Source organism: Ambystoma mexicanum, chromosome 2q (assembly GCF_040938575.1).
Source record: "Ambystoma mexicanum isolate Mex_15411 chromosome 2q, UKY_AmexF1_1, whole genome shotgun sequence".
NCBI lineage: Eukaryota > Metazoa > Chordata > Amphibia > Caudata > Ambystomatidae > Ambystoma > Ambystoma mexicanum.
In genome coordinates, this window is record NC_090924.1 from 1336222274 (window position 1) to 1336366452 (window position 144179).

Genomic DNA, 144179 nt, shown 5'->3' on the forward strand with positions numbered 1-144179 from the left:
CTTTGGATTAGGGCCTAAGTGTAAGGGATAGAGAAATGAGGGCTGGACAGGATTGGATGCTTGGAAAAATCCACAATTCAAGGAAAAATTGAAAAAATGTAAACATTTGATACAATCCAAAAAAGCCACCTATTACTTCAACTTGAGTTTTTATTCAGAAAGGCATCAAAAATAGGATAAAATGCTTCAAAAAGAATTAAATGTCCATTGGACTTACTGGTGCTAGCATATAGCCAATACAGAATAAGGTGCCTGCTCTTAAGGTGAAGTGCCTTGGAGGGAAAATGCAAATATTGTTCCCCAAGCAGCTCATCAAGATTTCAAGTTCTGCTCAAAAATGTTTCCAAATAGCCAGAATCCAGCTTGGGGATTCAAAAATCCAGTAAAAGTATTAAGAGGGGGTTGACCCCTTACATCTGGAAAGCCTTGCTTCTCTTCCTCTCCTTCCAGCCATCCACCTCCTGGTCTTCCTGCCCCACTGCCCTGAACAGCTGTGTGCAGGGACTGAGCTCTGTTATATAATCTTCAGGCCGCCCCTTTTCAACGTCCACAATCCCTAATCTTCGACCAGCTATGAACATTTTTTAAACAAAATATTGTGTTTACAAGCAAAACCGCTACTAGGAATTGTGCCAACAAATGTGTTTTAGCTGACAGCACCTTTCTTGTAAACATCGGTCAATGACATGCCATCATGCAGCCTTAGGAATTGTTCCAAAAATGTTTCAGCGAACGACAGAATCCTATCTAAAACTACAGAATAAAACTAAAGAAAGGACTGCATTTTGCAGTTCGTAATGTTTGATGTTTTCTATGTTTAGCATTTTGTGAGAACATTGGTCTCCATCCCAGAAAAACAGCATTGTTTACACAATACAAGTGTAATGTACCTAACTCATGGGTGTTGGCACAAAGCCCAGGCTATGTGAAAATCTCTACTGTACTTCATCACAACATGCAAAAGCAAATCTCAGGGCTTGAATGTCACTAAACAAGAAAGAGTTTTCATTGCACTGTGCATTTATCAAGATGGCCTGGTCTGTGGCTCAGACCACATGCTGTTTTAAGCATAGCTAATATGGGCAGACATAGGGAATACATATCACCTCCCCATGAGACAAAGAACATGCGATGGGTGCATCATAGGTGTCATGGGACTAAGAGTGAAGAGAAAAAGAGCAAACTGTTGAAGACATTGTTTCACAATAGGTGTACGCTAGCAGAAGTGGGAGGGATAGATTGTTTTATGGTGTATAGGATGCATCCTCCACAGAAGGGAGGATGATCGGCCGTAGTAGTGTAGAGTGTACTACCCAATAGGGAGTGGGCGCTGGTGTGGCCATGCCTGCGGTAGAGCAGGAGGGGTGCATGGCGAACTCTGTTAGACAGGAGTGGCGCGTAGTAGAGGCAAATGTATAGTTGCTTCATTGTTTTTTTCTTTTCTGAGAGGGACATGCATGTTGTAGTTAGAGTCATTGAATGGTGAGGGCTCATAGTGGACGAGTCAGCACCCAGAGGTATCTCGTGAAAAATAGCAGGCTTTTTCACATTATTAACAGCAGGAATGTGTCAGTGGTGCATGGGTAGACACTGGAACACTTGCACTGACATAGGGAACAGTGAGCCAGATGAGAGGACTGTCATGTACTAACTTTGAGTGAACGGTTGGGTCTGTGAGGGCCAGTGTGAAAGAGTGGAGTGGCTGGTTGGGCCTTAGAGAACATTGAAGGGTGTGCTTGGGAATACAGTAGGGTGAAAAAATTGGGGGAACAGAAAAGGGGAAAACAGAGTAGTGGAATAAAAAGAAGAGGAAATAATGGCATATATGGACATCCCATCAGAAAATATGTGCTGTAAATTGCACCAGTATTTCAATAAAATATTAAAATACAACTTCCAGTGGGCAGAAGAGACTGCAGGGCAGTGTTTCAGGCAAAGGGACCTTTGCCAGTAAAATAATAGAGAATACATTCTCATAAATGTTAACAAAATATAAAGGCTCTAAGCTAAAAAAACAGGCAGAATATATGGATTTCGAGAAACTATACGAAGAGACTAAACAGGACAAATTAAAGAAACAAGAGGTGACGGTGGGAGGGATCAGAACAAACTCACCACTCCTGCCCTACGGGTTATATCCCACTTTAAGACCAGCCACAGGGTACACTAACCTGCAGCAGGAAATATCTAAGGAAGATCAGGGGAAAAAGAGATGGAGGAACAAAGAGAGGAGATGCATAAGCGGGGAAAAAGAAAATATCCAGTTGATATCGAAATGATTGCGCGTCGGAAAGTGGATGCATTGTTCAGTGAAGCAGAATGGGTAATCGAAGAGGAGGTGAGGAGGAAGATCAACGTGGTAAATTGGAAAATTGGTATCGGGAAGAATACAATTCAAATTAGATGGGGAGGATGGAGAAGAGGAAATGAAAAAAGACGATGAGGGTGACGTGGAAGACATTGCGTCGGATGAACGGTTAATAGGATACAAATGGAGTGACGGTACAGTGACGAATGGACACCCTATAAACTAAGGACAAAAAGAAGAAAAGAGTGGAGATGGCAGGATAGAGACAGATTCGATAGGGATTGGTCCACCTCCTTACGCAGTAGGACGCAGAAGGTAAAAATGGGGTTAACACAAGCTGTCAGGGCAGGAGGGGCAGGACCAAAAATACGGGTAATGCCATTACTACAGATGGGACTAGGGAGAGCCCATTATGTGCCCTGGAAAACAATGGACTAGGATTACCTAATATGTAGTTTACCTTCTTTTGTGGCCGGGGCCAGTAATGGGATACAGGCACTTGATCAAAAAGACAGCAAGAGTGACGCTGGCCATAGGGTATATGAAACGTTTGTTTGCCGCAATCATAGGAGAACTAGCAGACAAAATTTGGAATATGGCGGGCTACAAAGGAGTGAAATTGTGCACCAATGCTCATGACAGAACTCCATTTAACAATTGCTGAGCAAATGTCCGGGAAGTTCTAAGAAGCATTGTAAGAGGATTCAATTCAACACTACAGCTAAGTCAATGCCTAGTCTGGGATACTGAATGGAAACCCTTACTGATATATCTTTATGTCCAGTTCATGTGTTCTGGATGACTACCCCTATATAACACCCCTCCCTTGGAATCCCCCTGACCCCACTGAGCCAAGAAGTAGTTCTGTTTTGCAAGTTAAAAGGTATATTTGAGAATTTAAACAATATAGATATATATCACACTTTATAATAAATTAATAATTGGATATCACACTTAATCTGATATGATAAAGATTAACAACGGAGAATCTGGCACTAGCACACTTGTGAATAGGAACAGAAGAAGAAGGTGGTAGAGAATGCTTTATATAGGTTCAGATGGATGTAATGTTGAATGAAAATGCAATACAGAAAATACTCAATATGATTTCAACAAAACAATGTAATCACTTTTCTCTGGCAATCCCCTTCCCCCTTTATGTAATGCAAGGAAATGGAAGGAAAGCACACAGTTCTCAGAAATGCAATCAAATGTAATTCAGTTCACCCCAGCAAGCTTAGATTACAGATCGGAGTTTTAAACACAAGCCCAAAATGCTTTTATATGTGCTGGCAATGAAGTGAAAAATATACTAAAATGCTTTTAATTCCCTCTAGGAGGTTCAGGGTGAGTGAAATATACTTGGGATGAGTTCAGGCTCACTTTAGCAAGGATCTAGGGGTAACTAGCAGGTTAAATGAATTTTTGGCAACTGAAAGCAAGAAAACTGCTGTTTTCACACGTTGAGAAATTTACAAATCGCGGCAAAATTCGCGCGAACGTTTTTCACGATTGCGGCAAAACTATAGGGACTAGTACTATCCTTTTGGGGTCCTATGACAGCCTAGGATCTCAGCTTCCAGATGAAAGTTACTGCAAGTCTCTAGGACAAACGGTCACGGAGATATGAGCGATTAAATAAAGGTCGTTTTTCAGATTTGAAATTTTAAAGTTCAAAAAGACAAGTGACAGCTAGCAACTAGAAAATGACAGGTGACAGCTTTACAAATGACAGGTGACAGTTAGGAGGCAGTTCTACTTAGATTAAATAGATTTAATTATATTATTTTAACTAAGAGATTGGTTCTGCACAGTTCTACTAGGTACTCACACTATATTCTTGAATTAAATGGGCCTCGCCACGAATCTGGTCAGGTTTTAGACTGGACTCTGGTCTGGTCTCTGCACTTCACAGTGATCTGGGTCAGCTCTCTCTGGTTCTGCTAACAGCGGTCTGGTCTGGGTCTGCTCTCTCTCTGGATTCTGGAGATTGATGGATTTAAAGTCTGGATCTTTCTGCACAGCTTTCTCTAGAGATTGATGGAGGTAAAGTATGGATTTTCCCGGCAGAGCGTCCCGCAGCAAATGGATTTGAAGGTCTCTATCTGTCCTGACTGTCTGCTTTTATGTGTTTTGAAAATGGGTGTGTGTGCAGCATCACTAGCCAGCCCCTCTCTCAACTGCCCATTGGCCCAATTCTCCCCTCTCCCATAATTGGGGAAGGAACTGTGAGTCAGAGTGATGCTGTAGGTTTTATGGGTCAGAGGATCCTCCCCTGTCAAATTGCACACAATCTATATTTGATAAAAAAAACATATTTGCACAGGTACGCATTTGTTTAAAATTACACGCACCCATCACATATCACAGGAGGTATACCCTGTCCAAATCTGCTCTTCCTGGGGGCTTGCATTCAGAAATGGCAACATTTGCACTTTTTAACTGATTTTGCAATTTCAGACATTAACCCAAATTTACACACATGTGCGCAAGGAGTATGGACATTACTTGATGAAATGTCATATTTTTAACATGCATACATTTTAAGTAATACCCTCTTAACTGCTAGCTTGCCCCCAGATCATGCCACCGGTTCTAAAAACCTCTTAAAATGTGGGCAGAAAAATCCCAAGAATTATGGTGTCATTTAAATAATTTTCACAAGTCCGTACTATGAGTTATTCATCTTTTTAGAGTTATGTTCTGGCCCCAAAGGGGTGTGGTTTTTTCAGGTCACATGGTACAGAAACCAGTCTTTCCAGTTTCTGCCAAGCTCAGAGACCCTGCCCCTCCCAGCTTCTGCCAAGAGGAAGCTGTTTTACGACATCTTCAATAAACCATCTGCCTGGGTGAAGGGGGTTGCATTGTTCAGAGCTCCTGTATTCTGTGGGGGCTCCCCTTAATTCAATTATCAGAGAGATGGCATATCCTTAGTGTGGCCAGCAGGAAACAGCCAGGCCTGGGAAGTTACTTGTGAATCAAGTTTCACTCCTGATGGGGGTAGTTGCCAGGCAAAATTGGAATCTCTTTAAGCCAGTTTTCTGTTCCCCAGTTTTCTGCATTCAAATAACTAACAATTTTTTACATATGCAGCTAGAATGCTGATTCTAAGTTTAAAACTATGACATTTAAACAATTGCAGCCTATGTGACACTCAAAAGTAGGTCACTCATTTCTTTTAAACATTTAGATTTTTAGTGTCTTTCAGTCCAAATTTACTTAAACTGCTGAAATCCACAGCTCAGCCAGTCTTGTGATGAACATTCAAGTCACTTCAGAATATAACTTTTCATCCTCTTTCCAGATTTTGTATGCCCACAAGACTTTATTCTGCCAGATGTCCGCTGGTGTTCAGTGAGATTTTTGGATGTGTTGCAAATAGGCATTTTGAGCTGGCATTCAGAGAAACAAAAGGTGATTTTAAAGTGCGGTTTTTCCTTTGGCACACATTTCACTCATGGCACCCCGGCCCATCCTGCTCGCACTGGTGGGTGGCAAGTTAGGCAACCATTTTAGTGTGCACAACTGCGCGGTTTTCATAGATTCTGGCGCACATGTGGGCTTTTTCAGCCATCTTGGATTTCCTAAGCCCACAGCACCAAATGTTGTAGCCTAATAGTCCAAACGTGGGTCAGAACACCCAACAGCATGTAACCAGACAGCTATGACCTGGAGAAAGTGATGACTCATAAAATGAAATGAGAAGACGACCCAGCCGAATATATAAAAATAGTTCTGCCTTTATGGACCCAAGAGACATGGAGGTCCTGTGATGAAAGTATATCATTGTTATATCACATACTAGTGAAACAACAGAAGTACAGGTATACCTAGACAAGATAATGGCATAGAAGCTAAAGCCTGGCCCAAAATACAAGCTACAATAATACACTATTGTAAAAGGAAGCAGGAGAGTGAGAAACAGGCAGCGTAGAATGCTGTGAAGGCAGAAAACAAATGAGTACAAAAGAAGCTAGCTAAATACACTATGGAAGGAACACTGTTAGTGCCAGACACTGCTGCGGTCGCACTAGCACCGCAAGGAAGGTTTCCCGTGGAACAAAAACTGCAACATGGAGAGTATATGCAGTCACAGTATGGGCCACAATGGGCAATACTACCACATGTGAACTACATTCATGTGAGATACTTCCCTATTGAAAGTCTGAACGTGTCCAGTCCTGCAGCAACTGACGACCCCGAAGGGGAACGTGAGGTGGCACTGAAAATAGAACCAAGAGAGTTCTCATTTCTCATAGATACAGGAGCAACCAAATCCTGCATTAGAGAAGGGGGACTCCCACTATCTAACAAAGTCATGGAAATGCAGGGTTTTTTCTGGGGTGTTGGTCAGGGTTCCAGTAACAAACGTTTTACCATTAACTATATAGGGATGCAACACCTTGTAGCTCCATTACCATCTTACAAAAACACACCCATCAACATATTGGGGAGCGATTTGCTTGCTCAGTAAATGAAATGCAACTATATCATTCACCGAGAGAGGGATGGTGTGCTCCACACCCAGCATTTACTATGCCCCGGTAGCAGATCTTCTCTTGGCAGCACACGCACAAAGCACTTTGCGAGCACAGTCACTATATCACAGCATGTTCCTATACGGGGTCAAATTTCTGCTAGGATGGGTCCCGGGAATACAGGGGAAGGTGTTTCAACTGGATTCAGAATTCCTATTCAGACCACAGTGCCAGAAGGATGACTTTAAGGGGAAAACAATGGTGCTACAGTTGGAAGAAGTAGTAATACGCAAGGACATGGTTATTCTGTGTGGCACAGATGATGAGATCAGGAGTGGCGGACAGTGCTGTGCATTGACCCCACTTTGACAATTACAGGAGTGTCAGATGAACAACTGTCTGTCGATGACAAGGAGGAAGGAGAGATGTAGAGAAGGAGAGATGCAGATACTGTGCCCAGTTCAGGTAGTGGAAAAACAGATTCCGACACAGTCAGTGAAGGAAAGAAAAAACACAAAGAGGGAGATCTCAAAGAGTTGCCAGATAAGTTATGGACAAAGGGGCCTAACTATGTAGGGGTACTGAAAGGGATTGGTGCAGTAAAATATAAAAGGGAAACAAGGGGCCCTCCTGCCCCAGCCAAAACAATACACATTGACCAGAAAAGTAGATTGGGAGATATATTCCACTGTGCACACATTATGTCATCAAGGCATAATACAGACATCAACATCCACCTGCAACACGACAGTCTACCCAATAAAGTCATTTATTGTGTTCTGGCATTTCATTCGAGATGTATGTCCCTTAAATGAAGTGGTAGAAGCAGAATTTCCTGTGGTTCAAAACCCTGCCACAATATTGTGTAATATACCAGCAAAGTATAAACACTTCAGCCATTGACTTGAAAAATGCCTTTTTCCCTATACCCTTGCACCCAGATTCAAGATGCCGGACTGCCTTCACCTATCACAGAACCAGATTTCAACATACTCATTTGCCCCAGGGGTACTATGAATCACCCAGCATCTCCAATCTTCAATCTTCATTTCACCCTCTGCCTTCTCCAGACCTTCATCTAACTCTCCAGCCTGATGCATGCACGACATTTTATCTCGCTAATTTACATTGTTGTGCACTTTGTGATGCTACCGGCTCATAGCATCTTGCCCGGTGAGTGTGTGACAAGGATTATGTGACTTTGTGAGCATTTCCATTGCCATGTGCTAGGTACCACCTTGCAAGATGGTGGCTTGTTTATTCTGCCCCTTTGTTCCCTACCTGCCACAGCTCCTGCTGTAGCGTGATTGGTCTGTGGGTTGTTCTTATGACCCAATCCCGATGTCGGCAGGTGGACGCTGGCCCTTCTCCATAAGGCCCGCTTTCTAAGGTCCTGTTTGTTTTCCCTGTTCGTTTTTGCTGGTGAGTCCCTCCCTTTTCAATTTTCCTGCTCCGTTTCCTCCCCTTGACCTCCCTCCATGCTCTGTGTTGCTCCGTTGTTGCTCTCTCTTTGTCCCCCCACCCCCTCCATGCTCTGTGTTGCTCCCCTTGTCCCCCGCACCCCTTCCATGCTCCGTGTTGCTCTCCTTGCCCCCCCACCCCCTCCATGCTCCGTATTGCTCCCCTTGTCCCCCCACCCCCCTCCATGCTCAGTGTTGCTCCGTTGCTCCCCTTGCCCCCCCACCCCCTCCATGCTCCGTGTTGCTCCCCATGTCCCCCCAAACCCCTCCATGCTCAGTGTTGCTCCATTGCTCCCCTTGTATCCCCACCCCCCTCCATGCTCAGTGTTGCTCCTATGCTCCCCTTGTCCCCCCATGCCTCTGCATGCTCAGTGTTGCTCCCCTTGTCCCCCCACCCCCCTCCATGCTCAGTGTTGCTCCTATCCTCCCCTTGTCAACAAACCCCGCTCCATGCTCAGTGTTGCTCCCCTTGTCCCCCCACCCCCTCCATGCTCAGTGTTGCTCCGTTGCTCCCCTTGTACCCCCCACCACCCTCCATGCTCCGTGTTGCTCCCTCTTTTGTCCCCCCACCCCCCTCCATGCCACGTGTTGCTCCCTATTTTGTCCCCCCAACTCCCTCTATGCTCCGTGTTGCTCTGTTGCTCCCCTTGTCCCCTTCACCCCCTCCATGCTCTGTGTTGCTCCCCCTTTGTCCCCCCTCCCCCTCCTTGCTCTGTGTTGCTTCCCTCTGTCCTCCCTCCCCCCTCCATGCTCCATGTTGCTCCCCTAATCCCCCCTCCCCACCTGGAATTGTCCCCTTGCCCCCTCTCCCCCTCTCTCCCCTTATCTTCTCCTTATCCCTCCATATCCCATGGCCCTCCCCTGTTATTTGTCTTTATGACCCTCCTGCCCTCTCTCCCCTGTTACTCCTTTGGTGTGGTATCTCTCTCCCTCTCTGCACTCTGCTACCTCATATCCTTGCATATACATGCTTGATGGCTGCATGTCTTGTCCCCCCTCTCTAACTCCTCTCCCCCCCCTCTTTCTGTCCCTCATGCCATTTGGCACTTACTCCTACCATTTGTCCCTTGACCTTTGATAGCAGCCTGTCTGCCCCCCTGTCCTACTTGTTCCTCTCCCTTTTTCCCATCATGCTCTTTTCTGAACCGCCACCAGACCAAACAGGATAGCCATTAGTCACTTTTTTGTTCCTCCCCTCCCCCCACTCCACCCTCCCCTTCCTCTTGTTTTTTTCACTTGCACTACATCAATTGTCGTCAGACATAGTAATGGTACTGCTTGTTTGTTCTCATGTTCTTTCCCTCCCCCTCTCCTCCATAAATGTTTCAGCACTTGCACTATCAGAAATGTCGCCAGGCCTAGTACGATAGTTATTGCACATTCTGAATTGTTTCAAGGACTTGTAAGAATGTAATTTGTTTTTCTCCCAGGCTCCCTCCCTCCTTGAAGCGCTTTGAAACACATTGTGTATAGGCGCTATACAAATAAACAATCAATCAATCAATCAATCAATAGAATAATACAAATGGATCTATGCAATGTGCCAACATCAAGCACTGTGATTCAATATGTAGATGACCTACTAATATGTAGTGAGACAGAAGAAGTAGTGTAGGACAGACTCAGTAAACATTTTGCCATTACTCGCAGAAAAAGGGTACAAGGTGGATAAGGAAAAATTACAGTATTGTCACAAGAGGTAGTGTACCTCGGACAAATAATCGCTATTGAAGGGCAAAGAATAATGCCCAAAAGAACAGAGGTCATTCATTTAACCGCTTGCCCACGAACAGTGAAAAAAATGCAGATGTTTCTAGGCGTATGCAATTACTGCAGAGCTTGGATATTTGATTATTCCATATTCACTCAACCTCTACTGCAGGGCCTTAAGGAAGTGCAGAAAGAGAAGAGGGACATAAAATGGACATCTGACATGAATTAGATTTTCGCAGAACTAAAAGACATACTAGCACATGCACCAGTGTTAGCAACACCAAACTATAGCGAGAAATTCTATTTGTTCTCGCATTAAGATGGCTCAGTGATGATGAATGCCCTCACACAAAAGAAGCTGCAGGGACATCAACCACTAGCTTACTACAGTAAGCTAGTCTAAGCTCCTTGAACGCCTAGTCTACGCACAACTCTCAGCTTTTGTCTCCAACCTCTCTCTCCTCCCCCCTAATCAATCTGGTTTTCGCCCTGAACATTCCACTGAAACTGCTTTCACCTCCTTTCTTAACTCCCTTCTCACTGCTCGCTACTCCAAACACTCTTCTGTTCTCATTCTCCTCGACCTCTCTGCCATCTTTTACACCGTCAATCACCCCTTACTGCTCAACACTCTTTCCTCATTTGGTCTCAAAGGCACCTTCCTCAACTGGTTTTCCTCCTACCTTTCCGATGGCTCTGTTGCCGTCTCTTGGGGCGGTCGCTCCTCCCCAACCCACTCCCTTGACTTTGGTGTTCCCCAAGGTTCCGTACTCGGCCCTTTCCTCTTCTCACTTTACACCTCCTTTCTAGCCCAATCATCTCTTCCTTCGGTATCTCTCACCACTTCTATGCTGATGATACCCATTTCTTCCTTTCCTTCTCTTCCTTTACTCCTGACATTCACCTCAAACTCTCTTTCTGTCTCACTCGTATCAAAACTTGGATGTCCTCCCACTTTCTCACCCTAAACACTGACAAAACTGAAGTCCTATTCCTTCCCGCCAATACTCTTCCTCCCCTCTTCCCCCTCTTCCATCTTCTTTCCCCTTGCTCATCTCCCCATCTCCGCCTCTGCCTGCAATCTCAGCCTCAACTTTGACTCTAAAATCTCCTTTTCTCACCATATCTCTCTTACTTCCCGTGCTTGTCGCTACCATCTCTATAATGTTTGCACAAAACTCTTAATTTCTTCCCTTATATTTTCTCATCTCTTCTACTGTTCAGCGCTCTCCTCTTTGGCCTCCCTGCCTCTCATGTTGCCCCTCTGAAATCCCTCTTCCATTCTGCAATCCATACTCTCTGCTACCTTTCTCCTCAAGATTCCATCTCCTCGTCACTTTCCTCACTTGGTTGGCTTTCCTTTCACTTGCAACTCAAATTCAACTTCCTCTGTCTCGTCTTTAAATCTCTTCCTGATCTTGCCCCTCCCTATCTTTCCTTCTTCATCTCTTTCTACTCTCATTCTTGTCCCCCCCATTCTGCTTACCTCTTCCTACTCTCTATCCAACCCGCACTTTGTGCTCCTTCTTGCTTCCGATCCTTTCAGCTCCTTGCCCCACTACACTGGAACTCTTTACCTCTCCCTACCCGCTCCATCTCCTCATACTCTTCTTTCCGCTCCTCCTTAAAACTTAAAATCCCACCTTCTTCAATCTAACTTCTGACAGCTCTTAACTACTTCCTACCCTGCTTCTCCCCTACCCTGCTTTTAAACTAATGATCGCTGCAAATTGTTCTGCATACTGTTCTTGGTTATTTGACTCATGACTTGTATTTTATTGCTTCTAATGTATTCATGTTGTTTTATGTAAAGCACTTTGGCATGAAGCGCTATATAAAATGTATTAAATACAAATACAAGCTTACACTCAGTAATGCAAGGAAACTTCCCTTGTGAACAATCTCTTGCAGCTGTAGCTTTTGCATTTGAGGATGCATCAACGATTAATATGGGGTGGAATTGAAAAGCACATTGACCACCCAAAGGGCATCAGGATATGAGGTCATACTGACAAACCCAGCCATGGGGTGGTAAGGTGTCGAAGTGTAAACCCAGAAATCTACCTAGCAGAACCATTAGAGGATGGGAATTACATACATGACTGTGCAGCACACATGGACCGGATGGAAGAGGGCGTATGGGTAAAGGAGGAAGAAATAGCAGTGTCAACCAGGGTCTATCTAGACGAGTCCTCAAGTATTTACCCAGAGACAGGAAGGCGACATACTGTTGCAGCAGTGGTGAGGCGCGTAAATGGGGAGTATATAATATCATCCCAACAGCGTCCCCCATTGCATTATTCAGTACAGGTAGCAGAATTGGTGGCGATGATAAGAGTACTAAAAATGATGCCGGGCATGCAGCAAATATCTTTTGCGATTCTGCCTATGTCACATCAACTATCCATTCTGGACTGGAACAGTGAAAAAAGGAAGGGATTTAAAAGACGTGAGGTTCTCCTGTACAACATGCAGACCTATTAATGGAATTCATTAAGGCACTAAAAACTCCGCTAGAGGTGGCAATAATAAAATGTGTCACCTATACAGGAAAACAAGACAGGGTATCAACGGGGAATGAAATAGCTGACAGAGTGGTAAAAGCAGCTGCATATTTACCAGACGAAGGGGGAGTGCTGAGGTACCCCGAGGAAGGGGAAAGGTTGCCACTGATTGCAGCAGAAAGAAAGAAGAGCGGGGAGGAAGAAAGGGAGGAAAGTTTTAACATTATCCCCATAGTATGCATAATATAATTACAAGAAGTGCCAAAAGAGGAAAAATAATTATGGATACGCAGCGGGTGTTCACTGTCACCCAAAGACCTGATTTGGTAAGAGAATAGCACAGGGAAGCTTGTGATGCCCAAAACATTGTTAAATGCAGCTTTAGAACAGTTGCATTTCCCCACTCATACATCAAAAGAGAGCATAGCAGAAGATCTAAGTGAGGGATGGTACGTTAAAAACATGAATGAGCGAGTAAATGAGTTTGTGGGAAATTGTATGTTTGAAAACAGTTTCTTTCTGGTCACACATTGAAAACATTAAGAGAAATGGCACCATGGACATAATCACCGTTCCGGCACTTGCATATCGACTATGTGCCTCCTATAGGTTACTAATCATAGTATTATGTCTATTTTCACGTCGAATTTAGGCAGGACCCTGTGCAAAGAACGATGCCAAATCCACAGCAAAGTTTCTAGTGAGGGAAGTATTCCCAAAATGGGGTGTATGTGAAAGATAAGATCAGATAATGGTCAGCATTTCACCAACGATCTCTTTAAGCAGATAACACGTCTTCTAGGAATTAACCACAACATTTTCACAGTTTACCGGCCACAAGCGAATGGGATTGTGGAAAGGATACATGGATTACTAAAAGGGTGCTTGGCTAAGCTAACAAATACTATGGGCCTCATTACGTTGTGTGCGGTAGAGGGATAACGGGGCTGGTAGAGGTGCCGGCCCCATTACCCCTCTACCGCCCCATTACTAGGTCTCCTCGTGGGACCCGCTAAGGATGCCTGGTTTTACCAGGCGTTCTTAGCGGGTCCCGTGAGCAGACCAGGATACAAACAATGGGCCCATCATTAACGGATCCGTTCTTTACATCCATCCCATTCCCATTGAGCCCTATGGGGGCTCGAATGGGAATGGGGATGTACCAGGTCTGTGTTCCTGGGAAGGGGAATTACCGGGCCCTCCAGGGTCGGAATGGCCCGGTACTTCCCCATTCCGGGAACCCAGACCCGGTACCCAGTATGGGGGTAGCCATGCCGCTAACAGCAGCATGGCTACTTCCATACTTGTAATGAGGCCCTATGTGTCAAAATTGGCTTTTTTGCCTTCCTCTTGCTCTATTTGCCCTCCATAACACACCTTCTGTGGATCAACACCAGACTCTGCATGAAATTGTAACACGAAGGAGAATGCATGTACCTGTCCCTCCTTCATGTGCAATTTCAGCCGCTAACCCTATCTCATAAATCCTTGGAAAGGAAATGAAAAACTATCTGACTGAGATGACAAATGTGCTTTGGTACATTTCCCGCCAGGTTCAGCAATCTACAAGCGCACCAACCAAAAAGAGAGTGCACAAGCATGTCCACAAACACAGCCACTGTATGCGGGGGATAAGATCCTAATTTGAAAAACAGTAAGAAAGTGGAAAGAGCCTCGGTTTTGTAATTCATTTGAGGTAATCTTCTCAACACCCACTTCAGTGAAGATAAAAGAACATTGTGCATGAATTCATCACAGCGATGTTCGACGAGATACCAGCAGCACATTGGAAAGAGGAGGAGTGACTTGACGGGAAGTATAACCCAATTTACATTGACATTTTGTACAATAATAAGGAGTTACGGGAAACCCACAATGAAGATGGACTATGGTCAAAGAAAAGGGAAAGGGGCTGGGTTTAATGAGAAGAGTGGGGCAAAAGTAAAAGGTGTTATATTGTTCTGCGTCTTTGTTGTCTGTCTTCTTTTTTTCTTCTGGTATTTAGCACATAAGGATACATTGAGGCCAACATTTGGTAGTAATAGAGAAATACGCACTCAGTGAAGTCTGGCTAGCACACTGCAATTATTAAATACCGTCGAGGAAGGAGTAGATCTGGCCTCAGAAAATACCTGGTATGGAGAAATGTAGGACGGGGTAGCACCAATGATGCCTGCTATGTGTGCTCATTGATTCCACACCTCACAGGAACACCAAATCAGTTCTTTTCACAAGAGGTGACAGCAGAAGAGGGAGGGTGTCAGGTACATCTGTCCTTTTGCAAAACCAAATGGATGTTCCAGGGACATACAGTAGAAGTAAAGGGGATTGATGAGGTTTACAAGGACAATTTTATACAACTGGAAAGCATGGCCCAGGAGGAGAAACATAAGCACACGGTTCTGGAATATGTAAGAGAAGGGGCCCAAAAGGGAAAACATGTCACCACTGTCCATAAAAAAAATATTGTAAAACCTCCACAGGGTATGATGTGCAATGGTGCCACACCAAGCCCTTGATGCAAAACCAGGGTTTGGTGTTACACAGTGGAAAATGGGATAGAGAGATGGCACAGTGCTGTGCGGAAAGAGCCGGGCGTTGAAGAAACAGCGGTCAAGAAAATAAATGCTAGATGTTAGAACATTTGGAACAGGTATATGCAAGCTTTAACATATTAAACGAGAACCCACATCCATAAAACATAAAGCCACTGACACAATATTCTCTATGTTTTAGAGCCAATAATGCTGATGATGAATACTGGCTGCAGGAGGACGATGGACATCAAGGGGATCGCTGCTGTGATGGACACTTGGTGGGAATGCGGTGCAAGAGCATACGCCCAACTACCACCAGATTGTAAAGGAGTTTGTACACTGGTGACTCTTCATAAACCGACATTAGTGGTGCCCTGTGCAGACTTGATAATGCTCAATGGGCTATCCATGGCTATGAAGAAAACTGCAGCAGAAAAACAAGTGAACCGACATAAGGTAACATGGATGAAAAAGTTCAGTCATAACTACATCTCGGCGTAGTCCACCATCTCATTCGAAATTGTTCAGTTCAGCATCTCTTCTCTTCACTTATCTGCTGGTACCTGGGGTGCAAGCTGCAGCCAATGCAAAATGGCTGCAGCTCACCTGGTACAAACTGCTCCAATTGGCAAATGCAACTGAAAAGGGCCTCAACGCGGTGCGTGAAGAACTACAGGCTCTTCGGTTGATGACCCACAAAAACTGTTTCGCTCTTGATCTTCTGATGGCAATGGAGGGAGGAGTGTGTCATAAAATAGGCAGCTCATTCTGTACTGCAAATGCCGCCAATGACGCTACAAATGGAACAATCAAAGAGGCGGTAGAGGACATAAGAACAATACATGAGAGAATGACGAAAAAGGCGCAAGACATTTCAACAGCATTCTGGTTGGATTCGTTGTTCACCTGGGCACACAACTGGCTGGTGGCTATGTTTAAGATAACTGCCCATCTGTGCATCACTATCCTCATTGTCACCTGCTTCGGTCCTCTGATCATCCAGTGGTGTACATGCCACCAGCACAAGAAAGGATATTCAATGCAAATGACATGACAAAATTATTAATTTTTGGGGAATACTTGGACGTATACTAGGAAGAGCGGGACATGACCAGGGTAACAAGGGTGTAGGTGCATAAAGAAAAGGAAAAGGAGATGAACGGGGCAGAAGTATCCATTGAAATATCGATTGAAGGTGCTAATTCAGCGCTCGATAGGGGGATGCACCAACCAACTGCAGGAGTAAAGAAGATGCACGGTGGGGCTGGACACATGGGGAATAACACAGATACTCTAAGCCACAGACATACTGTATAGAGGACTTCACCAAGAATGGTAGGGGGTAACGATACATTGGATGTAAACTTGGTCCAACACACTGCTCTATGATTAGCTAAAGGAGGGGAGTGACAAAAATAGCACAATCACAAATATGCATAGTGGAAATCCCTCTGGCCAGCTGGATCTGGGAATTTTTCAATTTAGAACAAGTGACCACAACAACATGAATGTGCAAAGAGGGGGAGGATGCTCAATTTACTCGTCATACGGAAATTAACACAACCAGAACTGGGTGATTTAACTGCAGGGCGGTCAGCCAAACAAGCCACCCTGCACAGTAGCAGGGAGGGAGGCTCTGTCCCAGTGTTGCAGTTACATGACCACTGATGGCAATCATCAGGCGGCAGAGGGAAAGGAACACTGGAGGAAGTGGCACTCCTGGAAGGACCAATCAGATGGTAAGTTCCTGAGCACTGACAAGGTGGCCAGCCCTCAACGTATCTACCACAGAGTCTGTGAAGGTCATTATCTAACAGGTATCATGTGAATGTCACCTTTCCCACCAGCTGCAGGGTGTCTTGTGTCCCGTTTTCAATGGTGCTGACCAATGGCAGTGTAGTAAAGTTCCAGCGGTCAGCACAAATGTTGCTTCATTAATAACAAGTTGTTCTGGGGTGGGTTGTGAATACATTGTGGTACCACATGGGGAGGTGAGTTGATGGGAAACTATTGAACTTTTTACTATAATTATGTTTTACTAATTAATATAACTATTGAGGAGGAGGATATTGCAAGACAAACAAATCCCTGGGAAGCACAGAAAAAACAAATTCTCCAACTTGCAAGTGTTTCTCCTGACTTCCGACTATTGCATTTCTTATTAAAAAACTACAGTACATATACCATTCAGGTGTCACCCTCTCGATCAAAGCTAATCCACTGTTCTGTTTGATTTGTGCTCACCCAACTGTAATAAACAGTGTTGCTTCTTGCCCGGTTTGTTCACCATTTTCGAGTATGTGGTTTTTATTATGCAGTAAATGGTTGCCCCCTGACTACAGGAGCATCCATTTGTGGTCCATGATTACTTTAAAGCAGTGTCCATATGTGTACAAGAGTATGTGTGTTGTTCACCAATAGGACCAGGTCTGCTTCCTTTCCTATTTGGGAATACTATTGTTATGTTAGAATTAGGGCTTTGCTGGTGTATGCTACAAATTGGTGGAGTACGTCTTTGTTAACTTGCAGGAGCACCAACCCTAGACCACAAGACCAGTGTCTACTAGTAGTTTCATCGATGGAGGCATGTTAAAGTATGCTATGGTTGTGCCACCATAAATGTATCTTTGGTTTCTAGAAATGACATTTGATGACATTAAGTCTATTAACATCCAGTGTTGGCTTTTGCCAGGTCCCAAAAAAGACTCAGTCATTGAGGCTCAAACATTGATAGCCTTGCGGGGTAAAACGACTGCATTAGCCGACCATGCTGAGAAAATTGTGCATATCTGATATGGACTGTTGGAGTGGCAGGATCTTCTTCTTTTTCTTTTTTCAGGTCTTGGTTCATGTAGTTCTTGGCAAAGACATGTCCACAGAATGTGCATGTGAATTTGAAATACTTGTACTTGTGTCAGTAGAGAGTGAGAGTTGCAGCCTGTGGAGCTGTTCATCTTCTGTAGTGGAATTGACCAGAAAATCATTGCTGACGTTGTGAACGATATCTAGTCAAGCCAGCACATGTTGAAAAGCATTTTTTAACAACCTTTAATATCTCCCTAGTCTGAAAAGGGATGTGACAGTTGTTTTGTTGTGTTATGTTATGTTATGCTATTGGGCATTTAATAGCACCTTTTACCAATGGTATCATTCTAAAGTGCTGTGGGTTGAAGGTCTTCGGGGAACGTAGTCCAGGTCAGTGAAGAGTGTAGTGTGGTAAAAGAGCTTGGGTGCACTCGGTATGTGTTCAGCCAGGGTGGATTAAGTGGTGTCTAGTTGCATTCTAGTGCTAGGGAGTGGTGCAGTGGTTGTGTGAGATCAGTAGAATGTGTGCAGCAAGGCCAATTGGACTTGGATAGCTGCATTCTGGCGGTGGTGGAGTTTGTGACTGGAATTATGTGTGCAGGTAGGCCAATTTTCGTGGGATGTAGCTGTGTTATATTGTTTGTTGGTGCAGAGGAAAGAGTTAGCATATTGTTGTGTTTGAGTGTCTCTGTGGATTCAAGGGGGACACTGTTCCTGAAAAGCTTTCAGTGCCTGTCAGGGAATGGTATCTCCCTTTGAGGTTTGGGGCTATTAGGATAAGGTCCTCCCTGTGTCTTCTTGGGTCTGCAATTGCTTATTGGCATTGTCTGTTAGACGATGACAGCCAGATCTGTCCCAAATCATACCCTTTCAAAATAGGTATTAGAGAGGCCCTCGGTTGGTAGTTCTGTTAAATACAATCCCAGATAGGTATGATTAGCAAAGATAACAGTGCAAGTAGACCCTGGGTATGTAGTTCTGCTCAAAGATTTCCAGATGTTATGTTCTGCTATGTTGACCCATAACATGCACCGCTACCACCCAGTGGCAGTCTCCAGGTGCTCACGTGGCTCCACAAGAAAGAGGGCGGGTCGGTCAGTGAGGGTAGAGGGATAGGATAAATCCAGAACCAGGATAAACTGGTGTCTGTGTGTGCTGGGTCGCAGATGGGCTGTTTGCGTGCACTGGCTTGTTGTATCCATAAGGTTGAGGCCCAATGCCTGGGTTGTTAATTGTATGTGAATGTCTGTTATGTTGGGTGTGTGTTTGTGTGTTTGATGTGTAAATTGTCTGGTATTTAAGGTTGTGGATGAGCGCACTGGCTTGTGTATTCATAAAGGTTAGGCCCAGTGCCTGGGTTGTTTGTTGTATGTAAATATCTGTTATGTTGGGCGTGCATTGTGTACATTTGCTGGTGTTGAAGGTCATGGTTGTGCATACTGGCTTGTTGTGTCCGTAGGGGTATGGTCCATTGCCTGGGATTATTGTTGCATGCGTGTGTTAGATATGTTGGGTGCGTGTTTGTGTGTGGTTTGGCTAGCCCAGTGCAAGGGATGTGTGTAGGAGGGGAGCAGGAGTGGAGGAGTTAGTACATTGCAGAGGCTCATTGTTTGTTCTAGCTTGAGTTGATGGTTTGTGTATTTGGGTCTGAGCAGAGAGGTTGTGTATTAATAGGGTGATATGTTACTGTCTCTTGATGGCCTTGTTTTGGAACTGCATGGTTGCTTGGACTTCCTGTTTTTTTGAGAAAGTAACAGGGGTGTCCCAGAAGGTAACATCAGATACCTTCTTGATGGTGTTTCAAGCTTTTCAAATTCCCCTTGAACTTTTTGCCATATTTGGAAAGTGATCTGTCAGCGACAGAGGCTCAGAGGCTGCACTGATGTGTCCACGAGATTCACCAGGTATCCACTGCTTAATAAGAGTGAGCTACATTTTTCAAGGAGGTAAATTGAATGTGATCTAGGTCCTCAGCAGCTTTACAGCTTAGAAGCATGTCAGAGCCTACCTCAGTGTCTAGCAGTCTCTCAAAGATGCTGGAAGAGTCATGGGTGATTGATGGGGTAACTTGCTCTTCAGTAGAATGGGGGTCTTGTTGCCATACTCAGTAAAACCTGACGTTGGTTTCTTGTAATCGTGAAGTTGGAGAGAAGTGTAGGAATTTGGATGATGATACCTTTACGGATGTTCAAGTATTCATGATTACTGATAAACTCAGTCGGCTTATGTGCACTATATATTTGGGTGGTTTTGGTCTGCTGTTTTGTGATCCACTGTAAATTTCATATATGAAGACGACTTCACCATCACTGGGGTCGTCTCTGCCCTAGGGCATGTTGCCATTGTCGGCGTGTTCCATTCTTCAGTCCGTCACACTTCTGCCTGCGAGCCTCTGAGAGGTAGTCTTTGAGCTGCAGGTGTATGTTTGATCTGGGCACTCCCTGAGAACATGCATGATGGCGTAGTATGAGCAGGTCTGGTTTTAGCAGGGATGACTTTGTCAGGCTTTTAATGCTTAATGGGTTTACTTGTTTGGCGAGGTTTCAAACTTGATGCCTTAGTTGAGTAACGAATTGCATGTGCTTTTTCAGTCACAAGCTTTTCTATAGCTCTCTCTGTCCATGTTAAATGCCCAGAGGTAAGCTAAATCACAATTATCATTTTTTTTAAATCTTCTGAAGTGGGACGCACTCTTCTCTTAGGATGTTCCGCGTTAGCTTGATGGACAAACAACCATAAGTGATTTTTAGGATTGATGAGTTCACAGAATCTCTATGGTGGATTCTTTCCAGCGACTCCAGGAACCCACAGAGCATCGTCTGGCCTCTTGTACGTTGAATCTTTCATAGTAAGGGTTGATTTAGGGTTGGAAGTAAACAGACAAGGAAGTAGTGGCAGCAACATAAACATCATGAGAGCATGTGCCAAACACCAGTGGCAGAGCTTGTGACCATCCACACCAGCAATAAGCAGAATTGTTGAGCACATCACTTCACTGTAAGTTTCCCTTTTACTATTATTATTATTATTATTATTATTATTATTATTATTATTATTATTATTATTATTATTATGATTGTATTTATTGAGGGCGGACCTAGCTTCAAGAAGCAAAGGAGCACTTTACAGAGCTACACAACAGTACAAATGCATAACGGAGTGCTTTTCAGAGGTTACAACAGGACATATATACCATGGGGTAGGATAACATGGGGACGAGTCTGATGATATGCTATGGCATTTGTAACGTGCCTATACACGTTCGGAGCCATAGGAGCCAGGGGCCAGGAACTTTGCCCTTTCCGCTCCAGGTTCTTCATTATTAGAAGGTAATGGCAGTTCAAATTAGTATTTATGGACTGTAGATATATACGAATTTAGGGATTAGAATATGAAGATGTCTTCTGAAGCTGCCACTTACATTGCTTGCTTACATTGTGTTGTGCCTTATGGTCGCCAATAGACCACAACTGACTGTGTTTTGCCCTGATTTATGCTGTGCCTTTAGTCTTATGGCCCTTGCCTTTCACTGCCAATTTGATCTTAGGTGACCACTGTCTATGTACATGGTTGTTGTGCCACCTAGCTCTTCTCTCTCACCTAGGTGACCAGGACTGTCATCATGCACGTCAGTGTACTCCTTCCATTACTCTACACACTATCCCTTCGACTTGCCCAAGCTCTCCAGCTACCTACGGTAACAACCTCCACACTCTGGGTTAAAATGGACCAGCCTTCTACCAGCATGGCATCCCCACGACCTCTCGTGTCACCTAGAATGAGCCCGGCAGCACCCGCTGTAGGCCATACCAACCAATACCTCAACGACCCAGCTTTATGGCTGGATCACTTTGCTAGGAAACCTACACCTAACCAACCCTGCCCCCTCTCTCTTAGAAATAAGAGACTAGGCACCAGATTCCGCCTACGCCTACGCCACATCCGTCACATCACCAGGAAACAAACCCCCCTCTCTCCTGGATCTCTGTCAACTGCCACCACATGCAAACCCACCACCTCCGAGGTTAAACTGCCCATGTTCAAAGGTGCCCTTATTAATGCTAGATCCCTCACTGCACACGCACTTGACATAGCTGACCTCATCACCACGTCTGACCTTGACTTCATAGCTATCTCCGAAACATGGCTTCATGCCGCATCTGGCCCCTTACTAGCCCTACCGCCGAACTACGGCATCACACGATGTGACCGCTCCACCGCCTCTTCCAAAGGGGGCGGTGTGGCCTTCATCCATAAAAATACTCTTGACCTAAGAGTGTTACCTGATTCCAAACTCACATCAGCTGAATTGCTGTCTGTCAAACTAGCACTCACACCTAACCAAACAGCCACCATGCACCTAATCTATAGACCTCCAGGACCCGCACCAACCTTTGTCAGTGAAATCTCCACTCTCCTCCTCAACAATACAAAGAACAATTCTCAAACAATCATCCTAGGCGACCTCAACTTAGGTCTTGGTGACTTAAAAGATCCTGTGGCCTCTGACCTGGAGATCGCACTATCTGACCTCGGCCTTACCTTATACATCCAAGAGCCTACCCATATTAAAGGTAGAACACTTGACTGGGTAGCTGGCTCCAATTGCAATATCAAGGTCCTTAACAATACCCCCTGTCTATGGTCCGACCATCACATTATAACTTTCAACATTGAAGCCACACCACGAATCCCGTCACCATTAGCCCCAGCACTCCCAACTAGAAGCAAAAAAGATATAACCAAGGAGAAACTCCTCTCATTGTTACTCCCGTCCCTTAACACAGCCACCATGGCTTACTCTGATCCAACCTCACTAGCACACACCTACAACCAAACAATGCGAACTGATATTGATTGTATAGCACCTCTCAAACTTAGAAAGGCTAAACCTCAAACTTATCTTAATTCATGGTTCACACCACAGTTAAGATTGCTCCGCAAAGCTAAACGCTGTGCCGAAAATCGATGGAAAAGCCACCCCTCAGACGAGCATAAAGACAGTTTCCTTCTAGCCTCACTCTCCTACAAAGATGCCATCATCACGGCAAAAAAGGAATCTTTCAACAACCGCATTATACAAGCCGACTCGAACACCAAGGAACTCTTTAAAATCCTAAGAGAGCTTGAAACTCCAGTCGCCCCCCCTGACACATGCGTGAAAGATAGTAAATGGTGTGCCAACATCCAAGCAGCCTTACTAAATAAAATCTCCACACTACAAGACAAAATCAAAGATAAACAGGACAGCCTGAAGCGCGACAACCACGTTCTTTCCCTCACTAAGGCCCCCTTGCCAGACTCTACCAATATCACACCATTCGCATTCTCTCCGCTTACCGTGGCAGAGGTAGAAAATATAATTCTTAGAATTAAGCCAACTAACTGCCAAGGTGACCCGTGCCCAGCCCCTACTATCAAGGACTCAGCGCACGAGTTGGCCCCATTCATCACGGCCTTCATCAACTCTTCCTTTCAAACAGGTATTGTCCCGGACAATCTGAAGGACGCTTGGGTTATCCCACTGCTTAAAAAACCTTCCCTAGACCCTAACATTTCCACTAACTTCCGACCTATCACCACTGTACCATTTCTGCTCAAGATCCTAGACCGTGCCGCATACTTTCAGATCCAAAATTACTTGGAAACTAATAACTTGCTAGGTCTACGACAATCTGGTTTCCGCCCCAGACACAGGACAGAGACCGCATTATTAGACCTTAAAACTCAAATCGAGGTTCTAAAGGATCAAGGCAAACTAGCAATGCTACTACTTCTCGACCTTTCAGCCGCATTCGATCTGGTCAACCATCAGATCCTGTGTGAGCACCTCCATTCCGCTGCCAACTTCTCTTCCTCGGCAGCGGCTTGGATCAAATCTTTCCTGAGCAACAGATCCATGAGAGTCTTTGCCCCATCCGCAGCCACGGACCCTTCCCCGATTCACTGTGGCGTTCCTCAGGGATCTTGTGTGTCACCTACACTCTATAACATTTTCACGAAACCACTCTTTGATGTGCTTGACTATCTGGGTGTCTCCTATACCAACTATGCGGACGACACCCAGATACTCATCCCCATCACTGGTGATTATCTAGGTGACACCAAGGCCCTTAACGACGTCTACTTGGTCATCCAAGCCTGGATGGCCCAACATCAGTTGTGCTTGAATGATGACAAGACGGAGCTCCTGATCTTGGGCACTGCACAACGCCTGAGCAGACTAGAGCCGTCCTATCAGTCATTCAACATAGATGGTAATATCATTCGTGTCTCAAAAGATACCAAAACGTTAGGTTTCTACCTTGATGCCACACTCTCATTAACCCGACAAACTAATGCTGTCAGATCTGCGTCTGCATACACATGCAAACTTATCGCAGCTTGCAGACCATTCCTCACTACGTCTAACAGCGTTACGCTAGCGAGAACCCTTATTATGGCTAAAATTGATTACTGCAGTGCTCTTTATCTTGGCACCAGCCAAGAGAACCAGAACAGACTTCAAACGACACAAAACAATGCCATTCGTGCCGCTTTAAACATTCCCCGACACCACCACATCACAGAAACCAGAAGTAAGTTAAATTGGCTACCTGTCAAACAGAGAATTTCACTCAAAACACTCGCCCTTACGCACAAATGCCTAGCCAACAAAGCCCCGATCTACCTTGGTAGTCGACTGTCGCGCCATTCTACCTCCCGACCTCTAAGAACAGCCCAATCCCACTGTCTAGTGATCCCCAGATTTAAATTGCAAAAAGCAGGGGGCTCAAGTTTCCCCGTCTTAGCTTCCAAGTTATGGAACTCCCTCCCTGTTTCAATTAGAGCAGAAGACTCTTTCAATACCTTCAAAGCCAATACTAGATCTTGGCTTTTCAACCAGCTTTAAGGCCGGCTTCGCGCTTCTTCCTGACCTACCCTGACTTGCCGACCGCTACTATCACCTATCGGCACTGAAACTACTGTACATATGTATATAAGATCCTCTTGTAAATGTATATAAGGATTCTTTGTTATACCTGCATATCGGATCCCATGTGTAAATGTTTAATGTTTCTCTGTTATACCTGCATATCTGTAACCTTGTACAAATTGCGCCCTGATGCCTCCGGGCCTGTTGGTTTGCGCGTTATAAATAAATAAAATACAAATACACAAGTGTTTCAAGGCACGACGAGGCAAGGAAAGGGGAACAGAGGGAGGACAGAGACAACGATCTTAATAGGCCAAGTGACATTGAGATCACGCAAGTGCAGGGGAGGTGTGAGGGGAAAGTGCCTGGGGAAAGGGTAGGGGGGCAGTGCTGTAAAATGGATCAAAACAATAACGAGAAGTGCAACCAGCAGGTGTCAGGTGCAAGGGTAAGTACAGACAGCAGGTGTCCAAAAGTGCAGGTAGGGGGACTGTAGGGTTACAGATACAGACCCAAGTGTAAGGGTTGCCGGGAGGCAGTGTGGGTTTGCAACTGGGTGGGCAGGGACCTTGGCCTGAAATCAGAGGGTAGCCAGCTAACCAGTGCCGTATCAGACAGGAAATCAGCAGGGGAAAGGAATAGAGAAGGCATAAGCAAATAGGAAGGTCTTGAGGTGCTCCCGAAGCAGAGATGGTTCTCCTCAAGTTTCAGAGAGGTAAGGAGCCTGTTCCAGAGGGAGGCCCCATCTGAAGAAAGAGATCTACCACCAACCCGTTGCTTGCAGAGGTCACTGACCCTGAGGGAGGTGGAGGAGCGAAGAGTTCAAGTCAGAAGATATTTACGAAGAGAGAGTTGGAGGTATTGAGGACCCAGGACCCAGAAGGCCTTGCGGACAATGCAGAGGGTCTCGATCTTAATCCTTGCAGCCACTGGGAGCCAATGCAGATATGCTGACGGGGAGGAGGTTCCATAGTCTTGGGGCATAGGCAGATACATTCTGTGCCCCTTGGGGCCTATATATATTCGTTGAGGCAGCCCAGTAATAGTACGCATTGCGAGCCTTGAGAAGAGTTATTGGTCACTGTATCAAATGTGGATGGCAGAGACAAATGGGAGTTAGAGGGCCTGGCTGTGGCAGCAGTAGCGGAGGCAGCCTTTGGTGCCGGGAGTGGCTAATAGGGTGCAGTGGGAGGCTGGGTGGTGCACTGGGCACCAGCGCGGAAGAAGGGGCATCCTCCTCTTTCCCATGGCTCCGCCACTGCCTGGCAGCAACATCAGCAGAGGAGCACCAGAGGCATGTATTGCAGCATCAAATGAGCATCATATGACCCTCAATCTCTGCTTACAAATGTGGAGTCCTTTTGGTGCAGTGTTTCTGATTCATGAATGCCATAGTAGGGGCAGAACAGAGCAGATTGCATGGATCGGATACTGTTGCAATGTTCTGATGGCATCCAGGACCCCTGTCAGCCCCCCACTGCATATATACACACATACACACACACACACACACACACACAAACAGGACGCGTGCTCTGCTGCGGCTGGGAAACCCCTCTTTAGTTATAGCATACGTGGCTGACAGGAGTGTTGCTAGGTCCAGAAAAGACCTGGGGCTACGCTACGTTGCCTGCATTACAATGTTAACTAGCACCATACCTAGAGAGAACTAAGAACTGTAAATGTTAGCATATACCACACTTAGATGTAATTCTTAAGATTAGCCCGCGCCACATATAGATATAATTGTAAATCTTAGCAAATCCTCCTCTACCCAGCATGCGCCGCATCTAGATAGAAATGTGATTGTTAGCATATACAACACTGAGATGTAATTCTTACATTTAGCCTGCGCCACATATAGATAGAATTGTACATGTAAGCATGTGCCACACTTGTTCGGAATCCTCTACCCAGCCTGTGTCGCATCTAGATAGAAATGTGATTGTTAGCATAACACACTTAGATGTTATTCTTAAGTTTAGCCTACGCCACATATAGATAGAATTGTACATGTAAGCATGTGCCACACTTGCTCGGAATCCTCTACCCAGCCTGCGTCGCATCTAGAGAGAAATGTGTTTGTTAGCATATACCTAACTTAGATGAAATTCTTAAGTTTAGTCTGTGCAACATCTAGATAGAAATGTCATTCAATGATTGACATGCGATTCACTGAGCCTGGACCAAGTTTACAATCTTGAATTAATAACCAGCCCACTAACAATCTCACTCCTCTGCATACACCTCTCAAACTATAAACAAACACAACCACAACTCTATAGCACAACAAACCGCACAATCTTCACTACACCGCAACAACAAAACAAAACACACATAGACCTGCACAACAGTACACAACGTCTACCGAACGGAAAGCATCCCAAGCCCAGCCAACGGACCCACAGGGCTGAGACTGCCAACAGCACATCACTGCTCTCTTGCGCTTTTCCAGCTTTTTCCCACTTCCATCCCTTTTTTCAGAGCCGCCAGAGCGCCAGGGGACAACTCCGGTGGTGATAGTGCGCGGTACAAATATCCTTTAACATTAACATTAATGTCAGAACTGTTGGGACTGGGTGCTAGCTAGCCTTTTGGTTGTAGCTCATGAGATTCTATCTGGGGCTACAACCAAAAAGACCTGGGGCTATAGCCCCTCTTGTCCCCCGCTAGCAACGCCTCTGGCGGCTGAGTTGCATCACTCTGCCGCGTGTGTACGCCCTTAAAGGGGCAGCCACCACAGATACCTCAGAAGTGTATCTAGAGAAAAGTACGTCTCTGATGTTGATAGGGGTGGGTCAGCCATCTTGTTGCCAATTAATTGTTGAGTGCTTTGGGGTGTAGGGGTGGAGGGCACAGACAGCACAGGCAAAGTAATGGTGCAGCTCAGGAAAAAAAACAGACAGAAACATGTTTACTTCGTGCCTGCTGATAATTCGCCTGCATGACAAAGGGGCGAGCTCTTACTTTGTTCGTGCTGCGACGTACCAGCGTCACCCCTCATGTCTGGGCGCATTCTGGGGTTTCCAACAGAATCTGCACAGGGCAGAAAATTGATTACGACCTCGAACACTGGGTCTATCGCAAGGAACATGAATTTGTGTCGCTCCAGCGACCACCAATTTGTACATTTTGCGTTATTTTCAATGTGTTTCCACCTTCTTTTAAGGGGGGTTTCCCCAATATGTACAATTGACTGCTGCCACTGAAACGTACAGCTACAATTACACTAATACATTGCCCTGTTTTGTGATTTATGCTATTGATAAGCAATTGTGTTTTCCTTATCTTGGTTTTTCATGTGAAAGCGCTGTCATAATTAGGAAAACCACACACTCCCACATTAACAGCATTCCACAGTGGGGAGTGCTTAAAAAACATGTTGAAAGGGAAAGAACAGCATGGTTTCAGCGTACGCAGCGTTTTGTCCTTATGCCGCTTGAGGTGTGGCGCACGTGCTGCGTTGGCCATTACAGGGGTCCTATAAACACGGGCGTGAGACACGGGCTCAGCAGCGAGTGCAGCCATGGGAAATGCAAGGGCGGGCACCCCTTTCAGAATGGACTGACTCACCGTGCGCCCACGCACGCAGAGGCCCCGGATCATTAAAGGATTACTTATTTGTCTGAAGTGGTCACAGTGCTGCACTGCGTCCGGAGGAATGCGCCTCCATTTTGTGCGTGGGGTTTTGGTATGTGAAGGTGGGAGTGGGGAGTCTGCCCCCCTCCAGAGAGCCGAAGGCTGCTTGAAACTGACTTGCAGGAGACGCCCTTGTGTCTGGCACTCTCTCTCATTCTCACTGATCTAAAAGCAGGCCGGAATGGATCAGAAATGTGCCAGTTTTGGTTAATGTTAAGGTTACTTGAGCACTCCAGCAGATGTTTCATGCCAACATTGAATTTTAATTCTGAAAGCTACATAACGTTTTCACTGCCGAGTCCGTTTTCTTGTGGTTGGTTGAAGTAAGGGATTTCACATCCAACCGATTCCAAGAGCCTTCTAAGGGCTTATAAATTCATTAGAGGGGTACCAAGTTGTTAATATATGTGTAACATGGTACCTATGAAAAGTGTGATTTTGTCTAAGTATGTAACTGTATACAACAAGCAGGAGATGAGGGTAAGGGAGGATGCTGACCCATCTGGGCCTCCGATGAATGGGTCTTTCTTCTTATTTTATTTTTATTTATTTATTTACTGGAAATTTGTAAGGCGCCTATACAAATAATTGTGCTTCAAGGTGCCACAAGACAAAAAAGTGAGGTGGGGGTCAAGGGAGAGTATAACAATAACCGTCCTACCTAAGATCAGCCAGACTCCAAATCATTACAAAAAATGTCATGTCTATTTGTAGGTTTCTATATTTGAACTTTTGTAGCGCTCATTTCGAATAAGAATGCGCCTAGACACAGCCACTGTGCTACAGCAATAATACGTTTTAGGAAAGATTTACATATTTTGAAGTCATAAAATCATCATGATTAATCCAGCGTTGCTGCACTTGGAATGTTAAAGTATCATAATATTCAGAACAGCCACATGCGACCACTGCACCAGAGACCCTGCAGTGTGTGACATGCTTTACTTGTTTTGGCTATTAGACGGGTCACAGGTCCCGCCTCCACTTGGGTGCAATAACATCATTCCGTTGAAATGGTACCCCGATACTATATTTGTATTTTTTTTGTTTTGTATTTGTTTAATATTTATATCGCGCACCAATCCCTGAGGTAACTGGGCCTTTGAAATCTTAGAGGTTACAAACATAGTAAGGAAGGCAAATTACAAACACATATTGAGGCAATATGCCCCGAGGCGGCAGGCTATCCCTGTTGGTAACGCCCCGCTGCCCAAGTTAAGAGCCCCTAGACTTAACAAGGGCAGAGGGCCGTTACCATCAGGAACTTTGCGCCGCCTCACAGTATATCGCCATTAGCACCCGTGTAGTTCCCTACATGGGTGCTTAAGAAGTTTGATATTATTTTCATAAAAAAGAAAAAAAAAGAAACATGCCTTTCGTACCCTGCAAGCCTGAGTCCATTTTCAGTGTTGATGACTGCGTCGTCTTCAACATGAAGGCAGACTGAGGGGACAGTAGCACTGAGCGGCACCGGGCTGCAGTAGGGGTTGGAGCCGAATATGGCATGTGTCATATGCCAGTGACACGTGCCACTGCATGTCACCACTACAAGTGACACGTGCCACTAGCAGGTGTCACATGCCATGCCCCAAAAAAAGGTTTCACGTGTCACGGTAAATCTCTTCGTTTTTCAAATTATAATCCTCCTTTTTAAAAATAAAAATACGAAACGCCAATTTTATTCCTTTTTTGTAAAAATAAAATTGAAATGCTCATGGAAGATTCGAACTCATGATCTCCTGTTATGTGCATAGCTCCATTAACCACTGCACCATTATGTCTCCGGATACTAAAGGTTCAAATTCTACCTCTAATGTGAACTCTTACATGGTTCAAAGCTGCTCCTTTTCTTATTTTAAGTTACATCTTAGAAACAAACTGCATGTACAATTCTGAAAGTTTGTAGGATAGAAACAATTTACTGAAAGTTTTTGCATCTTGTGCTTTTCTTGCATAATACTAAATGTAAAAAACAGTTCAATCCAAAACCTGTTACTGTGTAATGCTTTAAATGTCAAACATGTATTGTGTACATGTTTTCCAAAACAGTATGGTCGCAATATTAAAGTGTGTGTGTTTGTACATTAATTCATGCTTTTCACACTTGACTGTACGAACTGTAATAAATACAGTACAACCATATCCTACTGATAATATGTATAACTTGTATATCAGAGTATATACACGATCATGAAAACAATTTACAAATGTTGCTAAATCTTCAGATTTAGGGCCCAATTCATCAGATCCAGCGCAGAAGCAGCACAAGTGCTGCACGCCGAGAAGGAGCATGTGCCATGCGTGCACCAGCTGTGGCACAAACCAGCAATTGCGCGGCACGCGTATTCATGGATTTTCTGAGGCATCAGTAACCGTGGCGCAATGAACATCAAGTAGCGCCAGCAACGCCCCCAACACACCCCCATGCGCAGGCAAAAGTCAGTGAAATGCCCAATATGGCGCAACGCCCCACACCATCCGTGACCCAGCACACATCCCCCCATTGTAATTGCGTGAAAAATCAGAGCGTAACCCGCTCGCACCAGCCAAATCGTGTGAAAAGGCCCATGCGTACCCCATCCACACCCCAGCAAAATCGCGTACCCCGCTCGCACCAGCCAAATCGCGTGGGAAGGCCCGCGCGTACCCCATCCACACCCCAGCAAAATCATGTACCCCACTCGCAAAATCACGTGGGAAAGCCAGCGTGTACCCCGTCTGCGCCCCACGGAAATTGCATACCCCGCTCGCACCAGCCAAATCACGTGGAAAGGCCTGCGTATACCCTGTGATACATGCACAACTCCCCTGGAAGCAGACTCCTCCTCACGGGACAGCCAGACCCCAGCAGTGGACCATACCCCGCAGGCAGCCCATACCAAATGGCACCCCATCACCCGTGACCACACCCCGCAGGCAGCCTACACCAAATGGGATCTCCACCATCACCCGTGAACATACCCTGCAGGCAGCCCACACCACATGGCCACCCCATCACCTGTAACCACACCCTGCAGGCAGCCCACACCACATGGAACCCCCACCATCACCCACGACCATACCCCGCGACCAGCCCACACCACATGGGACCCCCACCATCACCCGTGAACATACCCCGAAGGCAGCCCACATTACATGGCTCCCCCATCACCCGTGACCACACTCTGCAGACAGCCTACACCACATGTGACCACCACCATCACCGTGACCATACCCCGCAGGCAGTCCACACTACATGGGACCAACACCATCACCAGTGAACATACTCCGCAGGTAGCCCACACCACATGGGACACCACCATCACCCATGAACATACCCCACAGGCAGCCCACACCACACGGGCACCCCATCACCCGTGACCATACCCTGCAGGCAGGCCCCGCCTCATGTCCCCACCTGTGACGGCAACCTGCAGGCAGGCCCCGCCTCATGTCGCAACACCCCACCAGTGACGGCAACCTGCAGGCAGGCCCCGCCTCATGTCCCCACCCCCCAACAGAGACGGCAACCTGCAGGCAGGCCCCGCCACATGTCCCCACCAGTGACAGCAACCTGCAGGCAGGCCCCGCCTCATGTCCCCACCCCCCACCAGTGACGGCAACCTGCAGGCAGGCCCCGCCTCATGTCCCCAACCCCCACCAGTGACGGCAACCTGCAGGCAGGCCCTGCCACATGTCCCCACCCCTCACCCCACACATTGGACCAACATACAACCACGCAGCACATGCCAACTAAAATGTCACCACATGCTGCATCCCCCTGGTGCACATCAACACCCATCCATTAGTCATGCTCCCTATGTCATGTGAATCCTAACATCACACATGCATGCATGTGCACACACATGAACAACATTGGTGAACAGCAGGGACACGCAAATGCGTTAAGGAGGAGTGAAACATGCACTAAACCATTGAGACCAGATACCACTTCGATTTCAATGTCAAAAAATTATATTAAAAAACATGTATCTAAGTCACACACAGTAAAAACAACAAATTAAACATGCATGAACCAAATGAAAAATCAAAATAAAGTGAAAACCAAAATCAATGTGATGTAAAAAATGAAAGTCAAAAATGTGGTCCTTGTCCATTAAGCAAATGAAAGCACATATCATTTGAAAACCATTCCAAATTAAAATCCAAATATTTACAAAGATCCAGGGTCCCAAAACATGTAGAACAATCCTAAAAATATAATACAAAAATAACTATATACAAGATGCGGAGTAAAGTCCCGGAACTCCAAAAAAAACCAAAAAACAAATAAAACCTACTCCTAAAGAACTTTATACAAAGGCAGCAGGCTAGTCCATCTCCTCACCATGCTCTCTCATAGTCTCCGCCAGGGCGTCATCGAACACTGCGTCCACTTCCAGTAGGCGGGCCTTGGCTTCGCCCTCGAGGGATTGCAGGAACTTCTTCATGCTCCTCTCAAACTCCCTGCGAGTCTCCTCGAGGACCCCCACCCGCCTCTCTGCTCGACGCAGTGAATTCTCCACCCTGGCCATGGTGAGTTGCTTCTCCTGTGCCCGCTGCCGCTCTTACCCGTTTTGGCGGTCCAAAAGCTCCAACAAGGAAGACATCCTTGTCGTAAGATCCACGTTTGTCTCCTGCCCGATGGCCGATACCTGCCCCTCTGATGATGAACGCCCCGAGTCCTGTTGCCTCCTTTCCTGAGCCTGCTGCTGCCAAAATGCCTGGTGCCTGCGCCACAAGGACAGCCTCCGGGATGATGATACAACCCGGGGCTTTCATGCACGTGCCCTCCTTCTTGGTGCCTGCACTTCCTCCCTTGCCATAGCTCCTGTCGCTGCAGTGACAACCTCTGCTGATCCTCATTCGACTCCCGACTATGGCAGGGATGTGATCTCCACCAGACTGGCCTGCGGGGTTGGGACAGGTACATAGGGGGCCCTGGTGGTATTTGGGCCAGAAGACGGCAGGGAGGAGGACTGGCGCACAGAGGAGGAAAAGGAAGAGGGGTTTGCAGCAGTGGCCACCACATGTACCAGTTTGTGACCAGGAACTGAGCTAGCCAGTTAATGAGGTGATAGACCTTATCGTGATGATGTGCAAGCCCCCGATTGGAAGCCTGCACATCATCACGAATGGTGCCTGTATGCCTCGCAATACCGGCTAGCAACGGTTCCACCCTGTGACAAATTGCTTCATCTACAGGTAGTGCAGGATCTGTTTGCGTAGATACATCCGCCACCTGTGGAGGGGTCCGGCCTGAGGCATGCCCGCAGGTGCATACAGGGGCAGTCGCAGTTCCAGGGACAAGATCAGTCACAGGCCCCTCCACGGTGACCTGCACTGCCTCCGGCCCCTGATCCTGGACTGCACCACTCACACCTACCTCATCACCCCTGCTGGGCCCCATGTGCTGGGCAGATCTGATATGGCCTCCTCCTCCTCCTCCTCCATCACCACCAACCTGGATGACTCCCCACTGTCTTCTGCATAGGATTGCCCCTGCGTGGGCTCACCTGTCCCTCCCACTGCTGAGGTGCCCACGACCAACTTCACCCTCTTGGGCCTCCCCTCAGCAGCTGAGGCCATTGTCATGGACGCGGCACCAGTCTCCTCGCTCCCGGAAGATGACGGTACCTGGGAGGAGGACTGGGCCCTGCGTCTGTACCTGGTGGAGGCATCCTTGCTGCGGTGCTCCACAGCGCCTTCTTCGCCCTCTTCTTCCATCGTCACTGTGGATAGGGAAACATAGAACACAAACATCAGGCTACTGAACATATGTGTGTATGTGTGTTTGTCACAATGCAAATGTACATCAGAGGCACTGTCAAAGGTCCCAACCATCATCACCCTCCACTACACACAGGGAAGTGCCATTCACACACATTCACAAACATGTCTATCATTCACAACAGACATTCACATCCATGGACAAGGCACTGACACAAGATCATAATTCTGTATTCAGCTCACACACATCATGGGACCTACACATCTCATTCACACACATCACCTGACAGTCATGAGGGAGGCCATGGAGCTATCACGTCACAGTGCACTCAAGGGCAAATTGGCAGCGTGAGGCAATCACAAATCAAGAACTCAAGTAACATATGTGCGGAGTGTTGGGCAGTTATACACTCACTACTCCATGATGATGACATAAGCACCTATGCGTCACACCTCTCACATGCCCCAGACCAGACACAGGTATGCAAACATGTGCGCATCGTTACATGCCGGTGCGCAACACAGACACCATTGATGTGGGACACGCTTCAATGGACTCTCATGCAGCACTGTCAGGGACATGCACACAGACATCTGTAGGAGGCATGCCAGACATAAGGCCAAGGTGCACACTCCAGCCACATGTCAACATGCACAATGGTGGACAAGAACACATGAACCATTCGACTCCAGATACAGCACCAACTCCAAGACCTGGGGGTACAGCACTGGGTAGGCTCCAGGACCCTCATCTCGTCGGTGGTCAACCGGCCCCGGCACCTCACTCAATCATCACCAGCCTTAATGAGGCACCGGGCCATGTTGTGGGTCCTGGACTTGAAGTCTTCCCAGCACTTGACATGATGGTAGTCGCAGGGTGCCAGCCCCTCTACATTGATGGCACCCACTATGTCCCCCTAGATCTTCTTCCTTCCTTCATTGCCAACTTGCGATGGGCCGTGGAAGAGGGAATCATGATGCCCCAGGACTTGCTCTACCAGGATGCCAACTTCCCTGGGTGAGAAGCTGACAGCCCTCTGCCTTTCTGCCGGGGGTTGCCACTTGCCTCAGATGGTGTGGTGTCAGACATGGCAACTGCTGAGGCAGGTGTGGGTGGGCAAGGTGGTCTTGGGGCTGGGCTGTGGAGCGGTGGTATGGCAGTCAGGAGTCTTCAGGATCAGCAGAGGTGGTCACAATGACAGGATCACTGGCAATGGCTAATGAGCAGGCACCATGCGCTGGACGTTGAGCGTTGTCATTCAGTATCGGGTTAAAGGTCTGGGTAGGACAACAGTGCACTGTACATGCTTTTCGTGGGGACGGATGCGTGAACGTCATATTTTTGTGGGTTCACACGCAAATAGTTCACTACTGTGGCAGTGCGTACTTCTTGTTTTGGCGCGGGAGTTGCCTACGCGCACACACATGTGTGATTTTTTTCATTCTATGAGACAGACCATGAGTCGTGCACACATTTTTCCCACTGTGGTTGCCCCTGTGTGACGCGTACACCATTTTCGAGGTCATAGTAGCCTATGTGTTCCTCGTGTACACATTTTTTGTGTTGCTGAGTGACACAGTGTACTGCAGGCTGTTTTTTACTCAAGGTGGGCTACCGAGGGGTCACATACACGTTGATTTTTGTTTTTCGGGTGCCTGAGCATTGCGCAACCTGTTATTTTTTCACCAGGGGTCACATAGAGCTTTTCTGGAGCACAGTGGTACGTTTTCCATCACGTACCCTGGCCCCTCACTCCAATTTCTCAGGACAATTGTTGGCTGCACATCCCATTGCGCTAGTCCATCAGTGCCATGACTGGGAGGGCAACAAGTGGGAAGGGAGGCAAAGGTGGGCGACTTGCCAGAGGTGGACAAGGTGGGCGACGTGGCCAAGGTGGTGAAGGTGGTCCACGTGGGCAAGGTATGCAGGACCATGCAGGGAGAACTATGCCCCACACCCAACCGGACCAGAGATGCAGCAGCTGCTGACATACCCAGCACCCGTGGTCCCGGACAAGCAGTGCCATCTGCTGTCAAGAGTGTGGAAGCTGCAGGGGCAGCTGCGGCTACCACTACCCAGGCTCAGGGTCAGCCAGCCGGACGGTAGTGGTCCCGGCACAGGGACAGGGTGACTCCATGGCCGATTTCCATGTCCCGATGGCCAAGACACGTGCGGTGCAAGTTCCAGGCACAGGCACCCGGGGATCTGGAGCAGCGGTGTCATCTGCTGTTCACACCGGCCAGGGTCTGGAAGCTGCAAGGGCAGCTGTAGCAACCGGCACCCTGTCTCAGGGTCACCCAGCCAGGAATGGATTGGTCCCAGCCCAGTGTGACTCAGGGGCCAAGTACCTTGTCACTAAGGCCTAGACACGTGTGGCGCAGAGTCCTGGCAACAGCACCCAGCTACTGATACCTGTAAGATGACCTTCTGTAGTTACATTGGTGGCTGATTCCATAGTCCAGTCCACCTGTACTCCAGCCCCTACTGAACAGAGCGGTACACGCCACTCAGGGTCTGCACCACCTCACAAGAAGCAGAAGACCCCAGACACAGCACAGGAGTCCCACACGTCGAGAAACAGGAGTTTCTGTGATGAGGAACTGGAGATGCTCGTGGACTACATGTTGGAACATGGCCATGACATGCTGGTGCAGGCAGGGAGCACACATACACCTGCTCAGCGTATGACTCCTGGCAGTGCCTCGCTGACCGTATTAGCGTCTTGGGCTATGAGAGGCGCATAACTGGTGATGTTGAGAAGCGTTGGAATGACTTCCAACACCGAGCAAAAGACAAGCTGGCTTCAAAGTTTGCCTCTACTCTGGTGACTGGTAGTGGGTCACCACCAGAGGACGATGAACTCACTGGACATGAGGAGATCACTAGTGATTTCATTGCAGTGGAGCAGATCCAAGGCATGGGAGACCTGCCAATGTATGAGGGAATGTCCGGTGAGTGGTGATGTGTGTGTGTACAGGCCATGTGTGTGTTGCTTGGGTGATGTGTTATGATTGTCTGCCAGTTCAGGCTACATTGTAATGACTGCCATGTGTGACCCATGTGATGTTGGACTGATACTTGCTTGTTGTCATGCAGACTGCATACAAACCATATGCTGCACACAGAGGCAATCCTCATCACCACACCTGCTCCCTCCTTCCATGACACTCTCTGTCCAGCCTCTCTTGGCCCTATTCTTGCTCCAACCTGTGGTCGTGGATAGCCTGTGATGATCTTCCACTCAACAGTCGCCTTCTATCATCACATGACCGACGTCTCTGTGAGGTCACCCTGCAAGTTGCTCATCCTCAGAGAAATTCTTCCTTTCCTCTCCATCCCCCAGCAGCTCACTGTCTCCAGAGGACTGGTAATTCCTATGATGGACTACTGCAACAGGCTTTACCAGGATTACTATGATTCTACACTCTTCCCTCTGCAACTCTGCCAGTCCTGGACTGTGTGAAAAGTCCTTTAGGCTTGGTGCAAGGTATCTCCCTAGGACTGTGATGATGGCACGGGCTCACAGTGGCTATGAGTGTTCATTCCTGAACCCTGTGCATTCTTAGCAAGTCCCTATGGGTCCTGGGCCAGCAATTCCTTCAACTCCACCTCCAGTATTTACTTCATTCTCATGGTCTTTGATCATCCCTTTCTTACTCCCTCAGGGTCAGTTGCTCCTGATGGAAATTAGTTTGTGGTTCACATCTGTGTTGAGCTGGGGCCTCCCTCTGGTACAGCCTCCATGCCTCTATGTAACTGGAGGTGTAGCTTCTCCGGGTCTGCAGGCACTTCTGATGCTTCCTCATGTGTTGTGCTTTCTGTCCTCCTCTCCTCTGTTGTAGACCCAGATGACTTAGAGAATGTACTTGCCAACTGCCCACACTGTCTGCTACGACACGGTACTCTGAGCAACCATTTTAACCCATGCACTGCCTCCCAGCCACCCCCCGCTCTTGGGGGTGGGGTTTACTGTATCCCTACAACCCACTACCAACACTTTACACATGATGACGGCACTTACCCTTACACTGCCATCAGGCCACGACATTGACATTACTGGATCTGTGTTTTTATTCATAGTTGAGGCCGTACCCATGTACTGCACTGCACCCACACACTTGTAAACCCTGTTATCCCCTTCAATATGCCTATTCACTTGCGTGATGTCAATGTGACCTAGCATTATTGAATCTGTATGCCTGCCCTCGCTGTATTACAACACCCTAGCGTTGTTGCACCCTGTGACACGTGTGTTTTCTAATAGTGAATTCCATGAAATGTCATCTGATATGCATTGTACATGGCTCATGGTCAGGAGTATTCAACTTCCATCTGAGGCTGGTTGACAATTCTGGCATGGCTATACTACGTGCCATCTGTGTATTGGCATCAGTCATGTTTGTGGAAGGACTATGCCAGTCACATGCTTGTGTGTGATGCAGGTGCTATGCAGTATATGTGTTATTTTACCCTTTGACACGCATCCATGTCTGCTTTCAGGCACCCCTTCCCTTTCATTGACACTGCGTGCATGCCTGACTTTGTGTCATGTGTGGTGGATGGTGCGAGGTTGTGGTGCGAGGTGGTGGAAGAGGCTGCGGTAGGGTTGGCTAATTCCTTGCAGACTTTGAAAAGTGTGTCCGTCTTATTGGATACCGCAGAGATGCGGGCTTGTATAAAGACTCTTTTCTGGGAGCAGATGCAGAGTCTATACTGCCTTTGGAGGAGGCGGCAGGCCAGTTTGTCAGAGGGTGCGCCAGAGGAATCCCATTTCTATTTGGCTGCCCCGCACCTGTGTTTAACGGAAGCTGATTTGGAGTCATACCAAGAGTTGCACTTTTTGGTAGGCTTCAATCGTACCCTCATGACAAAGGCAAGAATATAAAGAGTATTGGAAACAGAGAGGTTAACGTTTGAGAGGGCTGTGGCAGGGTGGGAGTCAGTCGCAGGAGTGGAAGGAGTATAATAGGTGGAGGCAAAGGCAGCTACTGAGACTCTTTTCATGGGTCAGATGACCTTGTATATGGGAGGCAGTGCCAGGCTTACCTATGCAATGGGAGAAGAGAGCTTCAAGTGAGAAGAGAGGAGAAAATGATCAGTCCAGGAGAGAGAAGTAGTGAGAGGGATAGATAGCGGAATGTCAGTTGAGAAGAGAGCATCCAAGGTGTGGCCAGCGCTGTGCGTTGGGCCAGATGGTAAGATGGAAAGAAAGGGAGAGTCGCAAAGGTTGCATAAAGGTCTTAAGGAATCAGGTGAGTCGAGATGGATGTTGGGATCACCCAGTAGGAAGAGATGAGAAGAGGAGGAAAGGAAGAGAGGAGGCCAGGTCAGGCCATTAGGAAAGGAAGAGGGAGGGCTGACCAGGTGGCTGATAGAAGGTGGACAGCAGCAGTGAAGAGCTTGGAGAGAGGGACAGCCTGCAGATCAGGCACTCAAAGGATGAGTAGACCTGAGTGGGAATGACAGACACAGGGATACACTCAGGGAAGATCAATGCTACTCCCCCACCTGGTCTGTTTGGTCTAGGAAGAGAGAGTATTGTGTAGCCTTCTGGGAGAAGTGTGTCAAAACTTGTGACAGAGCAATCCTTGAACCAGGTTTCAGTGATGGCAAGAACATCACAATCCAGGAGTTCAAGGAGGTTGCAGATGTCAGAGGAGTGTTTGACAGCTGAGCGAGTGCTTACCATGGCAATGTGGAGCAGATTGCAATCAGTGAAAGATTTATGGGGGGAGCAGGGGACAGTGGGCCCCCCTAAGTAACGATAGAACCTGAGGGACAGATGTAGAAGGGGGCAGAGGAGCCAAGGCCGGTAAGGGAGACAGGACCATAATGGGTGAAGAGGGAGCCGGTGCGGGAGCCACCACAGGGGGCAAGGGAGCCCCAGATACAGTGTTAGTGGGTCACTGGTTCACCCAAGAGGAGAAGGCAGATGGGATTGTCAATGTGTGGGGTGGTGGCAAGAAAGCCATGGCGAGGGTAGAAGGGTGGTTAGGAGGTGGCAAGGGAGCCAAGGTGGGCACAGCTGGAATGGGAGCCAGGGCAGCTGAAGGAGCTGGTGCAAAAGGCGGAGGGAGGTTGATAAGGTGGGGGAGGAGCCTATGAAAGAGTAGAAGGTTGGTTTGAGGCCCTGGACCGTGATGGTACCATTGCAGTAGACATTGATGATGACCCTGGAGGTGGAGAGGGCAAGAAAGACCTTGCAGCGGGTACCACCATTGATGGGCAAAGAAGAGAAAGGAGAGAGAAGAGCAATCATATGGAGAGTCCATAGGACGGGTGAGGGAACGACAGAGTATGTCTGTGAGAGTCTCTCTGGCAGAGGCAATGACGTAGGTGCCTGCAATTGGAAGGCCTGGGTTAGAGCTCAGTATGTCCTTCTTGAGGTTCTTCCTGACAGACTTAGTAATGGGTGAAGGATAAGAGATAGAGAAGCAGTTTGAGAAGATAGGAGAGATAGATAGCGCCGTAGCAAACTGCAGAGAGTGAGGTACACTTAACCAGGCTGAGGCCACAGAGGCGCAGCGAGAGCAGAAGGTAGAGGGGGGGAGACAGGGAAAAAGACTGGGAGAAAAACAATGGGTACTGGGGGAGGTAATATGCACAGAAAAACAGTGAACACACAGAGGAAGGGGACGTAGTGGGTGTATGGCTGAGGGGAATAACAGCACAGTGGGACAATGGGACTGAGGAAGGGTGAGGGAACTGGTAGCAGACTAGACAGAGTACAGAGGGGTGGACTTGTTAACACATTCTCATGAAAAGCAGGTTATGCACACAGCTAAAAACAAATGTAAACAGGAGCAGGACAATCAAGATGGGCACACAGCTGAAAACGAATTTAAAAAGCAGCAGGGCAATCACGATGTGCACACAGCTAAAAACGAATTTAAATAGCAGCAGGACAATCAAAGTGATAAATATTTTAGAGGAGTCATCGATCTGACCATGCTAACAAGAGCTTTTGCCTCAACTTCCACTGCCTCCGATGTGAACGCCCGAAGACCTGGATAACCCAGCAGGTAGTCCTTTGTTAAGCGGCTTCACTTCAACACTACAGCTAAGTCAATGCCTAGTCTGGGATGCTGAGGGAAACCCTTATTGATATATTTTTAGGTCCAGTTCATGTACTCTAGATGACAACCCTTATATAACACCCCTCTTAGAATCCCCCTGACCCCACTGAGCCAAGAAGTAGGTCTGTTTTGCAAATTTAAAAGGTTTATTTGAGAAATATAATATATATCTATCACACTTTTATAATAGATTAATATTGGATATCACACTTAAAGTATGACAGTGATCAACAATGGATAATGTTCTACTGGTAAACTGATTTGGTTACTTAGAAGTAGTATAGAGGATGAGGTAGCTGAAATGCTTTATGGTTTCAATGAAATGCAAGGTGGAATAAATGCAGTACAGAAAATAAACTGATATGGTTTCACAAGAGATAATATGTTCACTTTTCCCCTGGTGGCAATTCACCCCCCCCTATATGCAATGCAAGGAGATGAAAGTAACACACACAGTCGTCAGGAATACAATCAAATACAATACGGAATTCAGTTCCCCCCCAGCAAGCTTAGAGGAAACAGGTAGAAGTTTGAAACACAGGCCCAAAATGCTTTTAAATGTGATGGCAATGGATGGGAAAATGTGCTAACTGATTTTAATTCCCTCTAGAGTTATTACCAGGTTGCAAACGGATTTTAACAAATGAAAGAATGGAGCTGCTATTTTGACAAGTGGAGAAATTGAGCCAAATCGCAAATCGCGGTAAATTTCGCGAATGCGTAAATCGCGATTGCGGTAAAAGTATAAGGAGTAGGAAGTCGGTTCTAGGCTTGTTGGAAAGCTGAGATTCTAAGCATTCAGAGGAAATGTCGTTCGTAGGATAAACGGTTCCAGAGATACAGACGATTTAATAAAGGTAGATTTTCAGATTTAAAGTAAAACTCAAAATGACAGGTGACAGCTTGCAGCTGCAGAATCGACAAGTGACAGTTGTGCAGCTTTAAAAATGACAGATGACAGGATTTCTAGGAGGCTGTTCTAATTAGGTTAAAATAGTTTGGATTAGATTATTTTAACTAAGAGATTGGGTTCTGCACAGTTCTGGCGGATACTCACTCCTAATTTTGAAATGAATGGGCCTCGTCACGGATCTGGTCAACACGTCCAGTGGCGGTTCTCTCTGCTCGGCGGGTCAATCAGGCACCGGTTCTGCTCACAGCGATCCGTATCTCTGGTTCTGCTCAGAGCGGTCTGGGTCTGGTCTGCGGTTCAGGCATAAGTTCTTGGCAAAGAATTCAAACAGCTCGCCCGGCTGTTGAATAGTTTGCAAAAGATTTTGAGGCCTGCTGACAAATACTTTTGCTTGTAGTGGGCCTTCTTGGTTCAAAGTTCTGTAGTCTCTGTTTAGCTTGGAAGTCTAAGTGTTGGATCTCTGGATGTGAAGTCGTCGGTCAGCATGCTCCGCAGCAAATGGAATTGAATGTCTCTACCTGTCCCATCAGTCTCTTTTTATGTGTTTTGGAAGTGGGTGTGTGCGTGGCATAACTGAGCCTGCCCCTCTCTACTTGTCATTGGCCCAATTCTCCCCTCTCCCATGATTGGGGGAAGGAAATGGATTGTCATCATGATGAGGTCTGTTTATGGGTCAGAGGATCCTCCCCTGGTCAATTTGCCCACAAATCTATATTTGATTCAAATAGATATTTCCCAGATCCACAATTTGTTGAAATTACATGTACACATTATATATTCCTTATGGTCCATGCTTGTCCGCCTCTGATCTTCCTGGAGGCTTGCATTAAAAAATGACAACATTTTGCGCTTTTTGACTGGTTTACCAATATCGGACATTTACCAAAGAGTATGAACATTAATTGATGAAGTGTCAGATTTTTAACATGCAGACATTTGGAGTAAGGCCCTATTTTCCGCTAGCAACCCCCCAGAATACACCACAGGGTCCTAACACCTCTTAAAACGTGCACAGAAAAATCACAAGAATAATGATATTACTTATATAATTCTGACAAGTCTGTACTATGAATTATCCATCTTTTTTAAAATTATGCTCTGGCTGAAATAGGTGTGGTTTAGGTTCCAAAGCACATGGGGGAAGCTTCTGTCTGACCCCGCCTCCAGCTCGGTTGGCTCCCAGAGGCACTTCTCCTCCCACTTCTCCCAAGAGGAAGCCACTTTACGGCCCCCCTAATATAACATTTGCCTGAGTCAGGACAAGGCTTTGTTCAACCTCCTGCAGGTGCCCCTCCCCTAATTTAATCAGAGAGGTGTCAACTCCTTTTGGTGGGGAAGCAGGATGCAGCTAGGCCTGGGAAGAGTGGCTGAGCAGGTTTCTCCTGTTGGGGGTAGTTGTCAGGCAGAATTCAGCTAAATGTCACTTTAGTTCCCAGTTTAAATCAAACTTACAATTTTTACATATACATCAAATAATTACTTCCTTCAAGTCATTTCAGAATATAGTTCTACATTGTGTCCACCTCTTAGCAAGTCTTTCCTTGGCCTGGTTTGGGTTCCTCTGTTCAGTTTTACACAAAAGTCTGGTGGTTTTAAAACGCCGGCTTTCTGATAGTGGTGAGTACCGGTATTGCATCCATTTTTGGGATCTGTCTTGAATTACTGCATTTCAATAGAGTGGTCTTTTGCTTGATAGTATAGGACCCTTGCTTAACATTGTTTTGATGGCATCCTTACAGTAGAGTGGTGACGTGGAACCCTCCACAAGAAGGTTGTATCTTTGGAGTGGTCTTGTGCCAACTGCGCAGTTCTCCTGGATTCTGGCATGAATGTGGGCGGCGATAGCTCATCCCCACATCCACCCAGTCTATTGATTTAGTTTGTTCTGGGATAGAATAATGGGCGGCGACAGCTCATCCCCACATCTACCCAGTCTAAGGATTCAACATGGGTCAAAACCCTTGACACCATGGGGTTGCCAGCCACTGCATTGAAAGGGACAGTGACCATGTAATCTGACAGTTGCAATCAAGTGCTCTAATGGGAGTGGTGTGCAAAGAAATGGCCCTTGGAAAATTGGCAGTAGGGGTTTTGGGTCCATCACGATCATGATAGGGTGATGAAAAATGTAAAGGTGGACATGACGACACCACAACAGACCAAGGAACACCTCAAACTCTATTTGTGAATGTCGCATTTCTGTTCGTATCAATGCTTTGGGAGCCCCCACTCTCTGCACCCCCTATTCCAGGGTAAAGGGCCTTCCTTCTTTCCTTATGTGGCTCCTGAAATACCTGGCCTGTTTAATATACCAGGGGACTTCAGGCTCCATCTAGCCCATGTGTCTCTGGAAATATTGTTTTTAACTAAACCCTGTCATGCTTTTCTTCTATTCTTTGACCCACTGCTGAGATCCCACACAGTAACATGTAAAATGTGACTCAGAAGCAATGGGCCTCACAAAATGAACAACTTATCAAAATGCAACACATCACACACATCTATGACTCCAAGAAATCAACAGCATACAGAAGGACAAACATATGATACATAGATTTTAAGAGAAAGCTATATTTCACATGGGCCTGCAGTATAAGAATATTGTTACTCTCTTGCCAACATGAACTAGGGGAAAAGCCATATAATTGCTGCCATTTCTTCCATAAAGCTGTGGCCCTGAGGGCAGTTGTCCATTTCATGCATGCCTTTGAAGGACAATAGAGGTTGTGTAGAGTGTGAGACATATGAGCCACAGCGACATTCAGAGGGACCAGTCTGTTGGGAAGTGTCTGGATTTTCCTCGGGCTGAGGCTTAAGGAAAGTAGACATTAAGGTGAAGTAGTCCCTCCGTGAAGCCTATCACTTGACATTGACCGGGGTCCGCAGCACCGACCTGGTAGTGATGAACTTGCACATGAAATCAATAAGAGAATTGCAAGGTCCTCTCCTTTCCTGATGTAACATTAAAAAACGAAAGTACTGGCTTAGAAACCCTAAACTGTGCTTCATATGAGACTGCAGGATGTGGTTTCTAATCATATTTAGAAGCAAAGCAAGAATATGTCCTGTCAGACACTACAGTCATGTTTGTGTGCCAGAATATGCATGTCAGACCATCACATGGGCTGTGTAGCCTCTCGCACGCCACCTGTGCTGAAATTACACACATGATCATCTTATCTATACCATTTATCCCTCTTTATCCAAAGTTGCCACTGAGATCAGCTAGAAATTCAGCAGTCGAGGTGTACAGGACACAGCTTAGCCCCAGTCAGACCAGCATGTGCTGTTGAGTGCTGTGTTCAGCAGTGTGTTACTTACTTCAACCCAGTGTTGCCACAAACAAAGGGACTGTCTGAGGCAAAGCTGAAGATCTTTGCAGATGTAGAAAGAAAATCCTTCTCAAATACGAGGGTGCAGGTGTCAGTCTCCTTTTGCTAGAGACTCCCACGATTTTAGGGACACTTGGCAGCTCTGTTGACAGGCACTGCAAAGTACAAGCCAAGTACTGTTGGCTGTTCGTGACACTATCCCGGACTAACGTTGCTGATTGCCTATGCATTTCACACGTATTGAATCCGGATCGGCACTCGTGGCGTGCTGTTTATTTCAGCCCTGGAGGACGTCTTTGCTGGAGACACGCAAAGTGCCTGACCCTCCATTCAGGAAGTAGGAGGTGACTTTTGTACTTGTACGTAGGGCTCATAGTGCAGTCCATTGAAAACTGTGTGGCCGCATTGCCATTTATAGTAGGAGCCCATTTGAAAACTGTGTGCCCGTAATCATATCCATACTTGGAGCCCACTGAAATCTGTATAGCCTTGGGATGGGTTTAAACTGAGAATTAATTTTCTTATTTTTTTGAAGTCATATATCTAAAACCCCTTATTTATTTATTTATTTATTTATTTTTTATTTCCTAAGGTGTGTGTTTGGGAGGTTGGCCCCGCCCTTGGTTTTGTGCAACGATCCGCCTACTCCGATAAATACCGGCACCTTGGCGCACCCGCGCCGCGCACCGCAAAGTACGAGCTAAGTACTGTTGGCTGTTCGCGGTTCTCGGTGCGAGGTGCCTATCCCCAAGCCTATGTGATTATTGATTTGGGATCTCTGTAATAGATTGGAACGCTCCGAGTAAGTTCCGTCAGGCCCATCGTTCCCTCTTTGCCTCGGAGCAGAGTGGAGCGGAGAGGTGGGAGAGGTGTATTTCGTCCATCCTTTAATTTTTCTTGACTTGCGCGGGTGAGGGTGCGTGTGGTTTCAAGGTCATGTCTTTGAAGGCAGGCATGCCAAAGGGCATATGTCCGCTTAGCGCACCGTGTGTGGCGAGTCGGACGAGTAATAATGTCATAAACTGTCATTTAAGTAATACATCCATGCCGAAGGTTTTGCGAAGGGAAATAAGGTGAAAACCGTCTTAAGTCATGGGACGGATATTAGAAAATTCTGCAAAGATCCATTACCGCCAAGGATCCAACCGCCCTTGGCCGGGGGGGCGGGTATAGGTACTCAGCCAATTACTATTAATGACTCCAATGTAAATGTGATTGATGCCTTGTCTAGGAGAAATGGTAATCATGGTAAACCACAACAGCAGGACACAAAGGTAAGTAAAAAAAAAACATCACGTTGGGCACAGTCCCGAGGACCTTAATGGCAAATCTGAATATTTCAATAACGGACACTAGTTTGCTGAATTCGGTGCAATGTACAGCCGTTGATAATGCCTCTAAAGTGGTAGTGGATGGTGGTGAAAAAGATGATGCCATAATTGATTTGAACTTGCTTAATTCTGGGTTTTCTGCACAATTGCTCACAGATAATTTATCGAAAACACCTGATATGTTTTCTACTGTTGGTTCTGGTTATTCGAGTGTAAATGTGTCATATTGTGCTCCAACTCCGAGGAAATGTGTTACTCCATATGTGTGTGTAGATGAGGGGGCACCAAGCTGTGGGAAGGTAGGGCAGGAACCAACAGTACCCAATGATGTGGAACCATTGCAGAAAATAGAAATAGGCAACCCGGTCCCAAATAGTGTTGTACTCATGGAAATTACACTAAAAGCTACTCAATTTTCATTGGCTGTGCTGTTTAAATTATATGATACCTTGGTTGAACAGGTCCGTAAGCAAGCCCTTCAAATTGAGCATTTGCTTTTATGGTAAGAGAAAGCTATGCACAAATTGAAATTGAAAATTGATAATCCAAGTACAACGCGCCCTGATCTAACTACATGTTCAACAGCAGGGAACATGGGTGTTGGGGCGGGGTACAAACTTATGCCACAAATGGATTGTATTATAGGTGAGGTGTTGGAATGTAATGTGCCTGACAAAATAGCTACGCAGGAGGGTAAGTGTACAGAGAATGAAGTTGTAGGGAGGCGATTCGCTAGTAATGAAGGAAGACAAAGTTGCCTATACAGTCTTCACTTAACAGGCAAAAAGTGGTACAAAGCAGAGTAACCATATGAGTAAAAAGCTACCAAAAAATCAACCAATGCCAACAAATAAGAAGGGGGCTAAAATACGAACATTTATCAAAAAGTTAAGCATTCCAACTAACAATACAATCACAACTGCTCAAGCTATTGCAAAAAAATCTCACATGCGTACTTACTCAAAGGTTGATCAAACGGGAAGTGGTTCATTGCAACCAGTACACATGCCCCCCTTGATGCTCTGGTTGATGAGGTAACAGATCAGAATCTCCGGACTGGGTCCAAGAGGGATAAAGCTCCAGTTGAGAAATCCTCTAATTCTGGGGAAGTGAGGACCACTGTGCTGGGCCTCAATATAAGAGATTTCCACCGCCAGGAGATAAGAAAGGCGGTAGATGCCTACATGAGTAGCAATTTAGTGGTTACCATGGATAAGCCGGAGCCAATGCCCTCATGTAAAAAGATTAAAAGTGTTAGTTTTAAAGAACAAAGGGTGGAGACAAATTTTGTCACACCCATAAACATACCTACAACAATAGAGTTAAATAATTTGCCTTTGGGACTCGGAGAGAAACATATGGTGAATCCAGAAATCTGCCAAAAGGCCAAAGAGTACGTAAGTCCTGTAATACCTCAGAATTCCTTGATCTCACAGATTACGCCAGAATTTTTAAACATAATGCAAAATGCTTTGAGTACCGGTGGCAGACAAGGAAGTTCCATGCCCTCAATGGCAGCGGTTACAAAAGTTGGGTCGGCGACTAAACCTGCGACCATTAAGAGAAAATCGCTGACAAATTATTCATTGAGGCTGTCTTGTAACGCCTCTCCGGCAGTGCAATATGAACTAAATAGAAGAGCTATTTTAGCCATATTCTCGGATATACCAAGTCTTGGGGACATTTGTTCCACAGACTTGGAGCTGAGGAATTCCCGGACAAAGGGAATCGCCAATGTGTAAGAATATGGATGAATTCGAGATTGGTGCAAAATACAATCTGGCTTGCTAAAACTGATTTGACATTGTTGGGATTTACAGTATTCACTGAAACAACTGCAAATGTCGAAATCAAAAATGAGGTACCGCTAAATTACAATCTCAATGGTTCTAACCTTGCCTCACGGAAAAGAAATACTAAACAGGGTGAAGTGTGTAATTGTAATCAAAGAAAAGATCGAGCCTAACTAGTACGATCAGCTGCAAATAAAAATCTGGCATTAATTAGTTGGAACACAAGGGGCTTTGTCCATCTGTTAAATAATGACACAATGATCTAGTGCAATTCGACATTATTATGTTACAGGAAACATGGCTAATGTCAATACCTGTGGGGGATGGCTTTGATCTTTTTTTAAATCCTGCATCACAGGCTTTGCACGGAAGACCGACGTCTGGCCTACTCATAGCCATTAAATCTAAAGGGGGATCAGCGTGTAGGCATGGGAAACGCCGAATTAATTTCTCCAACTGGTTAAAGTAAAAGTCAACAATGAATCGTATGGGCTGATAAATGTCAACTGGAATCCAGTGGGAATATCGGACGGGTCCTTTATCAAATCATTTGGAGACCTATGTAGTCTTATTGCAATGGACTCATCAATTTCAAGAATTATAATTGCTGGAGATTTTAATTTGGATTGCACCAATGACCAGCCCTTAAAGTATAATCCAAGACTGAATAAATGGGCTGAATTTGTCTCATCAAATAATTTGATACGGTTGAATGGTGCTTTTCCTTCCGATATTCCCCCTCATCCAACTTGGCATCGTGGTGGTAGTGTTTCCATAATTGACTTTATTTATGTGAATATGAATATGTTTGAGGGGATCAATAAGTTTTGCATTGTGGAAAATACACAGAGTGATCACAACAAACTTGTGATGCAATGGACAGTCAGTGGTGAACCAACAACCGGACAAAAAAATCTAATGAGAGAAAATCTTGTTGTAAATAATAATGGTAATAGGCTATGATGGTCGGAGAGATCGTTATTATGGCTCAAAGATCAACTTGAAAGTCAAAGGTGTACAGGGGGGAATGATTTGCAGCCGTGTTATGCTGACATGTTACAATACCTTAAAGCCGACAGAAGAGGCAATGGAGGGTGTAGGGATCACCTAGATCGTCCCCAGATACATGTGTATGATGCTGCCACCAGAGCAAGGAAGGCTGAGAATCGGCATCAAATAAGGGCAGTTAATTGTTTGACCTTGAAGGAAAGAGGACTTGCGTTGGCCCATATTAAAACAACGTATAAAAATTGGCTCAGAGCTACTAGAGGACTTAGACTGCAGCAGGATGGTGAAAATATGCTGGCGAAAATACAGTCGAAAAACCTAGCACAAATCTGGGCCTTATTGAGTAAGTCAACGCATTACTCACAAACATCATAGAAGCAAATAATGTTACCGAGCAGGTGTGGTGTGCCCATATATTGGAGTATTATGCAGCCCCTTCCAACTCGATAGTGACTATTCCGCAGGATCTGGGTCTTTTTTTCCAAAAGTATGATCTGGAAGATATTAAATTCTTCATAAATAAAATCAGTAACTCAGGTGCCTGTGGACCTGATGGGTTATCAAATAGGACCTTCAAAAAGTATCCTGAGCTATGGGCCAGGATACTCTTTTAAATATTCAGGTTAATCAATACGAATCAATCCTTGCCTGCCTCCTGGACGCATTCTTTGTTGGTCCCTATATATAAAAAAGGTGATCGCTCGAGCCCGTCAAGTTATAGACCCATTGCGTTACTTGATGCGCCTGGCAAGATTTTTACTAGATTGGTGTTGAGAGACTTCAGAGAATGGACATTGAAGAACGAGCTACATGACCCCTTTCAAACGGGCTTTGTAGCTGGGTTGGGTACAATCCCAAATCTTATGGCACTAAATATGCTAAAAAATAAATATGCTAAAATGAACCAAGTGCTGTATATAGCGTACATAGACTTTCAATCTGCTTTTGATTCGATTGATAGGAACATCTTGTATCAAAAACGAGTACAACACAATTGCCCTCAGTCTTTACTGTCGCTGATTATGCGCTTTCACAATAACACCACAGTACAAGTAAGATTAACCTTGGATGGAAAACTGTCTGACAAATTGAATACATTCCGAGGGTTAAAACAAGGTTGTATATTGGCCTCATCAGTCTTTTTTTGTTAGAATTAGGCACGGAGATAAGATCTCTGAAATGTGACCCACCAATATTAGGGACAGAAAAAATCTCGCACTTATTGTATGCGGATGATTTTATTCTCTTATCCCAAACTCCAGCAGGGTTACAGCGGTTGCTTGATAAGTTGAATGACTTTGTGATGAAAAACAATCTAATCATTAATTTGCCTAAAACACAGATTATGGTTTGTCGTCCACATCCTAAGACTAAAGTAAAAAATTACAAGTGGCAGCTACAAAACAGAAGTCTTTCTAAGGTAGAGCAGTATCGATACTTGGGTCTAATTTTTGCAGTCCCAGTGTCAAATAAAATTAATGAACTTGAGAGATATAATAAACTTCAGACGCTAATACAACAAGTGAAAATGTTAAAAGGGAAATTTGGGAAATTTACTATAAGTCATATAATGACTTTTTACCAACAAAGGATCATCCCTACGATATTATATGGAACTGAGTGTCTAATTGTGGCAGTATAAGCTGGCAAAAATGTGAATCCCGGTTTTGGAAAGAGTTACTGATGTTACCAAAATCCATGCCGCTGCCATTGATTAGGCATGAATTGGGCTTATTACCCCTCGAAGTACAAGTGAAGTGGAAAATGGCTGCCACACTGAGAAAAAGCATTTTAGGTCTAAAAACCTTGAATCTTTTGGGAATTATGGCAAAACATCTGCTTGCTCGTGATCAGGTTTTTACCAAAGAATGGTGTGAATATGTATTGCACGCGTTGGCTGATGCATCAATAACATTGGATTTATTGCTTGAGAATCCTGATCGAGCAAAAGCCAAAATATATCAATATGATTGGATTGTAAATCGGAATTTATGTTTTCGATATATTGACTTTAAGTCCAATCCATTTGTACATAAGCATTTTTGAAGTATGGCAGACTATCTCTCCAAATTCCCTAACCCTCAAATGCGTAACCTATACCTAAGGTTCAGGCTGAATCTGTGGCCAACACGTGAAATCCTGGTGAGAAGGAGGATTTCCAAAGATTTGGAATAGTGTAGCTTCTGTAGTAACAAATTCAGCAAGGAAAATTTAGAACATGTTTTAACTAAGTGCCCTAACCTAATAGAGCTGAGGAGTAGACACTTCAGTAAATAATTTGTAAGTTCATGTAGTAACATGGAACCAGAGGCAGTGTGGCACCTTTTATTCAATAATGTAAAGCTAACGGTTCGTATAGCAATCATTCATTTTTTATGGACCATTTTTCCGGATATAATATTTTGATTGACCCTTGATTTTAGAGGGTGATTGCTTTGTGCTGTTGAAATTTTATTTGGTGTTTTCCTTGAATGAATTATGAATTATGATTTATACCGGCATGAATTATGAATAGTATGAATTATGACTTGTATGATGTCATAAATGTGTATAGTAATGAAATTATGATAATGTAAAATTTGAAAGGATGATTTTATTATCCAATGCAAATAAAAAAAATAATGATAATGTAGGGGGCACTCCATGACACGATATGGAATACATTGCCAGAAAAAAGGGACTAGCCAGAAATGCTGTCTGATGGTAAACTCCATTGAGGCAGTTGGTACTGTGGTAGAGTCCAGATTGTCAATACTTTCTTTCAGGAAAGTCATGATTCTATTAAAGACACATAGGCTTGTATTATGCATACTCTTCTTTATTAAAACTCAAGCAGCAATCTTAAAAAGAAAAATCAAAGAAAAAACATTTTCTGTGTCAATGTAGTCTTTGCAGTTTGAAACTCTATTGCCCTCAGGCATGACACTTGTCCTAGTCCATGAATCACAGCGTTATGGTCCTATCACCTCACAATTCCTCATCCCCAATTCCTCTTTCTTTCACTGTCTCACTATAGCTTCCTAATGAATGACTCCATCTCGAACAGGGTATAGCGAAGAACAAAACCTTTAATGAACCAACTCCAGCAGGGATCCGCCGTGTGTTGTCTGCCTGTTTAGTGTCCGCACCTGCTGTCAGGTTCCCTTGGAGGTTCAGCAGATTCCTTTTTAGATAAGTGACTGTAAAATTAATGATGAATGCAACTTGTTATGACATATGATTGATGGGAAATTGATCAGTTAGTTAAAAGAACTTTTAAACAAAAGAGGTGATTGAGCAAACATAAGACTGTCAAGTAAAATTTAGTCTTTAATGGAAAGTCAATACTGTGATGTTTCAAAGGGTCGTTCATTTTCTACAGGGACAGAGACAGTGCCCCAGCTTTGAGTCTGCGATAAACCGCAGGAACTCCATTCTCTGCTGTGGCCTGGGCTCGGATTTCTCCCAATTGATGAGAAAACCTGTTTCTCTAGGAGACTCGTCATTGGGACCATTTGCTCTGGTAGCCGCATCGGATCCTGCGCCATGAGACAAATATCCTTGATGTATAAAATCAGTCTGACTCCTGAGTAGCTTTGTGAAGCACCACTGTGCTGAAGTTAGTCCTAAAAGGGAGACACATAAACTCTCACCTTTGCCAGAGGAATTCTAAAAATTGCTGGTGCCTCTCAGAAATGGGTACTGCTAGATAGGCATCCCTCAAATCTATGTAGGTTAGCCAGTGCCCTTTCTGCAAAATGTCCCTGAAGAGATGGATTTCCTTCATCTTGCAGTGTCGGTACACGAGAAAGGCGTTAAATTGTCTGAGATTATCACCGGCCTCACATTTTGCTTCTGTTTCACCAATAAGACATTGCTTAGGAAGCGTTGCGCCACCTGCTGCGCTTGCCTTATCGTCATTTTCTTTAGAAACTCTCCTACTTCCTTGTCCATGAGGCTTTGTTCCTCCTCTGTGTTTAGGGAGAATTCTCAAAATGTGCTAATTTCCCTTACCTTTTGAGACCCCCAGCAACTTTGCTGGATTTCTAGGATTTGATTTTTCTACCTGGGAAGAGTGTGAGCCTTTTTTTCCCACTCTTCCATGTATTTTGATGTGTGTTTTACTTTTGTGTTCTTTGGTTATGGTGTTTTAAAACAACTCCATAGGCATCATCTTTTTATTTGTGTCACACAACACCTTCAGTGCAGTGGCAAAGGGGTGTCTTTCAGACTCCCCAAAGTTTAAACACTTTCTCTGGGACTGACTACTGTCTCCCAGAGCATGTAAAGTTAAATTTACTTTACTAGCCTCTTTATATATACTGACCCAGCACGCACTCTTCCTATAGAGTGCTGGAGGGGTTGCCTAGCATCCCCTGAGTCAAAACACTTATGTAACAGTCAAATGTTACCCTTTCCTACCATGGCTGGTGGCAGTGGTTTAGATCAAACTACCATGATTTTACCAGACCGCGAACAATGGTAGCAAAAAAATCGGGTCAGCCATGTTTTTCAAGATGGCGCCCAAGACGTATCTGTAAAAACAGACTCCGGTCGACTTTTTTCGCCGTTTCTTTTAGGAAAGGTCCTTCTTGTGTTTAACCAAGTTTGGTCCCTTTGTTCGTTGTCCTTTGACGGGTTTCAGTGCTGAAGCCCTCCTCTGGCGCCTCAGTGTCTGGGGTGGACAGGATGTGAGGGAGGTGCCCGAAACTCCCTGTGCTTAGTCTCCTAGGAGACCTGAATGCACTCTGGCGTGATTGGGTGGCTGGCTGTCCGGTAACGACAGCCACCCTGCTGTGTGTGACACAGCCAGGCTGGAATGAATGGGGGAAAACTGTTTAAAAGCTGGTCTCTGGGACTTGGAAAGCAGAGTCGACCACTGGAACGAAAGAACCGAAGACGAGCTGAAGGAAGAGGACTGCTGCAACTCCTGGACGACTGGCGAAGCCCTGCTGCAGGTCCGAATTGCCTGAAACTCCTTTGACAGAGAAGCCCTTCAATGTTAACTTCTTCCTTTGAATTTGGGGGGACCAACCAACTCACAAGCCGCCTGGAAACCGTCCCTTCCTGGTCGAATTTCCTACAGAGTGCTGTAGAAAACCAGATAGCCAGTGGGAAGGATATCAGTTTGTGTTCTTTAAGGCACTCATACCTTAAACCGACGTTTAGCCAAGCTTGTGGCCTCGTCCCTGGGCAGTGCAGGAACCTCCCAACGTCCTCCTTCTTGTCCCCAAGACTGAAGCACAGGAACAGCGAGGCCTGCTCGAACTGCCAGGAACAACTGCCTCAGCAACACCTCTTCTTCACTTTAAAGGTACTGTGCAAACGCAGTCCGGAAATCTTTTCGACCACAGAGAAAGTTTGTGAAACTTTCCCCTCTTTGAAGGCTGGTCCTTCCCTAAACATTTGTCTAACTTTTCACCTGGCCAAATTCTTCTAAAAACCGTGGCAAAGACTTAACCGTTATCTACCAGAACTGTGCTATCCTATACAAAGACTCTGAACCATTGACTTTGACCCAGGCCTATCGAATTTAATTGCTGGTTGTAGTTAACTGAAACCGTTTGCCCTACCTATGAATGTATTTGGGCTGCATTAATTATAACCTTGTCTTTTTACCCCTTTTTAAAGTAACTGAAGTGCCATTTTGCTGCCACTTCAGGGGAGCTGAACTTGTTGAGTAACTTATTGGTTGTGTATTGTGGTGTATTTGTGAATGATATTAAGCTGCTTTTGCTAGTGTAATGTTTTCTAATTGACTGTGTAAATACATGTGTATTCTTTTACCAAGAAACCCTTAGTTGAACCACTGAATTTGTTAGTCCCTTTGTGTAACTTGTTCTACTGCTCACTTCAACTCGAGATATGTCTGGCTGCTCAGCCAATGCTACCAAATAACTGTGTAGTACAGGCTTGTACCAAAGGTGAAATGGTACTGACACTTGTAGTCTTAATTGCATGTAGTGTTCCCAAAGGGTACTGCATGTGATTCTGCCTAAAACTCTGAAATTGCGAAAGGGTGCTGCAGTTTAGTTTGTGCTCTTTAAAAATTACAGACAACACCCCTGCACAGTCTCTGCGACCCAAGAGTCCACGGTAAGCTCATCCCAAGCACTTAGGTGAATCGCTAGCCTACCAACTATCACGGGAATTGCATTGCTTGCTGCTGCGCTGTGTGCATATGACTGTACTCTCACCTGCTGCTGCAGTGCCAACCCCAACCCCTGCCTCTTCAACGGGAGGGGAAGGAAGGATTCAGCCTTCTGTCTTCCTGCTGTCACTAGTTATTTCTTCTATAGGGCCTCTGGCCTCCTCAGTGTCTGGCGGATATGCCTCTGCTTCTGCCGCCCTGGCGGATGCACAGGGCACAAACACTCTTTTTAACAATGTCTGACCTTTGTCCAGAGCAGCAAAGGTGTTAACAAATCTGGACATGTCTTTGACAAATGTTTCTCCAAACAAAAGCCCTTTAGCTGCTGCAGTGGCCTCAGAGGATGCCAACTCCCTGAGTTTCAGGTCGATCTTTACTACACTCGATCATCTGCACTCCGCTGCTATTGTACAGTTGGTATTACTTATTAAACAAACTGTTCTTTGTGCCCAATTAGCCAGAATATGCACATCCATAGGCAGGGCCTCTTTGGTCTCTTCCACCATTTTAATGATCTTGGCCAATGGACCTATGGAATCGGGGAGTGCGTCCTGGCATGCTATCCATGAGCGGTCAATGCCCTTTTCAGGTCATTGGTGTGCTTCACCATGAATGAGTCCACCTCCAGAGTGTCCGCTACTTTATCTGGCAGAGAAGGTCTGGGATATTGTGCCTTCAATTAGCCTCTCACCTCCTTATTTAGAGGCGTGCGCAGTCACCTGCTCAGGTACCTTTTGGCCTTAAGTGGGGGCTTCCCCTCCGAGGATCTCGGGTGGAGTAGCAGGTCTGGATGAAAGGGGTCGACCAGGGAACTATCTCTGCATTTCTAAACGCTCTTATTGTGCCTTTTGCACGGTTCTCCTTCCTGAGGAGTGGCCAAGCTCACAGAAAGGTGAGAACTCTCAGTGCTGCTGGAATCCCATTCAGTGCCCTCTTGGTCTTCCTGTGGGCTAAGGGGTATGTCACCTTGTCCCTTCCATCACGCCTTTCCCTTAGCATGCCTTTCTTTTGTGTGTCCTTTGCGTGATTTCGGACAGTGGTTCTCCACTGGCCTTATGTTCCTCCTGCCATTGTCTCTTGCAGGCTCTGGGCCTCACAGCTGTCGGCCCTTGCGAGAAGGCGACCCAGCCCAGGAGACAGTCCAGCTTATGGGTTAGCAGCCCTATGCCTGCCCATGCTGCTTTGTCCATCAGCTGTCCCAGAGAGGGGTCCTGTAGAATGTTTGAAGGCCCTTCTCTGCTTTACACGCTGTCAGAGGATTCTACTTATACCCAGGTCATATTGTGTAATGCACAAGAGACAGACAGCTAGCAGCCGCAAGGTGACGTACAGGCTTTTTATTATTAAATTTAATTTATAACATCTCTCAATGGTCGTGAGGCTATTTCTTCACTTGTTTAATGTCTTTGAAGTCATTTAAACAGTACATTTTACATCAGCTAGTCCAGAGATTGGTGACATGCTGTGGCATGCTGGAGTTCCAAGTGGCTGAAAGTTATGAAATATAACACAAGAGGCTAAGAGGTAAGATGCCTGAAGTAATTTTGAAGCAATGAAAAAACGGATTTGAAGCAGATATAAAGAAATATTTAGGTGGCATGCCACATTAGAATTGACACAGAAAAGGGACTTTCAGGCCCTGCTGTTTGAATAGGTCATAAGAATTAGCACCAGACATTTCCCATCTAAAGCATTGGTGCAATGGTAGAGCTTCAGACTACAGCGAATGAGGTTGAAAGTTCAAGGAAGGTGTCAAAATGTTCCTTTTTATTTTTATTTGATTTATAACATCTCCCAATGATTGTGAGGCTTTTTACTCACATGTTTAATGTCTTTAAAGTCATTTAAACAGTAAATTTGACATCAGCTAGTCCCGAGAGGGTTGACATGCTGTGGCATGCTGGAGTTCCAAGTGCTTTCAAACATTCAATTGCTGAAAGGTATGAAACATAAGACAAGAGACTAAGAGGTGAGATGCCTGAAGTAATTTTGAAGCAATGAAAACACTGATTTGAAGCAGATATAAAGAAATATCTAGGTGAGATGTGTTCAAGCCCTGCTGTTTGAATAGGTCATAAGAACTAGCACCAAACATTTCCCATCTAAAGCATTGGTGCAATGGTAGTGCTTCAGACTACAGTGTAGGAGGTTGAAAGTTCTAGGAAGCTGTCAAAATACTAAGTTTTCTTTTTTTTAAAAAAATTGATTTATAACATCTCCCAATGATTGTGAGGCTTTTTACTCACTTGTTTAATGTCTTTAAAGTCATTTAAACAGTAAATTTGACATCAGCTAGTCCCGAGAGGGGTGACATGCTGTGGCATGATAAGTGCTTAAACTATGCATTTGCTGAAAGTGTTTCAATATAAAACAATCCCACAATGATTGAGAGGGTATTTTTCACTTGTAGAATGTGTTTGAACTCCTTAAAACTGCACATTTTCCATCAGCCAGTCCAGAGATTGGTGACATGCTGTGGCACGCTGTGGCATGTGCCACATGTCACATTCGGCTTCTACCCCTTCTCCCGGGCTGGGCCACGCAGAAAAGGTATGTTTCTTTTTTAAAAAATACATCATTAAGGTGCAGGGAAGCGGGGAAGGGAAGAGGCGCTGGCAATCGAAGCTGCTCGGAATGAGGGCTTGTACCATAGAATACAGCGCACGTTAGGAGCATCCTGATTGGACAGCGCCCCCCTCCCAGGGTGCCAATGGTAGATCTGAGAGCCCCTTTGATAGTGACAGCCAATAAGATTGTCAGAAACATCCTGCGCTCACTCAAATGTACCACATTGTTTGCCGATAAGCAGAATGTTGAAGGGTGAGTGTTAAGTATCAGTAGCACTATCGTTTTAGAACTGACTGCTGTGAGCTTCAGATCACACACACAGGAATTATATTTACTCTTTCATTTTATTGCAGGTATTTGATACAGCGCAACATATCAAGGAGCAGCAAAGTGCTTTACAGAGAAATAGGGTCATTTTACAGAAGGCAATAACCATGCTCTAAAAAACATCTATGTTAATACTGCATTTCCCGGGTAGCGTTAACACCTGATTTTGAATTGTTTATGATTTACCTGGTGTGACAATGAGGGACATTTGTTCCACCTTGTCATATCGCTTAGGGAATACAAGAGATACCTCCCCATCTAGATTTTATGCTGCTTAAAATCATAGTGACTTGCAACATCTTATTCCTTGCCCAGCCTGGAGTGAGGACATCAGTGGGGACTGGCTGGAGCCACACCACCAGATGCAACTACCCCAGTGCTCAAAAAGTAACTCTACACCAGCACTCCCTAATTTGTCCCAGTACATAAAAATATGAATACATTTAAACTGCCTGTCAGCCACCTGTCTCACCTTTGCTTCTGCCCATTACCGCCCCTCTCACCCTGCATTAACCCACATAGCCACTTTGATGACCCCCTGACTGCAAGTGCCTCCCCTTGATCCTTTGATCCCCTTGACTGCATCTTCACTAGAAACTTGTGACCCCTACCTATTTTGCTGTTGCCAGCATCACTGTTTATGCTGACACTTCCCTTCTGTGAAGCCCCTTGCTTTCCCTGTTGCCCTCATTGATTGTTTCTGCTACCCCCTTGGTACCTGTGACCCCCCATGACAGCATGTTTACCCCCATAACTGGTAATGTTTCCACATTGGCCCCTATGACCCCACTTATTTGTTGTCCCAGCTTTCCAACTGTGAAACCCTCTGCTCCTGGCACCACCATGTGCCTCCTACTGGTGCCAACATCCCAGCCTTTTCCCTGAGTCACCTCCTCCCCATCCTCAACCCCACAACTCCAATACAACTACAGATTCCCTCATTCTCTGACCATCACCTCATGCCCATTCTACACTTGAACAGCTTGTCTCCTTCAACTCCCAAATATGCTGAGCACCCACCAGGACCATGATGTAGTCTTGGCACCCATATTTAATTGATGAAGAGATGAAAGTCCTGTTGGATGGTGTACTGAAGGATGCAGCACCCCTCACAGGTCTGGCCACTAGAATGTGTCCGCCTGAAAGCATACTAGGTCAGGAAACCATTCCTCAACCTAGTGAATTCTCTCGCTCCCACCTGACGCAGCAAGTCCCAGGTCCAGATGAACTGGCAGGACCTAATGAGGCATGCTTGCAAGCTGGTTGCAGACCACCGACAGGAGTGCTGGCCACAGGAGGTGGTGAAGCAACAACCGAGCCAGAGCGGAAGTTGTGGGAAGAGCATGCCAGCAGTTTTATTGACCTTAGTGGCCTGGAGAGAATCAGAGCATTTGAGACTGGTGTTGAAGTTGAGTACACCACATACATGCAGTAAATAAGCCATTAAGTGACCTGAAAACTGTGTGACTTAAAAAACAATGTTGGTAGTGTCACAAATGAAAATAAGAACTCCAATAAACCTTTACACGGTCACATATCAACTGGAACACCAACTGTCTGTCCCACCAGTTAACTCACACATGTTTTCTGACCACTAATATGCAACTTAATTCCCAGAAAAGTCCAGACTCTCGCTAAGAGGAATCCATCCTTCTCCACTACCATAAATCACCCAACAGACCTCTCAAAATTGCAGGTAGCCCGGTGGAGGGCTTTACTCCCAGTTGAGCCAGCGATCAAAACCCTGCTTCATGAAAGAGTTAATGTTCTTCTGCCAGCTATCCTATTTCCCAAACCAGTCGGTTAGTGCACATTTGTGGCTTCATCTCGCCTAAACATGTGGTTCATATGAAATAAACATGACCACAAAAGTGCAGCGCAGTGGAAGTGAACACACAGACATGGAACAAGAATATGGCAGTTCCATTTCCTTCTTTGGGAGACTAGGCAAATGACAGCAGAGGCTAATGAACTGTATCCCTCCTTAAGTGTTATTCTAATGTGGGAGTCTACTGTGAACCATGTACCATGTGACACTTTATTTCATAACCTTGCCTTTAATGCCATCCTCTTCCTACTGCATTCCAGTGGCTCACCTACCAATGTGTGCCATACAATGGAGCCCTCATTTGCTCTTCCCCACGAGCCCCCAATATGGCATGCCTCGAGGTGGGGGAAATCCTTATTGTCCAAATCCTCACTGATGTCCCTCAGCACTGATTCTGCACACTGGCAATACTTGGCTCTGATACCTCCATTGTGGCCTTGGAATTGGCAGAAGAGGATGCAATATATTCACCTGCTAAGTATCCCCCCACTACCACTGGAACTCCAGATCACTCCTTAATGACACCATCAACCCACAGCATGACTTGATGTAATGCCACTATCAAGGCAGTATTAGCCTGCATGACAGGTTTTCCAGCATATAAGGGAAATTATTGTCTCTTCTGTTGACACGAATAGCACCTAATAGATAGCAAGGTCCGGAATGCAACTCTTCCCCCCCGTATGTAGCTCGCTTCCAAGAACAGAAGCGCTGTGTTCTATTCAACAACAGAAAGATGCCTCCGCACTCAAATTGCAAATTGTTACTAGAATAGATGTTTGAAGGTGTCATAGTTGTCGGAGATGTCCATCATCACACCAAGTTCAAAGAAACCCAATAAAAGGGGGGTGTTAAACATGTCATAGCTGATTGTTTGATATGCATTTTGTATATATGTAACTGATGTACATAATTCACTCTCTTGCGTCCCTCGAGGTCTAGAGATACACGTCGCAGGGCGTGAGACCGAGTTGGCCAACTGAGACTTTTGCTTTGCAATAAACCCTAGCTTTGGGAATACATCCTCGTGTCTGGCGTATCTATCTTGTGTGGTGACTCGCCTTGTTTCCATAGACGTTAGGGACCTCTGGGTGCCCCTTTCAAGATGGCGCCCGAATAGGGACCCTCCCCCACTTGTTCCATCACATAACGTTGTAATTGAGTAAGGCGGAGAACGGCGAGGACGGGACGATCGAGCCAGGATCAAGAGGTGTTCGAGGCGCCCTGTAAAAGTGATGAGAGACTCCTTTGCAGATCTGCAAACATCTGATCCCTGATCGACGTGCCTGGCTAGAGAACAAGGAGGTGAGGGTCCCGAAACGAGGCGGAAGCCAAGAAACGCAGACACGACGTCCTTTGGTGAGTCAGTATACAGACGACTTGATTTATCAGGTGAGTCATTCCCTGATTCAAAGTAATCCTGATATTGGTTGAGAGTTGACTTTGCAAAATCAAACGCCCTAGGTAAGGTTGATTAACCAGGGGTAAGGTTGAAACATGCCTGGGGTATTGTCCACCTTAGCAGGGTTTTTCCGCTGTGGTAGACACTCTTTGGAAGATGGCCAAATTGTACCACCTGGGGGAACGCCAGCGTATGAGATGTATGTGAAGTATGGAGTGGGTGCGATAATATTCTGTGAGACTTGGCATAGGCAAACCAGAAAGCAACAAGACCATCAGTGGCCGATTAATGGTAGTTTTGAGATAGCGAGGATAGATAACCTGGAAAGGGTGTTGATAAGAAAGAAAGCGCGTCCTGCAGCATTTGAGACTATTAAAGACTGGAGAAAGGAAGCAATGCTCTGATTTAAAAGCAGAGCGAAGCATGCGCGCAGGCATAAATCGAAAGGTGAAGTAGCGGAAGAGAAAGAAGAGGAGGAGTGGACTGAGAGTCTAAGAAGAGCAGGTAGGCGAGACCAGTTGAATATAGAAAAGATATATCCACAACGGGAATTACACATAGCAGATGAATTGATAGAAAATATATTGACCCATACAAAACAAGGCCCAAGATCAGAAGTGAGGCCAGACACGTCAGTAGCTATTACCCAGACCCCGCCCGTAGCCCAAGCTCCCCCTCCGGTAGCTCAAGCCCTCCCATAGCCACAGACTGCACACGTAACACTTCCTATTAGCCAACCAGGCCCACAACAGACACTCCCTGTTCCCATTGTCCCACCCGCACCTCCCGCCTCAGACACAGATTCAGTACCGTCTGTTCCTCCTGGGGTTGAAGTTGAAACCACGGGGGCAAGAGGCGGGACTGACCAACGGGGATGCACGAGGGTAACTCGCAGTGTGATCAGCAAAGAAAGGAAGGTGGAATTGCAGCAACAGGCAGAGATGTATATAGACGGGAATGATGGGACGGCAGCATTGGCTTCGATGTATGACTTCCGAAGAAGCAATGAAAGACAGATAGTGTTGGAATGCATGGGTGAATATTTGGTGGAGAAATGGAAACAGTTAATTGGGAAATTACCACCGCAGCGATTGTTAGATTTGAATGCATTAGCACGTTGTAGGGAGAGGGATGAAGAAGTGAGAGAACATGTATATGGACTTTTTGAACTTAAAGATGAATTAGATAATGATTATGCCAAAATGTTTGCTACACCTGGGTACAGGAGTAGGGATATCGTGAGAAATAGGAAGGAAACTGTAGAGCCATATATACAACGACGACATTCAATGTCGTCAGTGCAAAGGGACGACAAATTAAAAGTATGTATACGAGAAGCTTTTAGATGGATGTCGGATCCCAGTATTCCCACAATGGAGATACACGAGATATTTGATGAATATTCCATCCCCATGAAAAGAAAAGCACTACAGTAGATGGCTGAACATTTATTAGAGAAAGATATGAAAAACAATAAGGCCAGCCCACCCGAAATAATGGCAGTATATAGAAGAGCACTAGAGCGAGGGACAGGAGACACAGCCCTATCGTTGGATCTGGGAATATTGTTACATCTAAGAGAAGGGGGGGACGGTAAGTGGGGCATTTCCTATGAGAGAGGTCCCACCTACCTTTGTGCCCAAAATAGAGGTTCCCTCAGTGGGCAATATAGCAGCGCAGGTAACACCAGCCCATTACACCGCCCAATATGTGCATGTCCCCTTTTTCAGACAGGAGGTGAACAACATAAAGCAGACGATTCCTGATATAAGAAAGAATCCTGCAGGGTTTTACAAGGAAGTAGAGTCTTGCCTACAATCATCCGTGCTTACCATGGGTGATATAGACCTAATATTCCCGGTGATTCTGCCAGCAGACATATGGAAACAAATAAGGAAGGTAGATGACGCAACGGCCCTTGGCACCACATGGGCGGACTTGATAACAGAAGACAGGAATAAAGCGGATGGAGGGACACCAGGAGCGAACCTGGTGGCATTACCAGCACGTATAGTGCAGAAGTTAAAAACAATTGTTTCAGAGAAAAGAATCCAATGGGACAAATTGACTGCGTGTGTACAAGGCAAAGATGAGTTGGCTACAGATTATTTTAATAGATTTGAAGAAGTATTCACAGACTTCAGTGGGCAGGATGTGGGCTCGGAAGCGAGAAAGAGGTTATTTGTTGACAAATATGTGAGGGGGTTAAAACTTCCAATCCAGGATCTAATAATGACATCAGAGAGTGCATGGCAAGCAAAAACGTTGCGCGAAGTATTACATATGGCCCAATATTATGAGCACAGGGTGACTGCAGGAAAAGAAAAAGAAGAGAGGGATAGGGTAAATCTGAAAACACGGGTATTACTGCAGCAAGTAGTAGGACATAATAGAGAGAGAGGGAACGCACAAGGAAGGAGTAATTTGAATATGCATGGGGGAACAGTGGGACCAAATCAGTGTGCATATTGTAAGGAGGAAGGACATTGGCGAGCGCAATGTCCGCATCTACAGAATAGAAATGGGTCCGGTCAGAGGAGACAGCATAGAGGACACCCAGGAGCGAATGGACCAAATAGGAATAGTATGCAGCAGCATCACAATAACGGAGGTAATCAAAACCAAGGCCAAAACTAAAATGCCCCAAACCAGAGTCAGGGACAGCAAAATCAACAATATGGAACCCAGAGTGGGTGAAATAGAGGAAAGAGTGGGAACGTTTTCGATACACAGCCAAACACGCATTACAGTAATAGTAATGATTACACAAAGGACGATGTGTTATTTCCCCAATAGGACAGCCCAGGACAGGGGTCGCAACCAGTGTCTATTCCCGTGAATCAGAGAGGACCCTACGTAGAAATGAGAGTCGGGAATGAGGAACACCGCTTTCTTGTAGATACAGGAGCACAGAAGTGTTCAATAGACCACCACTTGGTTCCGGATATACCACTGTCAGGGCAAAAGAATGTTTCCGTAGGGTTCGCAGGTACACCAGTCATAAACCCAGTGTCCAAACCAGTCCCAGTTACAATAGGACCAATTTCTGAACATTGTCCTTTCCTTTTAATAGAAAATTGTGGGGAGAACTTGTTGGGATTAAATTTGTTGAAAAAACTAGGTTCCGTTATACATTGCACGGCAGACGGATTGTTCCTAACGATTTGGCCACACAATGCCCCTGTGTCAGAATTCATGTCTGAAACGTTACAAGGGGAACTAAGTAAAGCACCAACCTGTATATGGGAAATGCATGACAATGATGTAGGATGTTTAAAGATAGAGCCAGTAAAGATCATTTTAAAAGAAGGTGAGAAAGGATTGAAGTGTATTGTTACAGATTTGGTGATATTAGGGGTTATGGAGGAAATTACAGGCAGTACATGCAACAGCCCGATTCATCTAGTTTATAAAAAAGGAGGCAATGAGATACCATACCATTTTATAATTGATTTGTGCGCATTGAACAAGGTAGTAGATCCACAATTTCCTCTAGTGCCAGATGTCACTACAATATTGACAATGATACCTGTTTCAGCAGAATATTTTAGTGTAGTAGATTTGAAAAACACATTCTTCAGTATTCCAGTGGACAAGGACAGCAGATATTTGTTCGCGTTCACATTAGGAGGACGATCATTTACATTTACGCGGATTCCGCAAGGTTACACGGAAAGTACAAGTATTTACAGTAGAGCATTAAAAGAGCAACTAGACATGCTAGAATTACCCGTGGGTTGTGTACTCTTGCAATACATAGACGATCTACTGCTAGCTGCAGACAGAGAGGAGATTTGTAAAGAAAGCACTGTATTACTACTGTCACACCTAGCGGCACATGGCCATAAAGCTAGTTTGAAGAAATTCCAATACGATCGAAAGGAGGTGGCCTATTTGGGCTACCTACTTTCGAAAAGAGGGAGAAGACTAACGCCAGAACGTATAGAAAGTATTTCTTGTATGCCTATTCCAAAGACACAAAAAGGAGTCAGAGCCATAATAGGCATGGCTTCATATTGCCGACAATGGATTGGTAATTTGGCGTTAATTGTGAAGCCGTTGGTGAATTTGACTAGAAAGGATGCGGTTATGCCTTTTCAGTGGGATGAGGAATGTCAGAAAGCATTTGATGGATTAAAAACTGCATCATGCTCGGCTACAGTTTTGGGTACGCCAAATTATGAGAACATTTTTAGACTGTTTGTGTGTGAAAGTGAAGGATGTGCATTGGCAGTTTTGACACAGGAACAAGGTGGAAGAAATAGGCCATGCTGCTATTTTTCTTCTGCGCTGGACCATGTAGCGCGCGCACTACCACGATGTTTGCGATATGTCGCGGCGGTTGCTGTGTCAGTGAAATAAACGGAAGGGATGGTATTGGGGCACACTTTAATTTTGATGGTGCCACATGCCATAGACGTTCTATTAAATAGGACACAGACGCAACTCCTCACCTCTGCTAGATTGACAAGATATGAGATTATCTTGTTCGCGCCCCATATCCAAATTATGAGGTGTAGCGCGTTGAATCCTGCAGAATTAATGCCACCAACCATAAAAGAAATTGGGAAGGATGAATCACCCCCCACGATTGCTTAATGGTCACTGAGGAAGAAACCAAGGGGAGAGTTGATTTAAGTGATATCCCACAGAAAGAGCCAGATGGAGAGTTATTTTGTGACGGCTCATGTTTTAAATTACCAGATGGCACGACAACTGCCGCATATGCTATCACTACCCTAGAGAGCGTTGTAGAAAGCAAAAGAATTCCCTACAAATCGGCACAAGCCGCAGAGATGATAGCATTAACCAGAGCCTGCGAGATTTCTGAAAATTCGAATGTGAATATTTATACTGATAGTAAGTATGCTTTGGGAGTGGTTCATAACTTTGGTCGACTCTGGGCTGAGAAGGGTTTTTGACATCACATAGCGCCAGAATTCAACATGGCCCTTTGATTGTATGATTACTGTCTGCACTCACGCTTCCAAAGCGCCTAGCAATAGTGAAATGCGAGGCACACAAAAAGGTAACATGCAAAGTAGGAGAGGGAAAGGCGTTTGCAGACAGAATTGCAAAACAAACTGCCACTGATTTAGATACCAAAATGATGACGGTTCAGACTGAGGAAGTACCCTGTATGATAGAAAATGGAGTTGCCACTGTCAAAGAAATGCAGGCCGAAGCTACGGCCGATGAAATACAGGGGTGGGCAGAGGTATCTGCTGAGTTGTATCTGGAGGGTTGTTGGGTGGACAAGGGAACTAGAAACTGGATGTTGCCAAATTCGTACGTGACTGCAATGGTCACAATGGCCCACAGCCCTACGCACATCTGTGCGAAGAAAATAATACAGCACCTTTCTACAGTTTGGCAGAATGTAAACATAAAAAAGAATGCAGAGAGGTTGCTGCAGAACTGTATCACGTGTTTGCAACACAATGTAGGAAAGGGAACAGTGACTCCAACAGGCAGTTTTGGTCCGCCCTCAATGCCATTTGATGTGATCCATTTTGATTTCATAGAGATGGAGAGATGCCAAAACTTAAAATACGTCTTGGTGGTGATCTGTGCATTCAGTAAGTGGGTGGAGGCACATCTATTGAAGGACTGCACAGCAATTAGCACGGCAAAAGTAATGCTTGAGGAGTACTTTTCCAGATTTGGCTTGCCCCGTGTCCTATGGTCCAATAATGGACCACATTTTGTGGGTGCAGTGGTATGACAGATATATGCTGGTCTTCAGATTGATAAAAGATTCCATAGTTCAAGGCATCCAAGTTCTGCCGGTCTTGTGGAGAGGCACAGCGGGATTCTTAAATCAAAGATTAGCAAGATTTGTGCGGGAAGCAAGTTGAGTTGGGTGGATGCATTACCAATAGCACTATTATGCATGCGTACGTCTGTACAGGCTAAAACTGGGCTCTCCCCGTACGAGATCGGGATGGGGAGGCCGGCAAATGTATGGTGCGCACCACAGCCAAAACGACTTAGTGAGGTACAACATCCTGTGCTTAGTACTTATTGTGGCCTTTAAATGCAGAAATTGTGCTTGATTCATCAGCAGATGCAGGAGGCATTGCCAGTGAGATACACCGGTCCGTGGCACGCGCTGGTGCCAGGCGACTGGGTGCTGCTAACATTTTTTGAAAGAAAGTCATCATTAGCACCCAGGTGGCGCAGGCCTTATCAAGTACTCTTGCCGACGCAGACGGCAATAAGGGTGGATGGAAGAAGTCGTGGATTCATGCCACCCATGCCAAGAAGATTCCAACTGCACTGAAAGACTTGCCTGACACTGATTCTCGGAAAGAGACAGCGGTCCCAGAAACGAAAGTAACTGTTGCCAGTAAGCAGCCACCTAATCTGCCAAAACGGGAAGTGAAACTCGAAACAAAGCCTGATACGATTGCCAAAGAGGGGGAAGGGCAAAAAGTGCCCCAACGTTGCCCAGCAGAATCGACATCACTGCTGTAGAGGAGAGAAGCGTGAGAACTGTGCAAGTCGGACAATTCAAGACTCGCGGCTCCTCGGTGCAATCATAAAAGTACATGTGTCAGGAACCAGAGAGGACAAGCTGGGCGCACATGGTACTAAGGCAATAAGATAACTGATCAAAGGTCCTCTGAGTAGTATAAGAAAGGACAAGTGATCTTACCTAAAAACGAATAAACAAATCCAGGCTAAAAGGGACAGGCAGAACTGAACTGTGACAATTCCGTTGAACTTATTGACATCAGAGCAAGCGCGACGAAGAGAGATATCCACCACGAACTGTGATAAGAAAGAAGAAGAACGACGAGAAACATGCCGGGACCGTTTCCAGCCTCCTTCTGCACCACCACTGCTGAGAATGAGTCAATTATAAAGACTGTAAGCTTAAGAAAAACGCATGGTAAAACAAATTGTATGCTGGTACTGACAATAATAATGTGCTTTATGAGCGTGGTAGCACCAATATCGACAGCCCTAATATTATGGTATGTGGAAGCAATACACCCATTAGAAATGTTTTTACCAATAATTAATATATCCACTACTGAAAGCCCAGTTCAGGTGATTACTTATACCCTGCCCCCAATGGAAGAAAGACACAGGGAAGGTTGTGGAAATAATACATTGCTGTTGATCATGAACATGACACATGCAATTCTAAAGAAAACAAATTGCTGGGTATGTGCCCATTTACCACAGCATGCTGGGAAAGGAATAGGGTGGTATGTACAGCCATTACCATTAAGTTCGCCATGTAGTGCATCTTTAGGTGCAATGTTTTATGGGAAATGGAATGAGAGTAGTACGGGTCAATTAGACAGAACCAACACGAATGAGTTTGAGGAGATAATAATGAAGCCTGTGGGTTGCTCCATTTTCCATAAAGCACAAGTAATAGCCCCAGAGCCCACGAAGAAAAGTATACAAAAGATAACACGACAAAATAGACGAGATAGATTGTCCCCACCTGAAAAACATCTGTAATGACGTTTCGTGTAAGAACAGAAGGGGACAAAGATGCAATCCCCCCATTTTACACGGTGAATTATAGCCCAAGAACTGTCCCTTTTTGTCTAAAAAAGAAAGGCTCCTTTTCAGTCGGAACATATACTGGATGCATGAATACAGTGCTATTGAAATGGGAAATAGAGCCAGTATATGTAGGTGATCCAGTTTATTTTATATGTGGAGAGAAAGCATATCCATGGTTGCCCAGAAACTGGGGAGGTACATGTTACCTAGGTCTACTGTTCCCAGGAGTATTCCTCTTAGAAACAGCAAACATGGCCAGACTATCCAGAACTAGAGTCAAAAGGACTGACGAGGGTGTTTTAATAGCAACTGATGTAGCAAAATCATTCATTCCATTCTTAGAGCAGATAGTGAACTCCTATAACATAAGGCAACTGTCCAGAATCCTAAAAAATACAATAAACACATCAACAGATGTACTATTTAACATGACGTTGGAAGAAAGAGGAATCAGGTTAATGACGCTGCAAAATAGAACGGCTCTCGATGTGATCCTGGTTGATCGTGGGGGAATTTGCAAAATAGTGGGATCAGCGTGTTGCGTTTATGTCGATGACTATTCCCCCACGATCTTTGAAGCAATAAAGAAAATGCACGTCCTAAGCTCTGAACTCCCTACTGGAGAAGGAAGCTGGGGAATAGGATCTTGGTTTTGGGGAATACTACGTTCTTGGGGATGGAAGTTGATCTCAATATTAGTAGTGGTGTTTGGAATATTCCTACGTTCTGTTGTTGTATACATCGTCTACCCATAGTTTGCGTTGTGGTAACTGAGGGATGTACGGAAGGATGTATGCATATGATGACAAAGAAAAAAAGAATCATGGTCGAACTGACCAAGGCCCAAATGAGATGAGAGCAGTAAAAGAGTTGATGGCAATAGATTTTGATGAAGACGATGATGTTTACGATAGCATGCAAAATTCAGACATAAGTACTTCAGACTCATCATCACTAGAGGAGGTTTCAATAAATAGATGAGACGTTTGGCATACGGCCAAAGGAGGGTTTGTCAGTCTAGAAAAATGGATACCTCTACTTTGTGACCGCAAACATATTTTGGTGGCCGTGGGCCAACCGTCTCATGCATGATATGACAGAATATAGGTTTTCGAGTTTACCAATGAACGGCCATTTTGATGTAACAAGAATCGCCATTTTGTTTTCTAACCATTGCTCATTGCTTTCTGTTCCTATTGCTTCGCAGTATATTTTCCACTTACACTGCTCAACTGTAAAACATTGTTGTCTGTACGTAAAAAGGACAAGGCCGCAGGGCGAGAGGATAACAAGAGTTCGTTGAAACACAAACGTAGGCAGCGCCAGGAAGAATGCCTGGCTCCCTCCCGAATGTAGCCTTGAAGCAGAGCTGCTGGGCATTTAATCATTTTGCAGCTGCCAGCCAGTCTCGTTATATGGTAGAATATGTTAGAATAATATAGCTAAAGGCTTGAATTATGCTTTCCTTATGGCCCCCCTTTGCTGAGCCCGCTAGAGCGTGTATATATGTAACTGATGTACGTAATTCACTCTCTTGTGTCCCTCGAGGTCTAGAGATACACGTCTCGGGGCGTGAGACCGAGTTGGCCAACTGAAACTTTTGCTTTGCAATAAACCCTAGCTTTGGGAATACAACCTCGTGTCTGGCGTATCTATCGTGTGTGGTGACTCGCCTTGTTTCCATAGGCGTTAGGGACCCCTAGGGGCCCCTTTCACAAGAACCAAAACATTACATAAAATCACCATAGTAAAACTCTAGAAGATGCTACTAAAACCATACACATACCCATTGTCACAACAAATACAATCCTCAATTCTGTCTTTAGGCACAGTGAGAAGGGAGCCTGAGAATAGGCAGGACACAGTAGCCAGAAAGATGCATTCACATATCTCCTCAATAAGTAACATTCGTGTGTGCTGGAATCCTGATGCATCTCAAACATTCAGTCAGTCTGCATTGGCAACCAAGCAACATCTCTGTAGCAACCCCCTCCAATCCCTCTGAAGACACAGAGGCCCATGCCACATAGCTGAGGAAAAGGGGAATGGTAAATGAAACAGTGGCCCATGATCTGCATCTTTATCCATGCCTACGGAAACACATAGGAGAATAGTAAGATGATGTCTTGTTTGTTTGTTTGTTTATTATTTGTAATGTGCCAAAATACCCTAGGGTAACAGGGCGCAGCAGATGCAGGAATTTGCGAAACTTAGTTACAGACAATAAAGAATATACAAGGCATGAACACAATAATAATGAAAATAAGCAGGAATATATACATATATACAGTTAACAGTTGTGCATCCAGTGTGTCCAAGTGGGAGACGCGGAAACCTGGCACAGTATGTTTAGACAATGGTTGTCTTCAGCCAAGACATCATCTTGGAACTGAAGTTTTGGTAGGGTAAGTCCATTCTAAGAGTGGGTGGTAGGGAGTTCCACAGTTTAGCTGCTTTCACTGGGAAGCTATTACCTCCTATGGTAGAGCGTTTGTAGTTAGGGATAGAGAGGCAGTCTCTGTATGCTGTCCTTGTCGGTCTCAAGGATGTCAGTCTGTGCATTATTGAGGGACTTGTGGGTAAGTGAGGCAGTTTTTAGGGATATTTTGAATATAATGGGGGTCCAATTATTCTGCTGGCTATGTGCTGTAATGTGGTCTCTTCTTGAGATACCCAAGGCCGCTCTGAGTGCGTTGTTCTGGAGAGTTTGTAACTTGCTAGTAGTGGCTTTGCAGGACCCAAAATAAAGGGCGTTGCAGTAGTCTAAGCGGGATAGTATGAGGGTTCTGGCCAGGGTCAGGCAGCTGGTATCGGATAGAAAAGGTTTGGCTGTACGGATCAATTTACACGTGTAAGCCGTGGAGGAGGCTAGTGAGTTCACCTGTCTGTTAAAGGTGAAATTGGAATCCAGGTGGAAGCCCAATGTTTTGACTTAGTGTCCCACTCTGATAGTATTGCCATCAATTATGAAGGATGAGTAGGCTGGGCTTAATTTCTTTGGGCTGGCGGTGGTGCCGAAGGTGATGAGTTCAGTTTTATCATCATTCAGGCATAGACCGTAAGTGGCCATCCATGCCTGGATGATGAGGTAAACCCTATTCAACAAGGCCAAATCCTTTCCATAATCTCCAGAAAGCAGAAGGAGGATCTGGGTATCATCTGCATAGTTAGTGTAGGTGACACCGAGATGATCCAGATCATCGAAAAGGGGCTTGGTAAATATGTTATACAGTGTAGGGGAGACACAGGAGCCCTGAGGTACGCCACAAGTGATGGGTATGGGGTCTGCAGCGTCTGTAGGTGAGAAAACCTTCATGATTCTGCCATCGACGAAAGATCTAATCCATGTAATGGCCTCAGGGGAGAAGTGGGCAGCCGTGTGTAGGTGAGTGCAAAGGACCGAGTGGTCGACCAGGTCGAATGCTGCAGAGAGGTCGAGGAGGAGGAGTAATGCTACTTGCCACTGTCTTTGAGCAGATCGATCTGTGTTTTAAGGTCGATGAGAGCTGTCTCAGTCCCATGTTGGGGTCAGAAGCCTGATTGTCTGGCTCCTAACAAGTGGTGTTCTTCCAAGTGCTTCTGTATTTGAACATAGGCGACTTTGTCCAGGATTTTCAGGAGGAATGGTACCGTTGTTATGGGTCTGTAATTAGTAGGTGTGGCTGGGTCAAGAGTAGGTTTTTTTAGTAGAGGTAGTACCCAGGATTGTTTTAGGTTGGTTGGGATGGACCCAGTGGAGAAGGAGGCATTGATTAGCTTTGTGATAAATGGGGAGAGGTTGCGGGCAGCGTCTTTTGTAATCTGTGCAGGACATAGGTCTCCCTGGCAGTTAGAGGGCTTTAATGACAAGATGATTTGTTCAACTTCGAGTGTAGTCACTTTGGTAAAGTTGAATCGTGTATATTCACTTGTAGTCTGCTTCTCGGGTGGCTTGGACAAGGCAGGGTTGTTCAAGGATGCTTTTTTACAGGATATTTTATTTTGAAACGTAGCGATTTTGTTGGCTAAGGCATTTTGGATGTCGGTGCTCCAATTCTTATCTTTAATGCAGGTGTCTGGTGGAGCTATGGGGGTTTCTACTTCTTTTAGAATAGAAAATAGTTCCTTCATGTTTGAACTGGCTTGGGAGATACGGGAGTCAAAGGAGGTACGTTTTGCTAGGAGGATTTCTTTTTTGTACAGGGCCGCTAGTTTGGTGAATCAGATACATGAAGAACCGCAGGATTCCTGTCCTCAATTGTACGATGCAACATGCCCAGTAAGCAACAAAACTGGTCATGGCAGGTCCATCAGTTTGCAAGTAAAACGCTCAACTTCACCCAATGCATGTACACCCTGGTGGAAGCACAGAAACAATACAAAACCAACATATGAACACATATAGACTGAAGGTAATCAAATAATTAAACATGTCCTCATACAATGCTACAGGCCACACCCCTCTGCATTCACAGTGCAGTTAATGCATGTTTTAAGTATCTGATTATATGGTTAGCAATTCCATGCAGGGCCATGTGCCAGAGGATAGTAGACATGCAAGAGGATGCATGTGTTGCCAGGCCAGCCTACCCATTGTCTGACCACACATCAGCCTGGTGACTAGAATGCATGCCACAGGCATCCTCAACTTGCACTGATGCCAGTTGTATTGGGGGTGCAAAACAATGAGAGTGGCCTGCATGTGCTGTGCTGGTTCCCAAGCAAAATGTTGACATGTAACTGCAGGAGTAATGTTATCCACAGATACTACCAACTAATTAGTTGGCCAAAATACATGCTGGAGTCATCACATGGGCATCCCTGTGTCGTCACAGGCATGTAATCCACCGATTACAAGCATGCCAGCATTGTATGCATACCAGAATGGGGCCATGCATGCCCACATTCCAGTAACTGTGCAGACAATCGCTTCCTCTTAGCATATAATTAGATGATTTATCGTGTGGTTAACTGTCCCTCCTGACATGAAGTAGGAGAGGGACATTTCAAAGGAATGGCCAATAAATAGACATGCAATATATGTGTGCTATATGGAAAGTGTCACAAAGAACATGGCCATTGATTTCCTGTTTCCATCCACATGGGACCATGAGGACAATGCCCAGGAGGGTGACAATGTGCATGAAGACAGGAATGACAGTGGGGCACCCATGTAGGTGTAAGCAGTGTTTGTCCTGAATTGGCTGAAGAGGCTGATTCTCCATAGGACACAATGCCACCCCACATCAGCGACATTGACATCAGGCCCTCAGCCAGCAAGGAGCAGCAATGCAACTGCCACATTGTCCCTGAGACCTCAGCAAAACTAACAGACATTCTCAACATGTCTGAACCTTAGACACCACAGCTGAGGGCAGGGTGACTAACATGATGCAAGATACCACCCTTTCTGTGGGGCACTCTCTACTCATTCATGTAGGGACCTTGCAGCCCCTCTTCTGGGGACACTAGTATTGGTCCCTGACAGGAAAAGGCATCACCTACCCCACTCCTTCTTCTCGACCTGTACCATCAATCCCTGGAAATTACACTTTCATGGAAGACATCATGCAGAGAGTGTCAGCCATGGAGGCTGGCCGGCACAGGATGGGGAGAATGGGAGGGAACTCATGGATGTGTGTTCTTTGTTGGCAACAATCCTAGCAGATGGAAACCTGTCCCTGGAGAAGGTGTTGCGAGAGTTGGAGGCATCCAATAAGCTTGGGGTAGAATTGCGAGTGGAGGTGTGGGTAGGTGGGAAGAAAGGCCAGGGTGGCTGGCCAGCTTGACAGGGAGCAGCCGGCAAATGCATCAGCAGAGGAGTGTACTCAGGCTAAAGAGGATGCTGATGCAGCAGCAGCCTACACTCAGGCCTGGAAGGTTGCTCACTAGCCCGGGACGAGGCATCCTGGCAAAGCATGGACACTTGTCCGACTGATCTGTAGCTCCTCTGCTGTGGTCCGTCACTTGGTCCGTGACAATACTACCCTATGCCGGTAGATACTGAAGGCCAGCCTGCGCCATGCACAGTGCTAGATAACATTGACTGGGCTTTGAAAGCCAGGATCAGTCTTTTCACTACAGACAGGTTTTTTGGGGAGGATTCAACCTCAGCATGTCATCCCCATGTCCATCACAGACAACCCTGCTTCTTCGGCTGTCAGCATAATGGGCGCCCACAAACAACAAACAAGAAGGGGTCGGCACATAAACAGGAATGGAGGGGAGAAGTGAAGCAATCCTCCCAACTTTACTGTCTTCCCTCCATTTCATCCCAGGCTGGATTTCCACGGTATATTTCTTTTCATATGACAAAGACCAGGACTTCGGAATTGCACCATTGGATGCTCATTTTATTTGGACACACCCAGAGTTTGACCTTAATGGACATAGCCTTTGCCTTTAGTTTTTCGGCCTCCCCCTGGACAGTTTTCATTTTATGGCTGTTGCACTGCACATTGCTATCTTTAATTTCACACTGCAACAAACTCTGATGGGACAGCAGTGTCCTTTCTCACCCTTCCCTGGGCAATAAAACCTTTTTATATTCACTAGTTGTTGTTTGGGTGGTTTGATGAGGAAAGCCATGTTATTGTTCACAGTGAAGCTCTCACCTCTATTCGAAGAAGGTGCTGATCACCTCCTCCCACAAGATTAGGCCATCAATGTTGTCTTGTGGCTGCTGAGGCCCTGGGACCTCCCTGTCAAGGCCATGTCCTCCATCATCAAAATCTGGGTCGTCCTCATTCTCTTCGGGCAGGGGCACATTGATGATGATGGCTGGGTCTGTGGCTCAGTGGCTCATGGATCCACTACAATGGCCTGTGTTTGACCACCTGGTCACAGGTTCGAATCCCGGGAGGTCCACTTAGCCCTTCATCCTACCAAGGTCGATAAAATGAGTACCATTAAGTTGGGTAACAATGAACATCTGTTATTAGCACCAAGATGTCCCTTCATGAAACTGTGCTTTACAAATACGCCTGTTATGTTATTTTATAGTGTGTACCATCATGAATGATAGGGTGGGTACCACTATTAAAAAAAGGGAAATTCGTTGAATGTTAAGAACAATATGGAGCACTATGGAGAAAAGAGGCCCTGGTCCAAGGACACCCTAAAGCTAAATTTAAATCACCCAGAGAGACCCCTGGGTGCAGTGTGCTCATCCAATGGGTCAGAAAGACCCTTCAAGTACACATACAATATAGATAATTACACAGAATGTGAAACACATGGAATAATTGCATTAACAGTGTCGATGATTCAAAGTCAATTTGAATATACAATGGTAAAAAGCAAGGAAAAGAGATGTCTTGTTTGAAGCCAATGCATTTCAGACATTAGTCCATCATCAGGGCTGAATCTGCATGCAAGGATAGAAAAGGAACAGAAAAGAACATAAAAGAAAAGAGAAAGAGAGACTGTCAAATCAAAACAAATTAATCTGAGTACCCAATGCATACTTATATCAACTCCCACTGAGTAAATCTGTTGAATCATCATTGTAAAAAGACAATTGTAATATGATGCTAAAAATGGGCAGACACTCAGAATACAAAAAACAATAGCCAAAAAAAAAAGAATTCTAAATTTATGAAAGAATAAAGGTACCTAAAGCAGGTAATTGTGTGGTGCAGGTCCTGTATGCCTAATTAAACAGCAGAGGAATCCTAATGCTGGCAGAGCTGAAAAAGTGTAAAAGAAAAAATAGTCAACCCAGAGAGAATGTGTCAGAAGCAAATCTAAAAATGATTCAACCTTATAAAACAAAGGTTGAATGTAAATATCTGGTATCCTTCCAACCAGGATCCAAAAGGCGTTATCTCCAGCTGTCGGAACATCTCAAGTGCAAACAAAATCCTGTATACAAGTGGAAAAGACGCATGAATAGGCAAGCATTTTGCGTAGCATCATGACATCACCACAGACTGTCATGACATCACAGTCTGGACTAGGAATAAACATGTGAAATGGCCTGAAACTCAGTACATGGAGGAATTCATTGGTGGGTGCTATAAACCAAGCACCAACTGCGGAAAAGGTTCAAACAATTTGACGGAAAAAAGGCAAAAATATGTAAAGCAGAGGCAGGAAAGAGAATGTAAAAAAATAAAAGATGGAAAATTAAAAAAATGAAAAAGTGAAAAAAAAAAAGAGAAGAAAAGTGAGAATTAAAAATATTTTTTTAAAAAGGGAGTATGTATTAAAAATAAATATAAGTAATAGAAATAATAGAAAACGAACATGAAACACAGGCCCAGTGACAGCTGATGCAGGAAAGAGATTATAACCAAAATGATGGTGAATAATTAGTATTGAAGCCAAAACACAAATATGAATATTGATACATCCTAAGATAAAATGCAATGTGAGAAAAACAAAGACGCACAACTCATGTAAATAAATACGACAAACATATTAAAACACAGAAATCAAATCATATTGAACCCCAACTTTAAAATAGGAAAAAAAACAGAAATCAAATCGTATTGAGCCCCAACTTCCAAATAGTGTCACAATCACTAAAACCAAAGGAATACATACATGTACAATAAATTCCCAAAAAATCATAATAAGCAACTGAAATCCAATACATCAGATCATATTATAGGGAGCAAGCAAAATGGTAGTCTTCGTTCATCCCCACTGGGCTAGAGAGTCCAATTTAACAATCCAGAAAGTCTCTCTGTAGTCACGGATATTGTGCAAGTTGCCATGCGGTCTGGTGGATATTACTTCCACAAACTGGAATCAAATCTGGGCAATCTGATGGTGGTGTTCTTGAAAGTGGCGTGCCACAGCTGAATTCACATTCTTTGTACAGATGGTAGATCTGTGTTGGTTCCATTGTTGCTTTGCTGGCCACCTGAATTGTCCTATATAATGCATCCCACAAGGGATCCTTATTGCATAAATGACATTTGCAGTGTCACGTGGCAACATTAAACAGTTTTGCCTTTTCCCCTATCCCAAGGTGTTAGATCACATTGCCTTGTGTGACGTTGCTACCCTTGGAACAGTGAAGACAGGGAAAAGTCCTTGTGTGTTTGCTGTTGACTGTCCTGGCTTGTTTAGTATCAGTTTTTACTAAACGGTCACTCAGATGTGGCCCTCTGGTATATTGGAAAAGTAAAGGCTCTCTAAAAATGTCTTTGACTCTATCTTTGCATCTTAAAATATCCCAACGTTTAAGAATACATCTTTTGATCCAATGGCTTTGCGCTGAGAATCAAGAAACATAAACTAATGGATGCTCTTTATGTGGGATTTTCTTGTTGGCTCCTGCCACTTGTGCGGTAGATGTCTTGTTAAGGGCTATCTATATCTCTTCTTTATGGTATCCCCTTTCGAATCCTCTAGCGCTGACCGTCTGGGCTATCTGCAGCATTTCTTGTGACTTTTCTCATTGTTTTGTTTTGGCAAAATCAAATTTAGGTGTGCTTCAACTTCTTTGCATCCTCCGTTTTGTACAATATTTAGTGCTTTCTGGCAAAACCAAATTTAGACGTGCATTAATATCTTTGCAACCTCCATTTTGTACTGTATTTAGTGCTTTCTGGCAAATTCGCATTTAGGTGTGCTTTAAATGTGGCCACTGATTGTTCAATTGCACACCTTCTCTGCCTGTGCCTGCCTGGCTGCTAGGTCACTTGGTTACGTTCTTGTGCACTGTGCAGCTCCCGTGCTTATCTCACTCTATCTTCCCCCGCTTCCGCCATGGCACACTCTATTCCTCTATTTGTACTGCTATTCTATCACATATCCTACCTGTCTCATGAAGATTGGAAGAAAAAAGCTGAAAAAAGATCTCCTGGTCTCTTATCCAGGCCTACCTATTGTGGACACCTACGTCAATACCACTTCCAGGAAGACTATAACAGATATCCTCTTCACTGTCCCGTCTCCTGGCTTATGGACTCCCCATCGGGTCTCCACTCTTTCCCCTTTTATCCTCCTCACCCATTAATGGTGACAATAGGTGGGAAGTACTCCTGGCAAACCTCTCATCCTCTAGGTGTATCATTAATGTCTATCATAATGGCACTATCATGGCCCAAGTTTCTCAACCTACTATTCTCTTTCTCGGCCGGCGCCTGCCCTCTCTCATAAACTTCCTCCCTTCTCCTGCCATTCCTTCTTTCTCTCCTCTCACCTATCCACCACCACCAATGGGTGTACCACGCCCTTGTACCTCCTCTCGGAAATACTTCAAAGGTGGTAACCAGCTGCACTTAGCGCTCTGCTGTCAAACACTCCAGCATCTGTCTCCTTCTCGAAAACTTTCACCTAGGTGTTCTCGCTCTCACCGAGATGTGGTTCAATGCCAGCTCTGTCACTGCTCTTAACATTCTCTTCCCTTAGGGCTACAAAACCTCTCCATACCCAGACCCAAGATGTCTGGAGACGGAGTGTCCCTAATCTTCCCTGAGCGGATCCCTGCCTCCATCATACCTACTCAACTCTAATCCTCTTTTAAATGCTTGACCTGCAAGCTTGGAGTCTCCCCTATTCTCTCTCTGACCCCTGCTACCACCTAGAGGCCCTCTGGCCCTATTCCTCTCTTCCTTTCTGATTTGGCCCATCTTGCTGCCTGCCTTTCAACCTCTTCTTCCAAACTCCTCCTCCATGGTGACTTCAACATCCACCTCGATTCCCTTGAAACATCCATTCCTTGAATCATTCTGTGTCTGCTGTGACTCCCTCTCTCTCTCTATTCTCCCCTCTGGCCCGACCCACTCTGCTACTCACAGCCTGGACGCCCTCATTTCTGGCACCATCCCTATCTCTAATCCGGTCAACACTCCCCTCTCTTGGTTTGACCACTCTCTCCTCTCTTCTCACCTGGGACCCATTGGCCCTCTACTTGAGCCATACCCAGCACTGCCAACATGTTTCGCTGTCATCTGACCTATGAAGCGAGTGTCAGTCACTGCTTTCGCCTCCACCTTCATCCCCTCACCCCTTCCTCTGACTCTTCCTCGGACTCTGTCCTTGATCTCCAGAGCCACTAATAACACGGCTAAACTTTTCAAAATCTTCAAGGAACTCGCCAATCCAGCTGCAGTCTCCACCTATCTCCTCTTCTGCCAGGCTCTCTGCACCACATTGGCCTCCCACTTCACTTCAAAAACTCAGATAATCATGTACTCTCTCTCCTTCACCCCCATCTCCACTTCCACACCTACCCTTGCCTTCCTTGGATCCCCTCCTCCCACCCCCTTCACTCTCCTCCCTCCTGCTGAGAGCACCGGCTCTATGAAGGCCTCTTCCAAACAGGTGCTCCACTGCTCCTCCAGAACCATTAAGGACAACATCTCCTCTCTTGCCCCGGCTCTTGTTGACTTCTGTAACCACTCCTTTGCAACAGGCTCTTTCCCTCTATCACTCACGCACTCCCTTGTGCACCCTCTCTTAAAAAGACATCTGCTAACCTCTTATGCTGGTTAACTATCGCCCTATTTTCACTAACCCCTCTCTGGGAAAACTCTTGGAGAAGTTGGTCTTCCCCCACTAACCCTTCACACTGATCTTGTTGGTTGCCTCCATGACCATCAATCTGGATTCTGGGCATCCAAAGGCAAGGACGCTGCTCTCCTGAATACCTGTGAAACCATGCTCGCAAATCTCGATTCCAACTCTCCCGCAGTTCTCATTCTCCTTGATCTCTCCTCTGCCTTTGATATGGTGAACCATTCCATCCTCATAACATGACTCTGTGACACCCTCGGCATAACTTAGAGAGACTACAAGTAATACAGAACAATGCTCTCCGGGCAGCCCAAGGCATTGCTAAAAGAGAACATATCCCTGAAGCCAGAAAACTAGCCCACTGGCTCCCTATAAAGGAAAGGATCGTATTCAAAGCCCTAACACTGACCCACAAGTGCATTCACTTCACTGCTCCAGCATACCTCTCTCAAAGGATCCATCCCATCTCCACTACCAGGCCAACCAGATCACCGTACACCAACATGCTCTCTGTGCCACTAGTAAAAAGAGTAAAAGCGGGCGGATCCAGCTTCCCCTATCTCGCGCCCACTCACTGGAATGCCCTACCTCCCACTATCCGTGGTGAGGACTCCCTCACCACCTTCCGCAAAACTCTGAAACTACCCTCTTCACATAAGGCCCGACACATCAGCACGAATACTTATCATATATGCTGTAATATACGACCAAATGCAATATCTGTAACAACAGTATGATGTCTTGTAGTATTCATAATGTGTCAACAATCGCTACCATGCCTGTACCATGTAACTAAGTTATTGCAAGTAACAGCGCCTCAATGCCCCTGGGCTGCTTGTGCGCTATATGAATATAAATAAATAAATAACGAACCAGGCACTGGATTGGCTGACCTCTTTTCTCACGAATCGCCCCTCGCAATTGCAACTGGGCCCTTTCTCCTCCACTGGGTGTCTCCCAATGTGCTATGCTATCGCCCTGGCTCTCAACATCTATCTTGACCCTCTCCTTCACCTGATTCCCTCCTTCTCTCCCCATTTCCAGTGTAATGCTGATGACAAACAGCTTTCCTTCAAACTTCCCTCTACTACCCCCCGCTTCTCCTCTTTGATCCCTGACTGCCTATCCGTCGTCATGCAGATATGGTGTTTATTATAATTAAAGTATGTTACACAATGTTGTCACATAATGGTATCTTTATTTCAGATACATAATAACAGGCTGCAGCTCACTCCCCTGATCAGCCACTAACAGACCACAATTCTAACATAAACATTGCAAGGCTCCAGTGATCCTGATCATGACTCTGTTGTGTTCCGAAATGGAACTGTATGACATAACTGCAGCAGTAATGGAGTACACTGTACTAGATGAACTATATACAATATTACACATCTACTTACTTTGAACAGTATGGACTATGTACAATGTAACACATCTTCTTCCCTTTGGCAGAGAAAATGGAAACGAAAAAACAAATCAGAAACAACACAATGCACTTCATGGGGGTTTTGTGTTACTCACACAAGTGTAATGCTTTACACAAATGACCTCTTCACCACACACTTTTTATTCCAAAGCTTCCATCCTTCCAAATGAACGCCAGTTCCTAGATCTTCACTCAATGTCCTCGCTTTGCAGTACTTGGAGTCTGTCTTCCTCGTCCACCTGGGCAATTTGATCTTAACCTCATCTCCTCTCCTAACACTCATCGATTTACACACATGTCTTTTGTCATACCACTTTTTGCACTCATCTCCTTTAGCCCTCACTATTTCTCTGATCATCTGAACATTTACACCTATCACTTATGCACGCCCCATGCACCCAGGAACAAGCAACGTGTTGGGCTTGCAACCACACATCATCTCAAACAGGGTAATTTCAGTCACCGGATGGGGGCTATTACTATATTGTCAGACTGTCCAACACACGTCTTTTTTCTAATCCCAACCAAACTGTATTGAAAGTCGTATTCCTTCCATGAATGTTCTATTAAACTGTTCTACACAACCGTTGCTTTGGGGAAGATATAAGGATGACTTATTTTGTTTGATGCCACTCTCTATTGCCCACAGTTGAAACTTCTTGGAGACAAATTGTGGACCATTGTCAGATACCACCACGGCTGGCCACCCTTCTCTCTAAAACATTTCCTCAAGAAAGGTTATCACATTCTTTGAGGTAATGTCTTTAAGAACACCAACTTCATGCCACTTTGCAAGCAAATCCATTACAACCACAACATAACAATCTTGTGATCCACGGAAATGTAATGGCCCCAAAATATATATGGCAATGGTATCCTGTACCATGTTAGGACTATCTGGCATGACCATGAAGGTTATCATCGTTTTCACAACTTTGTCAGTATTCCCACACCGCTCACACTCTTTAACCCTCACTTCAATAAGCCTGCCCATACCTGGCCACATAAAATCCAATCTAATGAGCACCTTGGTTCTGCTGATACCCATGTGGGATTTATGCCCCACATCTACTACCTTCTCACACATGCTCTCCAAGACAACTAAACGTTGCCCTCTACACAGTATACCATCCTTTATGCACAACTCATCTTTAATCCTTCGATACTACTTGATCTTCTCTCCAACACTATCATCCGCTTGAACACTCCACTCCAACTCCATCAACTTAATGGCTTTCTGATACACTTTGTCCTCACCGTAAGCTTCAAACTACTCCATCTCCTGAAGAGCCTCCATGTTCAACTTCAAATTCCAGCCCTTATAGCTTTGTAATCTATTTTGATATGCGCATGTACACAACATCCAAACATTTTGTGTTGAATATAGAAATCAGTGGTTTGTGATTGGTGCAAACCACAAACCTTCTACAATGCAGATAATCTCTGAATTTCAAAACTGCCCATAAAATAGCTAAGGCTGCTATAACTATTTTTCCAAACAAACGATTTTAATGTTTAAACATACCCCAGTCTCATGGAGTTTATTGAAAGACTGAACTGTAATACATTTGAAATTGAATTTACAGGAGAATATAATGATCACTCAATAAACTTCTTGGACCTAACAATTCACGTCAAGGATGACTGTCTTGAAACATGGACCTTCAGAAAACCTACAGAGGTCAACTCTGTCTTACATGCATAGAGTTGTCACCAACATGCCACAATTCAGAACATTCCATTGGGGGAATATATTCTTGCAAGACGAAACTGTCGAGATGATTTGAAATTTAAAAATGAATGTCAATTTTTTAGGTCTCGATTTAAACAGAGAGGATACCCAAATAAATGTCTACAACAGGCTTTAGAAAAAACTAAGAATCTAAAACAAGAGGAAACTTTGAAGACCAAACCACCAAGAGAATCCCTACAAAGGAAACTTATGTTCATCACACAATACAACCAAGACCACCAGTTAATTAGAAGAATTTTAAATAAGCATTGGTACCTATTACGGTTGGATGAACACCTGCGAGAATATATTGATGCTAACCCTACAATTATTTTCAAAAGAACAAATACCTTGAAAACTATTATAAGTCCATCCCTATTACCGGATCCACATAAGGACAAAGGACTTACTTGGCTCCCTAAAATAGAACCAGGTTTCAGAAAATGTGGTTATTGCACGATGTGCAAATTCGCTGAAGACAAATCTACCGTGATAACAGGACCAAATGGAAAAATATTTTCGATTAGACATACAATCAATTGCAGAACTAAATATGTTGTCTATGCAATCAGATGCACCTGCTCCAAACTGTACATCGGGAGTACAAAAAGAGAACTGAGAACTAGGATTCGTGAACATTTGGCAAAAATAGGTAGCCAAGATCCAAGCTTACCTTTGGCGGTACACTGGCAAGAGTTTCATCAGATGGATGATAAGGCCAACATACGATTCAGTGGCCTACAACATGTTACCCTATCCAAAAGGGGAGGAGATAGAGTACAGACACTCCGACAATCAGAAGCGAGAATGATCTGTTTTTTCAATACCACTGTTTTGGGTCTAAATTTAGATTCCGAAATGTCCTCATTTTTATAATGTTTACAACATTGTTAATTGAAGATTTTCATAGAACTTAATCCATGTATGATTTTTGCTGTTTAGGTTCGTTTATATTAATGCCCATGTTGGATTATATGCCTCTTCTTCTTTCCCGTTTGTCACCCTGTAATTGTTATGAACTACTCGGCAAGTAAAGAGGACCGTATTAACAGGTAATAATGACCCTATCAAGGGTTATTTACTTTCTATTCACCTTTTCGGGTTAGATGTGACGCCTAATTAATAACAATTCAGTTATCCATTTTAGCCAGTTTCAATCAGAGACATTTAAATTGGGTATTTTCCCAACTTAAAGTTAGGGAAAATAAACATTTTTTCAGTTCTACATTATTTCTGTGTGACTGCCCCTTTAAAACTAGTGTTCCCACTTGTTATACTTGTTCCGGTGCGTTTTTTGCAACCTTTTCTTAAAGTTTATTTTGAATTTACAAAACAAGCAAAATACAATAGGGATTTGCACTCGCTTTTATGACAGATGATGGTTTGGATAAATTAGTCCTATTGAACCGCTCTATACACATTTTTGTGTGTTTCTTTAGTTAGTTGCTTAGCAACGACACACCGGCCTGCGCGGAGCATTAAGTTACTATGGAAACCTTTAAAAGAGTTCCAAAATGGCGCTCGCCATTAGTTTGAAGCCGACGCGAGTGATTTTCGTTGATTTAGGTAAGCGACACACTCCTGTTAGTCAGGAAAGGAGATGGGGAATCCAGTTACTAGACTTATATGTTGTTCTGCTTAATATTATGCAAGCGGAGATTAGCGTGTGAATAGCTTTTAACTCTGTTGCGTGTCCGTAAGCACACTCGGTACTGAATGAGTGGCTTTAGTGAAATATCACCAATATATAGATCCCATATGAGACGAGAGAGGGCAGAGAGTGGTGAGCCCTCATTAAGTCAAATCCAGCCAATTAGGGTTAATGCGCATAATAATATGGTTAATATGGTTTCTAGTAGTGCACTATTAGCACACATTAATGACGTATTCAACGCGGCTAACAGGTTTTCCTGTTCAATAACCTATTTGCATATTTCTTTTACCCTAACAGAATATTACTGCTATGGGATTTGACCCAATAAAATGTTTGCGTTTGAATAAGGATATAATGACCCCCGGTTTGGGTGAGTTTTGGACTTGGGATAGACGTGAGCTTGATAATAATAATTTTCTGGTAACTTATGTTCAATGAGTACGAAGTAAACGCTTACCAATATTATTTCATCTGCTTTCTTTGTTTCTTGTTCGTTTTGTTCCCCCTCCCACCCTTTTTTGTCTCTCCCCTTTCTCCTATTTATCTCTCTCTGCCTACTTATATTTATATTTGAATTTACCGTTGATCATATAATTATGCTTTATGCTGATATTATGAAATCCATGACTTTTACGTGACCAAATGGTCAATTTGTATGATTATTGTTTGCTCCTAATGTATGATGTAATACATGTTCTCACATTTATTTTTCAATTCCGAACAGTCTGTTAATATCAGCCCAGATTTGAGAAAGGCCAAAGTGGCCGATACACGTGTTATCTATAAGGGCTCATTTATGATTGAATTAAATATATACTTCACAAATCTTATGAGGCGCACTGTCCTGGATTTTTTCTTTTTTGGGTGTTTATGCATCCTTTTTGTATTTTCCTATATTTGACGGGTTTCATGGGGCTTACCGTCAATCCAGTGACCTGCGACCATTCCTGTAAAACTGGTATGACCAAGGGGTTTTCCTGTCCCCGTTAACATTCCTATTTTTGTCTTGAACCTTATTTCTCTATCACTACAATCAATATAAGAGGAGTCGCCCCACAGACCAACTGCAACACCAAGCCTTATTCTTTGTTCCTATTCTCACCATAGGCATTTGCCTTTACCTTGGCATCTTTTAATGCACAGCTATCTAAACTCCCTTACCAACTTTTCTTGCTGATGAGGGTGTTATCTCCGCCGCTATCCACTAGCATCTCAATATCAGCGCCATTTACCCCAACAATGGTGCAGGGTTTCTTAAACTTTACTCCACCCACAACATTGACTGCATCAACAACCTGTATGATATTAATCCTCTCACATGCATCAATGTCATCATCATCACCCTCATCTTCAATATTGACAACATCACCACTGCAAATCCTGCAACATTTGGACAAGTGCCCCTTCTCTCGCATCTCCTGCATTCTACAAATTTGGCAGTGAATTCACTGTCCCAGGCAAAGTGGTCCATGGTTTCACATCTTCAGCACCCTCTGGAAACTCTGGAATGTCCACGATTACTGCCCATCTCTCTGTACTGTGGCTGAAAATCTCTTCATTGAGGCTTGCACACAGTGCCTTTGACTCGGTCTCTGTTGTTAGTAGTCCCTTTCTTTTGTATATTGTTGTTATGACCTCTCTCTCTTTACCAGACTATTCTCTTTGTTATCTCCAACACTCTGTCTAGATTTGGTTCTTTCTCTTTCCATAACTGTTCTTGCACCTAATCTTCAGCACATTTAATCATCACCTGATCTATCAGGAGTTCCTCTTGGCAGCATGGTTTAAATAGGCACTTGACCACTCGGCCTCTCAACATCGTGAGACATTCTTCTATGATCGCTCTCTTTGTTGTACTTGTGTGGAAAATCTGTATCAAGCCTAGATCTTTCTTTAATTTCAAAGTGCTTATCAAGTTTATGTATGCTTATGTCACATGGGCTCATCCACTGTTGGTTCAGGTAATCCTTTTAACACTTTTTGCACTTCATTCCCTCAGCAATGAAACAACAATGTATCTTTTTTTCCATGTTGTAGTTTGACCCATAAACTGCCAATGCAAACTTCAAGAAATCTTCTTTCCATTCTTTCCACCCAATCAGTGTTTCTCCACCCCCTTGAGACAGAAATATGACTGGTCTTGGTATGTTTGCCATCTTGATCCGGTTCACCTAGCAAAGCAATACGTGTCTTTTGGAGTGCCTTTATTTTCTTCTGTATTAGAGAGTACTTTTCTATTCCCGCAAGCTTATTGATGTGTCACACACACCCTTCCTTTTTTGTTTTTTTGTTTGTTTTTGGAGTGTGTGTATGTCACTTAAATGCCCACTATGTATCACCCTTTTTGTTGTGTTATTCACAACTCGAAACTTCTCCCAATGCATTTATTTACACCTGAAGCTATCCATCATTTAATTTGTGCTACATAGCTTCAGTTTGTCCCTCGCCAGTTAGGCAGGACCGCATAGTGTGTTGCTGCTTGAATGAACCTTGTTGCATGCAACACGAAGAAAGAAGTCACTATGGTAACTGCATTACAAAAGTTGCCATCTGACGTCTTGCGTTGCGTGCCCTTTCCTCTAATGAGTTATGGTGTCTCTGCGCACCTTTGCTGCACGCCATCCGCCCCTGAGCCTCTTAACGTGTCCTTGCCACTATGACTCCTTTTATCGTCCCTTGGTGGCTACCCAGCCCCGCTCTTAAACCCACGGCATTGCCGCTTTGCGAGTCACGGCTCTGTCTTTCATGCTGTCCCGAGCCCCGGGCTCAATCAAAGTGTGGCCTCCATTCGCAGTGCCCCTCACCTGCTTACTCGATGTTGGGTGTGTTCAACACCATGTCACAAATTCCTGCATGTCATGAGCCACTGCGGCTCCTCTCCCGTCAGCGTGGTAAAGCGTGGTAAAGCTGGCTGGCACGCTGTGAGTCTGCATCAGACCCTGCCCCAATCAACTGCAGCCCAGGCAGTGGTCTCCCTTGTCACCAATATTATAATCCAAGAAGGTCTCACAATGTTGTCAGATAATGGTATCTTTATTTCAGATACATAATAACAGGCTGCAGCTCTCTCCCTTGATCAGCCACTAACTGACCCCAGTTCTAACATAAACATTCCAAGGATACAGTGATCCTGATCATTACACAGGTTTTGTGTTTCAACATGGAACTGTATGACATAGCTACAGCAATAATGGAGAAAACTGTACCAGCCAGTGGCTGTAAGGAACAAATTCAAGACCAATTAAAGACCCTCTGCATCATCCATAAGGCGTTCTGGGGCTTGGGACTACGCTATCTCCAACTTCCCCTCCCTAAATACTCCCCTGCTAGAGCCCTACGCTTCTCTTAGTCCAACTCTTTACTGGTAAAACGCTTCTCTAAGAATAGATTGGGGGACAGGGCTCTCTTCCCGGCTGGCGCCTCCCTCTGGAACAGCCTCCCTTCCCCTCTCAGACTTGAGCCGGACTGCCTGAAGTTCCAGAAACTGCTAAAATGTCTGCTCTTCTCTGCCTCTTTCCCTCTTTCCCTTCCCTACTAATCACCCCACTGCCGCTGTGAGTGGTGCCGGATCCTTATGAATCTCGCAGGATTTCAGGCTCTTCTTCCAGTCGATCCCAGAACCCCGCACCCCAACTGCACTGCCCTTTGGGCCATGCTTGGCGGCTCTGCACCCCACCTATAGGAGTCGCATCACTTGCACTTAGCCTGAAGTTCTCCTCCCTGGCTCCCTTTAGCGCTTCCCTCCTTTACCTCCACCAGCACTTGCCCACTCCTCTGGTCCCCTTCTCCCTATCTCCTGCACTTCTCCTCACTGCACTTGCACGGCTGAATGCCATAAGGCCTAGAAGGGTGTTGACTGTATTTTACTGTTTTTGCCATTGTTACTTTTCTCTAGTCCCCTTCCCATTAATCTTTGCGACGCTTTGAAACACTATTCAGTTGTATAAAGCGCCTAACACATGGTCAATAAAATAAAAAATGAACAAAAAAATGGTTGCAACCAATGCGTTTCACCCTAATAAGCTGACTGTATAGAATATGTTTGATTGAACTTCAAGTTGTATCAATACCTTGTGAATCAGGTGTGATCTCTACATCCAACATACCTATCACTGTTGAAAACTGAATGCCGCTATCTATGGAGCTGAAGGATCCAAGTCAGCCCTCCATCCTTTCCACACCATAAAGATGTCATCAATATATCTACCACAGTACGACAGATAACATAACATAACATGACAGGGGTATTTGTAAAGCGCACATTCACCCCGAAGGGGAATCTGGGCACTAATAACAGATGTTTATTATTACCCAACTTAATGGTACTAATTTTATCGACCTCAGAAGGATGAAGGGCTGAGTGGACCTGCCGGGATTTGAACCTGTGTCTAGGAGGTCAAACACAGGCCGCTGTAGTGATGCATTAGTCCACTGAGCCGCAGACCCAGAAAATACTGGTGGATGAGTACATAATCAGTCTCAAATATCAACATGAAACAGTTGGCATATACTGGGACCATGATATCGCCCATTGATGTGCCTTCTGGTTATAAATAACTTTGTTTACCATGCCTGAAATAGGTGTTTTTGGAGATAAACATATGCAGTGTCATGATGAACTCTTTTGAGGCTCCCATTTGATGTTCCTGTAATAAGAGCCATTTGACTGACTCTAATCCTAGGTTATGCAGGATTGATTTATACAGACTTTTCACATCTATGGTGAATATAATATATCAGTTGTTGCTATCACAAGTTCTAAGAAACTGAAGAAAGTGTGTGGTGTCCTTGATGTATGCAGAAGATATTTGTATTATGCTGCGGTGGTTGTGGTCAGGGCAAAATTTTCATGCTGGTATAAGGATTGGAGAAATTTATGTAGAAAATGCATATTTGCAAATTATAAAGAAGTGTGACACCAATAATTGTATACTTACTGTTTGTTTTGTTGAGGGTCTCTGCTGTTTTGTTTGCATGGTTTGTGGAAATGTCTGATACATTTTTCTTTAATTCTCTGTTATAAAAGTAAATATAGCATGCTAGGGTAGGTACTTTTTAAGGTTGTATTGCATTATATTGTAGACATTTGTATAGTTTGTTGACCCTCATAGTTAGTACATCACAAGTACTATGCTTTAAACAAGTGTATTGTGCAATCTGCTCAGTTCCTGTGTTTTTTAGCATAATCATTGGGTCGGTGGGAAAATAAAATCCATGCAGGATTAAAAAAAATAATTCTACGTTTAATTGTTGTTACATTGCTTAGTTTGGTTTAGTGACATGACCACTATTTATCGCAATAGCTGAGGTGATTTTTATTTTGGAATTGCTTTTACTATGGTTGTAGTTAGATACCAGTTGGCATATTCTAACTGTTTATCTGTTTGTTCTTCTTAGAAGTATTTCTTTATGTTTTTGGTTGTTGGTGATGTTTTCTAAGTAATATTGTAGAATTGTGGGGGCAGTTAGATACCTGTTGGCGTATTCTAACTGTTGATAGTTTGGAAGACGTTGAGGGTTTGTTTGTAGCACTATGGTTGCTGAAGGTTGCTTTTGACAGATTGATCGCTGGAAGTAATGTTGAAGTACTATGGTTGTAGTTAGATACCTGTTGGCGTATTCTAACTGTTTACAGTTTTCTAGTTTTGCAGGTTATGTTTTCAAGTACGTTCATTTCTGATGGTACATTTACATTTTCATTTGCTCTGCCGCTCCTGCTCTCTCCTGTGGTGTTCCTCAGGGCTCTGCCCTGTCACCTACACTGTGTAATGTGTATATTCAGCCCTTGGTCAAACTCATGAAGCCCACGGCCTCCGCTGCTACTAGTATGCCGATGATACGCAGCTTATTGTCCGTATTGATCTCCATCAATGGAGGCTGCATCTTGGCTGCAGGGTTGCCTGGAGACAGTGTGTAGGTAGATGAGTGACAATTGGCTGAGGCTGAACGGAGACAAGAAAGAGGTCTTGGTGGGGGTCCCCCCTCTGCTGCTTCTCTGTGGACTTTGGATTTCTGTCCTACTACTCTTGGTGCACTCCCCTCCCCCGTTCTTGTAGTAAGGGACCTGGGTGTCAAACGTTGTACTTCATTCTCTCTTGATGTTCTTGTGGCAACTGTCTGCCAGGCCGGGCCCTTTAAATTGAAAGTGTTACGAAAAGTTCTTCCTTTTATTCCTTCTGGCCTTGTGAACATGTATTGAGGAACTGTCTGCCCGAGGGTCTGTCCACGAACTGCCATGGTATCCGTGGACACCGCAGAGACAACATTGGCGTCTTGAACCTAAACAAATGCATTTTATGACCCACCTTTTACTCCCCCATGCTTTCCAGCCCTGCTTCCCAACACCAAATGAACCAAAACATGTTTCCAAGATCCTTTCGCCATTGCGCTGTCCGCAGATATCGACGGATCCAAGATGGCGGGCATTTCTCAAAATGATGATGCTCTTCACACTTCCCTCCAGTCAATCGGCGAATGTGTTGGGTATCCCCAGACATGACGTAACCGCTAAACCAATCAGAATCATTTCCGCGGAGCGAAAGGGGAAATGTGTCCACGGACCGGACACAGATATAACTAATTTTCTTGACTTACTATTTGGTCATCTTAAAGAAAACTACTGGATGGATGTACACCAAATTAACAAAGGCACACTTTCGGGACCAAGCCGCTGCTCCTGCCGCAAAGTTGGTGAAAATCCGCCAGCGGTTTGGGCTGTAGCTGTGAGCAAAGTTTTTTCCAATTATGTCTATGGAAAAAAAAGAATTTGGAATCCCCCCTATAACTTTGCCCCCCTTGACGAAACCTCACCAAACTTACCAAATAAATTCAGAGCAGGCCATATACTTTTTTTCAAAATTTGGTGAGGATTCGTCCACAGGGAGCGAAGTTATAAGCTGCCCAAAAAGTGCTCTTCCTATGAGTTGAGCAACTTAACCATAACTACACGCAGGCGTGTAGCGGCCGTGTAGTTATAGTTCAGTTGCTCAACTCATAGGAATATGTTGCGCGTCTGTTACTTCTAAGGTAGTGGGCAGTGTTTCTCATGCTCCTTGATTACAGCTTCAAACACACGTCACAATTGCTTCCCCCTGCAGAGTGGTGTGTTGCTGTATATACAGAGGACTGATGTCTTCCAAAGATATGGATCAACTGCCTCTTTTATTGCTTGCAAGTTAGCTAGTGGGATTTTGTGTCCCACAGAAGTAGGCTGTGTGATTATAGTATTGGTTGAGGAAGGTGATGTGGAGGAAGACAGCCTACTACTTGCTAAGAAAGGAACAATCTTCCTGAGAGCATTGCAGTAGTTGGATTTGGTGTGGTGGCGCATGGAGGTGGTTCCGTAGGAGTAATGTCCAGGTAGTCCACGACTGAGTACATTTCACATTTGTGGCCTTAGCCGTAGGGACATTTCCAACAGTGGTAAAACACTGCCACACCCATGATTCACTCTGGGAGTTGGAGGTAGGCACTTCCTCTACCTCATCTTCTTGGTCCCCTTCATTGTCTTTGGTAATACTGCGCTTTTTTTGTTGTGTAGGTCCTGCTGCTGGTGCTGGCTCATGGAGAGGAGGGATGGCAATAGCGGATGCCATTTTTAAGATAAATAGCAGTTTTGCTACTATTCTTCCAAGTATGTGATTTGTACTAGATTGTTAATGGATAATTAGTAAGAATAGGTGTAGGAGCAGTGCAAGGGTACATTTTGAGCTTGACAGTTCCTAGATCAGTCGAAAATGCAGTTCCGAACTGTCCTTGAAGCAAGGACCCAAACGCGAAGTGCAAACACGTTTATGGACATGTCATCATGCCACGCGCAAGCGCATGGTCACGTGGCACTGTCCGGATGGTCCACAATGACATCAGACGTTCTCGGACATCGACGGAAGCAAAAACAGTGGACAAAGTATAGAAGTGTTAAAAATGATGCTAGAAGGTGGGAAATGGCAGAGTTGTAAGGTGAAACGTTGTACATTGGACACACATTTTGCCATATTGGGGTAAGTATGATATTTGTAAGTTGTAGTAAAATAGCATGCACTGGTAAAAAACCCATGGAATTCTCAGAAAAAAACTTTCTCTAAGAGATGTTATGGTTAGGCTGCACCAATAAAAACCTAAAAAATTCACTGAAAAAACTTTGTTAAAGGGACGTTATGGTTAAGTTGCACTAATAAAAACCTATGAAATTCAATGAAAAAACATTGTTAGAGGGACGTTATGGTTAAGTTGCACTAATGAAAACCTATGAATTTCAATGAAAAAACTTTGTTAAAGGGACGTTATGGTTAAAATTAAAACTGAAAAACCTCATAAATTCGCCAGTTATGGTAAGCTAAGTAACCATAACTAATGCCACCACTGTGCACTGCTAAGACTAACACCGAGGACATCAAAGATGACATCACAAATGTCATTGATGACATCACTGATGACGTTGTTTGATGGACAGGTAAAATATATATTTTTATTTTGTGTTATTTGTACACAGTACATTTACACACATTTCATATAAGCATATTTGTCGTACTCACACTTAACATAACACTATGCAAAGTAATATAAAAATTAGATTGATTAAATAATAAAATGTGTAGTTGGAGCATTGTGTTGGGACCTTTTTGGTTCCATTTCACAATTCTGAATAGAGTTCAAAATTAAAATTGGCATACTTAGATTAAGTCTAAGATTTCTTGCTCTGTCGATTTATTAATTTCCGAGAAAATGTCAAGTAGCATTTTGAACAAAGCTATCAATAGTGACAGTTGAGAGGTTGTCAAAAGCCTAAGCCATAAGTCGTGGGTCAGGAATGCAGGCATTGAGGGAATAAAGCTCTCAAAATTGCACTCCCTATGATTAAGGAACGCAGGACACAACATCACCAGATGGAATAATGACTCAGTTGAATCTTATTTGCACATTCTACTGGTCTGTATTTCTCTCAGGACTCCCACCTTAGGGCTCAAAACCTTTAACGTTGGAAGACAGTTAAACCAAAATTTTAAGTACCACTGGCGGTATTTAGAGCATGGACATTTGGCCAAATATGCTCTAAGACAGGGGTATCCAACCCTTTGTGGGCAATGAGCAAAATGAGCATATCAAATTAAATAGTGAGGAGCATCCATTTTTCAGACATAACATATCCACGCTCAGTTAGTGGAAAAAAGAATTCAATACAAATTAGAAATGTAATAAACTTTAAGACTTCTAACAGAACATTTTAATTAGCAGTACTTAATAGCTATCCAGACCTCGTGCAATTCTAGTTAAGGAAATGTGCAAGGCCTTTAACTTCTTTTGACATTTTTGTTTACAGGAAATGATGAGGAAATTGAGTGGTCAGTAGAACATTTTTAGACAGATAGCAGTCAAGTTGTTCAGAAATATAGTAGGACTAAATAAACATTATATGGGGCTTTAGTTTATCAAGCTAAATATTAGAAATGTAGTGCAAATGTTTGGACAGTAAAATTGATCACAATTGGAGCACTGATTTTCATGTGAAATTTGAGATTGTGCCTGGGGATTTTCCCGAGATCTTTAGTGGCAAATGGTGCATTCCTAAGCATATAAAACCAGCAATACTGTTCCTCAGTCATTGATTACTCTATGTTGGACTGTGTTTTCTTCACAATGTTATAAATGTTTGCATTTCTGACTGAACAGAGAGTGATCACTATCATTTTGAGTTCAGTTCCAATGGCCAGGGGTAGGCATCACAAATAAAAACAGCCAGAGAAGCTGGTTAGCCATGCCTAAGCTCAGCAAGGAGGCATTAAAAAGAAAGACTAATTCCTAAAAATTAAGATGTTCTCTTAAAACTGTTAAACAGTTCAGAGACCACAAAGGAAAGTGTAGGTGTGACTTATTGGTTGATACCATCCGGAACAGAGCTATTAGCAAACAGCGTTCCTAGGTTTCGGAGGTCCAGGTCATAGAAAGGAATGCCCCATGGTTGCATGAGGAATGTAGAATCTCAAAAATAACATTGACGAGTGGAGTGTACATGGCTGGTCAGATTTATATTTTCAAAAAGGCAAAATAGCTAAAAGTCATTATGCCATCTCATTGGACAAGTAGTACTTGTACTACCAGCCCCTCACGGTTATAGGTCAATTTCCTCACTGGATATTGTCAGCAAGATATTTTCCAAATGTTTTTTGCTCATACTGGAGGAGTGGGCTCAAAGTAACAAAGTAATATCTGGAAGCCCTCCCAAATGAGTTTCTGGGGAGGGCTTAGTACAGTGGACCACTGCTTCACTCTGAGCACCATCGTTGAGAAATATGGTAAGGTTAAGGGAAGGAGATTAGTTGTGGCTTTTTTCAGATTTGGAGACAGCATTTGATTTGATTGATAGAAACATATTGTGACATAATTTAATTGTTATATCCAACTGTGATACACAGATATCTCTCAGCGTCTGTCTGATATATAAGATCAGGGAATTATACATTGTGTTTCCCGACCAGTAAAGGTGAAAAGCAGGGATGTCAGTTGGCCCCAATGTATTCCTTTCCGATTTTGGCTCTAGTACTTCTCTTAGAAAAGTTAGTCCGCCCTCTCAGAAGGGTACTTTTAATTGCATGCTTCTTTATGATGATGACACAGCAATTTTGGACTTAACCCAGGCAGGTCTCCAACAGATCCCGTTATACACAAGTGACTAGTTTGAAATTAAATATGATAAAAAACAAAATTATGGTGTTCGGGAAAATAGTGAAACTATGTAGCTAGTTTTTAAATGAATGTTCAAATGAGGAGGTAGTCTCATTTCTATTTGAGCCTACTCTTCTCAAATAGCAGTGCTTGAGTCTATAACGTTAAGAAGACAGCTGAAAGGGCACCATTAAGGATTAAAAGGTGTTTTATATTTGTATTTCAAGCGTGGGGCATTCAAATTGGACAAGTGCCTGGAGGCATATAAGGAAAAGGTCTGTTCTATGATTTTTTATGGCAGCAAAATCTGGGGTGGTTCGAACTGTCATGTCCTAGAGGGGCTATAAAATAAATTCCTGTGCCAAATAGTAGGTCTCCCTCCAGGTAAACCTGGTAGCACCGTATGAGCTAAATTAGGGGTGTTCAGTTTGAAGTTGTCTGACCCGTTACGATTTTTTACTTATTTTCTAAAAGGATATCTGGAATGTTCTGCTAATCATAATGTGAACCTGAGTGTAAGTGTGATTGCAGCGTCCCCTGGTAAAAAATAAATACTTGTGGTGCAGGGGGTTATAGGGCACTGTCCATTTGGATGGGGTTGGAGAATGGAATAGAACAAAATTTGGCGCATTAAATAAACTCAAAATAGCTCTTAAAGCAAGAGCTTGTCCGATGGGGATAGAGGCAGAAGTTCAAAATATACATAACCATAACATAATATACATAACCTGGGTTCGAAATTGAGGGGAGCTGGGAGCTATTTAGTTCCTGCTTCTAGCATAGTAGAGCCTGGTTTGCTTGAAACCGACAGCTACTAGGAGCTACTTTTTTCTTCGAGGGCCTTCCAAAGAGGTAAATATGAAATTAAATGTGGGTATTTGAGAATGCTAAGAAAAAAATAATTAGACCACATCTAATATACAAAATGGAAAAAATAAAGTTAAAGGCGCATCTCTGGTAGCTCCTGGTTTCCCTGTGTAGCTCCTGCCTACAAGGGGAGGGGGGCATCACCCAGACACCCAGTAGCTGGTTTCAGCTCCTGCTCATCGAATCTCAATTTTTAACCCTGACATAAGCTGCCCTCTGTAGCTTTATATGCAGATTTACATACACAAGATGTCAAGGAGAACTCTGTGAAAGATCCCCACAATGCAGGAGACTGAAGCTAATGGTACGTTTAAATTTACCCACACTTCAATAAATAAATAAAGAAGGTGTGCTGGCGGAATCACAATGTGTGCCTTCAAAATGGGAGTCGTGGAAGATTTGGTTAATTTTCTGTGAATTTTTCGTTGTGTCTCTGTTTTGTTTCTCTGTTTTGCGCAAGCGTGGACATGCATGGAAGTAATGTTGAATATAATTAATTGTAATGATCAGGTTTTTATACATAGCTTGTTTGAATATGTTAAAGCTGCTTTATTATTTTGGACTTGTTCTATGTGAATTTTATGAAATATGACAGATTTTTTTAACTGTTGTAAACTTAATGGAGAAATATGTATTGAGTAATACTGATCATTACATGGTAAGCTTTAAAAATCACTTCACTGTGGTGTTGGAGCTCACCTCCTAAGAATTCTTTTGGCATGTAATGATCAATACTCAATTTTAAAGCACCTGGGGCCTGTTCCATTGGTGAAAAAGTAGTTAGTACTATTTAAAAAAAACACTTTTCTGAAGGATTTGGAGCCTCTTGCTTTCTGTCCAAAAGGGATTTTACAAAAAACATAGTGGCAAACATTGATCACAACTGTGAGCATTTGACGACTGTTTCATAGAGGGGTGTGGTGTTAACTAGGTATTTGGATTAATTAATTGGCTTGTTAATTTAAATATATTAACAGTAACTTAATTGGATTTGAATATAGGACAAATTAGTTATGATACATGTGGCATGTATTTTGCCTTATTTGCCTTATCTGCCCGATATCCATGTGCCAAATGGGCAGAGTATCAAACTATGAAAATTTATCCTTATAATAAATATAGGTGACACTAAAAGCAATATGTCTGATAAATGTAATGCATGGTAGCACCAAACACAAACCTCACTTGGACAAAAATGAGTGCATGCAAATTATTTAATAAAGGAACATTGTGTATGCATGACAAATATGTGTCCATTATGCTCCTACTAGCTGTACAGGAACAGAATATGACAATTTTCTTCTGGACACGCAAATGGTTCAGATATTTTGCTCATTAATACATTTGTCAGATGGGCAAAGTATCTGAAGATGACAGGGTTTGGACAATGAAACTGCTATAATAGGTAAGGAAATTTACTGAAAGAAAATGTGCTCGTTGGCAACAAACTAAAACTTGCATGTACAAAAAAAGCAACTGGAACCACAGCAGGCTCATTGTCCAACATTCTCGCACAGTCCTAGACTCTTTCCTGGCTATACTACTACTGAGGTCTCACCCCTTCAGCATCTCCTTCTTGGCCTCCACACCATGGCCCAGAGCAACTGGGGAGCAGAAATATAGGGTGCTGCGAGCAACATGTTGCTCCAGGGCTACTCTTTGGGGACCACTGCTCTAAGATGTTTTGGTGGTAGATAAAAAGGTTCTCCGCCCGTATAGAGGATTAGATGACCTAGATCTGACAGGTCGGTTGATCTGTCCCATTTTTTTATTTTGTTCTTGACAACAGTTTCAGAAGCTGAACCATTTAGATCAACCATAATGCATAAGTTGTCACATCATTTTCTTAGTTTTTTCAAGAATGGATTTGTGTCTTGCAGCAATTAGGCCTTTAGATAGACCCCAATCATGTGTTCACCTGCTGTCTCCAAAGTGTCAACCAAGGATATGCTCCTGTTGATATACGGAGACCCCCAGGACGTGAGACCCAATTCCAGTCTAATGACGCTCATTGGTACTGAAGTCGGTAACCCCAGGGCCTGTTTCAAAATGTTTCCCTCTAGTGCATCAAAAAAGTTCCTGCCTGAGATGTTCATCAGTTCACACCCATGAATAATTGGCAACACTTTCCCTCTGTGGAACTCATTCAGTGGGACCAAGGAGTATACGCATAGTTTCAGTTTTATCATCTTCAACAGTGACGTAAAATTATTTGTATGACCCCTGAACAGGTGTTGAGGGCCTTTTGGCTCAATGATCAGACTTGTGCTGAGCCAACTGCAGACAGAATTGGAGTCCTGCAACATCATATGTATAACAGTGCCTCTTCTGGTGAATGTCCTGTATGTTTACCATGCTGTGCTATTTGCTCATTTCCAGGTAACAAAGATGTAGGACATAAACCAATACATATATTTCTTAACAAAAATGCTGAATAATTGCTGGTGTGGACATTGTTCTACTGTCTTGCCTCCTTCACTTATGTGAGAGAGCAGATATTCACAACCTGGAATATACGTTCTCGCCGACAAAACCCATAATCTGTAACCCCAAACTAATGATTTTTTTCTGCTATGCAAACTTTCTGGGTGCAGCACTTGACACATACATTCTCAGAGTAAAACAAACAAACAGGATGCTCAATTACCTCTCTTTTAGTCCAAAACTAATTTTGCTGGACTTTTTATGATTGGTGTTTTTCTAATCGTGAATTCCTTTTAAACGTGTGAGGTGTCTTGTGGAAAGCACCCACCATATTTTTTCTGTGTGTTGAAAATTGATTGATTAAAATGTGTTTTTACTTTGTCTATGCTTTGGCAAAAACTTTTGTGTTCCATGTGAATTTCAGATAGATGAAATAGATAATCTATCAGTATTCCTCCTTTTGTCTAGTGACCTGGTTCTATAGTGGACTAAAAGAGGGGTAATTGAGCATCCTGTTTGTTTGTTTTACACTTTGTAACTAGTCCCTATTTTGCTCAATCCCCCATAAACAAAAAAATGTGGGACCTACCCATTCTTACTCCTACATACATTCTCAGAGAAACAGCATCCCACTGGTAATGATGGAACTGCCACCCAAGAGTAATTGGTTGCCTGGTAAACTCAAGTAACATTTTCTGTGTGCATCCAATCCCACAGTACCTAGCTTCCGTGTACTATCCAGACAAGTATACAGTTCAGGGCCTTTTGGTGTTATAATGTTTTGAATTGTTTTGTATTCATTTTTGAGGACCAAAGGACAGTGAGTACCCTTTAAATGCATGGCTGCTAGCAATAGTTCTGAATATCCACTCAGAAGCTGATCAAAAACAAAATGTTGTCCAAATCAATACTCAGATCTCAACTGAAATGGGTTTTGTGCGACTGAAGAATAGCTTCAAATGTTTATACGTGACTGAATAGTCCACAGAAGCTACACAGAATCACAGCAATATGCTGCATGTTCCACAATGTTGCTACAAAAAGGGACATACCCATACCAGGCGAGGACGACATGTGCCCAGAACAAAGTGACAATGGGCACGACACCCACCCCCAGACGATGACATTTTTGATGAGGATGGGAATGGACTGCATAGAAAACCGATGCTAATGTGAATTATTTTCATTTGAAAAAGGACATACTGTTCTCAGATGTTCAGTGTTCATGTAAACATCACTTTTTATGAAGAGAGTGGGATGTTGCTGTTTGCCTTTGCCTACATGAAAGGGTTTCAACAAACAATGCAAACAACGATTTACACAAAGTGTCCAAATACATTGCTGTAACTTACAATGTCGAACATTTTCCAACATAGTGTAGTCTTTTCTCCCCCTTGTCATGGAGGCATCAGAACCTGACAGATAAGTCTACAGCTACGATATTGATAGAAGAGAAGAGGCAGAGACGGCAGGTAAAGACCAAAGGTTAGTAAGAAAGGAGTGGACACACTCTGGCATTGAGGGGTGTGAGTGGAGTAAGGGTGGAGGTATGAGCATGTGACTACAATCCTGGCAGGAAGAGAGAGTGTGAAACGATAAGCCAAAAGGTGCAAGATTGTTCTCCTTAGGCAGACTACTGTTGCAACACATTCAGGAGGTATACGAGGATGGGGTGTTGAGGACTAGAGCCAAGTCCTCAAGACAGGGAGGCATAGAAGGCATCCGGACATCACCTTTAGAGAAGTTCAAGTGGCCACCCTCTTGGTGGTGGCTCTGGGGCTCACTTGCACTTCACCCAGACACTTAACCCCCCCAAACACTGACTGACTGGAAATATAGTTTTGTGAATGATCTATCAGTGACAGGTTAAAGTTTACAGGTATGTTTGTATAGCACATATTCATCCAAGGGTGTGTCTCTTGGCAATATTGAAACATAATCAATGATATTGTTACCCAACTCAATTGTATTCATCTAACTCACTTCAGAAGGATTATGTGTTGGGTGGACCTGCCAGGATTCAAACCCGTGACCATGAAACACAGATCCTTGTAGTCAATGCATTAGTCAATTGAGTCGCACATATATCTCGTTCTTGAGAAGACAGGTCTTCAAGACCTTGCTGGGAGCGTTAGGTCTCAGCACCTTAAAAAATAGGCAAAATACTGGGATCAAAGTGTGTGACATTTTGCATGAAACTGCCTGAAATGTACTTGGGGTACATAACTGGTAACAGTTTTGACAAATGGGGCTCTTTGCAGTAAATTGAGCAAATAACATTCGTCAAAGTTGCCAGCTGCAGAGTGCACCAAATTCTCAAAGTGGCCCACATTGCCCGCCAAAACTGGCCCACACACTGGATTCCAAGGTGACCCTTCGGACACTGTTGTAATGTCCAGCCCACACCAAGTTATGGCGGCTTCATAGTCCGGAGGCCAGAACAATTGAAGATCTGCCCGTGAGAGTGCAATTCGCCAAAGTGTGAGATCAGGCATAGAATGAAAGTATAAATGTGCTGTGATTGGTGTAATATTTGAATTTGGAGATGAGAAGTGGATGCCCTTAGGTATTGTGGGTGAAGTGAACCATGAATAGTGATTTGATTTGGATGCTCTTGAGGGTGAACGTTGAGGACAGAAAGAGCAAGGGTGAAGTCGGCATTTCTCTTAAAACCCTGCTAGAGACAGCTAAGCCATACAGTACTCTCTTGCGTCTGGGGGTGTAAAGCTTAAGGAAGGTCTAAGGTAGGTGATGTTGAAGTAATACATTCTTAGAGAGAAAAGAGCTTTGCTGATAGTTACTTGGTAATTAAAACATTTGATGTAGTCATACAGAGATTGCTTCACTCTAACATGTTAAAAATCGATTCTAGGTCTGCACAAGCACTGTCACCAAATGCTCTAGAACCTGTCCATTACCAGAATAAGAATTTAATTAAGCACTGAGTGGTCGGCGAAAAGGTAGTCCTGCAGCAATCCTCCACCTGTTTTTTGCTCCAGTACCTGAGACTTTGAGTCTATCCACCAGCTCCACTACTCTCCAGCAATGTTGGTGGATCCACACCACTTAACCTGCCATTATCCGCAGAGCAGCCGCGGAGTGGTCGGCGAGTGGCAGTCCTGCAGGCAGGGCAGGCAGGGCTGACAGGACTGCCATGACTATGGAGGTGACCAACACCCTCAAAGAAGATGAGGAAGGATGCTGTTTGAGGAGCGGGCACTCGAGAAAAATGCCTCCTGCACTGCAGCAGGAGGACCACTGTTTACCAACAACGCCTGCGGAGAACCCAACCCCCGGTAAGCAGACAGGGGGGGGCCTTTGCAATCCTCAGACAGCTTGTCGACATTAACACACAAGAAAACTCAACAAACTGCTTTGAACTCGTATAATCTATGTGTGAAACTTGCCATAACGCATTTGGACTCAATTCATTGGACTCAATTCAATTACACAACAATACGGAAACTTTACCTCAAACTACTCCATTGAATCTCACTTCACCTCAGAGATCGGCGTTGCCTCGGCTGCGGCAGTCGGAGCTCCATTTGCTTTCAGCTCACGCCCACGTTCTGACCCTGACCGGCACACGCCAGGCTCCGGTGACCCCCAGAGGGGAGAGACCGTTGGAGTAGGCGGCCGACTCTGGTCACAACAGCGAGCGGTCTCAAGGACAGCCTCCCCATCCCTCCTTAGCCAAGGCCATCGTCCCGTCCTTCACCCGCAATGACCAGGCTCCAGCTTCCCCCGGAGGGGAGACACCGTCAGAGCAGGCTGCCATGTGGGGGCGGGGTGGTGAGCCGCGGCGTTCGAGTGCAGGAGTGGAGCCGCAGAAGAACAACATCGTGAAGCAGCCTTGTGCTCCCTTTCCAAGCGAAGAGGCCTCTAGCATCATTTTTGAGGCCAATAAACACAGCAACTTGGGTATTAACCCAAGATCCATCGTGGCTCAGTTCCACAAAGCCTCATCACCTGCAAAGCAGCCACTATTAGTGTCTGCCAAACCTACATGAAAGGGACAAACCGGCAGAAGAACTGGAATCACTTCTAGACTCCAAAAGGGTGCATAACACGATGGGACAAATAGAAAAAATGATATCACCCCCTGGTTTAGATCTAGCGCTATATGGTACAAATGCCAGAAAAAGACAAAGGCCAACGGAAAGCTTGGCAGACGGCTCAAATAAAACTCAAGAATAGCGGCCCAAGTTAAGAAAAAACTATTTGCCACCAAGGGGCAGTAAAAACAAAGATGCAAAAGACATTAAAATAAATTCTTTTGTGAATTTCTTCAAAACGTGTCTCCATATTAGAGATGTTAAGAGACTCCACCATTCGGAAATCTCTGACATGAACATTCTAGAAGCACTCAACAAATGTATTCCTTTTGCTAAACAGCATCGAATAGAATGTTCTCCAAACCAGATTCCGAAACAGCTCGATAAGAGCATAAAAGGACCAACACCAAACTCACAAAACTCGCAAGAAAAAGAAGAAATGATCCATGACCAGACTGCACCATTGCAGAAAAATCAAGAGCAATATCTCAAAGAGCTTCCACCCCAACAAACTTGTGAAAATGAAGAAGAATTTTGACAATTTGAAAATTGACACACCGATAGATACCGGCCCACCTCCCAACATCGATATACCTTTGGTGGTCCCTAGTAAAAATGAAAACCAGAGGGACAAAAGGCAATCTTCAAATCAGAATGCAAGCCAAATAAAACAAAAAGAAATTCAGCTTCCACCATTTACCCAAGCAAAAGTGACTAGGCGATATTCGCTGGATACGTACGCCCCAAACTCAAATCATTCACTGTTCACGGTCCACGACTCAGAGTCGCCGCCTAGAAGACGGTCTTCAAACCCATATGCAAAAGCCCATCCGACTACTGCAACAGAGACTCCCATAAAGAAACCGGACTTACTTTCTATTATGTCAGCAATAACAATAGCCTTAGCACCCTTCACTAAACTTTATGAAGCAGTAGCAGATACTTTAAAAGACCACACTCCCATACAAGCGATGACCTACAGTAAATAATCTTCCTAGAAGCTTATGTCATGGCTTTAGAAACCAAAACTAAACATCTAACAACTGCGACAGAGCACCTTTCCGCATCAACTCAAACAACACAACTTCAGACTGACTTCAGAACGCAAACAACAACATGGATTGACCTAATAGTCACTGACCAAAATCTCCAAAGCGAGATACCTATCACAACAAAAACATTGTGTCCGATCTTGCCAAAAAGATCCAGCGACTGCCGGACTCCCTTACAAAGTACAGAGGGTGGCAGAGAAAATCTTCCATCCTCAACTTTTTCAGAAAGGCCCAAACCATCCAACTTAGAGAAAATTGTCGAACCACAAAGGAATAGTTGCAATCACTCGACTACAAAGTCCAGTACCAGTAAGAGTCAGACGATGGAATTAATTTTCCAAGATCAAGGAAGTAAAACAAAAGCGGGAGGTAAAACACTGCAAGGACAAGTGCGCACAACAAAAAACAGAGAACATACGCGAAAACCCAACTTTAGTCTTATTCTAATCAACTACTAAGAAATCTAATACTGATCGGAATTCCCCCCGTACAATAGACAATTTCCTGAACACTGATGCCTTAATGAATCTCAGCACACATATGACAGAGGATACGTCCCATTTCGGGAAGTAAAGGGGAAACATGATGAACCCAGTGACAATCTGGCTAGCACCAGCTCTGCAAACAAGCCAGCCAACAATGCATTTCACGAAGTAAAGGAGAAAGACGATGAACTCAATGAAATTCCAAGCTTGATAAACAAGCCTATCCATAAAATGACTACCACAAGTCCTGGTAAATATTCAACCAACAAGGACTCAAGCTGACACAAGATGGCTAGCACCAGTTCAGCCAATAAACTAACCTATAAGGTCATGCAAAATTCTTACACCCCTTCTACCACCAGAAGAAAAACAGCAGTGCAAGCATCTAAACATTCTTTTAAGGTCTGGGAAGGTAGTGCCAAGACAAGCAACAGACACACGAGTCGACAAAGAGAGTACGAAGAAAGAGTAAGAAGATACTCGATCTCACCGAATATAACTCGACACAAAAGACACCAGCTAAAAGAAATGAAACCGGCGACGATCCATTATCGATCCAAAACTCAAAGCTATAATGAGAACCCCAGAAAGTGGGAATCTGCAAACTGGAGGCTTTATTTGGAACAAATTGAGCAAAACGAAGATGACATCATCCTAAACCAGAGTTCTGTGTTAAGACGCTTTAAAAACATCCCACAACTTCGATACTTGAAATCAGAGGACCTCTTAATAGTGGAGCCTAGCCACAAGTATCAGAAAGCGACAGCCTACATCTATGTCACATCATCAAGAGTAAAGTCTGCTTTAAGCAATGGGAAAGAGGTCTTCTTAAGAATGGGATTTGACCTAACGGTCTCCTCTAGAGTTGAGCAAACGACTGAAAGATCTACGCGTCTAGACCGCTCCTACTCCAGAATAACGTCTCACAAAAGCGCAAAGAGGATGACGGTTACTAGCCGCCGGACCCAAAGGTCGCCTTTGCCTACAGAAAAAAACACCAAGGAACAACTAGACAAGGAATAGCAAGGGTACCATAGCCTGCCAGAACTAAGGCATAGGATCCATGCAACGAATCGCGAGACAGAAACATCTAAAAAAAAGAATTGAAAACGCCAATGTAAAAAGATCAAAGAAACATCCATCATCTTCAAACCAGGCTACGGACGACCTTCTAGATAGAGAAACTCTCCCGCAAATAATGTGGTCTTAAAGACCCAATGAAATAAATAGCAACTCATTAATATGCGAGAGATAGGGAACGGGATTCACCAATCAACGTCGACTTCTAACACAAAGAAACTGTGCTCATGGAACACTTGCGGTCATGCCCACCTCCAAGCCCCAGGGGACATCAAATTCAGCAATTTCCATCTACTATGCTTCCAGGAGACCTGGCTGACAGAAAGTCCAACACTGGAGGGCTATGACATTGTTTTAGCACCGGCCAAAAAAGGATCCTTAGGCAGGCCTTCATCGGGACTACTGATCACGTGTAGACATATTTGTGGAATTAAACTGGGAAAAATACTACTCAGTACACAAGCAATTCTGATGATCAAGGCAGACTGGACAAGTTTGGATCCCGTGAAGAACATCACTAAACAATCGTCAATAATAATTGCAAACACCTACTGGAACCCGGCCTCCATGGACGTTCCAACTTATTTGGATATACTAGAGTTAGCAATTGAAGAAGCTTTGGCCGTCCACCTGATTCCTTATTTTCTCTTATGCGGAGACTTCAATGCAATATGCTCCGTAAAAAAAAAAAAACTTCCACGCACCCATTAAATTGTCTGCGGCTGAACACAGAGGTGCTGCATTAGCACAATTGATGAAATCAAGTGATCTTCACAATCTAAATGAATCATTTCCAGACAATAAAATAATTCCGACGTGGGAATGATATGAATCGAAAGAGACAATTGACCACATATTCGTTACAACATCCTTACTTCAAATCACACAAGGTCAAAAGATCTAAAGCAAGTGACCACAGTCCACTGTCAACGTCTTGGGCTATTACCGCTTCTCCAATGTACAAATCACGAGTGCAGTTGGAAATGAATACACAAGGAACTCGACTAAGATTAACTGCAAATTCAATAAAAGACCTAGAGATTCGCTATACTGCAATGTCGAATGGCGATGACATAAATCAAATTGACTACTTACCACTCCTAACAGTCTACAAGAAAACGAAGTCTGGCAAACAACATTCGAACAAACCTCCAAGACATGTGTATGATAAACTTCTTGCAAACAAGAATCGTGAATTGAGGAATTTCAAACAGAGTGTAAAACAGTTAGGTGAAGTGGAACGATTCAATGAGACAGTGAAAGCAATGAAACAATACAAAGCATGGGTAAGAACGCATCGATCTAACCTTTACCATCAAGATGCGGAAAACATCTTAAAAGCTATAAGCAGCAACAAGTGCAGAGAATTTTGGTCACTTTTTAAATCAGCAACTTTGTCTCCAGAAATCACCATGACCAATAGTATCTGAGAAAATACATGGATACTACACTTCACAGATCTCTTCAAGACTGTACATGAACTCCCCGTTTCAGATACAAAGGAGGAATCTCAACCATTGGCAAAATTGGACAATGAAGCAGAAATCATCGACTGCATCAAAAAACTTAAAAACTATTAAGTAAAATCTTTCAAAGATTCGCCGACCTAAAATCCATCCCGCCATCATGGAAAACCTCTATAGTGGGCCCGATTTGCAAAAAAGGAAATAGATGTGATCTGGGAAATTACCGCCCTATAGCACTGATAGCACTGATGGACGTCCTAGGAAAAGTCTTTGGCACTCTTCTATTAGACAAATTCAAAAGAGGGGCCAAACAGGCTCCCTGCGACAACTTCCTACAGACTGGCTTAAAAAAGAACCAAGGCACAACTGCCAACATCTTTTTAATAAATGTGCTAAAAAACAAAGTCTGGAAGGAGGGCCTCGCATCTTTTTGACCTTTATAGATCTGACCCAAAGGTTCGATAGAGTGGACAGATCTAATTTATGGTCCAAACTAACAGCTTGGAATTGTCCATCTAGTCTTCCCGAACCGATTAAGGCATTTTATTCAGGCACCAGTATAAGAGTCCACCTAGACAAGAACGGTGTTCTATCCTCTGTCATTCCAACATGTAGAAGAGTAAAACAGGATTGTCCATTGGCTCCGGCGCTGTTCCTGGCTTATACTGGTGACTTACAAGAATCGGATTTAGAAGTACAATCATTTCCGACAAAGTTGAACAAAACTTCGATCACACGTTTACTGTATGCAGATGATCTCATTTTGCTCGACTACATCCTAGTCGTACTGCAACATAAGCTGAAATTTACTTCAATACACGCAGAAAAATAACCTCGAAATCAATGAAAAAAAAATGAAGTTTATGACCCTGGAAAAATCTAAGAGGAGAAATGAGAAAATTCACCTAACCCTGAATGGAACCCCATTGAAAAACTTCAAATGCCTGGGTGTCATGTTAGACAGTTCAAAAACTGACAACTGACACAGCGATGCAAGAGACTCTCAAGGAAAAAGTAAAACAACTAGGAACGCAAGGCAAGGCTATAGACTGAAAATATGGACGATACTCGGCTGGCCCAGTACTCGAATTCTACAAAAGAAAAGTGGTACTATCACAAACTTATGGGGCTGAAGCATTCCCAAACATTCCACAGAATACCTACCCTAAGCTTGAAGCTCTATTTTGTAGAAAGTTCCTGTCACTGTCGACTTCAACACCGGTTGCTTCCATTCGTCGCAAACTCAGCCTACTTTCCCTTCAGGGCACAGTTAGATACGCGACCCTTATGCTCTACAGAAAGTGCCGAATGCCAGAAGTTCCTTCAGTTTACAACCTAATAAATCAAGAATTAGAGACCTCAAACAGCAAGTCACTGTCTTTATGAAAAAAAAAACAACATCAACTCTCTAAAGTCTATTGAATGTGACGAAGACACGCTGCTAAACAATCCAGTAAGAATTTAAACAAAACTGAAAGAACTAGACTGGATAGAGACATTAGAGGCAGCAGCAGGAAACAAATTCACCTTTCACCTCCCAACAAATACAAGGAAATTAAATGAACTGCAACCGAATGTAAAAAAAATTCTGAGTAGACAAGGAAGAGAATTTCTACTAAGAGCCCGTTTAAATTTGCTACCAACAAATGAAATCTTGGCAGTAAGAGGCCTTTCAAATACCAATAGCTGTCGGCTTTGTAACACTACTAATGAAAAAGAAACAATTCGGCATCTTCTGCTTCATTGTTCGGGGAACCAACAGATCAGAGCCCGTTATCCCATTATCTGTGGCCGATTTTGTCGAACTTTGAATGAATGGATGAATCAACATGCTGGGCCAAATTGATCGGCGGGGACAAAACGAAGTGGCTGTTAGCATACTATAAAATACTGAACCACATCGACTTACCAGGCAAACTGTCAACAGAAAAAAGGCACTTATAATCCAGAATTGAGATGAACTTGACATTTTGTTAAGAAATGTGAAATTTTCGTGCAACTTTTCTGTGCTACTCTTTTGTAAAAATCTTTTAGATTAAACACAAATAAAAATAAATAAAAAAATTAAGCACTGAATTAACGCACAAATTGCAAAACAAAAAATGCATACAAGTGTCCATGAAATTTTAGTGACGTCTCCAGGAATCAAAGGGACACCAAGTTCCACACCTGGCATCCCCCCAACACCTAGAACCCAAGCACCATACCAGGCATCCGATCTCCCCACCACCAGACCCCAAGCCCCATACATGTCATCCTGCCTCCTAAACTTCCTGAGGCCAGAATGCAAGCTGCATATTTGGCATCCTGCCTCCCCACCACCATAGTCCAGGCCAGTACATGCCATCATGCCTCCAAACCAGCATAGCCCAGGCCCCATATCTGCCATTTGACAGTCCCAACAAAACAGAACCTAACCCTCACATCTGGAATACTGCCTCCTCAACAGACAGAGGCCAGAACGCAAGCCCCATACCTAGCATCCTGCCTCCCACCACCACAGCCCAGGCCTCATACCTAGCACCCTGCGTCCTCAACAGCCAGAGGCCAGAACGCAAGTCCCATACCTGACTTCCTTTCCCCCACAACACCAGAGCCCAGGCCTCATACCTAGCATCCTGCCTTCTCAGCAGCCAGAGGGCAGACGCAAGCCCCACACCTGACTTCCTTTTCCCCACGACACCAGAGTCTAAGCCTCATAATAATGTTTTCCATTGATTTGAGGAAATTAATGACTGACTATGATTTTTACGAAGTGAAAAAGGTTGCTCCCAGTTCGTATCAGGTGGTCTGTTGAGCAACGTATGGTAACAGTAACTACCTGAAAATATTTCTACCCCCCCTAAAAAACAACCCATCTTCACATACAACTCCTCACTGAATCAATAATGATTAAACAATGGAACCCAGACCTCCCAAAGGAATTCTATATATAGAACCCTAACCTACACAGATACACTAATACAGCTCCCCACACTCCCTAAACACCACATGGGCAGACACCATAATCACATAAACAATGAGTGCACATTAACCACTGCTCCAGGCAACTCACAAAATATATCAAATGTGCACACTACAGAGAATCCTACCTTTTTGGATCAGGCACACATCAACATTGCAACACAGCAACCTTTCCCTGCTTCTACATTAGTCTCCTACCCCACTTCTTGAAGATCCAGAGAACCCAAGAAACCGTGTAAATGGTAGACTGTGTGCTATACAAGACTCAATAACATAGCATAACAAGGCATAGCAAAACCTTTCACTCATTCTCCTGCAGGGCAATACTATGGACGGCCCATGTCATTTTGGTGACGGCCAGCAATAGAGGAGGAAATTATTGTTGGCTCCTCTGAGGTCAGTCCTCTATAAATGGAGAGATTACATTATTTGCCCAGGATCGCACACTTTTCTTAAACAGTGAAAGAGGGATGTTAACCCAATCCTCAGATTAGGCATTGAACACATAACTTTCAAGTTCCACTTGGTATAAATATGTACATTTTGTATTTAAAAGTCTACAATAATACTGCCTGATAGAGCACAGTGCTCACGTTTCCCATGGCCATGCATGAGAAGGCGACTCAGTCCTGTTTATGCCTGTTATTGTGTGATGTGTAGTTTTCCTAAATTTTGTATGGGATAGAAAAAAAATACAAGTCCCAGAGTCCAAAGGGGGAAAAGGAGAACTGGATGACCTTCTCATGCTTGGCCACTGCAAACTTGGGAGTTCTGATAGTTTACTTGCAAAATACACATGTCTCAAATTAAAGTAACCTTACAATATGTAAATCCTTGATGAAACATGTTAAGCCAAAAGAATATTGTGGTTTTATTTTCCACATTTTGAAAGGAAAAACAGAAGTCACAGAATGCAAAATAATGCAAGCCTAAAAAAAGCCTTCCTTTAAACATTCACCAATTTAAGGCACACCTCACTGAGAACAGTGAACACCACACCTGCAGACCTATATTTCAACCATGAACTGCAAGGGCTTCAACCCGCAACAAACACCCTAAGCCAAGTCCTTGTGATTACACAGAACTTTCTTTTTCACAACACACTTAGGGAAGAAAGCTCAGACACCATAGTACCAGCTATCCTTCTTGTGGTAATTCAAGCTCTTCCAATTAGTCACCAGTATCATAACCACATTACATTCCTTGGTGCTATCTCTCCTGAATAGAGAAGTTGTTCTGGTCCCTGGCAGACCCTCCAAATCCCTAGCCCCTAAGAGCAGCGTCCATCATCCCACCGCCCACCCCAGAGGTCTCGGAAATACTACAAACTCATGGCCTTTCACTGGCTACCCCTACAATCATGTATCATCTTAGCACTTTCAAAGCCAACTGCATCACATCCAAATCTGTCTCCATGAATGCTCCCTCTTACCTGGTAGTATAAAGATAGCCTCTCTGGTGGTCAGTGCATTACCAGACATCAGGGACTGGGCAGAATACAGCAGCAAAAATGCAAAACAGAAGAATCCAGATAAGAAGCATTCTCATCCTATGTACTCATCCTATGCCACCTCCTCGACTGTGCCCCTCTGTATCCTACCCCTTGCTGTATATCTTTGTTGTTGTTACCACTGAAAAGCACCCTCTTTACATTTGTAATGTTGTAGACCTCTGTAAAGCACTCCTTTATGTATGTGTATTGGTGTATACCACTATGGAGGGCTACATTGCTTCTCGAAGCTAGGTCCACACTCAATAAACACCATTATAGTAATATTATTATTATTATTATTATTATTATTATTATTATTATTATTATTATTAATAATCATAATAATCATAATAATAATAACAACAATAATAATAACAATAATAATAATAATAATAATAATAATAATAATAATAATAATAATAATAATGATAATAATAATATCAACCGTGTCAGAATTATCTCTTGCTTTCAGAGGTTCCTGCCAAAGTTTATTCATACAGTGGCCCTCATTACGAGGTTGGCAGTAACCCACCTGTGCGGTACGGTAAGTTCCCATTGGACTCCATGGGAATGGGAACCCTGAAACACCGGCACCGTTACTAATGGTGCCAGTGCTTCAGTAAAAAACATGCTGGTAGGGGCCTGAACACCCGACAGGTCAGACCAGCCGGTAGTTACGCGCCCCTACCACCAGACTCGGTGTCAGCTGGTCTGGTAAAGTTGCCGGTAACCTGTTATCGGCACCTTTATTACCAGACTTGGTCACTGCTAATGAGACCAATCTTTATACAGTGTCCAAACAGTGTCACAAGGTGTCTCTTCGTTGCATTTTTGGCATAGTGACAATAAATGAGCTGCACCTTACTCAGGACATAACGATGTTCATAGATTCTATTAGTGTTAGTGTAGAGGAGGAGCCAAATGCCTCTACCAGAAATTCCCCTATTTTGCCTGTCTGTTGGAAGCCAGAAATTGCGACAGGCACAACGCCTATAATGATCCCTATTCCACAAAAGGTCTTTGAAACAAGGTATCCATTGAGAAGGTCCTATAAGATGTACCCCCAGAGAGATGACAGCCTCTTAGGGGAAGTCCGTGAAGAAGTGTGAAGCGGTGAACGCAAGAGGATGGTAACGTCACAAGAAAGGAGAGAGGTGCACTGAGAAGGATGATTAAAGAAGAAAATGCATAGACCTTATGGGACCTGATGATGAAATAAAGAATTGTGTAACATTTCATGTGCAAAATGAAGATTGCATGTGCAAAGAACACTGAAGAAAATATAAGTATTTCATAACTGTACAGATGCTGTAATGCAAGTAGACTAAGTAATCATGTAGGCTGGATACGTAGTGATTAGACTGCAGGCAGTGCCACCAATGTATATATGTATAGAGTCTGGATGTTCGACGTCGCAACTTTAGTAAGCCAGGACCTGTGAAAGAGAAGGGCTGAAAGTGTGGCACTGTAGAAAAGCAGCTGGAAATCAAGGAAGGATCGAGAAGGCTGCGTGGCCCAGTGTCAATGGTTGGGGCAGTCAAGAATTGGTTATCTGTTCAAGGAGATACAATGAATGTGAGAAGCAGGGTGAGCTCCTGTTAAGGTGTGACGGAAACACTATGAAAGCCAAGTTTTAGTCATTTCATATCGTTAAATGCGAGGCAAGGGGCTCGAATGCGGTCTCCTGTCACGTGGGATGGATGGACATAGAAAAGGGGCAAGCTATATCGAGTCTGAAGATAAGAACTTGCTCACAGTCCCTTCTATTATCAAGCACAGTGATACGCTGCAAGGCCACATTCAAAGACATTCGAATGGCACACAGCATAAATGATGATCGACATTGGGCTAATTGGGTGGGGAGGCATGATCAAGTCCACCCACAGGTACCTGTGGTACCAGCTTGCGTGCTGCCAGTGAGTTGAATGATCCAGAAGGGTACAAGCGTGCAAACCAATTATTGAGGGTCATGTATTGTAGAGCCATATAGTTTAGGAGCCAATGATGTGCTGTGTATCTAACAAATATTGTGTATGGCTTGCACAAGGGGTGGGTAGAAGTTGTCCACCTGACATAGAGACCCAATCACAATCCTATCCCAATTAGAAAGTATACATAGATCTTCCCTGTTGACCTATCACAATCCCAAGTAAGTTAGTTTGCCATGTAGAGTGATATCATTCATGACGAGTTTTTTTATATAAAAAGATGTTTTTTCATGTGATGCATCAAGATTATGCTGTGAGACATTTGTTGATGTCTGTTGTACTCCCTGTTTTACACAATTGAAAATAAAACAGTTATTGTTTGCCAACTTCCTGACTCTGTCTGGTTATTGGTGTGAGAGCTATTCTACACCCCCATCCATGTAATGATGCACTTCCACATTTAAAAAGCACCTAACGGTTCACGTGGTAGCATGTCGGATGGTTTAGACCCATCGATTAAGTATAACTCCAGAGCTTTGGCTGAACAAGCTTCCTTTGCCATTTAGCCGGAAGATCGCAGGGTTTCCTTTGGAGAGCGGCTGATATAGAATTCTTGCATGAAAATTGATAGTGAGACGGGCCCCTCATTGACAAAATCCCTCCTGGTTTCCACAGGCACTTCGCGGACGGAAGGCAAAAGTGGTTGATTCGAGAGGCGACCCGATACGGAAGGCTTCGAGATGAACGAGTAAATGGTGAGTAGTCTAAGGGGAATGGCAAACTGTGGGGATGGGATTGTGGTAGTTTAGAGAAGCAACGGGACAGTTAGAAAAGTAACAGGGGTGATTATAAAATAATAAACAAAGAGAGTTTTAAGAGATAAAGCCAAGGGATTCCTAACTCAAGGAGTTCTAGAAGAACTCTTCTCACACCCCATTGGGGGTAAAAATTGGCAGCACTTAAACAGGTTTATGTTAGGAGATTAGTTAAAATCCAGTCAGAGAATTTTTAGGGGCAAGATAGAGAAAAGCAGTACCATGGTTTAAATGTAAGAGCCTGTTTGTTTATGTGTTTGTTTTAAAAAGGGTGTTGAAGAACGACAATAATAAGTTGTGTGGAGATAAAAAGTTATATGCCTATTTAAAAGGTCATTGTCTGCGCTGACCAAGAAGTGGGTTGAGGTTATTGAGAAACAGAAGTTTTGAGTGGCGAGTATTGGTGGGCTCATATTTGTTGTTTTTATAAACCTATCTGTGTAAACAACGGTAAGTATTGACAGTCAATTGAGACTCGTCACAATGGGAGATATTACTCCACTGATGCACCTGTGTAAAATACTGCCAAAAAGACATGCCTAAGCTCAAACAGTATAGAGTGGGTAAAGGGTACAGCAGATGTTCATACCATGGCCACAAGGGGGATTGCTGTTGAAGGCAGTATTGCAACACATGACCATATACTTTCATGCTGCGTACACGGGGAACACATTGGAAAAGAAGTTAGCTATTTTAGAGCTCTGGAAAATGTACCAAGAGGAGAGAGAACATCCACCGCCTGAGGAGTGGATGCTTACTCAGTGTAGGGAGGAAGGTGTCGCCTGAAGTGAATGGTGATATTACAGAAGATGTAGGATTGTATCTGTTAAAGGAACTAAAGGTGGTAACAGGAGATCTTTAAGATCATACAGAATAAAGAGGAGAAAAGTGAGCAACCAGATATAAGACCAGACCTAGAAGAAGAGATTAATAGATGGAAAGGAGAGAAGGATAAAGCTTACCTGGTAACGCTAGTACACAATGAATGGATTGAAGGACAGGTATTGCTCAAGCTTGATGGGAAAAGTATCGAGGAGGTTAGGAAAAGGGATGATCAAGAGAAACAGGACAGAAAAGACAGGGAATGAGAAAAGGGACTGAAAGAGGATGAACATAAGAGAAAGAGCAGGCAGAGGTGAGAACAGATGTATCAAGAGGAGCAGCAAAGGAAAGAAGAAAAGGAAGAAGAGCAAAGGAAGTATGACAGCAGGCAGAGAGCAATCGAAGAACAAGATAGGCAAGAAAGGAAGAGGGAAGAGGTAGAAGCACAGAAATTAAGGGATGAAAGGATACAGAGACAAAGGGAAGAATAAGAGTGTAGTGCGAATGAAAAAAGAGAAGAGAAAAGACAAGAAGAGGAAAGAGTTAGATGGCAAGAGAGAAATCAAAGATAATTAGACAAAAAATTTGAACGAAAAAGGAGGCACCGGGAGCGTGACATTGATCACATTCAAAAGGAGTTGATGGAACCAAGTCCAGTCATATCATGAGGGAACATAGAGGAGTTTTTTCCATTAAAGGAGGCAATGTCTCATTTTTCTTCTGCTTATCACTCACAAGCAAACATGATATTTGAGAGACTTGCTAAACTAAAATTGACATGAAGATGAAATGGCTACATTGCCTACCCCTAGCCTTATACAGATTAAGGAATCGGCCTGGGTCGGACCACCACCTCATGCCCATGATTTAGTAACAGCAAGGTGAATGAGAACACCTTTGTCTCTTCCATTGAGGAGCAGAAGTGATGCCCAGAAGACTGCAGAAATGTTAGGAAATGAGTCACATGCATATTTAATCTGCATATTTAACCTGTTTGGCCGCTAGTATCGCTGTCATTTCAGATCAACTCAAGCGCCAGGGGGTCGGTCTCAGGACACAGATGAAGACCATTCAGCAGCCAGAATTTCAGAATAATTACCTGTACATAGACTTTTTATTGAAGATCCAATCTTAATACATTGCAGCAGAAAGTGGCACAAGCCACACTTTAGTGGCCCCTTCTTAGTGGAAAACATTACCCCTTCAGCAGTGAAAGTCAAAGGGAGACATGCTTGGATCCATATGAATGACGTAAAGGGATATGCTGGTGAGGCTAACACAGCCCCAACAATTGATTCAGAAGCAAGACAAGGAGAAGAAGTTCAGCATGTGCAGACACAATCAATGACGAGGAAGAAGGATGCTAAGGCAGCTGATTAAATAAATGCAAGTGTGCATTTAGACTGTAGCTCAACCCGGACACTCTTAATAGATAATATGGCAGGAGTGCAAACTCAGTTCTTGAGCCACAGGAATCTTTCGAAAATTGAACTTTAGAAAGTTGATTGACACGTTGAGGATATGTTTGACCGACAACATCTAATCAGAGATTGAAAGTGTGAGCAATACACTCATTTCTTTCACACCACGTACTTGTTTGGTTGGTCTTATGATTTTGACAAACGATGATGCCCATAGGATTCTTATTGCTGTTTTCATATTTATTCTTAGAGCTTATCCTGCTCTTGTTGAGCGTAGTGTCAACATACCTGCTTTTCAGCATAATCCTAAAAATGGCCCTGTAAAAAGGAGGTTACCTTTGGCGATAGTTGAGCAGATCCTGCAGTTACCTGACCATTTAACAGAGTTGCTTGATAAAAAATGTTTTTCCTTCCTTAAAATAGTACACAGGCATAATGAGGAATGTTGAACATGGTACAGTTTTGGAAATTGAGCAAGTTCACCGGCGTGTGGAGAATCGTAAATGGTGTGGATTAAGGTATTGGTGTATAACATATGCATGCTCAGCATTTGTCATGTTTTTTCTGATTCTTTTTATCCATGATGTTTACTTCATTGGTCTAAGAAAGGTAGAAATCCCTTTGGTTCTTCCCACTCCAGTGACTCATGCAGAATTGTCCATTACTGAATGACCAAGATCATTTGTGATGTTCCCCACACCAGTAGCTCATGAAAAGTTGCCTATTGCTAACGTGAATGTACCGATGATCTCCCCTGTAGGAGGGGCCATTACTGATATACTTATGCGAGCACTCACTTTGCGAGAGGGAGACACAAGAGAAGCACAAGGGAAGATGATTATGAATTAAATAATTATCTAGACAGCACGGCACACTTGGGTAATAACGTGGTATCAGCACATGAAAAATGTGGGGCAGAGAACGTCCAAGGAGAGTTGCTATGTTTGTACTCTCATACCCTATGTTATGGGTTCTTCTAAGTTATTCATAGCTGCAGAAGTAGCAGTCTAAAAAGCTCATTGCCTGATGCACCTGCACTCTGCCAGACGAGAGGTCAGTTCCAGAGTGGTACAGCATCCTTGGTATGGTTGACTGAGAAGACGACTCCAAGAAAAATATTAAACTATGTATAAAAAATAGAGAAACAAGTATGGGTGGGTTCAGCAATGGAAAATATGTTGTTTTGCATATAGAATAGGTAACCCTACATCCCTGACATTCACTGCCAGAAGTGGGGAATACATGAGAAATAAAACCTTTTTTTTTTTTTTTTTTAAAGATATTAGGGCCATCCTGCGTTTTGCCAGATTGAATATTAAGTAAATGGGAGCAAGGGAATAGAAGAGCTGAATGAAGGAGACAAAAGGTCTTTGTGGGGAAGTCACAGGTTTGTTCCTTCTGTAAGTGACCCATACATATTCACAGCTTACCAAATGTTCAGAAGGGGAGGAATTACTAATGATAAGAAAACTGTATCACCATATTTCTGGCGAGTTTAAGAGGTGACAGGTGATGATGTGCATTAATCGAAAAATGCCATCCTCCCACCTGCTTGCATAGTGCATGATCTAGGTTTTGACTAGGGTGGCACCACCTGTCTGACCCAAATCTAAAAAGAATGGAAACATAAAAGCAAATACATTGAAACATGGACTCTGATAATGCACTACTGTTATACGCAAGGACACACTAACCTTCTTGCACCAAACCCATCACCCCATCAATTGCACACTTCCTCAATCTACCACTGGTGAGTCCAATCTTTTCCATATTTTCATTATGAGTTCTCTAAGATGCCTAAGGAAGGCCACCTGTCCCAGTCTTTCAGTTTCTATCCTCATTTGTTTGGATGGTAGAGTCGCTGAAGATATTATCTCAGCTCAGGAATCTGCAAACTGGCCCCAGGGTGTGGGGGTTTGCAGTGCCCTATAATCCTGCCTGCCCACCTCAGAATGGCTAGCTTGTATGGTGACTTTAGCGGAACGGCCAATGCTTTACTGTAGATATATATTCAGGCAGCCTTTTTAGTATGGATACATTTTACCTACTAAACAGTTAAAGCGAGGAGACGTTGGATTGTGACAACCTCTTTCACAAAAATATGCCCAGCAGCCCATGAGGGGATGCCATTGCCCAACTCAGATTTGCACTAGTTGACAGCATCAGTGGATGTCTGACATCTTCATGATGCTAATACACAAATGAAATTCATTTGCTCTAGGGCAACTCAGAGATGCACCAGTTATATCCAGATATGGTTCAATTTTACTCTTTGAGGTTGATTCAAGGAACGTTTTCCTATGAGATTGTGCCATTATAAAACGCTTTTGTGACTCAGGCCCTAGGTGTATAAGGTAATAGGTGCAAATCTGAGAGGAGCATGGGCATTTCTTGATGTGCCCTATTGTGTTATGTAACATGACTTAACTTTTGTACTGTATCAAATATCCACTATAGTAGCTCCAAAGAATCATCATATTACATGGACTGCGGTAGCGGCCATGTAGTTATGGTTAAGTTGCAAAACCCTTAGGAAGAGTACTTTTTGGGCGGCTTATAACGTTGCTCTCCCTGGACAAATCCTCATCAAATTTCGCGAAAAAAAGTATATGTCCCACTCTGAATTTATTTGCAAAGGTGAGGTTTGGTCAAGGGGGGGCAAAGTTACAGGGGGGGTCACAAAATTTCTTTTTTTACATAGACATAATGGGGAAAAACTTTGCTCAAGCCTACAGCCCAAACCGCTGGATGGATTTTCACAAAATTCATGGCAGGAGCGGCGGCTTAGTCCCAAAAGTGTGCCTTTGTTAATTTGTTAATTTGGTGTAAATCTGTCCAATAGTTTTTTTAAACGACCAAAATGTAAGGCAAAGAAATGAGTGATATCTATGTCCGCTCCGCGGACACACTTCCCTGTTCGCTCCGTGGACAGGACACCGATTGGCTAATAGAATTGCGTCATGTCCACAGACACACAACGTGTTCACTGATTGCTTGGCGTGAAGCGTGAGATGCGTCAGACTTTTGGAAACTCCAGCCATCTCGGATTCGCGGACATCGGCCGGTTTCCGCAGACATCGCGGTAAAAACAGATGAAAATACACAACATTTCACTTGTCAAACTTATCAAATAATCTCTGGGGAGGTGAGGGGTGATGAGGATGGGATGGAATATCGCAGCAAGAAGCAAAACAACAGGTGGTTTTTGCCAGGAAAGTCTGTGAACAGTCCTGAGAAATTTGGGGACAATTCTGATGTTGGGAGCAGTTTTTGGATGACATATAACTTTGGCACCACTCAATGAAACTGCATGAAATGTTGCAATTATATTTCAGTCCTGATTCCAAATGTGTTTGCAAAGTTTGGTGGGATTCTGTCAAGAGGGGCAAAATTAGAGGGTGGTCTCAAAATAATGTAAAGGCTTATAAATGAAGTACCATTTGACGAATGTACACTTAATTTGGCAAACGGATAATAGAACTAGAAATTAAAGTTTTTGCGAAGTTTGGTGGGATTTTGTCAAAGGTGGGCAAAATTAGAGGTGGGGTTCCAATATAATGTAAAGATTTATAATGAGGACGAATCTACACAAAGGTCTGCAAAAAGATTATAGATCTAGATATAAATGTTTTCGTAAAGTCTGAATGGATTTTGTTTTTTGACAAGTGTTATAATGTAGGTACAAAAAATAGTGATTTACCTTTGGTGACTGACATGTAGCCTGTGGCCATGGGCAGTGGCTAGATTGTCCGGGTCTTGGCATAAGGTCATGATCCGGACAATCAGGCTACTGGCCATGACCACGAGGGACAACACCTGGGGCTGGCTTTGTGGTAAAGTTATTCGAAATTGGGATAGGTTTGAAAGGGAAGAAAAATGTGCTTGTGGCAATACGGTCATAGGGTTCTCTTTTCGCCTTCTGCTGGCTGCCATGGAAAGCGAAGAGGGGCCCTGTACGGAACCCCGCCTTCCCTTTCCATGATGGCCATCTTGGAAAAGGATTTTCCTTCCTACACCGGGACGCCGGTGTACAAAAAAACAGCAGTATTAACAGACAATCGTCATACCTAACTAATTATATTCATGCACAGAAATGACTTCTCTGTGTCAAGGTTATTACTTCCATATGTATAACTATCCCATAATGTGACTGTTCCCTAAGGAAAGTAGTGTGAGTACAATGTGTACAAATATGAGCATATCTAGGGAAAGTACAGTAATACAAACACAGCAGAACTATTAAGAAACTGTTGATAACCTTACTAATCATCTTCATACATATAAAGCATTGCTGTCTTCCAAGTCTGTGTTTTCCCCTATCTGTATGTTTCATATGCTGTGGGTGAACCCCAAGTGAATTACTGTAAGAACATATGTGAAGTATAAGTCTACAAATATAGTACTTTTTGAATTTTTAGTTCCTGACTGTTACTGGCCTAGATATATCAGTAAAGGAAAAAAGAGGGAGCCAGATATGTGATGTCATCAGTGATGTCATCAATGACATTTGTGATGTCATCTTTGATTTCCTGGGTGTTAAGTTTAGCAGTGCACGGTGGTGGTGCGAGTTATGGTTGCTTAGCTTACCATAACTGGCGAATTTCAGGGGTGTTTCGGTTTTACTTGGAACCATAACGTCCCTTTAACAAAGTTTTTTTCACTGAATTTCATAGGTTTTTAGTAGAGCAACTTAACCATAATGTCCCTTTACCAAAGTTTTTTTTACTGAATATATATATATATATTTATATTTGTAATTTTATGAATGTTTTGGTTTTAAATAAACGTTTCCACTGTACAGGTCTCAAGGATAGCTCAGGGGCAATGTGCCGCCTTGGAAGCAAGCCTTGGAAGCAAGACGACACGGAGCAACCGAGGTTCGATACCAGGTCGCGCTTAGAAGCCTCTGGCTATTAAGCGCATAATAAATAACCTATCATATCATACATAAAAGCAAAACTAAATTTCGAATATAATTGAAACTTAAAACAACTCATTCAGTACATTACAAAACGACATACACATTCATTAAAATCATATTTACACTAACATTTCAAATGCTTCTAAAATCACCCAATATAAATGCAGTAATTTGGAAATATGATTGCCCCACATTAAATCTAACCAAAGAAAATTGCCGCTTTCCGAGGTACGGATGATGGTGCTGCACGTGATGGAATGTTGGTGCTGCACGTGACTCGAATGATGGTTCACGTCACTGGAATGATGGTGCGTCACGTGACTCGTAGCATCACAGAATAGTGGAAGATGCTTAATTGTCTCCTCATTTTTTGCAAAGCCGACACGTTTTAAACTTTTCCTCCAACGAAAGTCTAGGACCCATACATTCCAAAGTAGGACGTTTGTTCAATTTCAATCTTATGCATATCGATCGTTCTCTATTGTAGGGAAACATTGAAATGTATATGGATAAATGTCCTCTTTTCCTCGGAAAACCACATTCCGTGCACAAGGATTACGTACTCAAACCATGTACACCAGTCCAACTCAAAGAGCTTCCTATGCATCAATTCAGGATTCCCCCTAAGACTGATGTCCTCCAAACCCATTGCTTTTAATGTATATTCCATGTCTGCTTACTGCCTGATAATGTTGTCAGCATGGGAGTGTGAGGCATACTGATCACAAGTGGTGTGATTCAAGCCTTCCAAGGTTTCTACACATAATTGTTCGGGGTCCGCTCTTGTGTTATCCGAAGTACGGAGGGGCACGGAAATAATTGCACTGCACGTGCCTGTAGCACACCTGCAGCCCAATCAATTGTTTCACTGGTTGAATGCCTGCTGGATCCCTAACCTCATTGGAAAAGATCCAGGGCTACGCTAATTTCGGGACTGTCGGGACGGGACTGGGGACTAGCTAGCCTTTTTGGTTGTAACCCCTGAGCTTCTATCCGGGCCTTCAACCAAAAGACCCGGGGCTATAGCCCCCCCAGCCTACCCCCTTAGCAACGCCTCTGAATGAATGTAATTGTTCAATCGATGCATACAATAGAAGAATGCATGTGTCCCTTGTTTCATAGCCACTTAAACATTACAATAGTTTGCTGAAATACTTATGCCCTTATGCTTTGTGTAGTTTAAGCGTCAGCCCTGACCTTCATTGCAATCCACAGTTGAAGATTTAAAACATATGAACCTGTTTTTATTTAAATAGGACCTGATGAAAAGTAATTTTAAAAACTCCATCATTCAGCATTCTTCTTATCTTTCCTCCCCATCTCGGATTCTGCTCTAATGGCTGCATACATTAACAGGCTTCCTCCCAGGGTCCTGCCAAGCCTGGGAAACTCTTCCATGAATTGCTTAGCTTCCTGTGCAGGACCATTAGGAATTCCTGTACATTTTCTGTTTTTGCACAACACTCTGACTAAGACGGGGGGGGGGCGAGGTAGCAGGCAGTGGGGGATTACACCAGCTACCGACCACTTGGTTGCAGTCTGATAGTGTCTGAAGACTGGCGCTACCGTCAGAGCTACCTAATGAATGCCACCCAGTGATTCCTTTACTGGTTACTGGATGATGGACGACATTTGGTATTCTCTGCTGGCACAACTACTCTCTCATACAGTAGTGTAGACAGAATGCCACTACTTGGTGGGCCTGCGCCATGTCATCTGCTAGGCTTAGAGCAGTGGTCGAAATTGAGAAAAGAAGTAGCGTAGCCATGTTCCCTCTGCCCTGCACCCTTTTCTACCCTGCACACTATTCTGTTATATTCATATATGATCTATGTTGAGGGATGCTTCTAACATTCTTATCATCCCTATTGTATGTAATATCCATTTAAATTAAACCATTAATGTGCCATTGTCCCCCTTAGCATGCATTTATATGCACCCTCCCCTTCCAAGCACCTACCATTGGCACGTCTTAAGGGGCATACCCCTTAGACCTTCCAGGACTATAGCCACTGACATATCCCTCCCCAGACACCACTCTACCTACAGCAATTTGCAGATTGCTGCTGTGCCGGGCTGTTTGCCTGCTTGGAAAAGTGAAAAATGTCCCAAGCATTCTATTGAAATAAACAAAGACAATCCAGCGCCTGTGAGATACTGGCAGGGCCTAGACAAAGGTGGCCTTCCTACCGTCCTGGAATGGTACTCCAGGTCACATAAAGCAAGGAGATTTCCCTGAGAAGTAAGGGAATGTCGTACCCTTTAGTTTCCTCCCACTTTGACCTCTGGCTTAGGGCAGGGATCCGTATAACCGAAGGGAGATATATTCATTTAATGACACTGCTTCCTCTATATATATATATTCACTAACAAAAACATTGTTAAAGGGACATTATGGTTAAGTTACACTAGCAAAAACCTATGAAATTCGATGGACGTTATGGTTAAGTTACACTAGCAAAAACCTATGAAATTCGATGGAAAAACGTTGTTACAGGGATGTTATGGTTACCGGTAAAACCGAACACCCCCTCACCCCCGAAATTCCCCAGTTATGGTAAGCTAAGCAACCATAACTTGTGCCACCAGTGTGCACTGCAAGGACTAACACCCATGACATCAAAGATGCCATCACAATTCTCATTCAAGACATCACTGATGAGGCTGTGTTTGTGTTGTTGTAAACATTCTTGTATTCCACAATGTATATCCATGAATGCTACCCCTAACACTAATGGCGTAGCATAAATTGTTTGTACTGCATGTGACAACAACTGAAATGAAAGCACAAGGGACCAGTGGGCAAGCTACCACCCTTCCAACAATTATGTAGGGTACTTTCATGTACAGCATTTTCCACATCTGATGGGGGCATTCCTGTAGGGCAGCAGAGCTGTAAAACAACCTTTGCAAACCATATGCCGCATTACAGACTTTACCCAGCAAAGGACATTGTATTGTGCATGTACTGCAACACGCTACTGCACAGAGGGAAGGTATTTGGAAGTGCGTGGGAATGGTCCTTATGGGAGCATTACAATGAGTGGCGCCTATGTAGGTGGGGGCCACACAATAGTTCAGTCTCCTGGCATGTCCTCTATAGTATCCAGGCAGGTGCTGCCCCTTCTGTACCAGACCTTTCCTGATGTTTATTCTGTGGCATGTGTGAGAACATCATAATACATTAAAATAAACTGGGAAAGGAAAAAAGGTAAATAAAGAAAGCACCTTTCATAGATCAACAACAGAATTGCCAAAGCACGCATGCAGGGCGGGAGGCGTGGCAGTGTGGTAAACACTGTAGTTCAATTGGTTAGAAAGGGGGTCACTGTATAAAGATTCTTTTTTACGTGTTGCAGAGCTTTTTCAAGTGAGTATAGCGCAACACTAACTACTAAAAAATATCACTAATTTCAAGAAGGGCACCAAGGCAATTTAGATGGGGTGTGCACAAATCGGGATGGTTGGCATAGTAAGATGAATGTTATAGCTGGGGAAAAGTGTGTGTTGTGAAACCTCATATTCCCATGGGCGAAGGATGCCATTGGCGCATGTCGAACAAAAGCACAAATACACTTCTTTGCAATGTACCACGCTGTCTGCATTCACGGCCCAAATAGAAAATGACGCTGCCACATCGGTGAATGCATAATGCGATAGAAACTTATGCAAGAGATTGGAAACAAATGCATGAACTGGGCAAGTGCCTCCTTCATCGCAAACGGCACTGAAGCTTCTGTAACACGCTGTGGAATTTTCCCTACACAATGAACAACAATAGTATTGGCATGATTGTCACCAAAGTGTCACACAGAGAAATCAAAATCTGGCATTTCATTGTAGCTACTCCATAACACTACACATGCACATGATAGATTGCAAAATGAGTAACCATTGCAAAGTGCTTTTCATTCACTTTCAGTCAATCTATGTCCGAATCCCCTAAAACCTGCACGCTGTGCCTGGTGAAACACATGGCCATAACCGCACCCTCTGCATTTCTGTCGACAAATACACTGTGTAGCACAGTCTGTCCTTACACACCACACCCACAAACTTTATTGGCCAATCCCAAAACCTCTGCAGGCCCATTTCTATGGCAGTCATCTACAAAAGGGGTGTATGGAACACGTGCAACCCTGCAACTATCGCAATATTGGGCGCGCGCGGGAATAAGGTAATAAATTTCAACCAGGGAGTGGACGTTGTTAGTTGTGGTGGCACTTTTTATTTTATTTTTATTTTTTAGGTGCATCCCTAGAAACACTTTTGTTGCGGTTTTCATACGTAAATGTGTGTTTTCAACGTCAGCTCACATTCTTACAATAGGGTCTTCAGTGCAGTGTGTAGATTGTGAAACAACATTTCATTGCCACTGTGCAACAAAGACATGCCATTTGCCTTGAAAAGGTGTATGTATCGTGTACCACTGTTCTCATTCTCACAGGAGAACATCCCAGCAGCACTCAAGAAGTCACACATGCTTCTGTTGATGAGACCCCTTCTGACCTCTGGCTGGAAACAGGAATCATTGGAATACTTCCACACTATTCTCTGGGGTATTCATGAGAAAATCACCTTGGCAGTAGGAAAAATGCACTGCACTGCTTTCATCATAAACTTCAGTTGACGGAACACACCGGAACAAGGCATGTAACCCATAAAGAAGTTCCAAAGTGCACCATCGTAACATGTACAGTTGCCGAAGAGGCAACGCGTTGACATTTTACAAGCAGTCCGCCGAAACAGCATGCTTCGTCACTACACCACAAAGCGTCCACTCCCTCCAAACCGAAGTTGCCAGACAAGTCTACTTGGAGGGCATACATGCACAAATCTTCCACAAAGCCATCACCCACGAAGAAAACTGTGCGTCTTGCCATGTTTGCCAGCCGCAGTACACAAAGTAATGGGAAAAGCGAATGCCGCCCTTCCCTGTGACGCACACCCAGAGCACCTGATTGGCCAGAGGCCATAGTCCCATTCGCATTGGGCACCAAGCTGAGAAGCGCAAAATATGCCACGTGCCTTTCCCCAATGACAGCGAGGGCTGCGCTCCGGTGAAGCAGGAGGACTCCTTCTCCCTATTGTTGCTCTTTCCTGTGACATACACCCTGAGCACCTGATTGACCAAAGACCATAGTCCCATTTCCATTGGCCAGCATGCTGAGAAGCGCAGAATGTGGCACATGCCTTTCTCCAAGTACCGCGAGGGCCGTGCCCCAGTAAAGCAGGAGGAGTCCTTCTTCCTATTGACACACTTTCCTGTGATGCACACCCTGAGCACGACCTGATAGGACAATCGATACAGTCCCATATCAATAGGCCAGCATGGTGAGAAGCGCTGATTGTGGCACATGCGGGTCCCCAAGTACATCGACGGCCCGGCTTGAGTGAAGAAGGAGTCCCTCTTCCTATTGCCACACACCCTAAGCATCTGATTGGACAATCCCCACAGTTCTATTTTCGTGGCCGCCACCCGCAAAATCCCTGGATGTGGCTTTCGTGCTGCATGCAGGCGTGGGGAATACCTTGCAACCATAGTAGGGGGAGTTTGTGGTAAGGGGCGACTCTTTTTTGTTCGTTTTTATGCTTCTACAGAAACACCTTTTTTCAGTTTTTATTAGCTTTTGAGTTTTCTTGTGCTCACATTTGTACAGTAAACTGTTCACCACATCCTGTAGACAAAACAAACAAAACTGCATTGCAATGGGTGACAACAAAATGCCATTTTCTTGGAAAAACTCTGCATTTGCATAACTAATGAGGTCGTTGTTGCAAAAGAACATTCCACTAGCGGACAAAAAAGTATACATGCTTCTGTTGATGAGACACCTTCCTGCATCTGGCTCGGAGCAACATCCATGAGCAGTGGACCATACTCTTCATGGTATTATGGATGAGAGAAGCACCTTGGCTGTGGGAAAAAGCATCCTCACGACACCCAGCAATCTCCTCAGTCTACAGAACAAATCTAAGCAAGCCAGGTAACCCATATGCATGCCGCCGTAATGGATGACGATAACATCTACTACTGGAATAGTGGCAGAGTCTTTGAAAAGTGCATGCATATCGGCGTAATTGCACTCATACACAGCATTCCACAATGCTTCCACTCCTTCCAAACCAAAATTGACATCAAAGTGTCTTTGCAAGGCATAGTTGTGCAGATCTATGACAAAGGGATCACCTATTGTCAACACAATGCGGTTCGCTGTGTCAGCCACCCTCAGTACGCAGAGTATAATCTACAACAGTTGCACCTCCCTTCCTGTTAACCACACCCACACTACCTGATTGGCTAATCCCCACACTGCCATGGCAATTGAGCAAGATGGTGTAAAGGGCAGATTTTGGCACGTGCGCCTACCAAAGTAGCGCGAGGGCCGCTCCCCTGTAAAGTTGAGCCGCCCTTTTGAACTTTGTACTATCTTCTCTGCAGCTCTACTTCATTGGATTACACGTAAACAGGCACACACGCATCCACCAATCACATCGAAGCCACCATCATCCAACACTGTCATTTCTGTACAACACTTGACTTGTACCGTTACACATTTACAGTACAAATGTCGTGCCATTCCAAAGCACGTTCACTACACAGTTCGATGAAAGTATGCACGATTTCTCCATCTGCATACATCCACATAGCCACCAAGGAAGTGGCACGTGTAATCCTAAAAGTACTGCGTAATCCACTACCTTTTCGGGATAGTGAGAGGGGTGAGGGGTAAACATTATCAAACTGGGTAGGGGATTGCATCGTAGATGTTTAAAGTTTTTTTTATTTTATTTAGTTTGACGTGCGTGCGAGCAACTTTTTTTTGTATTTTCTCTTTATATGCGTTTCTGTGTGCACCTCCTCACATTTTTACCACATTTTGGTCAATGCTTCTTGCACAGTGTAAAAGAAAACTGCATTGCCAATGGTGCTCAAATAAATGCCATTTCTACAGAACCACTGCATATTTTGCGAACTCATGATCTCATAGTGGGTGGAGAACATGCTTGCAGTCTGCATAAACTCATGCATAATTCTGTTTATAGCACACCTTCCAACCTCTGGCTGGGGACAAATGGCATTGTCATGGACCCATACTGCTCTTGGTGTTATGCATGAGAAAAGGACCCTGGCAGTAGAAAAAATATGCATCACTACAATCAACAACCTCTTCAGGAGACGGATTAATCGACCACACGACATGTAACCCAAATGTAGACTTTCATAGTGCACCACAACAAAGTCAACGTTCGTGATGGACACCACATATCTGCACAGGCGAACCATCCTGCCGAAACTGCAGTCACCCTGACAGGGCCAGAAAGCGTCCACTCCTTCCAACCCGAAATTACCAGCAATGCCTCTTTGCACACAACACCTGTGCAGATGGTGCACACCGAGGATAAGCACTGTGCGTCTCTCCATCTCGACCACCCTCACAACACAGTATTGGGACTAAATGGTACCGCCCCTTCCTGTGACCCACGCCCTAAACTCCTAATTGCCTATTTCCCACAATTCCATTTCCCTTTCCACCCTGCTCATAAGGGCAGGATGTGCACGTGCGCTTTCCCATCTACAGTGAGGGCCACGGACCAGTAAAGCTCAGACAATACTTCCCTTTGCACGGTCACTTTTTGCAGCACTCCCCCATTGGGTGCTGTCAAATTTTCAAGCACCCATGCAGCAATCACATACAAAACCTCTGCATTGCACACTGTCATTTCTATACACCACTCCATATTTACCGTTAAACACTCTCAGTACACGTTTCGTTTGATTGCAAAGCCCCTCCACCAGCAACTTCTGCTAAAGAATGCACGATTGCAGCATCCACAAAGATCCTAACATGCACTCAGCACCCCTTAGGCCATGCCCACAACATTACAGCCCTTTCCACACCCACCACAACACTATACATCCAAGCAAGCGACCATGTGGGCAGCTGACATTATGCACAAACGTAACATACGTAGCAGCACTTCTACCCAACTCCCCCAAACCATAAAACACTCATTCATGAAGAAGTGTCACACTTTGCAGAATCCACAAACATACCACAGCCTGCACCACCCCTATGCACTGCCATTCACAAAGTATTGTGTCATTGGCAACCTATGCTCAACAGGCTCACAACATTGGGCCTACTTCAATAAATCTGCACACAGCAGAGTAACCAACCACATGTAAGCTGCACTTCAACCATATCCACTTCCATACTCACATTACGTACACACTGCACCCTGTGGCCACACTACACAACTTCTCATTGCACCATCTCCTGCTGCACACCAAATACTGTAGCATGTTGCAACTATCACCACAACCATGGAATGCACAATAAACACTTTACAACTCACTTGTGGTGCTGTAGCACGTCTACAATGTGCTCCACACCCATTCTCCAAAGATCACCAACCTGTGCCTCATGCACTGTCAAACCTGCATTGCTCCAGTCGGTGTGCTCCTTGCACACATTCCCCGCACTGTAATGTAACCATGCATGTCAGCATGTCACCAACTACCACTAGGCACATATGCACCACTGGCACCAGCACTCCTAACCAACCTCCATACCGCAATGGACATGCACAGTGTTAGATGCAACAGTTACCAAAATGTATAAACATTACACTATCTCCGGCACCCCTACGCCCTTGCTCATACTGCAAGCATTGTGCACACAGCATACTATCCAAGCACATATAAGCTGCCCTTCATCCATACCTTCTACCATACTGACAGTCTGCAAACTCTGCACCCAGTGCCTACACTGCGTCCCTTTTCACTGTAGGATCTCCAACCACAGCGCACCGCCATGGAGCTAGCTATGCAGCAACAAATTGAAATAGTTACCATAATGTACAAACAAAACACTCTCTGCTGCATCCCTGTGCACTTTCAATCACATGCTATGGGCATACCCACTTCCATTCACAAAGTATTGTGCCACTGCCAACATACCCACATTCTGTTTGCAACACTGGCCTATAACGGCTGGAATGTGCTTCACAACCATTCCTTACATGTCACCACCCTGTAAATGAAGCACATTAAAAAATGCATTACTGCCGTAGGTGTCCCCAAGGCCTAGGCTCTTGAGTGCATGGCCTACGGCCTACGGCCTTCGGCCATGCACCCAATAGTCTAGGCTTTCAACACACCCACAGCAACGTAATGCCACCATGCATGTCACCACGTCTGCAACTAGGACAATCCACATACACACCACTGCCACCAGCACTCCTACCCAACCAGTACACCGCCATGGCGTTATGCAGCAACAAATTGCAACAGTTAACATAACACCCATGTTGGCAGCTAACATTATGCACAAACGTAACATACGTAGGTAGCGGCAATTCACCCCCACCCCCCCACACCATAAAACACCCATTCATGAAAATAGGTTGTAATTACCATAATCCACAAACATATCCCTGCCTCCACCACCCCTACCCACAGCCATTCACAAAGTATTGTGTCACTAACCAACATTTTCACAACATTGGGCCTATTTCAACAAATCTGCACACAGCATAGGCCTTGAACACACCCACAGCAACATAATGCCACCATGCATGTCACCATGCCACCGACTATGACAATCCACACACACACCACTGCCACCAGCACTCCTACTCAACCTGCGCACCGCCATGCAGCTATGCTGCAACAAATTGCAACAGTTCACATAATGTACAAACAAAACACTCTCTCCTGCAGCCCTGTGCACTTTCATTCACATTCTATGGGCGTATCCATTGCCATTCATAAAGTACTGTGTCACTGACAACCTACCCACATTCTATTTGCAAAACTGGCCCTACTGCAACCAATCTGCACACACCACACTATGCAAGCACCACCCTCTACCGAAAGCACAGTCAAACATGGGTTCCTGTGGTGTGTATGTTGCAGCCCTACGCTCTTCAGTGAATGCCCTACACCCTCCGCCCCACGGCCTTCGGCAATGCACCCAATAGTCTAATCCTTCCACAGACCCACCACACCTTCCTTCACCCATGCATGCCACCATGTGCCCAACTACTGCATTCGATTCGCAGCGCACAGCGACCCACGCTCCCACCCAACCTATGTCATGTGCAATTCACTCCCCTTCTGCAATTGATCTGCCACCACTCACCACAAAAAGAGGTTGCCGCAAACAGGTTGTGCCAGAAGATATGGGGCCGTTACGACAGCTGCCTCCAGTCACCACACAAAGTACTCACCTACATATGTCACATGAACCACTTCTCACTCCCCCACTCGTTCCCTCCCTTATTGCCGCCAACACATTCCGTTCGGTTAATTTTCCAGAACCTTACGCCGCCGCACTGTCCTCCGATACACCATGGCGGCTTTCCCTAAGAATGTTGACGCACACCACACTTCCCTCCAGCCAACCACTGGCTGCGTCCAAACTTCTCCAAAGCATGACGTACCACGAGCCAATGACACTTCTGTCCACGGTGCGAACAGGGAAATGGGTCCACAGAGTGGACCCAGATAATCACTAATTTTTTGGGACGTGCATTTCAGTTCTTTGCAACATAAGTACTGGTCGGATTTCCACCAAACACACAAAAGCATGCTTTCTGACCCAAGCCCCTGCCCCTGCCGCAAATTTGGTGAAAATCCGTCCAGCCGTTCAGCCTGTAGCCGTGCACTAAGTTTTTCTGCATTCAGTCTAGGGGAAAAAAATAATTTTGGACCCCCACTATACCTTTGCCCCCCCGCACGAAACCTTGTCCAACTTGGCGAAAAAATTCAGAGATGAAAATATTTTGCAGTTTGGTGAGGATTCGTCCAGAGGGAGCAAAGTTAAGCCGCTGAAAAAGTGCTCATACTATGAGTTTAGCAACTTAACCATAACTACATGGCCACCGTGGCCATGTAATATATATACATATATAGAGAGAGAGAGAGAGAGAGAGAAATTAATTGAAAAAGAAATGTGATTGAAGAGATGCAAAGGTGATGGTTGAACACAACACAACCATTGAAATGCAGCGATGGTTGAAACCAAAGCCACCTTAACTCACAGCCCCTGTTGTGCAACACATAAGCACACGGATGAACTCCCTTCCCCAGGATCTCCCCAGAGTTCTCTCTCCATACTGTCCCCCCTTTTCCATACAGTGCTCTGTTACTTAGTATATAACTTTGTAAATCCCATTCATGCATAGGACAATGTTTTCTTTTGTGCCATACAGCAGTCATTTGCATGTGAAATAACAGAGGAGTAAAACAGTTTGAAAATTAACTATGCAGAGAAATCCATCACCCATATTACTCACCCAACAGCTTACCTCACACTCCTGTTTCATCGAAGTATCCTGAAAAGGTGTTCTCTAAGTTCTGGCATTGTTAGCATACTATTTTTGAAGTACCAGAATGCAATACGATTTGAGGCTAAATGCCGAGACTGGTTGACAATTTCACATCATGAAATTGAGACAACTCAATAGCCTGCCGAACAAGTTGTGCAGTACATTTATATCTACACCAGTTCATGAGGGATAATGTCACGCGTTTGTAATTATTTTTGACACACGCATGCAGCTAATTCTGGTTTTCAATGTCCTTAACATTTGTAACGCATTTTCTGTCGATCAAGCAAGCAAATATGCACTCTCATCACTTCTCAGGAACTTCTCTGAACGTATTTGTGATGCCATCAAAGAGTAAGCTTGGGCCCTTGCGAAATGAAGGTGGGTTTGCCCCTCATGTCACACACTGTGTGCAGCACTTAGCAATGTGACAGATTTTGCCAGGCTCTGCCCTTTTATAGATTAAGGATGCATACATGTTCTGTATTTACCTTTCATCAAAACAACGTGGGGATCTTCCTTTCGTCACAATGGCCTCAAACAATTAGCACTACACGTATAATTCAAAGAGGCACTTGAACAAGCACTGAAATGCAAAAATGATCATTTTTGAATGCGAATTATGAGCAATGAAAAAACAGATGCGTACAACTTAAAGTAAACAGTAAAGTGATCATGTAATTGACATTTGGCAGCTTCCTGAATGTCAGAATCATCTTTGACCACAGGCAAAGCAGCTACCTGTCCAGGAAGCAAACATGGATAGAAAATGCGGTTTGTTTGATTTTGTAAAGTGCTTTTTACTGTTGATCACGGCTCGGGAGAGGGTACTGTTTATGATAGCACGTGTATTTTCTATAATCCTTGCTTTCTTACCCACGTACTGAACTATGTTCACACCTATTTCAAAGTTGGTCCATATTTCAGAGTCAAATGGGCTCCAGCTCCTTGATGTGTGGTTACACTGCAGAGGCGCTGCTCTGCTTGAAGGCCCCACTTTGCTTTTTTCTCCGGTCCATGCCTAGTCCTCTTCACTTATTATTGTCACAGACCTTGAGTGTTTTCACTTGTGCTTCTTACCAGCAAGCCCCCTAGGATTCATGCATACTTCCTTTCCCTGGTGACCAAAAAGGGAGAGAGGTCTTTTAGCCTGGAGAGTGCTCCTTGCCATTCATTCTTAATAGCAGATAAGGAAATAAAACTCCGTAATGGCAGTTCCTAAAACATACACTTGCACTGCTGCAACCACGGCGCTGCTTAAGGCAGAGCTAGCCTAACCCTTGTGGATTGCTGTTCTACAGTAATTTTGAGCAATTGTATGACTGGACAGCACAATTGATTTTTATTGTGCCTCCTACCAGTTTAGAATTCTCTGTCTCCCTCTCTCTGCATTCTCTTTGTTTTATGCCTCCTGATCTGTCTCTCTCTGTGGGTGAGAGTTGCATTGCCATGTGCGTTTTGCCTACTGCGGTAGTCATTAAGTAGAACACATTAAACTCGATGGAGGTGGGGCCCAGGTAGGGCTGTCGTTTATCCTTCAACGCATGAAGATCATTAACAGTAGCTCCAGATAATATCAGCTCTGCAATCGCTAGTCATCCATCCATGTTCACTCTCTGGTGGAATGCTGCTGTGCTGACAGCGCCAGTGTTCCATGAGCTCACATTAGACACCTTGGTATAACCAACAATGGACATGTACAGAACCCTTCTGCATCACACAGACATTCTTAGGTGCATGACTTCTTAGAATCCTACCAGAAAAAAGCCATCACCTCACATACACCTGAGATGCAAAAGGAAACACAATTTTAGAACTTTTGAAGATTTGATTTGCTATAGGCGGCTAGCTCACATTCAAAATGGCTGCCTTTAACTTGGGACAAGTTTGCTCTTTACCATTTAGCATCGTGCAAATCAGGGCTGACTCAGTCCTTCATTATTCTGAAGAAGCTACATTGGGCCTCATTACGAGGTTGGAGGTAGCCTTGCCAGTAAAACCAGCAAGGCTACCTCCAAACTCGCATCCGGGTCCAGCACCCGTGAATGGGCAATTACCGGGCTACACCGGCCCAGCCAGACCAGGTAATTGCCCTTTCGTAGGTACATCCACATTCCCATTTGAGCCCCATAGGGCTCAATGGGAATAGGGAGGGTGGTAGCACCGGTACCGTTAATAACGGTACCGGTGCTACCATCATGTTCTGCTCCCGGGTGCCGGTATGGCCACCAGGTCAGACCTGGTGGCTGCAAGGTCACCCGCGAGCAGAACTCGTAGTATGGCGGTACGGTAGCAATGGTGCCAGTAGCGATACTGGCGCCGTTGTTGCCTTACTGCCATACTTGTAATGAGGCCGATTGAGTATCATTTCATTGGGTTATACAAGCGATGCTTGTCGAAGCATTAGGAATCCGTCATGAAGCAATTTATACAAACCTCATATCATTACTATGCTTCTAAAACTGGCCTTTAGAACCATTGAAGTCCAGTGTAAAAATGGATGAAGTCATTAGAGATCCACTGAAGGTTCGCAAGAATAATCCTTCGATCTGAGAGCAACTGTGGGAGATATCTTGGCCATCTCTTATTGAAGCCATTATTATTATTATTATTATTATTATTATTATTATTATTATTATTATTATTATTATTATTATTATTATTATTATTATTATTATTGTTGTTGTGTTCTGCAACAGTTTACCACCATAATAGTCTTGAAGCTTGTTAACATATCCGAGTTAAGAAGCAGCCTGTCCCACACCAGGGATAGCAAAGCCTTAATCTGCTGGAACTCATTGACTGGAAAATTAGTGTGTAGTAAAGAGAAGAACATGAGGATGTGTTTTGACTGTAAATGTATGTTATTAATTAACAATTGGTAAATGAATGATAGAAGAAAAGAAACAGTGTAGAGAAAGGTGTATCTGTAACGTGTGGATAAGTGAGGGCATGAGATGTGCTTGGGCAATCCTATTGTATTTTGTTGGCAATGTTTTTTCCCAGCTAAAGTCAAGCTAGTTTGGCTGCCCAAAGGCCTGAGTCCCAGAGTCCAAAGCATATGTAGAGATCATTAAAGTAAGTAGAGTAGGGTGAAAATCAAGAAGAATTTAATTATATTTTTATTTGTGCATTTGTTAGTTGCCTATACAACAAGTAAATTGTGTTTTAAAGCACCCACGTGGCAATAGGGAGGGAACATGGGATTGAAAAACAATGTATACTGAAATGATGGACACTGACACTTTGTAGTGATTGTCATAAGGATTTATTGAGTGTCTTAGTAGCCCACCGGTTCTATCAGAAACACAACAGTAATGCCATTTGACATTCTTTACAAGCATCTTTCCCTTTGCCTTCCATGTTCTGTGTTCCACAGCTACTCAGATGGTGAAGCATGGAACAAGGAACTCCGGGCCCTCATTGCAACCCAGGCGTTAGGGGGTTAACGCCGCCGTAAAAGGTGGCGGCGCCGTTAAACCCTTAACGCCTGATTACGAGGACACTTTGCGGGTTGGAGACTTTAACGCCTGCTTTTTGCAGGCGTTAAAAACCAACCCGCAAAGGGACCTTGGTGCTAAGTACGGTGCCGCAATTTGCGGCACCGTACTTAGCGCCTTCCCCATTCCCATTGAGCCCTATGGGGCAAAAATGGGAATGGGGAAGGGCCATGGCGGCATGGGGAATTACCGCCCCACCAACCTCGGAATGGGGCGGTAATTCCCCATTCCACCATGGCGGAGTCGGTAAGTTACCGGCATGGACCATGGTGCTACTAGCACCATGGTCCAACGCCAGGGTCGTAATGAGGGCCCCAGTCTATGATTGCACAATAAAGTGTACATTAAGATATTACACACCTCCCTTCCTTATACATAACAATGCTGAAACATTGGAAAATTTCGATGAGCTATATAGATAACTTTAAAGTTCCTTCACTTCTCACTGGACCTACAATGTCCAACCCAATGCGTTCCCATGGTATGCTGGGTAATGACATAACAGTCATGGGTTCTTGTCTAGATATGTACCCCTTGGCAGAATCTTTACATACATAACATTCTCTTATAAGTCTCTCCACTTCTAAATCCATGCCAAGCCACCAAAAATCTTGTCTGACAAGTTGTTTAGTCTTTGTCATTCCCTGATGGCCTTCATGTGACAGTTCTAATATTTTGTTCTCACTCCTATGGGTAGATAGACTTTGTCACCTCTCATAACAAGATTTTTCTTAATATGCAACTCATCAAATATGTGTCTAACAGCTTCTGGAATCTCTCCCTTTCTGATCTCATTACCCTTTACACCATTCAAAAACTGCTATTTTACTCTCCCTAAAACCTCGGATGACATGGCTTGTGACCATTCTTCTGAAACCACCTCCTGATTGACATTTATTATTTTGTCCATCATCACTCTCATCATCATCAATGTTGTCAATTGCATTGGTTAGTATAGATAAACAGTCAGCAGACTTGTTCTTGACACCGGGAACATTTTCTACTTCCCAGTTATATTCTTGTAAACCTGCGACACATTTTCTAATCCTAGAGGAAACTTTATCTAATCCTTTTGTCATAAGAATTTCCTTAAGCGGTTTATGATCTGACCTCACCACAAACGTTCTACCCCATATGAATGTGTGAAACTTTTCAATAGACCACTTTAAAGCCAACAACTCCTTCTCAATTGTAGAATAATTGCATTCTGCCTCCCTCCACACTCTTAAGACAAAAGCGATCGGATATTCTACACCCCTTTCAGTCTGTGACAACACAGCCCCTAAACCATGGTTGCTAGCATCAGTACTAATGATATTTTTCTTGTTAAGACCGAATGATTTTAAAGTGGTGGCATTGTTCACATCTATTTTAGTCTTCCCAAACTCACATTCACACTGTTTAATCCACTTGAATTTCACATTAAATGTCTTGCTTGCTAGATCAGGAATGAATTTGTCATAATACTCTGCCATGCCCAAAAATGATACCAGTTTGTCTTTACTAGTGGGACTGGGAAAATTGACAATGGTGTTTACTAATTCAATGTTTGGTCTGATGCGTTTGTCTGAAATTTCATGACCTAAATATTGTATGCTTACTCTATTGAACTTTCATTTGTCCCTACTAAGAGTAAGACCAGCCTCTCTAAAAATGTCAAAAACTGTGTGACTCCTACTGTCATGTTCTTCTTGGTTTCTCACATACACTAGCACATCATCCTGAAAACATAAAACACGTTCCATGTGATGAAATAGCTGATACATTATTCTTTGAAAAATAGCTGCAGCAGAAATTAGACCAAAAGGCATCCTCTTACATTGCAATAAACCTTCTGTCGTGATAAAAGCTGTAAGATTTCTGGAACTGGGGTGTAATTTTATCTGGTGGTACGCAGACCTCAGATATAAGGTACTCATTATCTTAGCATCTTTGATTGTGCCCAACATTTCTGTTAAGTTGAGCAACGGATGTCTGTCTGGAATAACGCATTTATTAACACATTTGAGGTCTATACACAATCTCAGTTTGCCATTTGGCTTGTGTACAATGACCAAAGGAGAAACCCAGTCTGATGATTCAACTCTTTCTATTACTCCCTGTGCTTCCATCTTCTCTAATTATTCCTTTACTGCGGTCCTGATGGTCGAGGAACAGGTGTGACATTTTGGACTACAGGAATTGCATCATTTTTCATCCAAATTTTATGAAGTTCTTCAAAGTACCCAGTACCTGACAAAATACAGAATTACTTTCTTGTTCCACAGCATATACAGCCTCCTCGGCACTAGGATCAAGCTATATTTTAAGTCTCCTCTGGTGTGACCAACTGAGTACTGGTAGTCTTCCTTTTTTGGAGACATGGGCCTCATTACGAGGTTGGAGGTAGCCTTGCTGGTTTTACCAACAAGGCTACCTCCAAACTCGCATCTGGGTCCGGCACCCATGAATGGGCAATTACCGGGCTATTCTGGGCCAGCAGGATCGTGTCATTGCCCTTTCGCGCGTGCCAGGCCCGCTACATCCCCATTCACATAGGGCTCAATGGGAATGGGGAGGGTGATGATAGCACCGGTACCGTTAATAACAGTACCATTGCTACCATCAAGTTCTGCTTGCGGGTGCCAGTTCGGCCACCAGGTCAGACCTGGTGGCTGCAAGGGCACCCGCAAGCAGAACCCCTAGTATGGCAGTATGGTAGCAATGGTGCCGGTAGCAATACCGTCGCCATTGTTGCTTTACCGCCATACCCGTAATGAGGCCCATAGACTTTCCCTTTTGCCACTCGATCCTTAAATTTCATTATTGACCAAAACCACCCTTCCAACTCAATTTGTTTGCCACCGTAAGCAACATGTTTAACATCCACTCCTTTTAGTGTAATATCAGTCTTGAAATTTTCCTCAAAAAGTACCTTGAGTAATAAAGTATATATTGCACCGCAATCAATAACCATACTTAGGATCTTCCCACTTAATTCTATTGTTGCCATCGTTTATTTTTAAATCTGCATCATCATCTTCAATTTCATTGACATCTGAGTCTTCTATGGAGAATGTGCATTCTTCCATCTCATCGCACAGTTCATCAATACATTCTATGTTTTCTTGTTTTGTCCTGCAACACTTGGTGAGATGTCCTTTCCTAGTACATCTCTTGCACATTTCCTTGATTGCGGGACAATCCTCACTGTTCGCCAAATGATTAGTGCTATTACATCAGTAGCATTTCCTTCGAGCTTGAAACTCTTTACTTTCTTTGTGTCTTGTTGTTTTCTGTACAAACATCCGATTATTTCCAAATTGTTTCTTCTTGGCTGTATTCTTATTTTGAATCAATAAAATATCTGGGTTTTGCAATGTCTCTTGCTTCTTGTTATCGGTTTCTATTCTTTTCTCAAGTTCTCTCACACATTTGCTCATATGTTCTACTTCTTTTGCAACCCTAATAACCTCCTCTAAAGGGTCCCATGTCTTAAAATCATGGCACAAATGGCTGTGGATACAACATATCGCAGGAAAATGCTGTGGTTTTGCAGCCACAATCATGTAAAGGATGCGGGGGACACCCCCGCAACTCCTGGACCCATTATACCATTTAAGGGGAGCGGGGGACATCCCCACAACCCCTGCTCCCTTTAAATGGTATAGTGGGGTACACCTTTACCTGGTCAAACCACAGCATTTTTGCCGCAATTTTTTTTACTGGCGACATTTTTGCCACTATTTTATTAGCTGACACCCTCTAAAGATGGATAACCTTTGGACGATAATGCTTCCCTCACTTTTCCGTCATAACATTCGAGCATGAATTGGTCCTGTAATCTTTCATCCAAATTGGTCCCAAATTCACATGAGGTTGCTAAACCCCGAAAGGACATTATACATTGTTCCACCGTTTCTCCAAGTTCCTATTTTCATTTGCCAAAATGATACCTCTCAAGAACAATACTCACAGATAATTCATAATGCAGATCAAGCATTTTAACACACTTTTCATATTCTGTGAGTCCAACTGACTGTTCTTCTGAGAGACCTGGAAGATGCTCAAACTGTTCGTGTCCGGAATTGCCCAAACAATGTATCAAAAGACATTTTATTCTTTCATTAGCAAAGTTTAAGGCATGAGTACATAATGCTCAAAAGGATTTTTCCATCCTGTCCAGGGTAACACAGGTTCACCTTTTGTGTCTAAGAAGTAGTCTGGAGGTGGTATTCCTTGCATAATTTATGTTTAGCTGTTGGTTCAGTGGAAATATGGCGCTATGGTTTGGTGAAATAGCTCCACCGTTTACAATATTCTTTTGCTATTGCTCTCTGGATGATGTATCGTTTTCTGTTTCATAATTATTTTCCTTTCCACTAGTGATGTGTTACAGATTTTATAATAGTACTTTTAAATAAAGTTGCTTGAAATATTTGTAAATTGCGTGCAGCCTTTAATTTACTTGATTTGTTCTCATTAGACAGGCAAATTGACTTTCACTTGACAGAACTGTTGTGGGTGGTTGGGCCTCCTTCAATTAATGTAAAATGGCTTTGTTGAGCAAACACTGTAATTAAAACAAACAAAGAGTTGTTTATTTTCTCAACCCAGCGCAAATGCTACAATTGCTTAATATGTGGTGTCAATTCAGTTACACAAGTACATGTAACTGTTTATTTACAGTTCATTGCTATAGAAACAAACTAAAATGGAGTCACGTAAAATCCACTTGTAGGGTCCTTTACTCTAGCTTTAGCGCACGCAATGCTCTGCAAGGCTAGCATAGAGTAGCAGCGCACTTGAGCCACGGCTGTACGGTACGTTTTACAGTTATACTGTCTTTCAAATATGGACCGCTGCGCACGGGGAGCAAAATGAGCATTTGATGTACACATCTATTGTATTTATGAAGATTATTACCAATTTGGGGGTGCTTTTGCTGTGACTTAACAAATGTCGCAATATTAGAAATGTCCTGACGGGCACTACTGGCCTACTTCTCAGAGTTGCAGCGTGCCACCCGATGGCCTTCTTCCTCCTTTTTTTTTTCACCTGGCTCCAGTGTCAGTTCCAAAGCTGATAGTTAATTGTGTATGTACCTTATTTGTTCACAATTCCAAAACACAAAGTTTCCTCCCACTTGCTTCAGTATGGCCTCTCTCATATGCCTTTATGGTAGCGGACTGGAACTGGACTGGTAACTGCTCACTCCACTCCAAATGTTCAGGCTGAACGGCTAATCGGTAGGCTGCCGTTCCTTATCCCATCCTCGTTGCCATTGGAATGATGGACATTCACACTTTGTAGTGATTGTCAAAGGATTTATTGAGTGTCTTAGTAGCCCACCGGTTCTATCAGAAACACAACAGTAATGATCATTTGACTTTCTTTACAAGCATCTTTCCCTTTGCATTCCATGTCCTGTGTTCCACAGCTCCTCAGATGGTGAAGCATGGAACAGAGAACACAGTCTAAGATTGCACAATAAAGTGTACATAAAGATGGTACATAAACACTAAAGGAAAAAAGACAAACCTACTATGCCTTGTGAGTATTCATAATGTGCAAGTGCAGAGAGAGAGGGGGAAGAGGGAGTAGGGGGTAAGTGCTGGAGTGACCGTGCTCGTGGGTGAGCAGCAGATGTAAGTGCCAAGAAGATTAAGTGCAAGGGAGCGTTAAGGTGCAAAGTGGTAAGTGCAGGCCTCCAAAGGCACAGGCCAGTGGGTGCTGAGGCAAGTGCTGTGTGTAAGCAGAAGCTGAGGCGAGGACACATGTGGGCCATGCATGCCAATCACATCGACTGAGGTTAGCAGATGAGGGAAGAAGTGAAGGAGGAAGTGAAAAGTCTTGAGGAGCTTCCAGAATTTGAGGTGGCCCCGCTCAAGACGAAAAGGAAGTTGTTGCACAAGAGCGAGCCAGCTGAAGCAAGAGTTAAGCCTCCAGCTCTCTGTTTAGCGAAGCAGTTCACACACATAGAGCTGATTCCAGAGGAATGTAGAATATTTGGTAATAGCAAGTTGCAGATAGTATGGTTCCTGGCCCTAGACATTCTTGTGGATGATGCAGAAGGATATGAATTTAATCCGTTCAGCAACCGGGCTTGAGGCAAAGGATAAGTCTTTCTGCCCTATTCTGGATTGGCTGCAGGGGTCATAAGGAGGAGGAAGGAAGATTCAAGAGAAGGCTATTGCAGTTGTTAAGCCTAGAGAGAACAAGAGTTCTGGTAACATTAAGAAGGAATAGTTGAAAGTTGGACTTTATGGCAATGTCCTGGATGTGAGGGAGGAAGGATAAAGAGGGGGGTGAAGATGACTGCAAGGTTTCTGGCTTCAGATGAAGGAGGAGCAGAGCCCATAGAAGTTGACCGGAGTCAGGGAAAGAAAGAGGGAGTAGGGATCCCAATAGGAAGGATCTCAGTCTTGAATAGGTTGGAGCCAGACTAGGTTACAGAATTCCAAGGATAGGGAGATGGTTCAGGAGGTGTGTACATATTTTAGGAGGCCAATGGGTGGAGGATCAGGGACAGATCTGCCTTTTGAGAAGGCTTAAATGAGGTCTCTTCAACACATACAGAATTTGGTTATTTATAAATTACATTTTTATCAAAACATGTGCTCCAAGTCTGACGAAAATAAGCAAGCTTTGAAGCAAAGGAAAAACAGAAAGCTTAGGTTATTCACATCTAAAGATGTAATTGCATGGATGATTAGAAAGTACCATTGTATCATTCCCCTATAAGAGAATGGTTGGCCAGCATTGGAAAGCCCAAACTAAGAAAAATGTTTGAATGATCTAAAAGTACACGGCAGAGTGCTACTATAAGATCTAAAGTTAGTGAAACAGTTTTATTGAACATCCAGTGGAGGACTCAATCACAGGAAGCTAGTTACATCAATAGGTCTATGGAAAAGACTAACTCCATTGAATTATAGAAATGACGGGCATTGTCCCAGTATGCACCAAAAGTGGTTAGACATGACAGGAATAAACAGAGACAAATTTTCCAAATAGGAAGGTTGGAACAAATGCTTTAGATGAAGCACCCACTCACATGCATCTTCAGCAAAGGATTGCCTTGTGCTAGGGTGACGCAGCAAAGTGATATAGATAATCATTATGCAAAGAACGAGGACATTTTTTAAAGGACCCAGCCAAAGAGTCAAAAAGAAAGACTAAGGAGTAGTAGTAGTGGAGGACCAAGATTGGAACACACATTCTAAAGAAGAATTATGTGCAGCCATGATAGAACATATTTTGGTTGTGGTATCAAGTGAACAAGCCAAGTTCGGGAACATACAGAGATCAATTATGTATAAGGGAAAATTGAAGGCC